This window comes from Lacerta agilis, chromosome 13 (genome assembly GCF_009819535.1).
Source record: "Lacerta agilis isolate rLacAgi1 chromosome 13, rLacAgi1.pri, whole genome shotgun sequence".
Classification (NCBI taxonomy): domain Eukaryota; kingdom Metazoa; phylum Chordata; class Lepidosauria; order Squamata; family Lacertidae; genus Lacerta; species Lacerta agilis.
This window is the reverse complement of record NC_046324.1, coordinates 10,083,837-10,205,489: the sequence shown is the minus strand read 5'-3', so window position 1 is coordinate 10,205,489 and position 121,653 is coordinate 10,083,837. Positions and strand designations below refer to the sequence as shown.

Genomic DNA, 121,653 nt, shown 5'->3' with positions numbered 1-121,653 from the left:
ATAAGCTAAATAAGCTTAGGGCCCCACTGTTGCCCCCCCAAAAAAATTAAAGGAAAAAAACAACTGGATGTACATTTCCAAATATAAGATAAAAAACTTAAATAAAATCTACATACAGCAAGTGTTTTGTGTTGTGTAGGCTCCTATGATGTAAGTAATGCGTAATAGCGCCTGCTAGCCTGCTCCCTAAAATATCACTGGTTTGCTCATTTCTATATCAATTACTTTGATAAAATACATATTTTGTTATGTGCAAATGGCTTTAGATATCTATTAGGTCCATAAAGTACCATGTAGCATATATTCAACACAAAAAACAGCGGCAATTTGTTGTTGACATAGGACAGCTGGACCATTACCTTCAGTAGTTTAGGGCCTCATCAAACTTAAATCCAGCCATTATTATTATTATTATTAAAGAGGGGAGCGACCAGGTTTCTAGGAAGGTTGCAGAGGTGGTGGCTGAAGGGGTTAAAGAGAGATGGACAAAAATAGCAGGTAGCAGTGATGGGTTGACACCTGTTAGCCACAATAAACACCCCCCTCCGACTCCTGTGTTGTTAATACTAATACTAATAATAATTTGTACCCCGCCCATCTGGCTGGGTTTCCCCACCTCTGCAAGACACTTGTTAGGAACAATGTGGTGTTTTTATGTTGTTGTTTTTGCTTGATGGCACAGGTCACTTTTAAGGCCATGCACATAGGAGCCAACTCCTAGGTGTGACACCTGTTAGCCACAATAAAGGCAGCCCTGTTTAGGGAAGCTTTTAATGTTTAACAGACTATTGTATTTTAATATTTAGTTGGAAGCCACCCAGAGTAGCTGGGGAAACCCAGCCAGATGGGCAGGGTAGAAATTAATAATAATAATAATAATAATAATAATAATAATAATAATTACTACTACTACTACTACTAGGGAAAGAGGTCTCTTTGGAGGCAGTTTGGCCCCAATAAAATCTTTGAGGGAGCTGCTGCCCCACCACCACCACCATGGCCCAAGTTGCTGGGCATTGCCATTCAAATGGTGTGCATGTCTTTGCGAGGGATTATGTGGAAGCAGGGCTTAACTGCCCTCCCCCAATATTTTGTTCAAGTTGGCAGCCCTGGCCTTGCATCAGATTCTGCACCTAGGCTGGAATAATCAGATGCACGATTTTAGGATGGGCCCCATCCAATGGGGGGGGGGGGACGCCTGGCTGGACAGCAGTACATGTAAAAAAAAAAAGGATCTAGGTGTCTTAGTTGACTACAAGCTTAACAAGTGTGAACAGTGTGACAAAAAGAGCTAATATTATATTTTTATATGTGCTGGCTGGGGCAACGCAGCCAGAAGGGTGGGGTATTATTATTATTATCAACAGAAGTATAGCATGCAGATCAAGGGAAGTACAGTGGACGCTCGGGTTGCGAACACGATCTGTGTGGGAGGCGCATTCGTAACCCGCAGCATCCGTAACCCGCAGTGCCGCATCTGCGCACGCATGGGTTGCGATTTGGTGTTTCTGCGCATGCGCAAAGCGCCGAACTCGGAAATAACCCGGTACTTCCGGGTTTGGCACGGTGCACAACCTGAAAACACACAACCTGAAGCGGCTGTAACCTGAGGTATGACTGTAAATAGTACCACTCTATTCTGCTGTGGTCAGACCCCACCCTCAAGAACTGTGTCCATTTCTGGGCACCACAGTTTAAGCAAGATATTGACAAGCAGAGGAGGTCCACCAAGATGATAAAAGGTCTGGAAGTATCTGAATGGTGATGGTACTTTACACCGGTTAAATTAGCGAAAATTTATAAGGTTGATAACAAATGTTGGAAATGTAAGGAAAAAGAAGGCACCTTTTATCATATGTGTTGGGAATGTAAGAAGGTGAAAGGATTCTGGGACATGATATACACTGAAATTAAGAAAATGTTAAAATACACATTTGCTTAAAAAAAAAACAGAATCTTTTCTATTGGGAATTATAGGTACTGACATTAAAAAACAAGATGTTAAACTTTTCCAATATGCAGTAACAGCAGTGAGAAATGGAAATGGAAACAAGAAGAAATACCAACAAAGAGTGGACAGTGAAACTAATGGAGTATGCGAAATTGGACAAAATGACGGGAAGAATCCGAGAACAGCGGGACCAGAAGTTCATCAAAGATTGGACTAAGTTTGCAGATCATTTGAAGGACAATTGCATTGAATTGAACACATTGGTAGGACTGCGAGAAGCTTTGTAGATTAAAGAAGGAAGGTCATTGTAATATGAAATTTTAGTGATAAATTTAAGTGTTATAATTTTAAGCAGTGGTTGATTTGTGAAGTATAGATATTAGTGATGAATGTTAGAATATCACAAGGAGGGTTTGATGGAAGTCATGGCCTTAAACCAAAAAGGTTAAGAATTGAAAAGATGTGATGGATTGTATTGTTTAAAAACCAATAAAAATGATATTGCTCTGTTTTTTTAAAAAAGGAAGTACCGGTATCTGAAGGGATGTCACATGGATGATGGAGCAAGGGTATTCCAACAAAGCATTAGGAAGAACTTTCTGATGGCGAGAACTGTTTGACAGTGGATTGGAATATACCTTGGAAGGTGGTGGATTCCTTCATTGGAGGTTTCTAAACAGAGGTTGGATGATCCATCTGCCAGGGATTATTTAAGTTGTGATTCTTGTATTGCAGCGGGTTCAACTAGATGAGCCTTGGGGTTCCCTACCAACTCTACAATTCTATGATTTAGTGAAGATTCAGGTTTTTTGGTTGCAGAAATTTAAGCAGTGTTTAAAGTTAACCTGCAGCCCTCCATTTGGGTCTTTGAAGTTTTGGAATGTGTACTTCTTGAAGCTGCTACCATGGTGCAGCAATAAATGTTGTAAGTCTCATAAGTTAATTGTTTGGGGAAGCTGTACTCATTCTTTGTTTCCCTGTTAGATTGCCTATAAAAAGAGCTGCAGTCCTCATGTTACTTGTAAGTCCCATTGAACTCATCGTGACTGACACCTGTAGGTTGAAAATTCAACTGCACTTGGTAACTCCAGGAATAATGCATTTACACGAGAGACACCAAAGAAGACTTAACAGTTGTATTTTTATTTGGACATTTCAGTGATAGCTAAGGTACAGCATTTATGAAGCATACGTTTACTAAATACATCAGACACTAAGACAGTTCAGAGCTTATTTCATTCTGATACCGTTTTGGTTTCCATCTAAGCACAGTAGCAATATCTAGTGAAAACCTATTGTCTGTCAAAACCTTTGTTTCAAAAAGAATTACAATTTTAAAAATAGTAATTTCCAAAGGATTTTTATGTGATATTTTGAAATGTGTCTGGTTTTGAAATCTCAAATGAAAAGAGACCTTCAGCTTCTAAATGCTGGTGGTTTTGAGATATGGAACCAAAAGGCAAAATGCCACTATCCCAAGTAAATTTGGATAAAAGCTTTACTGGAATCAAAGGGACTTATGTCCATGTACTGACCCGGAACCAGAGATGATCTGTTATTTAAAAAAAATCTGCTGTATGCAAAAGCAAAAAGCATCGCCAGAAACTGTCCCATAGATTCAGTGTGTCTTCTTTTTGGAGGACAAGCTGGGTATCCGCAGTCCACTGCTATTGTGACTGCTTCCATGTGCACATGAAAACAGATCCAATCCACCAATCATAAGATTCTTTATTTAATGAGCACATGGGATTCCATGGAAAAGGGGGAAAGCAGAAGCAGAACAGCTATCCCATGCATACAACAGGAGCAGGATCTCTAGACTGAGGCAAGTGTTTCTATAGCATATTATTCTTTATGAAGGTTAGGGGTGTGATTCTCTGCACACCACATGCAAATATGTTCCACTGAATTGGGGCTCTAAAATTACCCACAAGATTGCATACTTGATCAGTTAATATTTAACAAAACCGAATCTTTAAATATTTTTTAAGTTCATTCCTAATTGAAGCTTGCGAAGTGTTTTGCTAAAATCTGGATACAAGGTTATGTTACAGAATCAGTGGACTCATCACTGGAAGAAGAAAATATCTGAAACCTAATGAGGTAATATTTGTGCAATACTTCAGGTCTATACATTTCAAAAGGGTTCTCGTAAGTTGCCCCCCACCCAGCATTGGGGAGACTATTCCTTATCAAATTGACAAAATTAAAGGCATTTCCACATTAAAAAGCAATAACCATGCTATCAAGGGAAGGGAAATAAGCATAACCAGAATTGTGTTAGGCGTATGGACTCTAAAGCAGAAAAACTAAACTGAACATTTAATATTTGTTTATCAGTACTAAAAACGTTAACCTATGAAAAGTGCATGTAAAATACTGCTATGTAAAGTATTAGATGAATTAGAAAATACTAGTTAAACTTAGAAATATCTTCCTTTAAAACATGTGAAGCAGCATACTATTTTAATGCAACTGGAAGTAGTATTAGACTACTGAATATAAGGATAATGCCTATAAACATCTATCACTCTTGTAAATAAACAAGGTACAGTAAGGCCTTTTTTACAGGTAAACAAAAGGGAGGATTCATACATTTAAGCATAGTTTCTGAAGTAGTTAAGTTTCTTGAGATGATTTTATCTTACTAGAAGAATTTTAAAGGGCAGAATTTCAGTTAATTCACAGGAGGAAGATAGTGGAAATTCTGTTTTTGTTGAGGTTCTAATTTTTAAAAGTGCTGCTGTCACTTTAAATCAGTGTCATTACAATTATCACATGATATACTAGGAATCCAGTGAAAATGTGAGAAGATAGTGTACTCTATCATAACTATATAAAAAAACTGTGATCATCTCAGACTCTAGGGTACCCCTCTAGGGTAGCAAATTGTGTGTCTTCCCATTTTTGCTCAGGGCTCCTTGGTGATAAGGCACCCTTCCTGGCAGCAGACACAGAGGATATCTGTTTTTGACAGCATTTTAAAGTCGTTTTAGAAGAAGCACGCCTTGTTAGGAATCATTTTTGTAAACTTTATGCCAGATGTAAAGTAAACATATTCAAATAAATAACTGTTCGTTTACCATAAAGAAAATACATTAGACAATGCTTGATTTGAAGTAGCTGAATGTTTCTTAAAACAACCATCACACCAACAACAAAAATCCAAAAAGAGAGATAACCCAAATCAGTTTTTAAGAACAGTACTGAAGAATAAACAGCAGCTCACTTTATTTACTTTATCAGTGACTAGATGCCAGATGCACATCACTGGTCTTCTCAAGTGAGAGCAATGTCGCTCTAAGGATGTACAGAGAAATTTAAACCATATGCCTTTACAGCATAAAGATATGTTTTAAAATAAATATACATTACAATTGCTATAATACAATATTGCACATGGCAATCTCAAAATATGTCATTTCTTCCTATGTATATCTGATCAGCACTGACCATATTAAAAAAAAATCGACATCAGAAAACACTGAGCAAGAATAAACAGACATTTTGAACTGTCAGTTTCCACATTGAGGCAAGTGTTCAGAACGCGACAGATCCTAGCAAAAATGTTATCAAGCAGTATCCTTCTTAATGTGGCCAGTGAAATAATCCCATAGATATGGAAGCAGAGTATTACTGTTATTCATATTATTTTTCAAAGTGCACCCAAATCAGAGTTGGTTTTACATTTTGAAAAATGAATGTGAAGCAAGGACCTAAGGTATTCAGGAGATTTGGAGTAAAGTAATTCCTCTCTCACCTAAGCATTTGAAAGCATAGCTGTCAACTTTCCCCTTTTTTGCGGGAAATTCCCTTATTCCAGCGCCATTTCCCACTGCAAAAAAAGGGAAGGTTGACAGCTATGTTGAGAGTCATCTTAAATATCTTAAACAACAACTCCAAAACGGATAATATTAAAGCATACATACTGTCATTAAGCTGGCAACTAAAAAAAAACCAAGGTGTGAAGCTAACATACACCAGAATGATAAATAAATACTAAAAATATAATATGTTTGGGTTTTGTTCATTGAACTCAGGGTCTTCAATACTTTTAAGTAAACATTTGAAATACAATTACTATGCATCTTCCAGTTTGTTGTTTGTGCTTAGTTACCATTTCCTATTACCAGCGATATTCCTTACTTCTTACATAAATCTTGTTAAAAGACTGGACTATTAAAGTTGTTGTTGTTTTTTAATCCTTATTTCTCTTGCCTAAAGATTATTACTGTACATTTATAAGAACACAGCACACAGCAGCACTTGGATATGTTTTGAAACAGTACTAACTAATGAACAGCTATGTTGTACCATACGGTAAGCCAAAAGACTTTTTTGATACTTCGCATCATTTATGTCACACTGACATAAATAAGGAATAATTTTGATAGATTATCTTCTGGAGTGCAATCTACTACGAATGTCTACTGTGCATGCCCCATTGAAGAGACCGCAACTACTCTTCACGACAATGGGTTTGCACAGACCAAATGCCTGGTATATTCTGTTTTCTACTGCCCTTTTGCATTACACTTTCCAGTCTCTAACATGTTTTAAAAAGATAGCAGATATCCCTAAATGCTTATATACTTCACTAAAAATCACACCTTTAAAATGGACTCTTCTGTCCTCTCTGGTCCCTGTCTATGAGCAAATCTATGACTTAATTACAGTAAGTTATAAGGAGTTAAAATGGCCTCTCAGCTATATCTTCTTTATCAGCTTTCAAAGCTAGGGAGTGGACCAAGGAGAAGTTCTCCCTCAGGTCCACTCCCCAGCCACACACCCAGCTTGCTAAAAACTGAGCCCCTCTAGTGAGTGTCTGGCTGCTGGTACAGAGAGAGCAGCCTGGAGCGCCCCCTCCCACCACACCAAAGGCTGAGGAAGGGAGACCAACCCTGCCGTGGCTGCACCGGAGCCACAACCACCGCTCCCAGAGAGTCCTGGTGGGAAGGGACCTTCTCTAACTCAATGAGAATCAGAAAGAGACAGATTGAGGGTACTGACACTGACACCATCACATTATCACCTTATTACATCAGGTGTGTGTAGCAGGGAGCTGCAATTGGTGGCCGCTTCAAACTTAAGTGGTGCATATTCTGTTCCTCAGCCTTGCTAAATTGGGGAAAACTGCTCTTCAGGTGGTCCCAAGTACAATAGAAGTTTTGCCTTGCCCACCAGCAGCAGAACGGTAAGCTTTTGATCTCAGAGGAAAGGGAATAGAAAAGCTTTGTTCCTCAGAATGTCTCCAGCACCAAACTCAAATATAAAAGACAGCTTGTGACTAACGGGGTAGGGGTAGGGGAGTAGGGAATGATCCGTACTGAAAAATTTCTAATTCTGAAAACTTTTTATTGACCTCAGCATGAGAGTAGTGAATTTATACAAATGTTCATGTCTCCGTTAGCCTTCAGCTTGAGACAGTTACGCAGCATTCCAGCTTTCTGCAATGCTTTTCAGGGCATCTACAATATTTCCCCCAGCTTTCTTCCATTCCCCACCCCAGCCATGGCTTTTCAGTGTCTTCGCTGTTTTAAGATTACAGGTAAGCACACTCATGATCAAAAGCGAACTGTACACTTGCTTCAGACACGGCAGATGAATCCTAGGCCCAAACTTGCTGGGATCTGGATGGTTTCTAATGCAAGAGATGATGGGTTAAACGGGAAAGTAACAGGAAAAATATGCTTAGCATCCATTAGCAGTTGGGGAGAGTCTTTCTTGTCTCGCATACGGAGCTGCAAAAATAAGAATGCATTACGTTAGTATTTAAATTTATTTCCTGTATTATTATTGTTGTTGTTGTGATGATTTGATACCCCCCTTCACCCTAAAATCCCAGGATGGGACACAACAATTTAAAATTCAACATTACAAACAGGTTAAAGCAAAATGCAATCACCAGATTAGGGTGGGTTCTAAAAATATATAAGACGACTGGGCGTATAAGACGACCTCCAACTTTTCCAGTTAAAATATAGAGTTTGAGATATACTCGACCGCAGGTTCTCCACCCGGTGTATAAGACGACCCCCAACTTTTGAGAAGATTTTCCTGGATTAAAAAGTAGTCTTATATCTCGAATGTCAAAGGCCAAGGTAAAGACGTGTGTGCTCAGCATATCACAAAAAATGTATGGTGAAGGTACTTGACACAATTCTATGGGAAGTTCCAAAACCTGGGGGCTGCCATAGGAGCTTCTGAGGGTGGTGGGACCACCAAGAGGGACCCCTCCAATGATTTTAGCACCCAAGAAACAGTGTTTCAGATATTTTCAGAATTTCCCCCTATGAACCACTCTCCCCAAATTTCTATCAAATGAGGCATGCTCTTTTCACCACCTCATTGCCAGCTGGAAGCTGGAAGAAAGATGATCCCCTGCCTGGGATGCTTGCGCCTCACTGGCAGAAACTACCTGGGTGCTCCTTTTCCTCCTCTTTGGCCTGCTTTGCACCACCACTGCACTACCTGTGATATTTCCTTTTCTTTCATTAGCACAAGCAAAAAGGAGAAAAGTAAAAAAAAAAAAGTTTACCTGTATTGTCCGGATAAAGGACACAGACACTCTTTCTTCAAACTCATTAACTGGAGTATACAAGTTCAAAACTTTCACAATCTGTAAGAAAAACAGATTTGATAACTTACAGGCACTTGCTTTTCATTTAACCCTGTTGAATCAGTAATCTTCAACTTTTTCAGAAGCAGGGCCAGCTTTTAACTCAAACAGGCATTTGGACCCGTGTTTCTTAATTATTTAACCATATATTTGTATGGTGGGAGGGCTGGTGTTGCAGCCACCTCAAAGCAGTAGTGAGTCCTGGCTTATCAGCTGAAGACCAGCATTTTAAATCATACCTCTCAAAACCTCTCAGATACAGACCAATTAAATTACTTTGCTGGCTTAAGTCTTACACCTTTATAATTCTTCAAGAAAATCACCTTGTGCTGCAATAAGGAGCAATGTTGGAATGCATGTATTTGAGAATATATTAGAATACCACACCCAAGCACCATAACAAAATCAGAACCAAATTCTATACTTGAACTATAATAAAACCCTGGAACTTTGCTTCTAGCAAAATGCCTTATTCTCCTGTAAACAAAACCAAAATGCAAGGCGAAACTTATTTTATTTTTGTAATGGCTGCTCGTACAGAAATCTGCATTTGGCATGTAGGTTTTGCAGTGCTTGCTCCCTTTTCAGAGTTCCGTTTTCATATTTCACAACTTCTGAAGTTAGCATTTTATCAAAGACAGTATTTCAACAAAAATTGCCAATGTGGTGAATGGACACACAGTCCAAGCACCACGATGACGTAATTCAGGTTATAATGTAAGAAAGGCTGGCTTACCTGTGCAGTAGTTAAGGCATTACACATGGAACAAATGGCCTCGGCATCCTCATCCGTTTTCTTTTTCACCTGCAACAACTGCGCTGCTTGGATGAGAGGCTCCAGAGTTTCTTTAGCCCCACTATTCATCAGATTTTTGTCACGAAGCCATTCTTCAAGCTGACTTACATTGTACCTGTAAGTTTAACACATGCACACATTAAAAACCACAGTGTTTAAGGTTTTCAGTCAGCCTGAACAAATGGTGGGTGGAAACTTTTATAAATGCATTATTGCTTTATTATTTCCCTTCACACAATATTCTGTAAATTATTTAACAAACTTCTTTTCTGACTGCAGCTCCTGCTGCTCCTCCCTAACACAGTTCAAGAAATTATGCACCATGTTCAAGAAATTATGCACCTTTAGAAAGCAAAATTCTTACTAAGTAGGAATGTAAATCCAAAAGCTCCAGCACTTTACCTAGTTCTTTACTTGCTTTTTTAAAAAACAAAGCGCAGAATTTTGTTTTTACCATTCATCAATAAGAAATTCATCAATAAAAAATAACCCCCCCTTTAAGGAATCCCAATGCCCAAAGTTGGCAAATAAGTATCTGCCCTATGAAAATTAAATTTAGCAGCTGTGTCATACCAAACACGGGGCTGCACATCAAGCTCACAACAGAGTGATGCATATAGTTTCTTAACCCATAAAACACGACCGAGCTAGTCCCTGAATCCTTGCTTGCAGAAAAATAATTCCACCATTACGCCCACCAAGAATTCCATTTACTCAGGACAGAACATCACATTATAAGGTACTCCCCCTTTCCTTTGTAATGTGGGGTTCTCTTCGACATTCAGACTTAATCCTCCTTTTTTTTAAAAAAAAATTTTATTACAGACTTAATCCTCCCTTCATTGTGCACTGCAGCCCGCTCCACCACCACTCCTAAAAACTTTCCTGCTTATCATCCAGCCACTTTCAAAACCAAAAATAAGCCTAGTAGGGAAATGGTGAAGAAACCCTTTTTCTGCAATTGATTTGACCTACATTACCCCAATGTACGCATACGTTTAGAAAACATGCTCGCCGCTTGCCTCCTCCCAGTATGCCATCATTTGTGACCCAGACCATAAGGTCAGTTCTGGCAATCCTTAACCCTCAAGAAGATGGGGCTGGGAGGAAGATGGGGCTGGGAGGAAGGAGCACACGAAACAAGGGTATAACTCAAGTAATATGACACTGTGCACAGAGGGTGTACAAACCTGCTACCTCATTGCTTTTAGGAAAATCACCAGTTTGGCAAGTACGTGAACTTGTCAAGAATAATACTCTTTAATGTAGTGAATTTCCAAGTCTAAAAATAGCCTTAAAATCAACCAGCTGGTTCGGGAAGAATTCACTATTATGCCCAGCAAGTATAGCCAAAAGAGCTGAAAACATTTCAGAAGATATCCTCACCTTATCTGCATCCCTTTGCTCCAGGAGCACATATCTTTCCGCAGGAGGAGGTTATTGAGTGTCACTGCTCCAATGATGTAGAACATCTGCTTGACTACCTGTTTGATCAGCTCTGGATCCATTCCATGCTGACACATGATTGAGTGGAAGGTATTCAGCTGTCGGATGATAGAGTCCAGCGTGTACGTCCCTTCGTCAGCAATGCTGGAGGTTCTCTTTCGGAGACCAGTTGGTTTCACCCCCGACACCCCTTGGATAGTTTCATGCTCCAACATTCCTGAAACTGATTGACAAGAAGATGGTGATATTTATTTATATCCTTTCTCCCAGAATCAAGACTCAACATGGCTCACAACATTAAAACAAATACAAATAAAACACATATCGCTAAAAACATATAAAAGGAAAAGTTGCTGAATTGCAACTTATTACCAGACTTAAAACCATGGAGGGACCTGGTCTGAATAGAGACATTAGATTCTTATATCGTTATACATGATAAAGCTATTTTTAGCCATCTCACCCCTTGCTTTTTCCTGTAAGACCAATTGCAGCCATTAACAGTTGTCAATAGGTTTACCACACCTATCAGTCAATCACCCATTCCCACCACCCTTCTGAGTCATACCCCTCCCCACCCTCTCACTATATATAAGGGTCTGGTGACTTCTGTTTCAGTGTATCTGAAGAAGTGTGCATGCACACGAAAGCTCATACCAATAACAAACTTAGTTGGTCTCTAAGGTGCTACCGGAAGGATTTTTTTTAAAAAAATTGTTTCAACTACAGCAGACCAACACTGCTACCTACCTGTAACTAGAACATATAAAAGGTTATGGTTAAAAGTAATTGAACAATCTATAGAATTAAAACAATGTGGCCCATGAGGACACTTCCCCAAATCACGCCCACCCACCCATCAGTGATAGGTGGGAAGACAGGGTTAAAACACAAACAGGGAACAGTCTTGTGCAGCCAAGACACCAGGATTTAACTCCCAATCATCAGAGTGGTGATTAATTCCTGTTCAGTTCAAGCAGCCCAGCACTTCTGTCGAATCCCCCCCCCCCCATTTTTGGAGGCTCAAACAGGAGCAGGGTACAGTGGTACCTCAGGTTACAGACGCTTCAGGTTACAGACCCCGCTAACCCAGAAATAGTACCTTGGATTAAGAACTTTGCTTCAGGATGAGAACAGAAATCGTGCTCCAGCGGCGCAGCGGTAGTGGGAGGCCCCAGTAGCTAAAGTGGTACCTCAGGTTAAGAACAGTTTCAGGTTAAGAACGGACCTCCAGAATGAATTAAGTTCTTAACCAGAGGTACCACTGTAGTTTGGAGTAACTGTGTGAAAGCCTTTGCAACACATTTTAAAGTTCCCAACTTTGCTTTGCCACATTTTAAAGTTCCCAACAAGCAATACTTCAAAGGACAGTATCACCTGACACCATCGTGATGCCAGGTGATTGACAGGAAGTGGCGTGGACCATGACAATGGAGTGGTGTCCCAACCAGTCAGTTGAAAAGGCCATGTCATTGGTATGTCCTGCCATGTGTGTTGGGCCAATGATGTGCTCCAGCAGCTGTTATGAACTGTCATGGCAGCCATGAAATCCTTTGCTGGACCCATCAAGGCAACTTCAGCATGCATATTAAAATATCCCCGAACCAATGTCCAGGTTTCCCCCAACATCATCACCGAGATTGCCCTCAAGAAGCCCACAGGCAAGATTTGAGAGCAATAGTATTCTCTCACTGTTGTTCTCCAGCAACTGGTATTCAAAGGCATATGGCCTCTGATCCTGAGGTAGTATATAGCCGTTGGGATTCACAACCTTATCTTCTATAAATTTGTCTAATCCCCCAACTGTCTAATTCCCCATTCTGATCTTCACTTGTACAGGTAAATCAGACTTCTTTTAGTAAGCTTTGACTGCTGTTTATAATGAAAAAAGTATATATAATGTCATCTCTCTTAGAAATAAAAGCTCTTCTTTTAACAGTGGAAATCAGAGTCATAGGAGTAAATGGCAGAGATGTCTAGTTAATTAGAAAAGGAAACCACGGGTTTCTATTTTCCCCACTCTTCATTTTGCCTTACCAATCATTGGCTGCAGAATATTCTCCAACACTCTGACAAGCTGCTGGTAGATCTGAATGGCCAAGTCACTCAGCACTTGTCTGTATTCAGCAAGGTCAAAGTTAGTGAGGCAATGTTCATTCTGACGAGGTGTGTTGTGCTTCATAAAACCCTGGATTTGTAGAAGACAATGGTTTACATAGGTTGCAGTTTGTATTTATGTGTTTCCATTACGTTATCCAAAACACTCTGGATGGGCAGCATGTTTCAAAAACAGTCAACGAGTTCAGGTCCCTCTTGCCTACCAACCTTGCCATCAAATGTCTTCCAAAGGAGCAGAGGCTCAGTACTTTTTTCAGAGCAGGGGGCAATGATGTAATTTGCAGGAGTGCTATTTGCCAGTACTGTAAGCCTGGGGGTGTTGGGTGTGGGACATTGTTATGTAAGCTGGAATGAGACTGATCCAAGATGAACCTCATGGTGATCAAGGATGTGAACGCAAGTCTCCCCAGCCCAAGTCCAGCATGCTAACCCTTTACAAGTTCAGGCATTTTTTTAAAAAACTTTCCTTGGGGGTGTAGCTATGGAGTCTTTGGGGTGTGGCTCTGGGGACTGTCGTGATTAGCTTCTGCACATCAAAATTTTACCACTACACCACTGCCAAGAATAGATACAACTCTTGCTCTTGTCAATACTCTCTGGCTGTGGCTTACAAATAGAGGCCATGCTTTCACCTTGAACAGGCACATCTAATGCTTTCAACCCATTTTGTACATGCAAAGTCAAAAGTAAAAGTTAAAAACAAGACTTGCCTCTTCACCACTGTACTGCTTCAAGCAGTGCAAAAATCGGCATGTGTTAGACAGCCAGAAGGAAACTGTTTCAAAGTCATCACCTCTTTTCTGAAAACAAATGAAGAAATAAATACAGCGTGCGTGAAAAGACAATTAGAAGAAAACATGCTCACAGTTAACTCCTTTAATTGCTATGTTTATAAGGTATGGAAACAAAACTGCTATTTTTTTTTCTTGTCCCCATATCATTTGCTGTGCAACACTAAGTGTCAGCTCTCCACATTGACATTGTCATTAAATAACAAACATACCTTTAAGATTTTTTTGATGCCATTAATGGTCGAAGTCAGCAAGGACCTCACTTTTTGGTCATCATTAAGATAGTCAGCATGGCGGACACACATGAACAAAATGTATGCTGGCAATCCTGGAATGAGGTTGACTGCCACACCTCTTGGCTTCAGATCTGAATAAGAACACAAAAGTATGCACACGTAAATTCATAGACAGCTTCGCTGCGTTTTACATGGCCTGGTAAAACTGCAGCTCTCCAATTTACCAGAATTGTTCTGGGACCAGTTAATACTAATACTTTTTATTTGATTTCAAAGTTATGTTTCCTCTTCCAGTTTTCTGTTAAGAATTATCTGTGCCCGGAACAGAACAGAATAATGTGAAGTTACAAAAGGAAACAAGGGGATATGTAATGCAACTGATATGAAGAGCTGGACTTTCTTGGTGAATGGGGATTGTTTTCTTTTCTCCAACGTTAGATAAACTGGACCAGTTGCAAGAAACACTCCACATTCATAGGCAAAAAGACTGGTTCATTTCATAAACAGAAAGGATTCTTACCTAAAATCAGGTTCTTGACAAGCTTTGGCTCATCTTCCTTTTTATATTCTAACATCCCCTGGAAGTCCTTTTCTTTCCTTGGAATATTGACAGGATGGATTGGCTCATCAATTATTTGTCCAGGTGAAATGTTATCCATCTGGCCCACTACATCAAGAAATGGAGATTGATTGATTGATTGATTGATTGATTGCTATTTGTCACAGAACCTCTCAGTTTTAGACAATAGGATTGATACTGAATTCTGGAGTATTATCTGCCCATTCATTTCACAGTATGTTGGCTGTCTAGCTCATTTACAGGGTGTATTCTCAAAGGAGTAAGTGCATACTTTTCAAATTAAGTTATTAGACTTATGATTCTTTCTACAGTTATGGGACATTAGATGTTTCAGGCTGCATTGCACACCCAAAATGGCAGGATTCCCGGTTGTAGTCAAGCAAATAAATCCCCCTTCTAAGGGGTCCTTCACCATGAGAATAGAAGCTTTCTCACGATGTGTGAAGACATGCAACCCAGGATCAAAACATGTTTGTGCTGAAGATCTTTGGACTCCCTCTACTCTTCCAAAGCTCTATTTAGGCGCACTGCAACCAGTCTGGAAGGTATGTCTGTCTAAAATAAGAAGTGAACCATCTATTGTCATCAGTGAAAACTAGCAAAACATATACAAATTGCACATGACTTTGCTCTATGTTCAGGTGTTACTTTGGACATTCAGGTAAGTTCACCTACTGCTGGTATCACAACCTTCCTCCTCTCGGCAAAACTATTGTTGGTTGTCCTATAAGCACTTCCGTGTCTTCTTTCTCTTCCCTTTCTGGTCTCTGCTTCCATTAAAGCACATACCAGGTAAGGAGGCGCCACAGCTCACTTCTAACAAGCTACAGGTACCCCCACCCCTCACAAAAGCAAGATACTAAATACAGACTGAAAGCAACAACTCTTGGGCAATCTCCTCTCCTCGTGTCATGCGCATACAACCAGCGAGTGGACAACCAGAGTAAGTGTTTACATTCTACATGAAATGTGTGTTTATGCCTTAAAAGGTTGAAACAGTATAAAAGGGTGAGATCTCAACAGGGATAAAGGAGCAAAAGGGTTTTTTATCTATACTCTAAAGCTACAATACTATGCACACTTACTTGGGAGTAAACACCACTAAGATCAATGGGACACTTCTGAGTAAGCATGAATAGGATTGGGCTGTACATCTGTTAGACTCCGTTTAAGGAAATATTGGAAATCAGAAGTTTCTTTTTCAAAATGTATGCTAAAAGAACCCCCTCGACAAACTTTCCCCAAAGCAAATTCTGGCATGTTGAACAACTAGAAACTTTCCTCCATCTTTCATTCTTGTGTCAATTCACAGCATAATGACAAAGCCATTAGAAAACTGCCAAAGGCGGTCCACATGACACCAGTACATCACAGTGCTTTGCGTTTTAAAATTTTCTTCAACATCTTGCCTTCATACCTGGATCCAGTTCAACATTCAGTGCTAAGCCAACCATGGCTTAGCACTAAGAAGCAAACATGTGGGTTCAAAAACAAACCTTGGTTGGGAGTGAGACAAACTACAAGCCCAGGTTCAGGTACTAACACTTAAGCCAAACCATGGATTAGCCCTGGGTGGCACAGCACCAGCAGAACCACAGAAGGAGCACAGCAGCTGTGATCTTCACTCCAGGAAGCTGCACATTTCCTCGTTCACGCTAAGCCATGGCTTGGCTTAATTTTACACGAGAACGGGGCTGTACGCTGTGCAGTTCAGGAAGTGAACATCTAAAACACACTGATCAGTGCCTATTCCTCAGATAGATAATGGTCATAGACCAATACAAGTTTGTACACACAGGATAGTTAACACAGTAAGAACAAAATATAATAAGAAAACATAAGATTAAGAGAGGAGCCAACAGAAAATGTACTTTACCATCTGCTTCCGAATATGCATTGAGGTAGAAAAAGATTAGCTACCTTTTCAGTACCACAAGAAGTCATCACTTAAACAAGATATCAGAATCTGAGTGAGTCTCCCAGAGTTCTTAATAAATGGACTATGCTTCAAGACTATATTTAATATGGCAAAGAGAAGGCAACAATTAGAACTTAGCCACTCCCTACTAACGCTTAACCAAGTGAAAGGTCTCAATGTAATCTGTAGGCGAGCAGCTTTTTTTTCTTCTTAAGGTGTTCTTCCTGAAGACAATGCTTAGTAAACACAGAAGTCTGTGATTTCTCGATGTTACCTCCTTGAAAGGCAAAGTACAATCGAGGGAGGGCGGAGGGAAGGGCTATGAAGCAAGCAGGGAGCAGTTTTCACCATGGTAAAGAGCTATTTTACCTTGCACGGTAAATATTTTACCTGGCAGACAATGGCTTATTGGTCAAAGTCTTCCACCAAAATGACTAAGCTGGGAAGTCACTGTTTCCTCTTGCACAGGCATTTATAAGGCAATGATCACCAAGGCCAAAGGCACAGCCATGCCCATTAGCATTTTAATTCCATGATGCATTGAGAGCATTATTGATGCATTTATTTCATCTATAAAAGTGTATGAGTAAACTGAAAACTGCACACAAACCTACAAGGGAAAGTAGCAAATGAGCAAGAATTCAGTATGTTCCTTGAAGAGAAGGCCTTGTGCACTTGGAATCAGTTTGATATCAATCGACTGTACTGTGCTACTGTTTCAATGTACCCTCACTTCTAAATACAGTATGTTTCAGGGGGGGGGGGAGTCAACTTGACCTTGAATACTTGTGAATAAAAGATGCTTATCCCACAAGTTTTTGTTTTTGTTTTTCTCTCTCTCACTCACAGACGTGCATTTTCAAATTGCCTTCCAAATGACTCCTCCTGAGAATTGAGATATACTTTTACCTTCTGCTCGACATTGTCTTTTTTACCATTGTTGTTGATTATGTTCAAATGTGAAACTAATAACTGAACCATATATCCAAAGGTTTAGTTATTTTAAAATGGCATCCTGGGGAAGGCTTCTAACCATAGCTAATATTCCTTTGCTAGACCTCTGAGTTGGTGAACAGCTGTGATGGTGGAGGAACTTAGAGCTGCTGCAGTGAAGGTAGAAAGGGCCCCTTGGACAGATTGCTGTTCTACTAATTTCTGCATGAAAAAGCTTCCAAGGACAGTGTTCCCCTTCTACAGAAGGGCTTCTGTCAGTGCCAGTACCACAGGAGCAAGAGGCAAGAGCAGAGCAATACTAATTTCCAGTGAGGGAGCAGCAGAACAGAGCAGTGGGTCCACGGCCACATCTGAAAATGTTCCAGCTGGTATCAGCCAGGGCAGAAGGTGTTCCTCCCGACTTGTGGTGTCAACTCTAGGGCTAGCATGGCTGAGAGACCCAAGATCAAAGCAAATGGCGGATTCCCAGGATCTGGATTAAGTGGGTCCAAAGCCAATGGCACGAACAACTCCCTGTTTTGGCTCCTTCCACTTCCTAGCATCAGTGGGAGAACCACTGGAAGGTGGTGGGGAGCAGACCATGCACCAATTTGCACCATCCTAACAACCCTTCCTCACTATTAAGATCTGAGTGGTGCTAGGATTGTACTCTAACCTCCCAGTTCTCCTGGTGCAAGTGCTAGCTCTCCTGATTGCAGTTCTAAAAGTGAAATCCATGCATCAACTCAGGGATTCTAGCTCCAATGCCACTGTGGGCTCTTAATTTGCTACCCTTGGAAATTCCCTCCTGTTACATAGTAGGAAGGCGCCATCTCTGTTGCCTTTTTGGCACCTCCCTCTTTCAGCAAACCTTCTAAGTGGATATATTTATCCTGGTCTGCATCCATACCACAGCTGCTTTTAACTGTGGGGTTGTTTTTAAATGTTTCTATTATTTTCATATGTTTAATTGTTATCTCACTTGTTTTAAGGTTGTAGCTGTTTCATTTCTTATATAATTGTGTATTTTATTGCTGTAACCCACTCTGGGACTTTGTGCTAAAAGGTGGGTAAGAATCCAAACAAACAAACAAACAAACAAAGTCTTTTCTGAGATGGCCATCGTAGGGAGGGAGGGGGGTGGAATCAATAAGCAAAAAAAATTACTATAGATTCTGAGGCACCACATTCTCATATTTCAAAAGAAATGGGAGCCTTCTTATTAGCCAGCTGTTCTTGTTTGAAGTACTTGCTCTTGGCAAAAGTCAAACACTGCCCTTTAGTAAACAGAGAACGAAATGAATTTCAACTCACAACCCATTTGCACTCAGATCCCAAGATAATCCATACCCTTTCCTTAGCATATTCACATTAATTACTATTTTGGGATACTATCATGTGCATATACACACAAGTTCAACATTTTTCTAGTTATTGCATCTACTTGTCAACAGCTGAAGACTTATTGCCTCTTTCATATAGTAAAACAGGTCAACGTTTGCGCCGCCAGACAAGAGAGAAAAAACAGTTTGACAACATACAGATACCGTACCTTCAAGTTCATCAATCTTTTTTGCATAGACTTTAAGCTGCTTTTTCAGTTTGCGAACGGTCTTGTCCTGTTTTTCAAGCTGCTCCATTAAATCCTAAGCAATAAAAGTTGAGAGGGGAGGATTAGGTACTTAAAAGTGCCATCTATAACGACAGACAGAGCAGAACCAATACTGTTAGTGCTACAAGAGGAGCTGAGCACAGCTGAAAGGCAATGCTGCCATCTGGCTGAAGTTCGCAAGCCTGCACACTGCCTAGAACATAAGCAAGACAATTATATAAAGTATGTTGAAACATGTGCAGCATGACAGACACAGAATTCTTCCGCAGGCACATTTTATGGTTACCAACATACAGTGGTACCTCAGTTTAAGAACAGCCCTGTTTACGAACTATTCGGTATACGAACTCCGCAAAACCGGAATCAGTTAGTGAACTTTACCTCGGTTTACGAATGGAAGCCAAACGGTGGAAGGGCACTGGCAGCGGAAGGCCTCATTAGGGAAAGCGCACCTCGGTTTAAGAATGGCTTTAAGAATGGACTTCCGGAATGGATTAAGCTCGTAAACCAAGGTACCACTGTATCTACATCCCACTTTCTAGGTTCTTTCTGGGAAGCCACGACAAGTGGTATGAATGTGCTTTGAATGTATGCCATGCATGTGACCTGGGACTCCCATCTCCCAGCCAGCCACTATGGCCAATGGTCAGGGATGGTGTAAGTTAGCCTCCAAGGACATAGGTTTTCCAACTCTGTTCTATTGGCTTGCCTCTTTCAGGCTTATGGAGATTCCACAACCACTTATTACCGGTACTTTATAGACATGCAGAGGAGAGTTGAGGAAAGAGTGTGAAGTCTGAAGCCCCCTCCTACTCTGGGCAGAACCAAAGGAGCAAAAACAAACAAACCCCAACAACATTTGAACCAGTTTTTGCAAAGTTGGAAGACTGAAGTGTATCGTTCTTCAAATTACATTTTAACACCACCCTCTACTAATAATTCAGAATTATATTATTGCCTAGCCTCCCCCAACAATTCCCCCAATGTTTTTGGTACCACTAGATACCAGTTTTAATATTGAGGGATGCCATCTAAATCAGGCATAGGCAAACTCAGCCCTCCAGATGTTTTGAGACTACAGTTCCCATCATCTCTGACCACCGGTCCTGTTAGCTAGGGATGATGGTAGTTGTAGTCCCAAAACATCTGGAGGGCCGAGTTTGCCTATGCCTGATCTAAATGCTTATCTAAGAGCAAATCTGGAATCTCTTAATTCAGAAAGCAAAGTGTACAGCTAAGAGTCTGCTTCAGTCATGCTGCTGTGTTCATATTAGTAACAAAGATGCTGACACAAATGACACAACAGAAAGCTCTTGGGAGAGGAATGACATTGAGGAAGTTTTCTGAAAAGGATGTCCTTCAACAGTGGACAAGGCAGCCAGCTGATCTTCAGTTAGTGCTCCAGAGTAGCAAACAAAGAAAGAGAGTTGGCACAATGTACACAGTACATACAATCATCCGTTTGTAAAGTGAAATCCGGTACGACTGACACTTCGTGGGATCATCTGCATATAACTCCTCATAATACTGAAAAAACAGGTATAAAGTATAGGTTCTTCCAATTCTTTAAAGGCGCTAGCATGTCAACAAACTTCAGAAGAAAAGGCAAGCTCAGCTACATTGATTTTGAGACTAGGCTATTAAAACAGCGTCAATCTCCCTACAGACCAGGATGCAAAAGTCACAGCCTTTAAGATGCACACAACAGAGGGGAGGGAAGTTTTCTGGTCCATTTATTACTATAAGAACCCCTGAAAAATATGGATTTAAAATATATACCTCACAAGCAGGCGGAAAATAAAAATGCCTCAACAACATTCAGTGATTACTACCTTCAGAATGGGTGCTGCCAGGAATATTTTCGCCAGCTGGCTCATGGTGGTCGATTCTCATGTCATACCACAGAAAAAGATAAAAATGGATATGGAGGACTCTTCTGAAAAAAGTGAAGGCTGGAAGGACTAATCCCCCTTCTAAGTGGTTTACACATTTGGGGCAACATCAGAAACTGTGTGCTTCTGTTCAAATGCTGGAGCTACGAGCTGTTTAGTTTCCACTTTTCAACTATCTGATTGCCTTGGATTTTCCTCAGAAGGATGGACAGTTATATAAACTCTTAGTCATTCCTTTGAAAATCAATAAAAGTGTGGTTTTTTAAAAGTTTCTTTCAGCAGATACATCAAGGAATGTAGCCCTTGCAGCATGGCGTTGGCATGTACAACTGCAATTAAGCTGTCTAAGAACTTAGGCTATACGATAAACAATGCTACAGACAATGGCAAAGTTTGAAGAATGATAATGAATACTGGTTATTATGGGGTTAATCTTCATGAAGCACCAGCAGGAAAACTTGATGTTGTGGAAATGCAAGAATGCCAATACCTCAAAGCTAGATATGGGAAGCTTGCTGAGGAAGAGAATTGTCTCCAGAGGAGAATACAACACACCTACCATAGCTTGGCACTGGGTCTGTATGGAGGAGGGACAAGCACTGGGCCAGCCGGAGTTCTTGACTGGATATGCTAATCTCCTGCTAAAATACTGGCCAAAGTTTGGCTTTCCAATCCCTGAAAACACACCTCCTCCCCTAAAATAACTGAAGTAGCAGCAACGGAAGGTGCAAGCCTACAAGACGGGACTTGAAAAAGGCTTGATGTTTTTTGTGCAACTGGCTATTCTATTATTTGGCTATTCTGCAGGAGTACTGCAATAGCTTCAGGACTAACCAGTAGCATCTGGATGATAGGGAACCTATTCAGAGGTCATGAATACAGTGATCAAAGGGGCCTTCCTTTTATAACTTTGTAAGTATGAGTTGCACTCAGGAAAAATTGGGAAACTGGAATGCTGCCCCCCCCCCCCCCCCGCTCAATAGTCTAAAAATGCCACTAGGCAGGGCTGGGGAAACTGTGGTCCTCTATTAGACATCCTGTCTGAGACTGATGAGAACTGGAATCTCTCATCTTCTCCCTGCCTTAAGACTTCCAAAACCAGAGAGAATCTCATCAAGTTTTATTCACCATCCTTAGAAGAACATAAGTAAGTCGCCAAAGCAAGAAAAGCCACTTCCTCCCTCCTTCTGAAGACCTGAAGAATCAAGGCATTGAATCTTGCTTTGGAGGCAGTCGCTGTCTTCAAAACCTATCGCACACGTGCTTGCAATGACAGCACTTCTCAACACACACACACACACACACAGTTTATTAAGATTTGTCTTACTAGGTTTTCATTAGTCAAGCGGGTGATCTCATGTTGTAGGCTAGCTTCTATACGGGCTTCTGGGGGCAGCTGCAGGTTCTGCGCTAACAACTGCTGCTGGCGATTGTTCTCTTCCTTCAAACTCTGAATCTCTCCACGGAGGGCTTCCAGTTCATTGTCATGGCTCCTCTTCTGAGACTGCAGTTGAGATTCCAAAAGCCTACAAAGCCACAGAAAAAAGGGGGCATTTGGGGGAGGCGGAGAGAAAAGGGGGAGATGAGGAGAAAGAAGGAAAACACTTTTTTTAAGAATCTTGTGTTGAAGATGGTCACCAAAGGACTAAATACTGAAAGATTGATATCAAAGCTCAAGTGTACATATAGCTGCCCATTTATATGGACAAAGAAAGAAAACCAGAGAGTACTCTTTAAACCCATTTAAGTGATTTGGACCAAAATCCCATTTGCCTAACAATGAGATGTATAGCAAAATGAACATTGACTTGGGTTTATAATGTCTTGGCTTCATGTTTGTTTAAAGGATCTCTACTATACATAATTACAAAGCCTGTACCATTTCAGGCAAGAGGTTTTTGGGCACCATTTGCGAGGGTAATAATATTTACTTTAACATTATATTTTACCACTTCTGGGAGAGGGGTGGAGAGGCATTTGGATTTTCTGCCTCAGGCATGCAGCAGTATCTTGGGCTGTCTCTGGTTCTTCTGACTCAAGGCTTTGTTAATCAATCCATAAACACCCTTGCAACCTCAAAAAGACATGCCAATCATGGTTTATTTAAGTGAAGGCACATAACAAGCCCATAAAGGAGGAAGTCTTCTTTATGCTGCTCAGAGAGAAGCTGAAGTATCCCACCAAAAAAACTAAAAGAATGTAGTAAAGGTATTGCTAGGGGGATATGGATGGAAGCAATAAAGTATCATGCTGACTGTGCTGCTGATTCACTGTGTGGGCTTGGGCACGTGAACAAATAATTCATTTGCTGCTTGTGAATTATAGGAGGGAAGGAACAGAGGAAATGAATGGGGGACGCTGGAGTACTGAGATTAATGCTAAAATTGCATCTTCTACAAATGAGCACATACCTCAAGCTGAGCGGCTCCATCAGACACACTTTCAGGGTTTAAACAGACCTAAGCAGACCAGCTAACAGCTACATTGACCAAGCACTTAAAAGGTAAATATGAATAATTTACCTTTCATTTCTCTGGCCCTTGCTCTAGAACCTTTCGCTTCTAGAACATGGACAAAAGAAACAAGAGCTACGGAGCCACCTCTTCCCTCGCTTACTCTGCAGCATGGAAACTACTCGCAAGTTAGCGTCTAGCAGACTTACAAACACAGTAGTTAATGTTTAGTGTTTTGTTAGCACAAGAAAAGAAAAGACACTGGTTAAAATAGCATTTGTAAAAAAAACAAAAAAACCTATGTTGGTTAATTTGTTTGGTAAAAGTGTACAATGAACTACTCTAATCACTTGAATGCTAAAGTAACTAAATTCAGTGCAAACTGAGAAGTGGGGGCCAGCAGCAGAGGAAGCCACTTGAGCACTTGGGGTGGTGCACCCAGGGGCAGGGGCAAGCCGCCCATAGGGGCGTGGTGCACTGCGGGGTCTCTGGAGTCTGCCTGCTTCCTCCCACTCAACCGCCATACAGCTGGGGGGGGGGGAGACAGCGAGCAGACCGCCATTAGTCATTTGTTTGGGGGGGGGGGTTGACAGTGTATGTAATAATATGGCTTGTAGACATTTTTAACAGGCTCCAGGATTTGGGGGGCTCTCTGAGAGCTGGGTTCTTGCCCTTTAGCCACCAAGTTTTCACATAAGAAAACAAAAATCAACAGGAAGCAGGTGGATGGCCAACAGTGGCTTCTCCTCCTCCTCTTTTCCTTGCTGTCACAGGGAGAGGGTGGACAAGCTGAGCTGACTGGCTAAGAAGGAGAATCAGCTACCATCACTACAAGCCCTCTCCTGCTATAAGTCCTAAGTCTTATTATATGTAGGTGTAAGTCCTAAGTCTTATTATTTGTAGCTCAGACACATCTTCATCTTTATTTTTATGATTCAGAACTTCCACCGCAGCAAATCTGGGATGTAACAGGTCAATAGTGGACCTCTACCAGATTGTGGGGCCCAGCTAATGTCCCACCATGCCACTTGCCGATGCTGAGCCTGATTTGACGTGCCAGCCTTGGGGGGTTCCATTCTTCCCTTGTTTTAATAAATCCATTCAGTCTTGTTAAATGACTATAAGAAACAGCATTGCAAAAGCAGGTCCACAGCATGTTAGTAACACGAGAGAGAGAACGCAAGAAGATCCGCCCTGAGAAGTCTTGTAACCTGTTGGCTTGTTTTAGCCCTTCATATACCAGCCACAGCTCTCCGTCCTCATTCAGCATATGATAGTCCTGAAGAGATGATCTTCCAAGCAAATTGTTTTGTTTTGTTTTGTTTTTAAATGCAAAAACACAAAAAGGGATACATGATGGTGATGGTGTAGCATGCTAATTAAAAGGACAACGCAAGTTGAGTAAGTGTTATTAAAAAGGGGGAACCTTCGTCTCCACAACTGCAATTCTAAACTTTTCAGCAGTGCAACCCTATCCATGTTTGCTCAGAAGCAAGCCCCACTAAGTTCTGTGGGACTTATGGCTATATAAAATGTGCATAAGATCGTAGTCTAACAGTGCAATTCTATACATGTGTACACAGAAGTCAGTCCCAGTGGGTTCATTTTTTAAATGTTTTATTATTCTTTCTTTAATCATTTCATCTTCAAGCTCCTAATAAATTCCAAATACTGAAATCACATAAAAGTATATGTGTGACAAAAATATGCCTAAATATAAATACAGTGGTGCCCCGCTAGACGAAAATAATTCGTCCTGCGAAAATTTTCGTCTAGCGGGTTTTTCGTCTAGCAAAGTGGCAATGGAAGCCGCGCTTTCTCTAGACGAAAAAAAAAAGACGGAAAATTTTCGTCTTGCAAGGCAGCCCCATAGACTTTTTCGTCTTGCGGGGCTGCCTTCCGCTAGACGAATGCCTTTGTCTAGCGAGTTTTTCGTCTTGCGAGGCATTCGTCTAGTGGGGCACCACTGTATATAGATAACAAATATTTCATATTTTGCTATATTGCAGTCCTAGCTATTCCAAGCTCTTTTATTATATATTGCACAACTGGCCTGCAACTATTTAATATTTCTTTATACTCCCCATATGTTCATAACTTTATTGTCAGCTTCAAAGTCAACTGCTTCCATAGATTCCTAACTAAACTCTTTCTTGTTAGGCTTATTAGTAACCTTTTGAACTTTCACAATCATGATTCTGGCTAACATTAGTATATATGGCACTTGTGGTTGAATGCTTCTAGGTATCCTCTGATTATCCACATAATTCAAGAGGTGCACACGATAGCACCCCAGTGAGTTCTACAGAGATTGCACCCGTGTATAGAACTGCAGTCTAAGTTAATGGAAGTATATGTGATAACTTGCCTGAGAAAATTAAATTAGTAGGATATATTCAGATAAGACAGCATTGTTCCAAATTCCTTAAACCAGAAAAAAAACAACTTCTATTCTTCTAATGCAAATTAGAACCACTGCACAAGTAGCACCGAGCAGTTAATTATTATTATTACTGATATTCTGTTTTGTTTACAGCCAAGGGAAGAAGCAAACTGTACAAAATAGATACACAATGTAAATGCACACATACCTGTTTGTCTCCTTCAGACCAATATACGCCTGGGCTATCTCTCCTTTGTCCTTCATCTTCTGTACATCCTCTAAAAGGATTGTGGAGTCTGTCATGGTGTTCTGGAATGAATTAACAGAAAGCAGTTGCACAAAATAGATTACCTGAAGTCTTTTTTAAAAAATATATTTTTATTAAAGATTTTCTTGGTTTACAAAAGTACATGCCTTGTCTCTTTTTTCAGGTTGTACAGTCTTTCTTACAGATCAGCTACATTAGTTGTGAGACAGTATAAGTACAGTATAAGGTTGGGGAAGAAGGGGTTGTGTGGTGAGGCTTATATTCTTTTGTATAGTGTGGATGTGGGGTTTTGTGTCAGCATCAACTGAGTAGGTTCTCTTTCTATTCGTTAATTACATTTCCTCATTAGTCTTTTTTTTAAAAAAAGAGTTTTTTTGTGGGAAGGACGTGTGTGGCCTATACACATAGTGGTGTTCTTCATGCCGTACATAGTTAAAACTGGTGGAATTTGCTGCCACAGGATGTAGTGATGGCTGCCAACTTGGACATATTCAGAAAGCAATTAGGCAAGGTCACGAGGCTATCAATGGCTGCTAAATATGATAGCTGTATACCACTTCCAGTAATGGAGGTGTCATTCCTCTGAATCGCAGTTGCTGGGAAATGCAAGCAAAGAGAATGCCATTGGTGTTTCTGTCCTGCTTTTAGGCTTCCTATAGGTATCAGGTTGACCACTTGGAGAACAGAATGCTGAATAATATGGGCCTTTGGCCTGATCCAGCAATACTTTTCTTATGCTCTAACGGTTTAGTCATTATTATTTATTTTTCTCACACCATAGAAATTCCTTGGGCAGTTTATATAGTGTGTATTGGAGTAGCACTGGTGGGTGCCAACTTCAAATTCTCATGCAGTTATGAAGCTCACCAAATGATCCCGGGGACACTCATTCTCTCTCTCTCGGTCTAACATACTTCATAAGTTTGTTGCAAGGATAAAATGGGTATAGGGCAGACAGGCTGCCTTGAGTTCCTTGAAGGAGGTGTACAAATAAAAAATTTTAAGGAATGAATAAAAGCAGCACTGTTGTTGCCCAACCAAAATGCAAGAAACCAGGCTGATTGTGAGACCCATGAAGAAGCCTGCACCTTCTTATGGAGATCCATTTCTCAAAGATCCTTGGTCATATAAGAAGTCAAAAAATTCACTTTTATAATATGAAGAATGCACATTAAAACAGTATGTGTCATTTACACATATGTAAACTCTGCGATTGCTTAAGCACATCAACCAGTTACCAGTACATGCTGTGTTCAGTGAAAATTCTAGCAATTAAAATAAACTGACCATTTATTGGATGGTTGTTGCTTTTTTAATGTATTGTAATTTTGGATTTTAATGTATTTTTGTTCTGATATTTTCTGGTACCCTGCCCTGAATCATTATTTTTTAAATGAAGCATGGCACATAAATGTTTTTAACAAACAAACAAGAAGAAAATCAGCTTACCTTGTCATCCTGGTAAACCATTTGCAAGCAGGGAAAGGAACAAACAAACCTAGTTACTCATATTTGTTCTCATTAAAGATCACAAGTTTCCCTTTTTATTTGCAAGTCTCCTGTATGAACTCGTGCATGTACCACCAGAAGACTTGCAAGTCGGTTCCAATATCACTTTGAAACAGACTGCTCCGTTCATACCGAGTTCCATCTCTCTCTCTCTCTCTCTCTCTCTCTCTCTCTCTCTCTCTCTCTCTCTTTCACACACACACACACACACAGAGAGAGAGAGAGAGAGAGAGAGAGAGAGAGAGAGAGGAGGTAACTACGCATACATCCACACCTGCATGAACCTGATTTAAACAACTCTTCCTCCTCAAAAAAGAGATTATGCAAATCAAACCTACAGACATACAATCATTCATGCACAACACCATCACAACACATTACATCATACATGGGAGGTGCACATCTTTTCTTCAACTATGTGCTGTTTATCCAATTGCTGCTGTGAAAGTGATACCTGCTAGATGGTATTAACTGAGGCTCCCAGACACTTCTCTACCATATGTTCAACTTTCCAAACAAATCAAGCTTCTTGCCTATACTGCTGGCAAGTTCTGCTGCCATTACTGGTGACAATCATATTTTAACTGCATCTATCGTTACAAAATCAGGGAAAGGGAGCCGAGGCCTTCCATGTGTTATTGCAGTGCAGCCCACATAATCCCTGAACGTTGGTCAGGCTGGCTAAGTTGCAATAGGGGGCTGCAGTAGAACGACATCTGGCGGGCAATACAGGTTCCCCACCTCCATTATTTCATGTTATTTTACATCATGTTATTTCAACAGCACCGAGAGTATTCCAACAGTGCAGGAGACTATGGTGTGATTTCCTTTCAAAGCTGGTGCACCTCACATGCAGCCAGTGGTGTTGCAGGAGAGGGTGGAGTCAAATTTCCCCCTCTCCATGGCAGCATCCAGATGCACACTCAGGTCAACAATGGATTCTGCTGGGGAGAGAAAAAGCTACACTGCTTAAGCAAACTGCTCTCTCATCAAAATTCACGTTAAGTCCAATTTTTCTTTCTGCTACTTACCTTAGGCTGAATTGCCTCCTTCTGACTCATGAGTTGGGACCTTAGAATGAGGACTTCCTCCTTACGTACTTCCAGCTCCTCACTGACAGAGGTCATCTGATCCAAGAGGACCCTATACGCTGGGGCACCAGGGGCAGTGACGTTAGGAGCGCTCTTTTCCATCAGGGCCTTCCTCAACTCATTCAACTCATTCTTGAGTTTCTTATTCTCAGATTCAAGCTCTTGGCGCTGAAGCAAAGGGGGAGGAACACAAACACAGTTGCTCTCTCATTCACCAGCAACCTTAACGCAAATTAGAAAGGTTTGGAGTGGGGTTTGTGGGGAAAGTCTTCACCGATCGTTAGCTAGCCTCTCTTACGGTGTTCTGGTAATGATTACTGTATTACTGTATATGGTGTGTGTGAAACACTGTGAACACACAAAATCTTCTGTAAATACTATTGTAATATGCTTTTTTAATTTTAACATGGCTATTTTAGGGTAATGTATAGGATTGGGTCACTTTAAAAACTCAGAATTACCTTAAGTGATTCATACTCCAATTCTGCACCTCTCATCTGAGGCCTTTCTTCCTCCTGGGGAAACAAAAGACAGAGATAAACTTTTATCCTTTGGCCAGAACTATCTACATCTGCAAAACAGAAAATTAGCAGGAAGAACAGCATGATTAATTTTACAAACTTTTTGGGGAGTGTGTGTGATACAATGTTATTGGTGTATCTGGTACTAATATTGCTTTTATAGTTCATAAATATTCACAGCTGAGGCAATTAAAACCACACATAATAGGAATCAGGATCTAGTCTGTAGTGGAAGTCCTCCAACTTTGAAAAAACCTCTCTAACAGTGCAATCCTATGCATTATATGGTCAGAACCAAGTCTTGCTAAGTTCAATAGTGCTCTACAAAGGCACTGTAAAGACAAGCCACAGTCCAATTTGCATATTCCCAGACACTACACTGTGGCTGCCACTTCATGTAGTCAAGCAAGTCTAGACACCAACCTCAACCAGAAGACAGATGCCAAGAGTACGGGGAATGGCCTAGAGTAACCTCCCATGCTTAAAAATGCCCCCTCCCAAATGGACAGTTTAGCTGATTAACGTAATGTAAAATTAAAGTAAGAGGAAGGTTCAGGAACAAATCAATTTTTAAGGTTCACAGGAGTTACTCATGGAAGCAAAATGTCCTTAAAAATAAGGATACCCTCTGAGCCTCCAACACCAATTAATCAATCAACACAATGCAGAATTAAAGAGCACACAACTGCAGCCTTTTGACACAATAAAGACACCACATGGGAAAGCCAGAGAAGCACTCAGGCGTTACTGCCTGCATCTTGCCTTAGGTATGTCTCTCCTGTATTCTGACAAGCATAGATCTTCAGCCTTTTTACCAGGACACCATTGCTGGAATAAGACCCCAAATTTCACCAGTATTTAGGGATAGCTATATTATAAACAAAGCCAAACCATTTTGGTCTTTACCTTGACCTTGGTTCGGAGAGCTTGTTCCTCTTTCTTGTCCAGCTCATCCTGCAAGGACTGCTTTTCCTGCTCCAGCTCTGAAACCCGTTTTTGTAATTTGAGGAATAGAGACATGTCCAGAGGTGCTTTCTTCTCGCTTGGCTCCTGATTCAAGGGAAATCGTGGGCAAGTCAGAATGTTTCCAAGTTACAAAAAGGGAGGTTTTTGTGGGGAGGGGGACAGTCTGCATATTAGCTATCATCCTGAGGAGAAAGCTGGAAACAGACTCTGCATGATGGTTCCTTCATAACAAAAGCATAAAGTGTGGGGCATGGTTCTTTCACCTGGCATGAAGAGTATCTCCAACAGCATCAGCTGTTGCCATGGACAAGGGGATTGGTAGGGAAACGGTCCATGCAAAATGGAAGAACCACACCACATGAAGGCAACAGCATGGGGATGCTTTTCCAAGCTGGTTCCAACTGAGCATGTTAACATGCAGACTGTCCCTTAGAAGCAAGGGTGGGAGGGAAGGAATGACTAGAAGTATATAAATGTTACTTGATTAGGAGAGCTACTTACTGGCATCCAGAATTTTCCAGATGTTATTTTAGAAATCACAACTTTAAAAAGTCATTTTGATAAATAAATCTAATATAAAAAAGCATCTACCCTAAAGCCTTAAAGGCAGAAGACTAGTAACTAACTAGAAGGTTTAAGGTCTGTGACCAATCATACCTTTCCTTCTTATTTGTTTGAAAGGGGAGGGGAGGGAAAAAAAGAGTAGGTTTGCAGTTAGTTTCAAAGAAAATAATAAGCACAGTAAGTTTCTGTAACCAAAGAGCAGTGAGATAAACACCATTGCTTAAAAACTTGGATCTACTATTAGATGACTTAGCACGGTGAAATGTGAAAGCAATTGGAAGTATTTCCGTATACCCAGAAATGCATGACTTGGTTGGGTATTCAAAGACAGCATGTGCTCATCTTTGCATTTGTGTGTGGCCTATCGAAAACACAAAGGAGTGGTCATATAACCAACTGATTTCATACCCTAGTGATATCAGTTAATTAGGAAACACAACAGCCTATTGCATACTACTCAACACATGGCAGACCACCTAGGATATGAAATATACTTTATGTTAATGGGGAAACTATGGCACAGAGGACTGGTCTCCACACAAACTTAAACAGTCCTCAATGTATTTTTTTCAGTATGATACAGTATGTCTTGTCAAGTTTGAAGAAAATGGAGAAAAGCTTAAGGTTCACTTTCCCTACAGGAACTGTGCAACTCCTGCCTCTGGCCACCCCCATGCAAATTTAAAAAGTGGGGTATAAAAATGCCCTGTTCCTCCTCATAGCGCCCTGTTCCTCAGCTAGCCTTTTTCCAGCTAGCATCCAAAGAACAATGGTTGGGGAGCACAGAAGGTTTCACCCCTACTTTGGGAAGCTACAAAGTTCAGGGGAAAAGAAAATAAACAAGAAAAACAGAACAAATCAGCATCCCTCTTGGTCTGTAGGCATCAGCTATAGCTTATTATCTAGCAAAATGCTTCCACACGGCTGCCAATGGTAGAGCACATGCTGTGCACGGCAAAGGTGCAAGGTTCAATTCCTGACATTTTTGTGCAAAAAGATCAAGCAGCAGGTATTTGGAAAAGTTTGAGAGGCTAGAGAGTCACTGTCACTGTCACTTTTCCTCAGCCTGCAGTCCTCCAATTGCTTTGGACTACAACTCTCATCAGCCACAGTTTGCGTTGAGTTGTAGCCCCAAACATCAGGAGAGCACCAGGTTGAGGAAGTCAACAATACCAGGCATCTTTCTATGTACTGACTAGAGCCCTAGCTATACAGTTCAACAGGATGAGAAATGGGGATGGCTGAGAAGTTATTTGTTAAGAATAAAAAAAAAATCCTTCCAGTAGCACCTTAGAGACCAACTAAGTCTGTTCTTGGTATGAGCTTTTGTGTGCATCTGAAGAAGTGTGCATGCACATGAAAGCTCTTACCAAGAACAAACTTAGTTGGTCTCTAAGGTGCTACTGGAAGTTATTTGTTGTTACTCTGAAGCTGTGCACAAAGCACTCATAAGAGAGGAGTGAAAAACTCAGCTGCCCTCTTTCCTAGTGGGTGTTCTCAGAGTCACCACCACTGACCCAAACAGAAGAACAGCATGGAAGTAAGGAGGGCAGCTTGCATTTCAAAGACACAACAGGTTCTTCCCAGCGCCTTTGTATCAGTTTCCCCCAGGTGTATGAGAATAGGCTGAAACAATAACACCAATCACAAAGCTGCCTATTGGATGGAAGGGAGTTCTGCTGAGTTGTGAGAGTGCTTGTTGTCTGGGTCATACCTAGTACCTAAGCTGACAAAGTGGGCAAGACGCGTCCTGGACCAATTAATTGCCTTAAAAACTTTGCCCACTTTCAAGTGATTGTGTTCTTGAGTGCCATGATTACAGGGAAAGAATAGAAAATCTTCCTGTGTGTCTTGTCAGGTGGTTATCTGGCCAGGTAGTGCTTCTTTAGCAAGAGAGGGGACAACAGGGGCTTATGCCAAGCAGAAAGCGAAATCTTATCCCAAGAAATGGCTGGAGGAACATCTCCTTCAAGAACCAACGCAGCAAGTTTGTGCTTCTATGGAGCAAGTATTTGGTTCCTTTTCCTTGTTTTAAAACCCATATGCAGCAAATAATAAATAAGACAAAACAGCTTATGAATTCCACCACCATAAAAAATATAATGCATCCATAAGCATCCAATATTTTTCATTTAGTTCTGTATAACCATTATCAAGCAGCTGCAGCAACATTTGAATTATTCATAACTGATACTCATTTCCTAAGGCAGTAACATAGCTGAGTAATCATTCTGGAAATATCCCAAACCTTCTAGTACTTAAAATGCAGAGCAAGCCACCATTAAAAATGTACCCTTCAAAAATAGTTCTCTCTCTCTCCCTCCCTATCACCAAGATAACAATTCATCTAAATTGGAAAACTACCTTACAAGTTACAATATCTGATCCCAGTAAATTTCAAGGGCTCACCCATATTGTGATGCCAAGACACATATCTGAACATGTCAAGACACCTATCTGAACATAATGCCCAAACAACATGCTAGTTCAATGTTTTGCAAAATTTTAAACCACTAATTGGTTCAAGATGCAATGCTCTGTTGCCTGCTTTGTTGGCTTATTCATTTCTTGAATTCTCAGAGTGGTAAATTTTGGATAGCAGGAGGAGTTCAGACCCATCAGAATTTTCAGAAATCCCAAGTCCACAAAACACAAGTTTCCTGATACCAGTATAAAAGAATCCTGAAGTAGCAGTTCCTTACAGCAGTGTTTTTCAACCACTGTTCCGCGGCACACTAGTGTGCCGCGAGATGTTGCCTGGTGTGCCGTGGGAAAAATTGTGTTTATTTGATTCCTATTCAAGAGAATTACTTTATATATAGTCAATATAGGCACAGAGTTAAATTTTTTAACATTTTCTAATGGTGGTGTGCCTCGTGATTTTTTTCATAAAAAAAAGTGTGCCCTTGCCCAAAAAAGGTTGAAAAACACTGCCTTACAGAAGTAATTTTCATAAAATGTTCCTAGGAACCCTGGAGTTCCGCATGTTTGAAGTTATAAGTATGACATTGTTGGACTCACATGTGGTTGAAAGCTGCTGACTACCTGCAGCTGCAAGTTTTCCTTCCTACAGCATCTTCTAATTCTGACTAGCAAAAAGCTACTCATGACAAGCAGATATGGGTAACTGTATATTAGGGGTTGCCAATGTGGCATCCTTCAGGTGCTGTTGGACTACAACTTCCATCACCCCTGACTACTGGTCATGCTTGCTAGGGCTGATGGGAGTTGTAGTTCCACAGCATCTACAGAACTATCCCTGCTGTATATATGCATGCTATAATTAGACTGCAAGGATGTTATCATTAAACCCTGGCTATCAGTTATATGTCAAACATAGTACATGTGCATACAGTTTATCATGGAACAAGATACGCAATTTCAAAGAAATTCACTTGAGTCCACAGAAATAGCATACCTTTCCTATAAGAACAGCATAGTAAAAAACTGATATTGCAGTAGTGATTTACAATTTGAAGTGGGGGAAATCCATGGTGGTCTCAAAGCTATAAGTAGACTCTGATTCTTTTGTATTCTTTGATCTTACCTCTGTTCTCATTGGAAATTCTTCTGCCTCAGTGATCTCAGAGCTATAGGTGTATTCTGATTCATTGCTACTATGCGTGGAATCAGTTCTCTTGTGTCCAGGCTTGGAGATGCTCTGGGGAGAAAGAAAAGTGGGCAGAAAAATATGATAGCTCTAGAGTTTGTCTTTTGCACTTCCAAACCCCAGAGATCTCATGCATGAGTGCTTTGTAGAAGTCAGGTGACTGATTTGTCTCAGTCATGGGAAGACAAATGCAAGAGAGGGACTAGGAAAGTAGCAGGGTGGAATAATAATAATAATAATAGTAATAATAATAATAATAATTATTATTATTATTATTATTATTATTATTATTTATTTATTTATTTATTCCCCTATACATATATATAGTTTCCCCAGCCACTCTTGGCGGCTTCCAACAGAATATTAAAACCAATACAGCATCAAACATAAAAAACTTCCCTAAACAGGGCCACCTTCAGTTGTCTTTTAAAAGTAAAATAGTTGCTTATTGCCTTGACATCTGCTGGGAGGGTGTTCCACAGGGCGGGTGCCACTACCAAGAAGGCCCTCTGCCTGGTTCCCTGTAACCTCACTTCTCGCAGCGAGGGAACCGGCAAAAGGCCCTCAGCGCTGGACCTCAGTGTCCGGGCAGAACGATGGTAGTGGAGACGCTCCTTCAGGTATACAGTACCTGGGCCATTTAGGGCTTTAAAGGTTGTTTAGGGCTGGTAAAGGATTAAGCAATGCCTCTGCATCTCCTGCCTTTCTACTCCAAATTGCGCCCCCCCATACTACTTTTCAGCTGTGCAGATGCAATCTGTGTTTCCAGACCCATGTCTGCTAGAGAAGATCTTGTTCAGCGTAGAAACTTTTTCAAATGAAATCTTTTCCAGGTTCTTTAAGGCACTCACCACCATAACCTTCATCTCATCCTTGAGGTCATCATAGCGCTCCTCTAACCGGCTGAACTCCTGAAGCAGATTCTGATATCTCTGCCTTTCATTGTTCAAATCCAGGTCTAGCTGCTTTGTCTCCTCGGTGAACCTTTTCTCCATGACCTCTGTAAAACAAAGTATGAAATCCAAATTGACATATACAGTCGTACCTTGGACCTCAAACGCCTTGACTCCCGAACAAATCAGCTCCCAAACGATCAAAACCCGAAGTGAGAGCTCTGGTTTTCAAATGATTTTCGGAAGCCGAACATCCGCCGCAGCTTCCGATTGGCTGCAGGATGTTCCTGCAGCCAATCAGAAGCCATGCCTTGGTTTTCAAACGGTTCTGGGATTCGAACGGACTCCCGGAACGCATTCTGTTCAAGAACCAAGGTACGACTGTATTACATTTGTACAGCAAGAAACAATGCATTTTAGTATCTAGAGACTATGGTTGCTTCCAGAAGACCTGTGAGTGAGAATTCATCCTGATTTGTTTGCAGGGAAATTAGACAATGTTAGACATTTAAAGAGCATTCATTCCAATTTGTTTGCAAGAAGGTTACGTGATACTGGATCAAACCAGTATTCAGTATTCAGAAATCCTACTGAACACTGGGGTTTTCTCCCAGGTAAGTGGGTTTGTGTAGGATTGCAGCCTAAGTAAGGAACTGTGGCCAGCTACCAGATTTGAAACAGTACAGCTACAAAGCTCCTGTCCTTGAACCACATTAGCAGCTAGTGCATCCAGCTGTGGAATGGTCAATTCCTCAGAAAGATTTAAGCAACTTCTTTAGCGTCACTACAGTTCAATATCTGAGGCTCGGAGTCCATTTAACTGCTCTCTTAAAAAAAGAAATTCTAATCCCACAATTCAACTCCTCCAATGCTATGCAAATGAGGCAGTAAGGCTGGTTCAGGACTCACTTATGCAAATTTTATCCTCCATGCAATATTGCCTCTAGCCCTGAACCAGTGCAATATCCTACCCTCAAATAATGGATGGGGAAAAGAGAGAGACAGCCTTTCTGCACAGTGATAATTTGATGCTTGCACAATCCATTTCACTCTTTCTCCCGGGAGTGTTGATACTGAGTTCCTTGGGGTCAGTGATTAAAGGTGGAGGCCCATCATGTTACAGAGTTTTGCTTAATTGATAAAAAAAGCAGAGGAGAGAAAAGGGAGAGAAGAAGGGAGCGTGTGTGTATGTGTTTGTGCATGCAAAAACCATCAACAAAACCAAACTTCTGAACCAAGGTTACCTGTTATCTCTTTGGCCTGGTCCTGGATCCGACGGTTCAGCTCATCCTTTTCTGTTTTAAGCAGTGTGTTTTGCTCTTTTAATTCCAGTACCAACTAAAAAAGAAAAAAAAATAGTATTGGGAAAGGTTCACAGTTGAAACAGAAAAAAAATCCATCTTAACAAGTACACTGTTTGAGTAACAAATTCCAGGGGTCAGCAAACTTTTTCAGCAGGGGGCCGGTCCACTGTCCCTCAGACCTTGGGGGGGGGGCAGACAATATTTTGAAAAAAATAAAATGAACAAATTCCTATGCCCCACAAATAACCCAGAGATGCATTTTAAAAGGGCACATTCTACTAATGTAAAAACACGCTGATTCCCGAACCGTCCATGGGCCGGATTTAGAAGGCGATTGGGCCAGATCCGGCCCCCGGGCCTTAGTTGGCCTACCCATGAATTAAACGATTTTTCCTGGGCAATTCTAGACAAAGCTAACCAGTCAATCTGCATGAATGATACATCTACTGCTATCACAGCCTTGTCTATATGTAGCATTTTCATCGAATCTGATTGGAAATCATGCTCTGCATAACATAGAAACAGTGTTGGCTGTGCCCATTGGAACTGATGGGGTGGAAGGCCGAGAGGCCAAACATAGATGGAGCCTGAGCCAATGACAGGCAAAATCAAATAATTCCGAGTTTTGTTCCTATCCTCACTGAGTTCTACAAGGGCAACACTGAGACTAAGGAGGAAGCTGATAAGCAGTGGATTGGGAGTAAACAAGAAGGCTGGCAGGTGGGGCCTGACTGAAGGCAGACTGAAGTTGGTGGGGCAGGGTGCCATTCACCCTAATCAACCAACCTCCACTCCCGAGAAAATGCAATAATCATCCAAAACTGAACTGAGCATATTCTCTCTCTGCTTACCAGAGTCTCTACTTCCCTTGTCTTCCTAAGTATAGGCTGAAATGCTTTTTCAGCCTGGACCTCTCCTCGTGTGCTCTGTAAAGGAGCATTTACACTGAAAGGATAAATTAATATCTTATTTATAAGTGGGGGAAATGCTAGCCAGCTTTTTTATGCCTACATCTCAATTGAGGAGGCTTAAGTCAATTAAAATTACAATCTCACAATAAAGTTACAGCATCAGTTAAATTACAACAGGGTCAGGCGTAATACATTTATCTAGCGGGCAAGGGAAATGGAAAGGTCTAGTTGGTAGAAAACAGCCAAAGAGGAGACTACCTGAATCTTGGAAGAGGGGAGGGGGAATTCAACAACCTGGGCGTCACCACAGAGTAGGCCCTCTCACTAGCCTCTGCCAACCATGCTTCCAGCCGAAGTGAGACACAGAAAAGGGCCTCTCCATCAGATCTTAGGCAGCAGGGAGGCAGGCCAGTATAAGAGTTGTCAGTCCTTTAGGTATGCTGGACCTAAGCCATTCAAGTAATCACCAACCATTTGAATTGTGTCCAGAAACAAATTGACAACCAGCACAGGCAATGCAGAACATGTGCAAAACAGTCTCATGTCAAGTCAAGGGCCCATTAACATTCCATGCCAACTGAAGGTTCCACAGAAGCTTCCTCCATATTCCCAGCTACAGCATATTGCAATAATCCAATCTAGGTGTAACTAAGGTGATCTCCTCAGTAAAGGGCACACCTGGCCCACACAACACACATTTCTTACCTCTTCTAAGAGGGCATCTATCACCAATGATTTCTATAAGATGAATCTTAAAAGTAACTGGCAGTTATCTAAGCACTCAAAGCCCCCTACTTCTCTTGCAGCATAGAGATGGAGTTTGGTTCCATCTTGCTCTTTTTTCCAGAAACAAAATGCCCAGCTCATCACCACAGATTCAGAGTTCTGTTTCCCCTTTGGGGTTTTAGGCTGCGTTTCCCCTCACCTTCTCCAATGCAATAGAGCCACCCAGTCTCCAGCTTACATTGCAGCAGCTTTCTGATCCATCTCTGGCTCTCTACCTTGATGTGTCTTGTCCAGAAGGAGACTTCTCAGATCCTGTCTTCAGCTCCCATCCTGGGCTTTCATCTGATTCTGGCTCTGACTCTCCCTTCACTTCTGCTCTCTCTATGTCTGAGTCTCTGCTCCTGTCCTCTGTCCCTGACTTCCATGTCCTCTGCACTTCTTCTCTCTCTCTCTCTGGTTACTCCTACACCTTACGAGGCAATTAGGAGGACATGGGGACACCAGGCATCTAACCACTTCCAGTCTGACTCCATTTACATCCGGTTAGGGAGTCCAAGTCCAACTTATCATGCAACATCAATAAAGGATGCAGCCCTAGGTATCTTACATATGTTTGGATTTATGAATATGCACAAATGCGCCTTCAGGTTGTTCCTAAAGTTCTGTGCTGCAGAGCAAGACATACTCACCTGATCTGTTTCTTGTTTGTATATTTCTGCCTGTTCCTCAATTGTCTTCTTCTCAGTTTGTGTTTGGTGCAGTTCCTTTCTGAGCTTGCCAATCTCCTCTTGAAGGCTAATGACACGGTTGGTGGCATTCTTGGCCTCTTCTTCACTCATTTTAAGTCGTTCTACATCATTCTTTAGCTTCTCTGTCTCAGACGTGTATGCTGCTTCCAGAGTACTTAGTTTCTCAATTAGGGATTTGGAGTCTTTGGACTGTGTAAAGCAAAAAAATGATAGAGATCAATGTTTCCAATGCATTTCAGTTTAACATTAAGCTTTCATGCTAGGAAAAGATGTGTTATTTATCATCATTTCTCAGCTATCCACAGAATGTGCACAACATCACACAATGAAAAAGTCTGTTGTAAGTAGGGACGGGAAAATCAGTTATTGTCTGTTTCGCTTCAGTTTTTCATTTTTTAATCTTAAATTCTCATTTTCACATCAGTTTGCAATTATTATTTTTTCAAAAGCCCTTGTGCAATTGCATCAGCGTTTTACTGCAAGGTTCTAATGTACAAATTATTATATGCATTTTTGCCAAATATATTCATTTTTGCAAGCAATTTCCCTTAATATAATGCATTTTGGTGCACACTTTTCCTAGAATATGTTTTTTGTACATATTAACTGGTTGGATAACTGCATTGCAATATAATGAGAATTTTGAAGGATGACCACATTTCAATCTGCATGATGTTTCAGGTAGTGCAAATTTTATAGTGGATATGTTTTTGCACCTTACATGTTGTTTTTATGGCGTAAGCTAGTTAGATATCACTTGCGAAATCTGCATCTGATTGCACTCTTACTTGCTAAAGCTGGGATGCACGACCTATGGCCCTTCAGGTGATGTTGGACTACAACTCCCATCAGCCCCAGCATGGCCAATGGCCAATAATGATGGGAGGTGGAGTCCAACAACATCTGGAGGGCTCCAAGTTCCCCATTCTTCTGCTAGAATGAAGGAGTTCAATTGAGTTGTCAGTTTATGAGGATACTCTGCTTTCCTACAAGAGTATCCAAAGCAGCTTATATAGTACTCCAAATAGCCCTTATTTCAAAATGCAGATGACGTAAGCTTCTAGCCATCCAACCCACAGACATGTCACTATACCTGCTCATCAATTCTACGTTGCAGCTGCATGATCTTGTTCTCCATGCCAAAGTTGAGTTTCTTGTAGTGTTCCACAGAGCGTGCCTCTATCTTCAGCTTCTTCAGCTCTCTCTTAGCCATCATGCGCCGGAAGCAGCATTGGAGATAGACAATTGCCTCCAAAGATCTGTGGTACCGCACACGAGCCAGCCAACCACGCACATGTTTCTGTATAATGGTGGCCTTGTGCCCACGAAGCATCTGCATATTAAAAAAAACACGCACACAATGATGGGCCTTGTACTGTACTCCAGACACTGTCATCAGGGATAATTAACTGATACCATGAACTGTGGCTAGTAAACTTAAAAATAAAGATAATTAAAGCCAAGAAATAAAGTAAGTAATATACTACTGCCTGTTTGGTACATGGAAAGCTGACTATGTTCCAGCAGTCTACAGTGCAGATTCCTTATATAATGTTACAAATATGTGCATGTGCCCACCCCACACACACACAATGTATGCCACACTATGGGTCAACAAAAGGATCTGGGTTTTTCAAACTCTGGATAATATTAACTGCTCCATAGATTAGGGTTAAGCAAATCATGTGAAACTGTTCCACAATATTCCCTTCTCCCGGTGCACTCTCACACAAATTTCATTTGGAGGTGGAACATTTCAATACTCTACCTTTGGGCAATGCCAGGCACTTCCCACAGCAGAGCCCCAAAGCTTATAACCATCATAACACATTAAACGCTTATGGCAATTATTTCAGTTTGAGGGTTCTTGAACCGCAATCTAATGTTCTTTTGTTGGTGCATAATGAACAGATCGCAAATTCTTGATTAACTCCTTATGTTGTTTCTAACCACACTACTAAATTACATCATGTGTCATAGAGGGGAAAACCTATACATGTCATAAAGAACTCAAGACTAAACTGGTTTATACCAAAACATTGATAGGTTCAACTGGCAAATTTGTCAATTTGGATTTCTGTATTTCTTCCCATAAAAAAGTCTCCCCCAACTTGGAGCTCTCCAGATGTTTTGTACTACAATTCACACAGCAGAAGTTGTAATCCAAACATCTGGAGGGTATCAAGTTGAGGAAAGATGCAAAAAACAGTGAAATAATTACCCATAATGATATGAAACTTCCAAAGATGTAGAAAGACAGATGTTCTTAAAAACAGTATATTGATTAAAAATTCAGAAAATGGTTAAACTCTCTAGTCATTTTAATATCATTTCATGTAAGTAACCAATACTATGACACATGACACACTATCAGTGACATTTCAACTACATCCACTGCTTTTAAACTGTCCTAGAAATACCTTGATTCAGGAGATATAGCAGATCCACATCTGATAGTACAAGTGAACCAAGTACATCCAAAGATATTATAAATTTTACTAAGGACACCAGGTGGTTTACAATATAGTACATGCAAACCTGGAGCCAGTGGAGCTTCCTGTGAAATTCACAGACATCACAAAAGCATCTCTTCCAGGAACCTCCCAAAAATATGTGAAGCAGATGAATCATCTCAGACACCTTATTACAGTCATGTGACCACTAAACATACCAGTTTTATAATGGCTACTGACACCTGTTGCAATTGCTTCCCCAGACAAAGTACCGGTAGTTTTGTTAATGGAACTATCAAACTACAGGAACACAACTGATGTGTCACAGGACATCATTTGCCAACACATCTGGATCAGGTCTGATATATTCACAGAACCACATATATGAAGTTACAGTTACAGAGGACACTGTTCCAGAAGGCTGCAGCCAGTTGAAGTACAGAAAACAACTGAAATTGCTTCTCCATAACCATTCTCATACTTGGGGTGTCTTTGTAATCCTTATATGGTGCCCATTTCAAAAGATTAAGAAAAAAGAGGAAGGCTTTGGCTCAGAAATCAATCAATCCATCCATCCATCCATCCATCAATAAGGGTGTAACAGATTTTTTAAAATATGAATGAAGTGAAAATCAAACATAAATGAGGCATAGAGATCAGGATATTGGGCTCTGATTAGAGCAGGGGTGGGAAACCTATGGCCTATGTGCCAACCCTGGCCTGCCCAGTCTCCCATTGGCTTGCAATACTGCGTTCATGAAACCACACCCACCAGCCCCAAATGCAATGTCACATGTGGGATCCGGTGTGGGGCACGTAGAGTTGCAGCTAAAGCAGGAAGACTGCTTTGTGCAGTATCCCCACCCCTGCTGGCCAAGACTAATAGGTGGGTGGACAAAGAAGTCAAATGGTATCAAAAGCTGGCCCATCAAGGTGGAGGAGACAAAGGGCCGGATTCTGCTAACCCAGCGTGCTAGCAGAAGCCAGTGCAAGGGCTCCTGCAATGCAACAGGACTTTCTCCCCTCTCCTCCCTCAGAATTTAAAGACCTGCTCAGCCTAAAAGCTCACCAAATGCCCTTGGCCCAGACCTCTCAACTGATTATGAAAAAACCCCAATGGACCTTGCCTTGAACTCCTTAAAGGAAGAGGCAGATATAAACAATAAAACAACGGAAACCCACCACAACCATCAAGTTGGGACACCAAACACTCATTGCTTGCTTGGCTAGTATTTCTCAAAGGATGTTTTAAAGCATAATTTAGGATAATTAGGAATGTAATAGATTCTTCAGAGGATAAAGAAACAATAATTGCTACAAGGCTCATTCCAATTACAACACTCACTTGCTAACTGAAAATATTCTGTTAGTCACACAGCAGAATCAGGCCTTACAAAAGGCCCTTCTCTTCATCATCTGAAGACTGCCTCCCTGCCAGGCTTCAGCCACATTCTTAGAAAGTGTGCACTATTTTGCCCCGCTAGAAAATATCTCGTCACCTTTCATCGCCTTTAGTGCAGCTGATGAGGGATTTGCTTTATTTAGAACATTTGTACTCCACTCTTCAGCCAAAAAGGCTCCCAGTGTGGCTTACATACAACCAATGAAAACAACCTGCCCACAGGTTTACAAAATACGGTACAGTGGTGCCTCGCAAGACAAAATTAATTCGTTCTGCGAGTGCTGTCGTATAGCGAATTTTTTGTCTTGTGAAGCACCAATGGGGGAATAGCGGTTTGATGGGGGGGGGAGAATCGGAAATTTTTTCGTCTTGCGAGGCAAGCCCATTGAAAAATTCATCTTGCGAGACAGCCTTTCGCTAGCGAATGCCTTTCGTCTAGCGTGTTTTTTGTCTAGCGAGGTACCACTGTACATGACACAAATGGAAATGTGGACATGGAGGGAAAAGGAAAAAAAGCAACGTTAGGCACCAATTCTTGAAGTTTAAGGAGTAGTTCTTATAATGATCAGATGGAATTGACATCCCAGTTTTGTTGCTGGAAAGTAACCAGGTAAATAGCAACTAACGTCCCCGTAATAGACATTTACTCACAATAATTCCTATGCTGCTACTTGTGCGTTTGGAGAGTAAATGCAAAAACACCACAGATGAGAAATGTTACAAAGACCTTTGGTACAGGCAGAGCCTAAGACTCACCTCTTTCTTATCACTTTGATGACCCATTTGAAATCTGAACACTACTGATGTCTCTTGGGACTAACTGCAACTTCACATCATACCACAATGAACTGTAATAGTTACTGTCATGCACTGTGTTTCTGCTGCAGTACAATTACTGTGCAATTTACATTGATTACCCCCAACAGTTAGTTCTGACTAGCTCTGTGGTAACTACAATAACCACAAAGGAAATGCAACAGGCTAACAAAAACAGATGTTCCAAAACAAAATCAGCAATGAACCATTAAAACTGATAAATGACACATAATGGATGAATCATCCTTAATTCCATAGCCAGAAAGCAGCTAAGCTGGTGATGTGGTTTAATTTTTACGCTAGAAGGAATGTGTGATGGCCTGGGAGTCAGACTCTGATGCTGAACCTGAGGGATCCCAGCCTGCACAGGATTCCCCGCCTCCAGAACCAGCTGAGCCGGGGCCAGGGCTTGAGCCTGAAGGATCCCCACCTGTGCTGGATCCCCAGGTGCAGGCATCAGCAGAGTCTGCTCTGGCTCCTGATGGGAGGGAGGACCCATTGCCTGCAGGTGCTCCACTCCCAGCCTCTTCAGAGGAAGCTGAGGCATCCCCTGGGTCCAGTAACCCACCAGCCTCTCCTGAGCTACAGAGGCTCAGGGCAGAGAGGCGAAGGGAGTTAAGTGTCTGCAGGAGGAGTGCTCGCCTCCAGGCCCGGAGGAGAGGCGAGTCTCCAGAGGATCGGGGCGGCCCTAAGCATAGGGCCAGATAAAAGCCAGCCAGACCCAGCCCAAGTTGCGTGAGCAACATAGTTGCAAGCGTGTGCTCAACCTGCAACCTTGTGCCTGAACCTGCCTTGGACCTTGACCTGCTCCCTGCCTCGCTCCCCGCCGGACTGACCTCCTTTGGACCCCTAGACCCAGGACTGGACTTGGACCTCGCTTCATGGTCAAACCCTTGGGGCCAGCACAGTTTGCTCACGCCACACCCGCACTCCCCCTTCGCTGGGGTGCGTTCGGGAGGAACTAATAGCCATGGCTGACCAGGCGGCTGCGCTGGTGGCATTGGCCCAGGAGAACCAGGCCTTGACCCACACCGTGCAGCAGCTAAGCAATGTGGTTACGGCGCTTCAGCAGCGTTTGGATGCCTTACCGGCTCCTGGGGCCGCTGCCCCAGCTCCTGGCAAGTACCCCGTGGCCCTGCCAGAGAAATTTGATGGGTCCCCAGCCAGCTTTCCCATGTTTCTCGCCCAGGCCAAGCTGTATATTCAGGGGCGAGCTCGGGATTTCCCCGACGACCGCACCAAGGTGCACTTCCTGATCAGCTTGCTGAAGGACCAGGCGGCCAAGTGGGCGTTGCCGCTGCTCCGGCAAGACTCCCCCTTGCTGACAGACTATACGGGGTTTTGCAATCTTCTGGAAACCACGTTTGCCAACCCTCAGAAGGGGAGTCAAGCCAATCGGGCAATTCGGCGGTTGAAACAGGGCAAGTCCACAGTGGCCATCTACGCCACAGAATTTCGGCTGCTGGCGCAGGACTTGACCTGGAACGACTCTGCACTGCGGGACCAGTATCTCGAGGGACTTTCAGACGAGGTACTGGATCAGCTGGCCACGTTGGATCGCCCTGCCACACTGGATGCCCTCATCCAACGGAGTCTGCAGATAGATGATCGGTTGGAGGACCGTCGCCAGGCCCGGGGCCGCCGGCACTCCGGGCTCCCAGCGCCGGTGCTTCCCTGCAGTTCCGTGGCCAGAGCTGAGTCATTGGAGGAGCCGATGCAGCTCGGGGCAGCGCGGCCTCGCCTCTCCCCCTCGGAAAAGACTCGGCGTCGGGAGGGGAACCTGTGTCTCTACTGCGGTGGGAGTGGACACTACGCCCGAACCTGCCCTGAGAAACGCCAGCCGCAGGTGAAACGGCCAACCCCAGTAGCCGATGGCCCAGGCTACCTGGGGCCCCAAGCATCGCATGATGGGCCCTCACCAGTGGAATTGCAACACCTCATGATACCGGTGCGTCTATACCCCCCCGGTGGGCCCTGGATTCTCACCCACGCTCTGGTGGATTCGGGGGCAACCCGCTCCTATATGGACTCTGCCTTCGCCACTCAGCATCAGGTGCCGCTTCAGAACAAGCCGGAACCAGTACAGGTGGAGGCAATTGACGGACGGCTCCTACGCTCGGGCGCGGTTACTCGGGAGACCCAGCCCTTGGTCCTGTGCTACCAGCAGCACCGGGAGGTGCGAACCCTGGACATTGCCACCATGCCCCGGTTTCCCCTGGTGCTTGGGATGGACTGGCTGGAGTCGCACAATGTTCAGATCGACTGGGTCAATCGGACTGTACGCTTCCCAGACCCGGGTTCCCATGCTCAGTCCGAGTTAGTAGCAGCTGCCCCCATGGGGCAGGCTGTGTCAACGCTCCCTGCCGTGTACCAGGACTATTTAGACGTGTTCGAGGAACAGGGAGCAGACCAGCTGCCACCTCATCGGTCCTTCGACTGCGGCATAGACCTCCAGCCTGGGGCGCCCCTGCCTGTAAGCCGCCTATATTCTCTTTCGGAGCCAGAGCGTGAAGCCTTGCAGGACTTCCTTCGCAAGAACCTGGAACGCGGGTTCATTAGGCCCTCTACCTCACCCACTGCCGCTCCTGTACTCTTCGTTAAGAAGAAGTGTGGGGAGCTTCGCCTCTGCCATGACTACCGGGCCCTGAACAAGATCACCATCCCAGACCGGTACCCCTTGCCCCTTATTGCAGAATTGCTGGAGCGGGTGCAGGGGGCGCAGATGTTCACCAAACTGGACCTCCGAGGGGCCTACAACTTGATTCGGATCCGTGCCGGGGACGAGTGGAAGACGGCATTCGGGACCCGGTATGGGCAGTTTGAATACCTGGTTATGCCGTTCGGATTATGCAACGCACCCGCCGTGTTTCAACGGTACATCAACCACGTGTTCCAGGACTTGCTAGACAAATACGTGGTGGTGTACCTAGATGATATTCTGATTTATTCCCGTGACCCAGCCCGTCACGAGAGTCATGTTCGGTCCGTGTTGCAGCGCTTGCGGGAGCACCGCCTGTATGCCAAGCTCAGCAAGTGCGAGTTCCACCAGCGGTCAGTGGACTTCCTTGGACACCGACTCTCCCCTGACGGGGTGCAGATGGACCCTGGGAAGGTGGCTGCGGTTCGAGAGTGGGCAGCGCCCCGGAACCGCAAGGACTTACAGCGGTTCCTAGGGTTCGCCAACTATTACCGGACCTTCATTGCAGATTATGCTCATCGCACCACCCCATTAACCCGACTGCTGCGCCCCAAGACACCCTTCTCCTGGGATGAGGAGGCTGAAGTGGCATTTCAGGGGTTGAAAGCCTGTTTCCAGAGGGCGCCGATTTTACAGCATCCTGATCCCTCTCGTCCCTTCGTGGTGGAGACTGATGCCTCCAGTACGGCTCTCGGTGCCATCCTGTCTCAGCAACACGGACCCGATGCGCCGCTGTTACCCTGCGCCTACTACTCCCGGCAGCTCCTTCCGGCGGAGCGTAACTATACCGTGTGGGAGCGGGAACTACTGGCCATCAAGGTGGCCTTTGAGGTCTGGCGCCATCATCTTGAGGGGGCACGACACCCGGTGGAAGTGAGAACGGACCACCGGAATCTGGAGTACCTCCAGACCACCCACAAGTTGAACCAAAGGCAGATCCGGTGGGCGCTGTTTTTCTCCCGGTTCCAGTTCCGGATCCGCTACATCCCTAGCTCCCAAAACCGGAAAGCGGATGCCCTGTCCCGGAAACCCGAGGACGTCGCAGACACTGTACAGCAGGCAGTACCGACGACTATCTTACCACCAGCCACATTCCTGGCCACTCAGGAGGCCAAGCCACTGCAGGCTCGGGTGCGAGAACAGCAACGGGTCGACGCTTGGGCTCAGGAACGGCTCCGGGAACTGTCTGACGGGTCATGCCCTCGATATCCAGGGCTGGCCCTGCACCAGGGCCTACTGCTGCACCAGGGTCGTCTATACATCCCACCAGGACCATTGCGGGCTGAGGTTCTCCAGATGTCCCACGATGCCCCAGCAGCAGGGCACTTTGGGCGGTACCGGACCACTCATCTGGTAAGCCGGGAGTTCTGGTGGCCCCGCCTGAAGGCTGATGTGGCACGCTATGTTGCTGGTTGCGATGTCTGCCGGCGGGCCAAGGGTCCTACTGGGCGACCCCCCGGTCTGCTCCAGCCATTACCAGTCCCACCACGTCCCTGGCACACGGTCTCACTGGACTTTGTGGTAGACTTGCCCCCATCTCGTCACTGTACCTGCCTCCTGGTTTTCACGGACCATTTCACTAAGATGGTGCACTGTGCCCCCTGCCCGTCCATACCCACAGCTAAGGAGACGGCTCAACTGTACATGCAGCACATCTTCCGCCTGCATGGCCTTCCCGAGCGTGTGGTTTCTGACCGCGGCGTCCAGTTCACATCCCACTTCTGGCGAGCCCTGCACCAGACCCTTGGGACGGAGGTCTGTCTATCTTCGGCCCACCACCCGCAGACCGATGGCCAGACGGAACGGGCAAATGCGGTGCTGGAGCAGTACCTCCGGTGTTACTGCAGCTTCCAGCAGGATGACTGGGTCGATCACTTGCCATTGGCGGAGTTCGCCTACAACAATGCAGTGAACGCCTCCACCCAGCAGACCCCGTTCCAGGCCTCCTACGGCTACCATCCACGTTTGTTCCCGGACGTGCTGCCAGCTTCCGCGGTCCCCGCAGTGACAGACTGGCTTCAGGAGCTTCAGTCCCAGCAACAATTATTGATGGAGCAACTGCGCCAGGCCAAGGACGCATACAAGGCCCAAGCTGACCGACATCGTCAGGAGGGGCCAGAACTCCATGTTGGCGATCGGGTGTGGCTCTCTACCCGTCACCTGCATCCTTCTCGGCCCTCACGAAAGCTGGATGCACGGTTTGCCGGCCCATTCACCATCACTGCGCAGGTGTCACCGGTGGCGTTTCGCCTCCAGTTACCTCCATCACTCAAGGTTCACCCAGTATTCCACCGGTCCCTACTTAGTCCAGTCGCCCCGCCCGACGAGTTCCACCCAGACAATCCACGACCGCAGCCAGTTTTGGTTGAGGGGGAGCCTGAGTACGAGGTGGAGCGCATTCTCGACTCACGATACCGCAGGGGGAAGCTCCAATACCTCATCGACTGGAAGGGGTATGGGCCTGAGGATCGTTCATGGGAACCAGTGGAAAACGTCCACGCACCTGCCTGCCTCCGTGATTTCCATGCAGCTTACCCCAGCAAGCCTGGTCCAGCCCCTCAGTTGAGGGGGAGGCCTGGGAGGGGGGATGGTGTGATGGCCTGGGAGTCAGACTCTGATGCTGAACCTGAGGGATCCCAGCCTGCACAGGATTCCCCGCCTCCAGAACCAGCTGAGCCGGGGCCAGGGCTTGAGCCTGAAGGATCCCCACCTGTGCTGGATCCCCAGGTGCAGGCATCAGCAGAGTCTGCTCTGGCTCCTGATGGGAGGGAGGACCCATTGCCTGCAGGTGCTCCACTCCCAGCCTCTTCAGAGGAAGCTGAGGCATCCCCTGGGTCCAGTAACCCACCAGCCTCTCCTGAGCTACAGAGGCTCAGGGCAGAGAGGCGAAGGGAGTTAAGTGTCTGCAGGAGGAGTGCTCGCCTCCAGGCCCGGAGGAGAGGCGAGTCTCCAGAGGATCGGGGCGGCCCTAAGCATAGGGCCAGATAAAAGCCAGCCAGACCCAGCCCAAGTTGCGTGAGCAACATAGTTGCAAGCGTGTGCTCAACCTGCAACCTTGTGCCTGAACCTGCCTTGGACCTTGACCTGCTCCCTGCCTCGCTCCCCGCCGGACTGACCTCCTTTGGACCCCTAGACCCAGGACTGGACTTGGACCTCGCTTCATGGTCAAACCCTTGGGGCCAGCACAGAATGTATTTTTTAAACTTATTTTATTAAAATACAATTGCTTCTCAAAATAATTACTACTGTTTTGAAAAGTAGCAAAAGATCCCTTTAGTGTGTTATTAGCTTCTATGTTTTTAATTTTCTTACATAATTTTTCTATATGAATTGCAATTCTTTTACTTTTATATAAAGGGATGAACAAAACAAATAAACAATAATATAAAGAAAGCATGTTCAAGGAAGTTTTGAAAAGTGTCCAGTTATTGAAATCAAGATCCCATATTTAATGACAGCTAAAGTATGAAGAACCAGCATATTGTAAATCATGGGTGTCCAACCAGTAGATCATGATCTACCGGTAGATCCCCGGCTGATCCTGCTAGATTGTGGGATCCTTATTGTGTACAAAAAGTTATGGGAGAGAAGCTAAAAAACTCTGTGCAATCCACCCACCCCATGTACGTTCCTTCTACCTCCGATGACAATGAGTAGATCACTGCCAGTTTTTGTTTTTTGTTTTATACTAGGAGTAGATCACAGTCTCTTGGGAGTTGGACATGCCTGCTGTAAATCAAAACTTTAACTTAAAGCAAATTACTTTACATTTGACAAGTTTAAAGGTATGACTACAGTTACTGGTATATAATATAAGAGCTGACAGGGTTATCCTGAGAAGTGAGCAGGACTTTTCTGTTCTTCTGGACATGTATGAGCTGTTGATTAAGTACTTCTAGTCTATCAATTATTTCTTGTTGTTCCCTCGGTGGGAGGTCGCCAAAGGCGGCTAAAAGCTCTCTTTCCTCCGGCGGAGTCAGAAGATTACTTGCGCCGGTGGGTTTCTTTAGAGCTCGTGAGGGCGTAGAGTAAGTCCAGTTTCGGTGCGGATGGATATCCTCCGGCTGAGGAGGCTCGATGTCCCGAGGTGTTCCCGACCTCTCCGACAGAGTCTGCTCCTTGCCGTGACCGGCGAGTAGAAGGGGGTGGATCTTACTGTCCATAAAAACTCTCGTTGGGGTAATATCATACCTAGCCAAGAGTGATTTCTGCCTGATGATAACTGAAGGGATCCTTGGAGAGTAAAACGCAAGCATCACTTTCTGAGGCCTGAAGTGCTGGTTCAAAGGTAATACTGCAATAAGATCGCATTGTGTGGTCTCTATGTTTAGGAGATTGCTTAGATGCTTTTTGACCCCACCCAGAGTGAGCCACCTTGCTGACCCTGCCCAGATGGTTAGGCAGATTTTCTTGGGTTGCAGGGACAGTGCTTGATGTTTCAGTGCAGGATTTGGTCTATATTTAGGAATCACACTTCCTTTTTTGGTTGAGGGTAAGGTTCTCTGGAACTTCAATTCCCCCGTATCTACAGTTGGCTTAGACTTTAGCCAGAAGTTATCAATTTTCTGCCCGAGGTTACATAGCTGGGAGGATAGCACATCAATCTTCCTGAATATACAGTTAAGGGTTCTGACCACAAGATGGAGATGTTCATGTTGTTCTTGTCTTGCGCAGTCCTCAGTTCCGGTGTCTTGTACCACCTTCAGTGGGACACTCTCTCCTCCAGGCTTGCCATTTGCAGTTTTAATCTGAGGTGAAAACAATTCCTCTGGTGTTGACGTTGTTTCTGAGGACATTAGTGGGTAGAAACGGTTCTGAGTTTCCACCATATAGCAGTGTTCAGTGGGGCCACTCCATTTGCCAGACACAGGGGGGGGGGGTCGGTTTTTGGTTGTTTGGCTCTTGGGGAGGGCAAAGCCTCATCACAGTCCCTTAGGCGTTTGCCTTGACCCATCGTTATGAGTCGTTTAAAATAGCAGTGATTAAAAGGTAATAAAAGGTAATAAAAATAATAAAAGAAAAAAAACTCTCGGCAACTGGGCGTGAGCTGGTGGAAAACCAGTGAGTCGAAAGTTGCTTCCAAGGCTGCCGGAGAATACAACTATCTGCTCATTAAAACTGATTTACGATGCTGGCTTCACAATTATCGGCAATGTGAACTCCTAGCATGAACTCCAACACCCTGGTACAATCTTCAAAGCAAAAACTTGAAAGGCTGGGAGCCACAACACAAATTTAGGGAGGATTCAAAAGGAGCTCCGGCAAGTGCGTCTTACCTCGGCGCCATCTTGAGTTGTTCGTCTCCTACTTTCAAGTGTCATGTGAGAGCAGAGCTACAAATGGAATGATTGTATGCTTTGGTTTTTCCAATCATTTCAAGGGTCCAGCTTGTGCATCAAGAATAGGTATTTCCATGCCAATGAATCAAGAAGTTCTAGCAAATAAGGGAGCTCCAGCCATTTATCACAACTACCTGTAAGCAATCACACAAGCAGGTATCTTTGCCCCAAACCCTTCCCATAATTTTAGCATGTGGATACAGATATACAGGGTTGATATGCAGGCAAAAATGTTAGTGGAACGCACATAAGCCCACTCTGTCCCTGCTCCCTTTTCTGGCCACTTCTAGGTTGCGACGATGCATACACGCACAGTCACACACATATTGAACACATGCAAAACAGTCGTTGCCTGTACAATACCAAAGCCACAGTTTTCTACATAAGTATTTCACAGCAGGAGCACATGATCAGGACTAGTGGCTTCCTGTTTTTAAAAATTACACCTTGGCAGTGAAATTGGTGCGTGTCTTGAGAAATGAACCTCTAAAAATAACATTGTCCAATTTCATGTTCTATAGCATCCTAGAAGAAACACGGTCACACACTGTATTCCAGGAAGAAGAAGAAGAAGAAGAAGAAGAAGAAGAAGAAGAAGAAGACGACGAAGAAGAAGAACCAAGAGTCAAGTAGCAAACTCTCTTACCTGCTGATACTTCTTCCTAGCAATATAACCTCGCAAATATGACTGGAGAACCAGAGTGGCGGCTAGTGTGTGATGGTATCGCTTGCGGGCAACATACATGCGCTGGAACTTCTGAATAATGGTGGCAGCTTTGGTTCTTCTAAGGAAAGTGGCAAGGCTGACCAAGAAAAAATGAGGGGGTAGAATACAGTATTTACAAACTCCAAAGTAGTCTCTTAACATTAACACTTTATTACAAAGGTCCCAATGATGGTAAAATTTTGGATAACTTGATAGCATCAGACACTTCTCCCCAGGCTTACATTACGGTGCTAAACCACCAAATTCAAGGAACCTTATTCACTAATTACTGAGTTTAGGACTGGAGCAATGCACCAAATTATTGTCATTGGCACATCTAACCTGTAAAAGTAAGGCCTACCAGTCACATATTAACTGCTGGCCTATCTCCTTTTTGAAAATTTGCAGTGATATACATTTCCCATGTTACATTAGCCCAACACTCGTATGCCCAAACTTGCAAAAACAATAGTGTGTTTAAAAGATTTAAGATGAGCATACATTTTCCTTAGTAAAAGGTTTAAATAATTTTTCTTTAAATAACTGGATTGTTTGCATCGCATTCACATCAGGCATCCAGTCACTCTGAATTACTAGGAATAACTTTGCAGGGAAAAGCCAACATCGGCATAATTTTACATATTTCTAACCTGCCTTCAGTTCAACTACTCTACAAAGGCAGATGCTGTTGACCAACAAAAGCAGTTGTGGAATCTTAGGAACTTCAGCACCAACATTTACTAAAGCTACAGCAGGAGCTATGTTCCAATAACAGGATCCTTGCTGGATCAGACCAATAGTCTTATTTAGTCTAGCCAAACAAATGCCTTTGGGAAACCCAAAAGCAGAGCTTCAAGGCAGCAGCCCCTCCCATTGATGCTCCCCAGCAACTGGTATTCAGTGGCATACTGCCTCTACCCTGGAGGTTGCACATAGGCAAGTGAGACTGCATAACGCATATACCGTATTTTTCGCTCCATAAGACGCACTTTTTTCCTCCTAAAAAGTAAGGGGAAATACCTGTGCGTCTTATGGAGCGAATGGCGGTCCCTGGAGCTGAATTGCCCAGGGGCCAAAAGCAGATTGTGCTATTTAATTTACAAAGAGAAAAGGGAGTGTTGAAAGGACCCGCTCAGCAGCTGATCAGCAAGAGATCGGGAGAGAGATAAGAGTCCCGGCTCCCTTTCAGCCCCGCCCTCCTTTGTTGAATGTGCTGCAGAGGGAGGTTGTTTGTTTCCCCAGGACATGTGACTGGCTGATTAGATTATCTGTCTGTCAACAGTAGAAAGGCTCCCTTTCCTTAAGATTTTTCAGAAATGTGAGTTAAACCCCATAAAAATGGGGCTTTTCCTCTTTGCTTTTCCCCCTATGCAAAAGGAGCTTTGCTTTTCCCCCTTTGCCAAAAAAGCTGCAAAACCTTTAGCTGATCCTCAACCCCCCCCAAACCCCCCCCCAGGGCTTTTCCCTTTGCAAAAAAAGCTGCAAAACTTTTAGCTGATCCTAAAAAAAGGGCTTTTGCCTTTGCAAAAAAGCTGCAAAACTTTTAGCTGATCCTCAAAAAAGCCAGGGCTTTTCCCTTTGCAAAAAAGCTGCAAAACTTTTAGCTGATCCTCAAAAAAAAGCAAAACAAAACAAAACAGGGCTTTTAGAGGAGGAAAACCAGAAAAATATTTTTTTTCTTGTTTCCTCCTCTAAAAATGAGGTGCGCCCTATGGTCCAGTGCGTCCTATGGAGCGAAAAATACGGTAGCTATCATCATACACGAGCTTGGTTCTTCAAGTGTAGCCAAACAGCACCATCAGAAGGCTTGAGGGAACCTCAAGACTTGTAATCTGTTGAGAGCAGGATCCAGAGCAAGCCCAGTAAAGACTGAGCATACTCAGAGAGCATGAAATGTTGACTGACAAAGGAGGGAAATGGAATAACTGGAATCCTGAACAGTAGCACTTCACATTTTCTTGCAGGCCCCACTTGACATGCTGGTGGTCATGGATACACATCCTCCATGATCTGTTCTTTACAATCTACATCACCATGCTCAGTTAACTTGTGACCCACCAAGCCAAATGCAGCTCGCCAGACACTATTATAGTACAGTGGCTACATGATATACACCCCTTGCAATCACAGGCAGAAAGCAAAAACAGGAAGTTTATCAAGTTGGGTCTTATAACATAATGATCAGTGCAGGAAAAACAGAAGATTCAGTTGAGTTTTCTGTTTAAAGCAACCCAGGCTTTTCTCAGGGGTCAGCTTACCATCTTGCCTGGTACCCTCGGACATATCTCTGAATGGTGATGGCTGCCTTCCTCATGCGCAGGTACTTCTTTCGCAACAACCATCCCCTGATGGTCTTTTGGATGCGGATGCATGCAACTCTCAGTTTATCGGCCCTTATTTTTTCCAAGTAGGCTACCTGACCAGCCCGGAAAAATATTTTTGTCTTCCCAAACTGGTACTTATCCTTATCCTGTTTTCAGAAGAAAAGTACAATCAGTGCCAGACCAAAAGTGACAAAGGATTAATAATAATAACAAGACTCAATGACAGCAGAATTGGTAAAGAAGCAACAGGCATCCTCTAAATCAGGGGTGGCTAATTTTTTGAGACAAAGGGACACGTTGACCCATGGGAGTCAAGGGAGCGGGTGGCGCTGTGGTCTAAACCACTGAGCCTCTTGGGCTTGCCAATCAGGTCAGCGGTTCAAATCTACACTATGGGGTGAGCTCCCGTTGCTCTGTCCCAGCTCCTGCCAACCGAGCAGATCAAATGCACACCAATGCAAGTAGATAAACAGGCACCGCTGCGGTGGGCAGTGGCGAAGGAAGCCGCTTGGCCACCCGGAGCGGCAAACCCGGGGGCACCTGGGGGCGGGGTGTCACTCCATAGCGCACTTGCGCAGCGTCGCTCTGTACGGCGCATGCGTCGCTACATAGCGACGCTGCACATGCGCGGTATGGAGCGGCGGCTGCAAACCGTGAGCAAACCACAGAGCGAGGCTTTCCAGTAAAAAGCCTCGCTCCGCAGCTTGCTCACAAACCTGCTTGCCGTGCGCTTTGATTCTTCCCGCTAGGGTGGAGGTGAGAGGCGGGCCAGGGAGGGGCATCAGCCGCTGGCGCCCCTCCCTGGTCCGCCCCTCGCCTCTGCCCCAGCCGGAAAAAGTGAAGCGCACGCCGAGCAGGTTTGCGAGGAAGTCATCAATGTGCGCTTTTTACCGGGCGGTGGGGCTCAGCTTGGGCATCGTGGGGGGGGGGGGGGCGCCAAGTGTCACCACCCTCCAGTGTGGCACCCAGGGTGGACTGCCCCCAATGCACCCCCCTTGCTCCGCCCCTGGTGGCGGGAAGGTAAACGGCATTTCTGTGCGCTCTGGTTTCCATCACGGTGTCCCGTTGCACCAGAAGCAATTTAGTCATGCTGGCCACATGACCTGGAAAGCTGTCTGTGGACAAACGCCAGCTCCCTCAGCCTGAAAGCAAGATGAGCACCACAACCCCATAGGCGCCTTTGGCTGGACTTAACTGTCTAGGGGTCTTTTACCTTTTAAAAAGAAAATTTCTGAAATAGTAAGTGTACTGGTACCATTAAGCCTGAAAAGTAGACTATTAGAATCTTAAAAGAAAGAAAGCTGCCATGAGTGTTGATTTAAATGGAAAGCCAATATGGATACTATGTAGGCAGGGGAAAGCTAAAACAAGGGGTGGAAGCCATCTTTGCTCAACCAAAGGGAATAGTCATCTTTGCAAAGCCATATGGGACTTATTTTGTTGCCCTACACACTCAGCCACTAGCATGATTATTATATTAAATTAAACGGATCCAACCAACACGCTAATAATTTTGCGAGCTCAGCAAGCTTTACAGCATAGCTGTCAAGTTTCGGATTTGAAAATAAGGGATCAGCAGTCTCACCTATCCCGGGGACTATCACATGTTAGTGGTGGGCGGAGCCAGAAGCAAAAGTGGGCGGGGCAGCAATGTAAACTCCAAGCGGGCTCGGAGCGGAGCAAAGAGGAGGGCAGCCATGTGCTCCACTCAATGGAGCCCCATCGTCTTCTTGTCTGATCCCATCAAAACAGGACAGGAAGCAGCAGCTGCTCAAAGGCAGCCAGGCTCCGCCCGCCAGCTAACCCTATTGGCCGGCTGAGGGGCTCGGCGGCAACGGATAGGGGCTGATGCAGGGGGAGAAATACACCCCCCTGTAAGCACGGGAAACAGCTCCCACTTGCTTTGAGGGCTGAGGCTTTTCTCTCCAAGTAGGCGAGGTCTTCCCACCCAGTCCCTGGCCAGCAGGGGAGGAGCTGCTTCCATTAAAAACGAGAAATTTAAGGGAAATAAAAAATAAGGGAGAGCAGAGGGAAACTGCTTAAAATAAGGGAGAATCCCGGGGGAAACGGGATACTTGACAGCACTGCTTTACAGACAATAAGCACCATAAAGTCTACTACCAGAATAAGTTTCTCCAGGACATTTTTACATGTCTGCTTCCTATCACTGAGGACATCTTTCTGCTTCATCAGCACACGATAGCGACTGAAAAATTCTTGATAGGTCCACCTGGTTTCAAGAAAGTAGAGTTAGACAAACGACGTTATCTGTATATATATTGTATTCAAGCAAAATATCACAACACCAGCAGGCTTACCTGGAAGGGAAGCCAGCAGCACTGATTCTAATTGTTTCCAGCACACCACAAGCTCTGAGCTGCTGCACGGTCCGCTTTTCATCAAACCTAGAGATTAAAACATTGCTAATTTGAGGCAGAAACTTCGATAAGGTTCTACAGGTGTTTCCTACAGCTGTACGGTTGCCTTACTGCTTGTGTGTTCTCTTTAATGTTCTGTAATGTTTACTTGCCAAAAAGTACTCCCACAAGTCATGGGATATGAAAAATCAAAATACAAAAGAGGATTCCTAGTTATATCTTGGCCAATTTGCAAGTACCTTCCAGATTTTCTTCTTCAATGTGTCCAAAAAGTACTCATGGAATGAATATATACCCTTCCCATGTTTCATCATAACATGGGAAACAGCTTTAATGTTTAAGAAGATAACATTTAGCTGAATCTAATGAAATGAGCAAGCCACATGAAGCCTTCCTATTTCATCCAAAACAAGTAGCAGAGAAAATATATAGGTTTTCTCTCTGTAATTTTGAGCAGCAAGTACTACATTTTAGATGCTATGTGCAAAACAACTTACATAAATGGGAACTTGAAATCATTTGGCTTAATACACCGCACGTAGTGAGGAGTTGTGGCATTAAGGGTCTCCATCAGAAGATGCAGAGAATTTCTGAACTATAGGAAAGAAATCAAAAGGGAGAAATTGCCAAAAAAAAAGACAGAGAAGCATTCTGATTTTTGAGCAAATTCTGCAAGGTGAAACTTCTCACCCCAACAATATCTAAGAATATCAGGCAAAGACAAGTTATGCCACTAATTTTTTTGTATTTATTGTTTAAAGAAGTTTATAAACTTTACAAGGAGTAATACAATTATTGATACAAACAGAAAAGTAGTAATTAAAAACAATTAAAATAAGCAGTAAACTAAAACGAGATTTTAAAATATCATTATTTACTATTTTATTTAACACAATGTATGTGTCAGGGAACTGTCGCCGGCTCAGCACAGGGTGGTGGAAGGGCTCTCAGGATGCTACAGAGAGCCCCAGCCCCACCTGACTAGCAGCACCTCCTCTTCCAGCGGAGGAAGCAGCGATGTCTCCAGCGGGGAGGGGCAGGCAGCTCCAGGTCTTGAGAGCAGAGGCTCTGGGGATGTGGGAGAGACCCTGCACTCCCCTTGGCTCAGCGGGTGAGGAGGGAGACAAGCCATTTCCGGCGCCCCAAGTGCGCAGAGGGGTGAAATGCAAAGAGGGGAGGGGAAAATTTCGGATACCGAAACTCTCATGTTGGGGTCACAGCCCAAAGGGGCCACTCCCAGATTCTGCGAGTGACTGATACAGACATGAACTTGTAGCTCTGCACTGTAAATATTATGCACAATAAACCTGCTAAAAGACAGGTCGGAGTCTTGCCTGGTTACTTGTGAGCAACTACCCCAGGGACCTTACAATATGAATAATGTAATACTATCCATCCCCCCCCCCAAAAAAAGATGATCTGCATCTTTCATATTGATTGGATGGATTTGCTCAGCGTTTACTTCAATATTCCAGGAAGTCATACACCCTGGTTCTTAATGTTTTTGGTTTTTTTATGAGAATGTAGTGTGTGCTCATACTGGCTAATAACCCACAAAGCTCTCTCTTTTATTTTTAGAAGGTCAATAGCATTTCTCCACAAATGCGTACAGTGACTCTTCCCTCTTCCTGCCCTGTTATTTGATGGGATATCCCTGAATGAATAGCATAATAACAAAATTCACCCACCTGATGGCCCACTGTTTTCTTATGTTCCTTGCTTGGGTGGGCCGTTTTAGACTTTGATGGTTTTACAGCCGCACGAGACAATGGTGTACGGCCTGAAGGTGTTGCTGTTGTGGGGCTGATGGGCTTCTCATCCCGAAAGAGCTCAGGCAGCATCTTAAACTGGTTCAGAAACAGGGGATAAAAAGCGCACCTCTATATTAGAAAGAGAAGGACTTTCCCAAGGGAAATGCAGTAAAAAGGGAGAACCAAAAGCAAATAGGAAGAGGTAGGTTATCACGGCACTTCCGAAGCGTTACTACTTTCCAGCTGCTAATTTGAAAACGTATGTAAGGAATGAAAAGTTTAACGGAACATGCTAATGGAAACAGTTTATTTATTTGATTCCATTTGTTAATTGCTTCCTCTAAAGCTTCTCAAATCTCAAAATAAACGCTTCTGATTTATTGCTATCCAGTTGCATTTACTTGATTTCAAGTGCCTGGTAATGATGCAACATATCAAACTTCTCAACTATGATTTAGAGGTCAAGAACATTATGTTTGCACCAGGCTACAGAGTCACCGGGAGGGCATAAAATAGCAAGTGAGGCATCACACAGCCCATAGGAATAAAGAGGATGGCACCCAGCCTGTATCACCTTGCTTAAAATAAATAAATGCAGAACTACATATATACTGCTAGTCTGGACACACCTTAGGTGTTCAATTTTTTTAGCAATGCATTAGGTTTTAGGATTACCTTGTGGGGAAGATGTATGGTGAAAAACAAGGCATAGAGATTATAAATAAAAAAAGAATGCATACAGCCAAACATGAATAATCGCCTACTCATTGTGACATTTCTGTAAACACAATCCTTAAAAAGGTTTAAATATTAGGGAGCAACTTAAATGGTTGCTCCCTAATATGTGTGCATAGGATTCCAGCCTGCATTACCAAAGTCAAATCGCTTTTGTACACATATTTTAAAATGCAAATGTTAAACACACTTGGTACAACTAACTTTAGAAACAGCATACCATCATCAATTATCACCATCATCAATCATCTATGAAGTGCCTAACATTTTCTAAGTGTCATACACAGATTGAAAAATAAGACAGTCCCTGTCCACATGCTTACAATTTAAAAGCTATGACACAAACGGAAAAAGGAAAGGGAAGAGAAGCAGAAAACAAGCAAATGCAGCAGTTCTTAAAGTTACATTGTTTTAACAACTAGAAGGTATGTTGTTCAATCCGGAGGGCAATTAGACTTGATTACACAAAGTTCATGTAATAAATTTAAAAACAGGCTTTTGGGTTGAAGATATAAAGTACAGTACAAATGGCAAGTCACGAGGCACAAATCAGCAGACAAACTCTAGTTTCAAGGGAGAGGGGATTCAATGTTACTCTGAGTCAAATCAGTGGATAAAATTAATATCTAATTTAAGTGGGCTAAAATCATCTGGAACTCAACCTTTAGTACTGGGGAGGGGGGAATCTCAATACTAACCTTACTTGATTTTAGAACTTTGATCTGCTCTTCATAGACAGTGTCTTTGTTTTTTTCCAAAAACCCTTCACACTGGTACTCCACCTGAAAGTACAAAATATCAAATTTTACAAGACAAAAAAAAATCCAGAAGGATTAATATATCTAAGCAAAAATACATCCTGCAACCTCTGAATCTAGAAAAAAATATGTATTAAAAATCACTGTTCTTGCTACTGTTATATTTTACACCTTTAATGCATTCAAAGGCACATAATGGTGATTCTGAGACTTGACAAACTTCACCGATATATTTCCAATGCACTTTATGAGTAGACCATGCTATGTGAAAACAGGCTGCAGCTGAATACATCTATCCAGAAACAAATTTGCATGTAATTAACCTGGCAGCCACACTGTGAACAAATTAAAGATCACCATCTGAAGTGTCTTAATTTGTTACTCAGTCACTAAAAGACTGGCTGGCTCAATCTCAAATTTAAAATCCTTCAATGAACTGCTACTAAAAAAAGCCCACAGGACATTTTTAAATACAGCTAGAAAGAGTTCACAGGCAGCATCCTGTTAAGCCCATGTAAGGACCACAGTTTTTTTTAGTTATCTCAGTGTCAGGGGCTGTGGATCATACGCAATTTTTTCCAGATTACTCCAGAATGGATAAATGCAAGAACATCACAGGCAAATAGGTTTACCAAATCAGGCAGAACACAGAAACCCTTACCTTATCTGCAAAGTGTTGGATGATAAATGCTTTGTTTGACATGCGGGGCTTTTCAAAGAGAACAGACTTGTTCAAGTGAGTATTGTATAATTTCTGGGCCCAACTATTATCTGAACCTTTAGGCATCTAGCAAACGGAGAGATAAAATGAACAGATAGATTTTAAACATCCTGATTTATTATGAAAAAGTGAAACAAGGAGAGCTCATCTACAACTGAAATGAAAAATGTTGTTTTGGCATTTAAAATTCACCACAAATGTATGGGCCATCAGTTTCTAAGAATACTCCTTTAAATACCTCATTTGTATACCACTTTACATATTCGTAGGAGTTACCCACTGGTAGTCTTGTTTTGGGGATAGGCTCCAATAAAAATAACAAAATAGAAAATGAAGCCCCTCAAGAAGTGGTTGAGGCTGGACTGATTCACACACTACATTTCTTATCCATATGAGCAAGGGGACAAATAAATAATAATAATAATAATAATAATAATAATAATAATAATAATAATAAATTATTTGTACCCCGCCCATCTGGCTGGGAAGCTACTAACATGAGTTTGGCCAAACTGCAGGAGGCAGTGAAGGATAGGCGTGCCTGGCGTGCTCTGGTCCATGGGGTCATGAAGAGTCGGACACGACTGAACGACTGAACAACAACATCTGGCTGGGTCTCCCCAGCCACTCTGGGCGGCTTCCATCAAATATTAAAATACATTTAAAATATCACAGATTAAAAACTTCCCTAAACAGGTATTTTCTGAATGTCAGGTAGTTGTTTATTCCCTTGACCTCTGATGGGAGGGCGTTCCACAGGATGGGCGCCACTACCGAGAAGGCCCTCTGCTTGGTTCCCTGTAGCATTGCTTCTCGCAGTGAGGGTGGGGACTATAATTCGGGGGAGGGGGGCTAATAAAATTTAGATGCTAAACATGATGTGAAAACAGGACACTGTCCCTCCTGCCCCACAGGAGCTATGCTTGTGCGCCTGAAAGAGCTTTCATCCAATCTTCAACATTTACTCACAAATAAGCCCCACTGAGCTGCATGGGGCTTCCTCCTAAAAGACAGCGTTTATAGTCTTGTAATCTAAGACACATTGGCATGCTTTGAGTCTAGATTAAAATAATAGTTTCAAACAAATAATGGCTTAACAGGAACACATAGGAACATTGACATGGCAGAGATCCTCTCTATTCCTCCACCTCAAAACAGCATTCCCTGTGGTTTGGAGAGAAACAAAGCAGAAGTGCTGTTTCTGGCATCATGCTAAACCAAGATGTATGGTTTGTTGCTCCCAGTCGAAGGAAAGGAAGAGCGAAACAGGAGTACTCAAACTGCATGAATGTTTTGTTTAACGTCTATCACACGTTTTGGCAGAACGTTATGCACTAACACAGTCAACAGTGGAAGCTGGAAACCAACAGAACTTGATGCAACATAAAGGTGAGATCTGTTGCACTCCTACCTTACACTCTTCATCTAGCAAATCCAAAATACCCAGTTTGGCCTCTATGAGGTTAATGCAGGGCTGATTGTCATAGAAATCAATCAAGGTCCATGGAATTTGTTCCCTCATATATTCTTCTTGCTCCAGTTTAAAGACATGCTATAAGAGGAAGGGGAAGCAGTAAATAGAGAAAGTTCATTGTTTTCTTCCCAATACATTTAACTAAATTGCACACAAATTAAAATTGAACCCACCATTTACTAAGTACATAAGTGGACAAATTAATCTGTATAACATGTTCAAAATTAATATGTATTTTAGTATGGGGAAAGCAGCAAGAAAATTATAAAATAAGGTAGACACAATAAGAAGCTTAGAAACAGACCATGCCCCAAGATTTTATCCTTCTCATCAATATCATAATCATCAACGTCCCCTCACCACATAATTTGTAAAGCACCTAAAGTTTCCCAAGTACTAAGCATAAAATCTATACAAAACTAAATAACAAACGATAGCGAGGGAACTGTCCTGGCTCTCACTGGATGACGGGATCGGATCATGTTTTCTGCCAAAAACGTTAATGCTAAAATCAGTACATGACACAAGCAAGGCAAGGGTTGAAGGCACAGCAGCTGCCAGACATGGCTCTGCAAGGTAAGATGTTGATCCAGCAAATGATGTTCTCCCCACCCGGATTCCTGTTATAAAGGCGTGGTGTGGGCATGACTTCAGCATAGCAAGTTGGATATTGTTCAACTTGGTTGTGTATTCTCTGGGTGTTTTATTGTTTATGACTACTTTTGTTACATTGCAATTATTATTATTTTCCATCTTGAAAGTTGCTTTGAGCATGGTTTGAACTATGGAAAGGCGGCATAAAATAAAATGATAGATGGATGTATAAGCAATGGGCAGTTACAGTTTGCTGTCTTACAGATTGGAGCCCTTCTTCACCAGTGTATTTGATGAAGGGCAAGGACTGCAGTCTGCCTCCTTCTCACTCTGACCCATTGGTGGGGGAAATGCTGTATTACCCACCAGTGAACCTACTAATCAGGAGACTCCTGTCTACTGCTTAACATGCTACTGACATCCAACTTGCAAGTAATCTGGTTAACCTTATTGGTATGTCTGTCCAGTTATCCCAAGGAATATTTTGATTAAAATTACTATCTCGCTCAAGAAGGACCAAGGTAGGAGAAACAAAACAAAAAGAATAAGTAGAACTCTAATTAGGGAAAGATAAAATGCAGACTCCACCAGCTGGCACTAGGACCTATCCCAGGAAACTGATGAGTACATGCTCTTAAGAGAAGTTCAGTGCCACACAGAGGATCTAGCTATCAAAATGGTTCGAAGTACAGGAAAACCTGCTTCTCACTTACCATATTGAACTGTTGCTGCAGTTTCTCATTGGCATAGTTTATACAGAACTGTTCAAAGCTGTTTATCTCAAAGGTTTCAAACCTGGAAAAACCCCAAAGACAACCACCAGCATAAATTAAAGGAGTAAATGTTTGCAAGATAAAAAATCATGTCAACATAGTACAAGAGTGGGTTGACGTACACAAACTGCCATACTTCTAAAATACTGGTGTTCTTCTTAGCAGCTTGGGCAATAATACCCATGCCCAAGTTATATTGTTATATTTTGTATTTTACTTTGGGTTGTTGTTATTTTACTTTTCATTTTGTTACATTTTGTTACATCAAGCTATTCAGAGGAAACTCACCCATAGATGTCCAATACGCCAATAAAAGAATGTTGTTTCATGGTGGAATGAAGAGCTTGGTTCACATGATCGACAATCCAGTTAAACAGACTAGCATATACATGTTTTGCAAGAGCATCCCTGGCATTTATGGCCTGCAGTTTGGAAATTGGTTTGATGTAGGTCTCTGTGGCAGTAGAAAGCTTCCTGTGGCAGAGCCAGTGAGCCATCTGTTCATATTCTACTCCCATGAGATCACAGAAGATGGTGAGGGGTTCGTGTTTGGCCTACAAGGACAATAATCTCCTTAGATTTGAAAGTATTATTGACCACTGACCATGCATTAATGCTCCCCATGCAAGCAGAAACGCTTCTACCATTTTCTAGATTCGTGGTGAGAAGGCGTTAAGAAATATCTCATATTAATTTCAATCCCTACTTTTAAAGAATGCATAGAAAGGTCGGCTTAATGCATAGAAAGATCAGCTTCAGTTTTTGGCGGGCCCTTGGACAAGACATCCTCCCTGGGTCCCCCCTCCCTCATAGGGTGTGTCGTTTTAGGTAGTGAAACTTATTTTTTGCACATTGCTTCACTGAGGGGTCTTAAAATATGTTTCTGGGTGTGAGGAATTCAAATCTGCAATTATTTTTATACTTGGACAACATTTAGCTTGGTCTACGTCTACGTCTGATGAAGAAGCACACAAACTGCTTTCAGAAAACCAAATAATTTTAATTTTACCTTCTGAAAAATGTCAGGGAATGTTAAATAAACAAACAATAGTAATAATAATAATAATACAGTTGTACCTTGGATCCCGAACGCCTTGGTACTCAGACATTTTGGCTCTCGAATGCTGCAAACCCGGAAGTGAGTGTTCCGGTTTGCGAACGTTCTTTGGAACCCGAATGTCCGATGGGGCTTCCGCGGCTTCCGATTGGCTGCAGGAGCTTCCTGCAGCCAATCAGAAGCCGTGCTTTGGTTTCTGAATGTTTCGGAAGTCGAACATACTTCCGGACGGATTCCATTCAAATTCCAAGGTACGATTGTATATAATATAAATACAAATACTTGGCAATCATATTTAATGATCTCTATGCAATTTTGCACACATTTTACCTACCAAGCAAGTCTAAATTACATTAATATTTTGAATTCCCAAGTCATGTTACAACTTTTGAGCACCCCTCATTTTTTTGAATCTGGAAGTTGAAAAATTCAACGCACCCTACTTCTTCAGCAAGATGACCTTCTCACAGCATGAAGTCCAGGGGGCTCATGCCAGGTGCCCAATTATGTGATGCACTTGAATCCAGCCCTACAAGTTGATATCATTACAAATGTCCTGGGACCTGCCCACCCTCCTTAACCCTAATCCCACATGTCTATGGACTACTAGAGAGCAAAATAATGTTACTTTTGTACTTGGCTGAGGCCAGCCTGGCACAAAGAAAAGTACATTTCTGCACAACTTCCTAATGTATGGCAAAATGTATTCCTTCACAGGCTCTGCGGGTAGACAGAGAACGATTTCATGCAATGTTCTTGCAGACAAGACATATTGACATACCGGTAGCTCCTTAAAAGATGTGAACTGTGACATTTTATCATGAGCCAGTGTGAAGGAAGATGTAGAATAAGATAAAGGCAGTGGGGAAATAGGAACTGGTTGTATTTTTCCAAGTTCAGCACACTGACCCAAAAACAGGCCAAGATTAGAAATGTTACAGTGTTTACTGCTTTGAACTTATTTGGAACTTACTGGTATTGTACAGCTGTCAGCATCTCGAGATGTGAATGCCACATTGCCCAGGTGAAGAATAGCAGCAAGGATCTGAAATATTCCCATCTGACAGGAATCAACAATACCTATCATATTGTGGGGGAGAGAAAAGAAATCAGTATTCCTTTTGCTGAGATTAAAATACAAATGTCCAATTAAGCCATGTCCAATTAAGCATCCGAACAAGGATAACAAGGACAACAAAAAAGTAGTAGCCATTGTGTGTAGAAAATGTCGTTCAAACTCACGTCCTCAGTGAATATCTGCCGGCATCTCATCAGTAAAAAAGCCTCCCTAAGGAGATTTGTATAGTGAGGTATTATCTCCTTTTGCATCAGCTACTATCTTGAAATGCACATTTAGTGCCAAGATGGGAAACCTGTGGTCCTTCAGATCTCACTGGACCACAGCTCCCATCTGCCTGGGCCAATGACCATGCCATCTGGGCTTGTGGGGTCCAACAACAGATGCTGGGCCACAGGTGACCCAACACTGTTGCAAGCTGTCGTGCAAACTGAAGGCAATAACATCTCAGTTGCTAATTACTCAGAGAATTGCCTTAATTTCTTGCTACACCCATATTATATATCAGAACACCCAGACAAGGTTCAATATATATGAGAATATTACTTTTCTATGTTTACCTTACATTTTTAAAGGGAATTTTACCACATAAAAAACCAGCTGCATAAATCTACTGCAGTGGAACCTAGGTTTTCGAACACCTCAGAAGTCGAATGTTTTGGTTTTCGAACGATTTTTGGAAGTCGAATGTGCCACGTGGCTTCCGTATTGAGTTTTCCGTAAGTAAATGCTTCCGGAAATGCATACTTTGGTTTTCAAACATTTTGGAAGTCAAACCGTCTTCTGGAACAGATTATGTTTCAAAACTGAGGTTCCACTGTACATGTGTATTCCCCAGTTAACATATAGAACCCAGAACACTGTCTTACATTTATTAAATGCCTAAATTAAAGACCAGGCGCTGTATGATAAAAAAACGATAACTTTTTAAAAAGAAAATGCAACTAAAAGAAGGGTCTCATGAAGATCTTAAGAGCAAGCCAGCATGACAACAGAGAGAAGAGACATCAAAATTCAACACAAAAAGTACAAAACTTTTTTACTCATAACCAGAAATACAACAAGTCTGAATGCTAATTAAAATACGAGAGGTTTGGAAAGGAAGATATGACTATCAAGTACTAAATTACATACATAAAATTGGCCAAATTGTTCACAACACTGTGTCTGTCACCTGTCTCTCATTGGCCAGCTTGCTGTGATGTCATTTATGTCACAAATATTTTCACTGTTCGTGGTAAACCTGTCAGGAATGTGGACACACAGAATGAAAGAATAGGAAGGGCTGTATGCGCTTCTTAGGAAGGAAGCGGACGAGGTTGCTTTTGGAAATATGGGATTACAGCCCAAGAAACAGAGGACACGTAGGCCAAGAAATAGGGAGAGGCTGAATTTTACAAATGGAATTGAACTAACTAAATCATTGGCTACAGGTCTCTAGTCTAAACACACATACTAGAATGAATTCAAGAAAGGATCATTAGAACAAGGATGGGGAACCTGTTGCTCAACTCCCATCATCCTTGACCATTGTCCATGCTGGATGGGGTTTATTGGAGTTGGAGTCCAACAACTTCTGTAGGGCCCAAGGTTCTCCATCCCTGGGTTAGCCCAATGCCTGAAAAATATTTGTCTCCATTTCTTCTGTTTATTATTAAATATTATTTTGCACTCAAATTCTATACCCACTTATCTGAGAGAAAGCCCCAGTGAATTCTGTGGTGCAAAAACATACAGGATTGTGCTGGTTATGCTGGAAGCTGCCCTGAACCTTTGTATGAAGAGCTGGGATAATAAGCTTTCCAATAAATATGTTGCGTGGCTATATCCCTCCCTCCCAGGTGAATAAAGACACAAGACACATTGAATCGAATTAAATGGGCGTAAAGGCCACAACTTTATTGGTTACAGATGTTGAGCGGTATTGGCTTAGGCATTGGATCCTAACCACTATATCTGACCCCCAACCCAGGTGTTGGGGGTCCATGAAGGGTTAACCACCAAGGGCAGAACCCCTGAAGCGTATCAAGGGGAGCTGCCCCCGTGATCACCGTTGGGGCGTGGTTTAGGCCCTAACCTCCCTAGGCTTCGGACGGGACCACGCCCCCGGAAACCTTTTACAGGAATACCCTTCCCATGAGGGGCAGGTGATGGCGCTACCTCCCCTTTGAACCTCCATTGATGTTATCCAATGCCTAACCGCCAAAACCGAAGTTGTGACGAATTGCTACGAGGTAGGTGAAAAAACCCTCAATGGGAAAAAGTCCTACCAGGCCCCCCAGCCAAGTGAGGCGACCAACCGGAGTCCATAGCAAGGTCAAAACCTAACCTAAAGGGTGGGTGGGCGGGAGAACCGATGCAGCTGGGAGCAGGAAGAAGAGAGGGGGAAGTATTCCCGCCACCTCTGTTTAAAGGGACTGTTGGCCCCTCCCCTTAGCCGACCGGATTGGTCAGCCATCGGGGAAGGGCATGGGGAATCTACCAACCGCACAGGGGCTGAACCTCAGCCCCTGTACGCATGCTCGGGTCGTGATGCCCGCAACGCCACCTCCTGCCGATAGGCGGAAGTGGCTTTGTAAACCACTCTGTGGTCTTTGGATGAAGGGTGGTGTACAAATTTGATAGATAGATAGATAGATAGATAGATAGATAGATAGATAGAGATAGAGCCTGCCACAAGCTGGTTCAGAAATTCACACTTCATAAAGAGGTATTTTAATTATCCAAAAAAAGGCAGAAATGCTTAAACTTACTTAAAATACATCCCCTGTGGCTTCTCATGCACATCCACTGAAACATCCAACAGCTTGTATGCCACTGGCATGGTGAAGCACAGCAGTTTGTAAGTGTTCACCTTTTAAAAATTAATGCTGTGGGTAATAATGTACTACTAGGCACAGTAGCCACTGTTTCAAAGTCCTGAAGAAATTCATGTGCTTCCAGGACTTACCCAACAAAGTGCAAGCCCGCCTGGTGTTCATCATCTCCTTAGCATCATCAATTCCATCAATGACTGGACTGCCTCCTTGCTTGGTATAGTGAAAATAGCTTGCATTCCCTAATATAAACAAACAAGCAAAAGTTTCTCTACATACAAAGAAGAAATGCATTCCACAAAGATGTTTTAACTCTTAAAAGACTAAAAAAAAACCCAGCAAGATGAATAATGCTGTGTTCAAGTAAAACTGATAAGCCAAACTTTTGTTTACCTATTACAGAGATTTGTACCCCACTTTTGTAGGCTGAAGGCAAGATACAAGAGGTGCCTGCTATTGAAGACATCTTTGTTCCAACAAGAATTTCCAGCTGGATAAATAGGTATTTACCAATAATGTCCATTTGCTAGGGTTTTGGTCTTATTTTAAATGTGCTTGTTGTTTTGTGCTTTTAACTGCTTTTAATTATTTTATATGTAAATCACCTTGAGATTTACCTTAAGATGGTTTAGAAGGCAATTAATAAATCAATGGTAATAACAATGGTAGCAACAACAGCAACAACAAAAATTTTAAAAGGAAATTTAAAGCAAGGACTCCCATGTTTCAAATGAAGATTTTCTGTTACAGAATGGGGGTTTATTTGTTTTTACCTCACTGTGTTTTAATTTAGCCATAATAAGCAATATAATACTAACTACAGCACTATGTAGGACCCTCGTACCTACGGGACCGCCTCTCCTGGTATGCCCCACGGGGGACCTTATGGTCCGCAAATAATAACATCTTGGAGGTCCTGAGCCGCAAGGACGGCTGTGGCCCCGGCCTGGTATAACACTCTGTCACGAGACCAGGGCCCTGTGGGATTTGACATCTTTCCGCAGGGCCTGCAAGATGGAGCTGTTCCGCCAGGCCTTTGGTCGGGGTTCAGTCTGACTCCCACTCCCCTTTCCTAAGAACTTGCATGAAAGTGGCCTCCTAATTTTTCTCACAGGCTCATATAATTTCAGCACAAACAGTTGGGCCTGGTGAGCATTTAAGGACCCTAACCCTAATCTGCAGGTTGCCATTTGATTGGATTTTATTCTGATCCTGATCTGATTTTAGGATGTATTTTAACTGATTGCCTGACTTTATGTTAATGTGTTATACATTTGATGTTATCCGCTCTGAGCCTGGTTTTGGCAGGGGAGGGCAGGGTATAAATAAACATTATTATTATTATTATTATTATTATTATTATTATTATTATTATTAGCTCAAATATATCAGCAGCATGTAACACACCCAGAAGGAAATTTTATTCACCTTTATAGATTTGCAATGTAATGAGCTCTATTTTCAAAAAGCATATTTATAGAAACTTAAGCAATTATTTAAATCCCATTCATCAAAACATAGTAATGCTACTTTGGAACGTGTCATGTGAATGATAAAATGGAGCAGATGTGCATTCATACCTAACCGCAAAGTTTTAAATTCAGGCAACATTGCAGAAGCACAGAGCTGGTAGAAGATATGATAATTTCTCTCTTCTTCTGCCTTTAATAAAACAAAATAAAAGATATCTATAAAGAGATATAATACACACACACATATGGATATTTCCATTTTGTATTTTAATGAAGAAATGAATGGACACTGGAGTAACAGGGATTATGTTAACATATATTAATTCAGCAAAATACTTCCCTTATTTCATTTGCTCTGCAAGTTTTTTAAAGGAAAAAGGTCACCAGCTGTCAATTAATGTAATGAAGGGAAACTTAGAGCCCTCCAGATGTTGTTGGACTACAACTCCCATCATCCCTGATTACTGGCAATGGTGGCTGGGGCTGATGGGATCTGGAATCCAACAATGTCTGGAGGGTCACAGGTTCCTTTTCCCTGGATTAACAGGTGCAAACTGCAGGATTTATCAGCCTACCATTGTATCCCATATGGAGGAACTGGAGATGATGGGGAAGGGGAAGGAGGGGATGTCACCCTCAGTATTTCTGTACAGAACCCTCCTCCCCCTAGACAAAGGATGGAGGACCTGCGGCCCTCCATATTTTGTTGCACTTCAACTTTCATCAGCCCCAGCAAGATGGGAATTGGGAGTCCACCAACATCTAGCATCACAACCTTAGTCTTTCAGGTTGTACACACTGCCTGAACACTCCCTCTACCCCTTGTAGTATAGCTGAAGTGGGGGGGGGGGGGGAATGTTCTTCTTTCTGCTCATTTCCCCTGGCTGCATGAACTGAAGCACAGTTCCTGGTTTGGCAAAAAAAGTTCAGCTTTCAAGGAGTAAAGTCCTTGTTATCTCTCTCTCTTTCTCAATAACATCACATTTCTAAGGAACTCGTTGTTTCTCCTAAATATGCTAGATGGATGTGCAGCGACTCTGCATTAAGTAGTTGGACGTGACACATTATTGTTCAGTATTTCCAAAGCAACCATTCCTTGCTCTCCATGGATGCTAGGTTATGTAAGCATGCCATCATGTCTCGACTCACAATGGAATTCCTACATGGACAAGCAAAAACAAGTTTGCATTCATTTTACCTGAAATACCACTCGTGATTTTTCTAAGAGGTACGTTCTCATGTTGGCACCAAGGATTCGAAACCTTTTATCGAAACCTATTTCGATGTACTTCCCGAAGCGGCTACTGTTGTCATTCCGTGTGGTTTTGGCATTCCCAATAGACTGTGAGAGGGAAAACAGAAAGGGATTAACAATTTGAGCCTGCAACCTTACACACACTTACCTGGGGGTAAGTCCCACTGAACTCAATGAGGCTTACTTTTGAGTAGACATGCAAAGGATTGCACAGAGTTTTCCTTATTTTGCACAGGGTTTTTTAATTTAAGATTTTGTAGAATATTGGCGGCGGGGGTTGTTTATTTATATCAATACAACAAACACAGCAATAACAACAAAAAACCAAACAATAATAAAACCAGAATGAAGTGGAAAAGGGGGTGAGGAAGCAGTCAATATTTAGCTTTCCCAGGTAAGAACCTACCTGCAGCATTAGAGGAGGTGGCTGAATTGCATTACAAAAAATTACCTGAACCACAAATGATGCCTATAGAATATTAAATATGGATTTTCACTCTGGTTGTGATGTTTAATATATTCATTGGTTACATGACTTAATTAGCTAAAACTTATTTTAATTTAATGGACTAAAAATGTGTGCGGGATTCATCAAGCAGTTAAAAAAAATACAAGTATTTATGAAAACGGTAGGTTCCATCCTTTTTTCTCAGAAACATACTTCTAAGATAAGTCTGCTTTGACACATGCATGCATTATTTAAAAAGAAATGTTTAGAACTATTGTTTTTACCAATATATACATTTAATCAGAACATCATTCCATCAACTGACTAAGAAAATTTAATCTAATTATTCCACCCCGTGGACACCCTTCCATCAGATGTCAAGGAGATGAGTAACTATATAACCTTTAGAAGACATCTGAAGGCAGCCCTGTAAAGGAAAGCCTTTTAATGTGTAATGTTTTAATATATGTTAGAAGCCGTCCAGAGTGGCTGGGGCAGCCTAGTTGGATAGGCAGGATATAATTAATAATAATAATTAATAATAGTAATATTAATAGTTATTCAGTTTGCAGCCCTAATTTTTTGAATAATGTCTCCTCTCCTCAAAAATACATTAATAAATGCACACATGTCAATAACAGACACAAGCAGACCTCTTTATGTGGGAAGATAAAGTAGCAGTAAATATCAAAGCAATTAATTAAAAAACATATAGACAGCAGTACGCAAGAAGTCCCTTTTCTTAAGATGAGTTTCCTACATGTATTTCTGTTGCAACTACCTGCATGTTAGTGGCCCTCTATGGCACAAAATCCACAAACTAATACTACTTTCTAAGCCACTTGCCTTATTCCTGCACCTGTCACATCGGAGTTGCAGGGGGCAGCATATCACAAGAAGCATAATATGACACAAATTGGTTAAATACAAGACTTTCGAAGTATGTGGTGGGGACATCTTTGTAAGGACCATAGCTTAGTGGAAATGCATTTTCTTTGCACACAGACGCTCCTAAGTTCAGCCTTCTGCCTCCTATCTCTGGATAGGACTGGGAGAGACCTATGTCTGAAATCCTGGAGAGCTTCTGCGAATCAGTCTAGACCAGAGCATTCCAAACACTTCATGTTGGTGACACACCTTTTAGACATGCATCATTTCGCGACACAGCAAGTCAGTTTACTAGCAAACCGGAGGTTAAACTAACCCCTTTCCAACCCCCGGAGGAGTGCGGGGAGCATTCACGCGACACCTACATGTTGCAGCCAACACAATAACAGGTCGTGACACACAGTTTGGAAAGCTCTGGTCTAGACAGTACTGAGACGAATAAACCAGTGATCTGATGCAGTATACGTTTCCTATGTTCCTAATGCACTGGATTACTCATTCCGTGGCTTGGTACCTCTAGCCCTCCAGATGTTGTAGTGCAGGCTTCCTCAACCTTGGCCCACCAGATGTTTTGAGACTACAATCCCCATCATCCCTGACCACTGGTCCTGCTAGCTAGGGATCATGGGGGTTGTAGGCCAAAAACATCTGGAGGGCCGAGGTTGAGGAAGCCTGTTGTAGTATAACAAGTCCCATCAGCCCCATCAATGGCCAGAGATGGTGAGAGTTGAAGGCCAACAACAACAGGAGGGCCACAAGTTCCCCAATCTCTGGCCTAGTAAAAGCGGTTGGGATTCTCAGGCTCAAAGCTCTGGGTGTGCCTCTTGCAACATAATCAACATTTCACAGAGTTGAAGTGAGAGTAAAGGGGATGAGAATTGGAATTGTACACTGCAAATCCTACAGAAATTACCTTCAAAATAGTTCTCAGTGGTTTCTTGCACGTTGGAGATAAAATTTAGCAAAAGCTCTACAGGTCTGCAAACAGTATTTTGCTAGTTTCCTAGAACTATCCCCATAAAAATGCTGTATCACACTACATTAATGAAAATATATGCCCATTTGTTAGTGTATTTGGTACTGATAAGTGTTCAGTAATATTGTTTGGAAATGTCACACAACACAGCAAACCAGGCAAAATTACCTTATCTCTGAATACTTAAAAAAAATGTGCCAAAGTTGCATTAGGGTGGACAGTGTCATCTCCGCTTTTGTTTGTTTCAAGAAATGCTTAAAACAAGAAAAATGTATATTTTAAAAAATTACCAGTGGAGAAAGGGAGCTTCATTCAACGTCAACAATTCCTATGAAATTTGTTTATAATTATGACATTCCTCTAAATTTAATTCCATACCAGACCATATGGAATGAATTCCAGCTTAACTAGCATAATCACAATACTTGTTGTCAATTACTTAATGCTTTTATTATTTATTGTTTTTCTATACCATCTTTCTGCCAAGACATCTATAACATGCTTTAAGACATGATTTTAATGTTATACAATATGTCACTTTTGGTATTTTTAAAATAGAAAAGCAATTAAGAACTACAAATAAAAGTTTAATACAGTACAGTGGAACATTCTATTAAATAGGGTTCTTTTTCAGAGGCTTCTGTAACTCTAAAATATTATTATATTTATTATATTGCTGAAAGGCGTTGTTTAGGTACCTCCCTAAAATGTCTTTGTCCAGCTCCAGGGCTATTCAGAGGACATTCACGCTGCAAGATTTGTATGTATTATGAGATTAGGACAAAGGGTCATACCAGGGGTGCCCAAACTAGGGCCCAGGGGCCGGATGCGGCCCAATCGCCTTCTAAATGTGGCCCATGGACAGTCGGGTTATCAGCATGTTTTTACATGAGTAGAATGTGTGCTTTTATTTAAAATGCATCTCTGGGTTATTTGTAGGGCATAGGAATTCGTTCATATATTTTTTTCAAAATATAGTCCGGCCCCCCACAAGGTCTGAGGGACAGTGGACCGGCCCCCTGCTGAAAAAGTTTGCTAACCCCTGAGTCATACACTAAGAAGTAAAGTTTGAGTGCCAGGGACAGGGAGATCCCATCTTAAAATAAAACAAATAAAATATGGAGTGGGAGTTGGGGAGATGCGTAAGCTTCAAACCCACTCCGTATTTCACAGCACATGCAAATTCTGGTAAATGATAACTATATGAGCAGACATTCATTCTCTGAAGTTCAGATTAGAAAGAATTAGTCACTCACTGTGTTACCTGCTCCTCTCCACTTTTTAGAAGGATGTAAATGAACAAGAAAAAGGGGAGCACCCAAAGGTGATGTTCAGCTTTTAAGAAATACTATTTGGTGAAGCAAAGCACTCTAGAATTTGGGACCATATTGTCTGAAATATTTTTATCATTTCCTTTTCTTCCAGCTGGCCAACAGTTTGACCAGCCATATTTCAGGGCTAGGGTGGGGTTATTAACTTCCATTTGTAATAAAACTACCTTGACAACTAACATTTCCTGCAAACCCCTGGTTTCACTTTAGCAAAGGCAAATCAACTAGCAAAACAACCCTCCATTAGACTTAAAATAACCATGTTCCTGGGTCTTACCTCCATTATAGGATTGGAAGCCAATACTCTCTCTTCGACATTAGCTTCACTTGCAGACCCACTTACAGTGGCAAAATATCTCATAGCATATTTAGCAGAGACTGTTTTTCCAGCTCCAGATTCTCCACTTACAATAATTGACTGGTTCCGTTCATCTCTGAAATGGAAACATCAGTTTCAGTTGTATTAATGTTCATCCATCTTGACTTGGACATGCATATTGTGTTTGGGACAACGCGCAAAGAAGACACAATCTAAGAAAGTAGAAGCCTAAAAATCGTATAAATGTTACTTCAAAGGAGAAGAGCTTGTTTACATACATACACACATACATACACAAACAAACAAACAAACAAACAAACGTATGTACAGGTGTGTTTCATATGGAACTTAGAATATTTTGCATCAAAAGTTCCTTATACAAAGCATCAAAACATTTCACCAAAGATAGCACCAAACATTTCGCCAAAGATAGCACATCAGTAACTCAGTTGTATGAATCTACAAGAAATGCAAGGGTAGAGCTGTTTTCCTATTCAAGACATGAGACTATGCAAGAAATAATACTTCTGTATTCTAATCTTTGAACAAAATATGTATTTCAACATTAAAACAAAAAGCTGCATTCCAACTGCCCTCAATATCCTAGATATCAGGGGTTCTCAAACTGCCCAGGGTCCACTTGAAGAGGGCTGAAAATTACTGAGGACCACTGGTCCTAAAATGACTGTGCAAGGACAGAGCTAGTCAAAGAATGGCAGCAGATGGAGGCAGAGTTTGGCATAATCAGTTGGCAAACACAGACATCCCCCTTTGGAAATTGCTTCTTTATCCTCTCCCTCAGCTCACCATGCCCCTTTTGACTCCATCTTTCTCTTTCTCTCTCTTTTCATTCCCTCACACTTGGCTGCACACTCTGACCATTTCCTTTCTTTTCTTCTCCCTTTTCCCTCTCCTCCTCTTCAACTTAGCATGCAACATCCTTGCTTCCACTTCCATGTAGACAGAAGACTCCATGGCATTTGAGGCTGGCATAGCCCAGTCAGTAGATCATGAGATTCTTGATCTCAGGGTTCTGGGTTTGAACCCCACACTGGGCAAAAAAAAATCCTGCATTGCAAGGGGTTGGAGTAGATAACCTTGGTGCAGTGTTCAAAACTCCCACTCTTCTCGGCGCATTTTGCGACCGGAAATTTCATTAATGCGAGCAGTTCTGAGCTCTGGGCGCAGTACTGCACCTAAGTTTTCAGATTAAAACTGCAGAGTGGAAGGAAAGAAGGACCTTTTTCTGCCTCCCCACTTCTAGCTACTCTCCGAAGACTGGAAAATAGACCCTCTTAAGAATATTAAGGGAGTGGGCAGGTGAAGGACTAGACCATGTGAAAAATAAAAATATTTTAGCTGCAGTTCATTCATTTTCAGCTCTGTATACTTGTTATAAAAGTGTGCCTCGACATTCCGTTGTTGCACCCATAACCTAGGTTTAAGGTGCCATTTAGCTCCTAGCTTTCATATCTCAGTTTTTAACACTGCCCTTGTGGTCCCTTTCAACTCAATTCTATGATTCTATGGGTGAGGGATGGATTGCAGTGCTGAAGCTCATTTGAAAGGGAACCAGGGGCTATTAATCCACAGTCTGAGAAACGCTACACCAGATGGGTTTTTTCCTTCTCACTCTGATTACTATTAAGCAACTAAGATCATAGAACTGGAAGGAACCCCAAGGGTCATCTAGTTCAACCCCCTACCAAAACAGGAATCTCAATGGGGGGGCTGCGTGTCGTGTCAGTCCCCCATCCAATTTGAAACCAAACCAGATGTAAAACTGTGCTAGCAGTTTAACTGCTGCACCACTAGGAGGGGCTAATGGGAGATTCTCCCACATGTAGAAATAATCCACACAACTGTTATTTCCAGTGTGACAATTAGAAATATGCACTAGCAGGCCAGGATGAATGGGGGGAAGCAAACAGCACCTTGACCTGATGACACCTGTTCCCCGCTGCAAAGACTGCCACCACAAAAAAATCTTTCTTCCCTCCACCATGGAGAGAAAGAAGTGAAGGGATGAGCTGTAGGAAGTCCCTGGTCTGACTCAAGAAACTTTAGTTTAAGTTGAAACAGGCATGTGAAAACATCACAAAAATCACCTCCATTCACCTTGAATTAGAGCTGCACGCAGGACCAATGTTCAACTCTAGTGACAATGAGGTGGGCAACAACATGTATTCTTTTGTCATATTTCAGAAGATACATGAGGCTATGGTGAAGCAATGTGATGGAGCACAGGGAGCAGAAGTACAGCTAGCTATTTTCTTGCTAGTCCATTCACTGCAGGAGGAGGGGTGCAATCCAGCAGAAGTCAGTGGTGCCCAGTGAAATAAGTCTGAGTGAAAGACAGTTGTGTGTTTATGCTCCACTGACTTCCTCGGGAACTGGAGCAATTTTAAATGTAAGAAGTAGCTAAAAGAGGAAACGCCAATCAGCAATAAACAGAGTACAGTGGACGCTCGGGTTGCGCATGCGATCTGTGCGGGAGGCACGTTTGCAACCCGCAGCGTTCGCAACCACACCGCTGTGTCTGCACACACACGTGACACAATTCGGTGCTTCTGCACATGCGCGAAGCATGATTTAGTGCTTCTGCGCATGCGCTGAAACCCAGAAGTAACCTGTTCCATTCCATCCGGGTTTGGCACAGTGCGCAACCCGAAATCACGCAACCTGAAGTGGCCGTAACCCGAGGTATGACTGAATCAGCTCAACCTTCCACATCCACTTTGATATCCCCCTTGAACACAGAGACATCAGAATTAAAACTGGCATGCATATTTAAGGCAGATTGGTGTGCAATTGAAGGACAAACCTTGACCCTAAGCTTGACCCTATGCCTGTTTTCAAGGGGGCCAGAAAAGCTGCCACACACCATGCTGCAACATGTCTGGTCCCACTTTTACTGTATGCGGATGATGCGGCCTTATTATCTCTGACGAGGATAGGTCTGCAACATCTTTTACTCTCCCTGGTTTCCTATTGTGACGCTAACAAACCTTCAAATAAATTATGAGAAGACAAAAATTCTGGTCTTTTCTAATTCCCAGGAATTAGAGAAATGGAAAACAAGAGGACAAGAAATCCAGCAAATAACGATGCACAGATATCTCATAATTTTATTCCAGAGCAACTCAGGTTGGTCAAACCATTGCACATGTGCTACAACACAGGCAAAGTGTAGCTCCTCAGCAGTAACTCGCTTTTATTTTCAGAAGGGTAACTAATTTATACCAGCTGCTATTCAGATTTTTCAAGCTACAATATGGATGCAAGCATATAATAGTGATTTAGATAAGATACACACAAGTTTCTTGAGACGTATCCTGGGGCTCCCAATTTCAGTCATGTATGAGATGATGTGTACAAAACTAGCCATACACAGGATGGAATATTGGGTGTGGGCTAGCACTATAAAATACTGGTTGTGTTGCCATTATTGTTGCCAACCTTCGAGTCTGCTCTCTGACTTACTTAAGGACTCTTATAAATCCAGATGGTTCCAACTCTTACATAGCAAAATCAGATCTATTGGTATTGACTTGGAACCCTTGTATAATTCAAGTGAGCAATATATTTATTGCAATATTCAAAGCAGATTAAGGGACATTGAAAAACAAAACATCAAGTCAGCTGTAAATAAATTTTGCTCCCCCCAAGTTCTATGGTTTAAATACAACAGATAACAGGGTCACTTATATCTCAAAATTAATAATTCCAGTCCAACGCAGGACCTTTATGTTAGCCCGACTGAACATTTTCCCCTCAGCTTTTGTCAAGGGCAGATATTTAAACATCCCCAGAAATGATACGACATTGTGAATGTTCTTTGAATGTGCTGGACACTGTAGAACGTATCATTTTCTACTGTCCATTGCACAACCAGCTACACAGACACATGCTATCCCATTTTTTTTGGGTCGTCTAACATCATGGCACAATGAAAATATCAGATTTTATCTGTCTGACATTAACCCCGAAGTAACTGTAAGGGTGGCTGAGTTTTTGTCAATAGTATCTCTTAAAGTGATGAATGGCACTATTGAGTGGGAAGAAATCCCAATGAAAATCCTCATCATTACTGTATATTCTGGCGTATAAGACTACTTTTTAATCCAGGAAAATCTTCTCAAAAGTTGGGGGTCGTCTTATACGCCCGCCGGGTTGAGAATCTGCGCTCAAGTATATCTCAAACTCTATATTTTAACTTGAAAAGTTGAGGGTCGTCTTATACACCCAGTTGTCTTATACGCCAGAAAATACGGTACATATTTTACATGGCTGTTTATATATTTCAAATTTTTATATATGGATGTTTTATGATGGCCTATACTTGCAATGCCTAATAAAGGTTTGGCAATGTAAGATGCAACATGTCCCTTGAAGAGCAAGACATCAGAAAGTTGGCATGCCCAATCAGGACTTCCTGCATGCCAAAGACAAATGTAGCTTGACCCCAGTACCTGTTTCTATGGAGCCCGGGAAAGCTGAATGACACAACAATGTGATGTTGACTTGGTGACGGAGAGATCTCAGTGAAATATGGCACGTATTTTTACAAGCTAGTTTTCCATGAGGTGTGAACAGCTCCTTCTCTCCTGCAAGTCTTCAACAAGCAGGGGAAAGAGGAAATGCACAATATATGTTGAAATGCAGGCTTAAGAGATTGGGGTTTCAGAATGAAGGTTTGTAAAGACATCCACTTCATGTTCAAGCCCGAGATCAGCTCTTGCAGAAGGTCTGAAACTTTTCCCATATTAATACACTGCATGCAGTCTGAAGTTAAACATGCCAGGGCAGATTTGTTGAAAATAATAATAATGCAGAAGTAGGGGCAACTAGTTATAATAGCCTCTGGGGAAACACACAATTGCTCCATGTTTAAAAAGGGAAGAGCGAAAAGGGAAGGAGAACATACACAAGACAAGGATTATACTCAATACAAAACCTTATTAGAATACACAATGCTTACAATCAGTACATAGTTTTTAACAGGCTGGGGCACAGAGAAGTCTAGTGTACCAAGATGGCTCTTCCTCTAGGTTAAATGCAATACAACTTTCCTAAAATGCCATTTTGATAAGGATTTATATATTACTAATGGAAACATTTGATAGGCACTCTGTTGTCCCTTCAAAGCACATTAACACTCTTTACTAACCTCAGTATAGGCCCCCCACCCCACCGCCACACACACACACACACACACTTTCTCTCACTAGGGCTATGCAGAATACGCTATTAAATTCCCTGTATGCAGCCTATTATAACACCCTCTGGCAAGTTCTTGGCACAGACAGCCTCTATATAAGCAGAATCAGCTGGTGCTGTCTATTCTGCAGTGAATCTCTATGCTAGACAGGAGTTCATTGTGCATTTTCGTAGCTTGAACTTGAACTTGCCCCCCAGTCCAGGCTTAGAAGGCTTCATGCCACCAGTCTCAGTGTCATTTTTATTCAGAAAGCTAGTTTTCGTGATATGAAACACAATTCTACAATCTAGGGCAATTTAATTATATTTATATTTAGGATATAATGCCACACAGATTCTAATAATCACTTATCAGGGCAAAGACTATACAGTGGTACCTTGGTTTACGAACTTTATCCGTTCCAGAAGTCCGTTCTTAAACCAAAGCATTCTTGAACTAAGGTGTGCTTTCCCATAGCAGTGGGGGACTCAATTTACAAATGGAACACACTCAACAGGAAGCGAAACATGTTCTTATTCCAAGGCAAAGTTCACAAACCAAAACACCTACTTCCGGGTTTGCAGCATTCTTAATCCAAGTTGGTCATAAACTAAGCTGTCCTTAAACCAAGGTACCACTGTAATTGTAAGTGATTATTTTTGGAATTTTATTCACGAGTAAAAACTGCACAGAAGTCACCTCTCAGGTTATAGAATACCTGTAGTCTTAGGCATAGATAGTTTGCCAAGCTTGGTGGCATGAATCCTGAGCCCAGCAGCAATCTAGACACAGAGTCAAAGGCTGCATAGACAGCAGATAAGCTGGACCAGTTGCTGCTGGAGATCAGGAGACTTCACCGGTGTTTTTTCCTGAGCTTGGCGGACCCAATGGCTTTCACAGTACCTCCCCTTAGGTACAGCAGCACAGGAGTGAGCCTATGGTGCAGAGGAGGAGAGCCTTCAGATCAGAGGGCTGCCCTTTTAAGAAGCTAAGTTCTCCAAAAGGGGGTGGAGCCTGTGAGAGATAGCCTTGGTGGGCAGAGATCCAGTTTGCTTTCAACCTCTGTCCAGCAAAGGTAGGTCACGAGTTACAGAACCATGGATAGCTACAAATGAGCTCCTCATAGAAGGGGTGTTCGGCACAATGGGAAGCATGCAGGGATAGTCCAGCTTCAAAACCTATGGGAACTGGAGGCCAGACTAGACTAGACAACAATCGTGCAACTAGCAACAGGATGGACAGCAATCTTACTTTATTGCAGGCAAGGAAATGGATACATGTTAAAAGCATACATAAACCAGTAGATATGCAAAATCTAGTGACAGGTTTTTACAAAGGCAACTGCACTGCTCTTTAAAGAAGTCTGCACTGCTGTTCAAGCAATATCAAGTAACAATTGTCTTGAGACATCCAGCATTTCCAAATCCTTCCTGTCGCTTTTAAAATTAGGAAGAAGAGAAAGGCTATGAACTGAAGACAAATGATGTGGCAACACTGCTGAAACCAAGCAGTTTGGAGGCTGGTCAGTGCCTGAGTGTGAAACCCTAGTGTGGTGCAATGGTGATAGTGTCAGACTAGGCTCAGGGAGACCTAGGTTCAAATCTCCACTCAATTACAAAGCTCAGGAGAGCCTACTGGATCACACCAATGGCCCACCTAGTTCAGCATCCTGTTCTCACAGTGGTCAACCAGATGCCTGTGGGGAAACCCACAAGGAATCAAGCACAAGAGTGCTATCCCCCTTTGCCATTTCCAGCAACGGATAATTCAGAAGCATTACTGCCTTTGACCATGGAGGCAGAGCATAAGTATGCCTAGGACCCATTGATAGCCTTATCCTCCATGAAATGTCTAATCCTCTTTTAAATATTAATATTAATCTGTAACACACCCTAGGACCTTTGGGTGAAAGGCAGGTAATAAATTGCAATAGTAGTAGCAGTAGTAATACAGAGGAAGAGGAAGAGGAGGAGGATGTGGAAGTCATCACTGCCTTGTTGGTGGCCATCACTGTCTCCTGTGGGAGCGAGTTCCATAGTTTATGCTTTGTTCAACTATGATGACCCTTGTGCCAGTCACCATCTCTTAGCCTAAGCTACCTCAGGAGGTTACTGCAAGAATGAAACAGGGGAGAGTTTAAGCGTGTGTTCATTTTTAGCTCCTTGGAAAGAAGTGGGTTAAAAAACATAATGAACAAGCAAATTATATGCCTACTATCTTGAAGGAAGACAGGATGTACTATTTTCTAATCTGTTATTTGCACTTATCATTCCACTCCTGTCATCTTGCTTTTCTTCTGGTGCTTTTAATGAACATTCTGCAAACAAAAAGTCTGAACTTGCAATTTATTATCTTGCTTTGTCTTCCAGTCCACTGCCCCTAGAACATAATTCTTATAAAGTACTTTCGGGATCTTGTCAATTACTTTCTTCATAAAATTGACCATTAAGATCCTTAATTGTTCCTAAGCCACATCTTTGCACATGGTTATACAGCAAGAAGAAAGCTTTGCCTTTTGCACTGGCCTGTGCAATAAATTGTGGTCCAAATAGGATAATTAAGTTGTACTCTTCCTTTCAGAGATGTGGGGAGAATGCATTAGCTGCCAGGTGTCATAAGATTGATAGTTGCAAAAGCCCTCAGTAAGCATTATGATTAGCCAGGTTAATTTTGAGATATTGGGTTATCTGGTATTGAGAAGCATTACTGCTTCTAACCATGGAGGCAGGGCACTGCCATCACGGCTAGGAACCATTGATAGACATGTCTTCAGTGAATTTGTCTAATCCTCTTTTAAATATTAATATTAATATTGTGTTTTAAAGGTTACACCACCATTTCAATTAATTCAAAAAGTATTTGCAAGGCAAACTGGCCAGAGCTGATCAGCAGTTTCCTAGAACACACACTACCAATAAAGTTCACTTACACAAAACTGCCATGTACAGCTTGTCTAGGAAAGGAGATGCGAAATTGATTTCTCTACAGAACAATGAATTATGCATGTCACCTATGCTCCACATCATTGGTAGCAATAAAGAAAGTATTTTGTAGGATCTTACGCTAATGGTGTTATATGTGAGCTTGAATTAAGTATGTCCATAGTAGAACTCCTAGAAGCAGCTATGAATAAGATTCTGAATTTCCATAATTTGGTATAATGTGTTATTGTTGTTTTTAATGGCCAGAAGCAGTATGAATGAGAGTCTTGCACCACAAGTAATACTGTATTTTAAATAGCACAAAAAGTAATTTGGTTAATCTTTTTAGAAAGTGCTTAATAGTATTAGCAAAAAAATAAATTTAAAGAACCCTAAAGCACCTCCAATCTAGAAGTGATGTATAAAAATGAATGCCCTCACTAAGGTACGATCTGGTACTTGCATGTATTTTTTTTTTGTTATCTATTGGATGGTGTGTATAAAAGAATTTTAAAAGTAATTTCTGTGCAGTTTTTGTAAAGGCCGTTGATATTTATTTTGTAATATTAAGCTAAAAAGACATTAAAGCTCACAGTTAAACACCACTGATTAAGACATGACTGCTCACACAACTCACAGTAGAGAAAGCATGGAAATCTACAAACTTGGGACTAATTTGCCTCTGCGTATTTTAACATTGCCTAGTGGGAACCAGAAAACCTGGCTCTGATCAGGCTGATCAGAGTGCCTTGTTACAGTACAGTTTTAATCACAGAATTTGAAGACATCTAGTCTCTTCTCCTGTCAATACCATTAGGAAATTTATCCTGGCATTTATCCAACATCTGCTTCCCTTAAAGTCTGCTCCATCTTCTGTGTGACTGCTGTTCAGTTATTCAAAGTGAACTATCATGCCTGCCCTTAATCTTATCTTCTGTACAACTGAGCAATACTTTATAGTGGAGAATGCAAAAAATATTGCTGAGCAATAGCTGGGCTGGTGCTGGTGATATACGGCCTCAAATAGAGGACTTATTCACCCAGTCTAAGTTTTTTGTTTTTTTAAGCCTTTCCATTTGTGACATTTCCATTTAAAGAACGAATGATGTTAAAGCACGAAAAAATTCTGAACCCCCCCCCCAAAAAAAAAACACCCAGCAGCAGCTGGCACCCCTCATCCAAAAGGGATGGTTCACCCATTTGACATACCTCCAGCTTCATCCACTCAACATTTCCCCGGGTGATTTTTTCTTCAAGGTGCAACAATTTAGAGAGCAGTTCTCTTATACAACCCACTGAAACGAAGGGGAGCCATGCAAGACCACATTGGTCCCCAGCGTTTCAATGGAGACTGCACAGAAGAAATTCCCACTGGACTGTGGCTTTAGAATAATATAAGGGTGCATCAGACTTGGACCACTAACCCTAAACACAGCACATGCTACTTAGCATAAGTGGGATTTACTTTATTAGTAACAGGTTTATAAAAACATGTCCTAATTTTAAGCCCACTCCTCCTGAAAAACTGCTGACCGCAGGACTGATAACATCTGGAGCAACGAGCCAGAGCTGTTTCTGAATCAAACCTATCAAGGATTTAGTGGCGCCCCTTCCAACATGGCAGTGTATCACTTCTCCCTGTCCCACATTCTACTCACAGACACAGCTGAAATGTGCAGAATGAACAACTGATAATGTACAAACACTTTATACAAAGCTAAGCACACATGCAAATGGAAATAATCAGTAGCTGCAAAATCATGACAGATTGCATTCCGGACCAAAAAAAAAAAAAATGAGCCAGCAAGATGAAAGTTACTCCCTGAGGATTATTTCGTTGAGGTCACTGTTGCAACAGTCTGCTAATGCTCAGTGAACAGCTTCCAGCAGGGCACCTCATATGAACTTCAGGATCCAATGCTAACCACATTTGACCTCAGTCTGTGTGGAAAGCAACTCGCTATGAAGGGTCTGCATAGCGTCTCTGCTACAAAGTCAGACAGAAAGAAAACTAGGAAGCCCTAGCCCAGTGCAAATTGTATAGAAGGTTGTGAAATCATTTAATTTTCTCTTCATTCTGAAGCTTAGGCACAATTCCCAGCTATAAGTGGCTTTCCATGCCCAGCTGCTATAACTTTTTGCCCTCGGTAGGAGGAATGTGTGAAAACTGTCAAATTCAACAATAGTTATCAAATTCCAGGATATCTACTGAAAAATAACAGATGACAAAGATTGCACATTACAGGATAGGCCTTTGGAATGGTGGGGTTAATTGCAAACCCTATTTCATATTTTCCTTCCAAAAGCTCAGGGGAGGACACACTGTTGTCTCTGCTCCCCATCTCCTGCGTTGTATTCTCACAACAACTCTGGTCATCTGGTGTGCCTCATGGCAGAGTAGATATTTGAACCTAAGCCTCCCTGCTCCTACTCCAACACTCAACCACTCAGCCACACTGGCTCCTGGTGTTACACCATAAAAAGGTCAAAGGTAAAGGTAAAGGACCCCTGGATGGTGCCTGTAAGATAACTTTTCAGATCAGTCCTACTTCTCAGTGTGGATTTCCTACCCTTCCGCAAGCCAAACCATGACATGAACAGGTGAATGTAAAGGTACTCAAAGGGAAAATCTTGACTTCTCCCCTGGTCTTGGCTGCACTCCCCAAGGCTGAACCATGGTATGGCTCAACAATACATTCAATCCCATGGTTATGGTTTGTCTCCACCAGACAAACGATTAGCGATAAGTCAAGAACAAGCCTTGGTTATAATTTGTGGTTTGTCTAGAGTGAGACAAGCCATGAGCCTCAGTTTGGATGTAACACTAAGCCAAATTATGGTTTAGCTTTGAATAGCAGGATCAGGGGAGGAGAAAAGCAGCCATGATTTTTCCTCAGAGAACCTGCATGGTCTCGCGCTCATGCTTAGCCATGGTTTGGCTATGTGAGATCTGGACCTTTGATTCTTGACATTGTCTCCAATAGCAACATGCCAGGTGTTCTGTAAAGCACATAAAATTGACCTTCCTCTGATGTCCTGCTCATTCAATGATCAAGATAGGCTGGAGTTTCTACTCAACTCCCAAGGCTAATATCCAGTCAGCCCTGCCTTTTTATTATGACCCTGGTGATCTACCTAAAATTTAAATATGCATTATGTGAAACAGCAATTGCTTTTGTTAGTCCCGAGCCCATCAATAACATTGAATGATCCAAAGTTCTAGTGCTTCAAGAGTAAATGAGCTTCTCTCTATTAATTCTCTGTACACTGTTCAACTACTGCATATTTTTGAAAGTTGTTTATTTGCTATACATTTATTAAGGTATCTAACCAAATTTTGGGCAACCTGTCAGACATTTCAACTGGGATTATTAAGAGTTAACCTGTGATATTTATTACAACATCCAGATAAGGAAAATCCTTTCAGAACCTTTCTGCACAAAAAACACATATCACAGATGGTTAAAACTATGCTCTAGTGACAATAACAAAGAAGACCTCTTTCACACAAACCTGGCCATTTGTTTATATGCTTCCTCAGCCACAGCAAAGATGTGGGGATCCATATCCCCCATGTTCTGGCCACTGTACGCATTGATGATATCTTCGCCATAGATAGGCAGTTGTTCATAAGGATTTATGGCTACTAAAACTATACCTGCAAAATAAAATTGGGGGGGGGGGATATGAGATATGTTGTTGGAAAATATTAAATAGAAAACAAAGTGGGGTTTCTGTTTTAGAGAAAGATTTGTTCTGTGTGAAATTGTCCAAAACTTGTGTCTCCCCCTTTTGTTTTCTAATGTACTTGTTTCATGAAAACAGAGGTCATAAGGAATATCAAGCTAAACAGGTATATAGGTGACCATTTATCACTCTGAAAACCATACAAAAGGTGACTAATTTCCATGCAGAGTGTCAGCTGAAAGCATTTTCCTGGCTTCTGAGTCTTCATGACTTAAGTCACAGCCCAGTTAAAAAAGATTTCAAGTAGGTGACTGGCAGGGAAAGAGCTGTATTACCTCCTTCTGTTTCCTGCCTACTCAAGCACCTTTGACCTATCCACAGACTGGGAGAGATGAAGGTTCTCAGCATGCAGGGAATCCGATTTCCAGTTCAACAGTATCTCAAGCAGCAGGGCTGGGAAAGGCGTCTGTCTGAGACCTTGGCAAGCCAGGGCCAATCACTACAGTAGGCAATAGTGGAGTAGATGGGCCAACAGTATTAACAGGGTAAGACAAGCTCATGTAATTATAGTTCAAATGAAGAATAGATACCACGATCTGTGCTAGAGGTGCTGTCAGACATTTTGGACATCAGAGTGTTTATCTCAGATAGATTATTATCTATCCTGTTTGTCAGCCTTCAAAAGGGCTATCGGAACTACATGCAGGCAGCCTTTCCAAGAGCCCTAGGCGCATTCTACTCTCGTAGGTCAAAAGTAGCCATGTTTAGCCAAGCTCTGCCTGTCTGATTCTAAGAGCTCTCCTACAGACAGGAACACAAGGCAGCAGACTACCTTACTTCCGCAGCTGTTTCTCTCTCCACTTACCAGCTAATTTCCCCTGGGAGTTGGAAGGCTACGCAGAGAGAAACAGAGACAGAAACAAAGAGGGAGAAAAGTGGCGGGTGACGCCTGCTTCCCCCTATGCTTACAATCCCCATTAACTTTCCTCTGCCTGCCTCCCTTCAAAACTCTCACCAGCCAGAGTTTGGCTACATGTGGCTAAATGTAGTGTGTGTAGCAAACCACAGGCTCTAAGCTTTAGAGATCCAGCTACCCTTTTCAAATGCTGTTTATTCACTTGACTGACTGCAATGCCTTATAACCTTTCCGCTGTTTTCTTTCTTCCTACATGGTTTCCTCAAATAGCTGCCTCCTCATGATCTTTCATGTGGTCCAAGGAACAACTTGAGAATGAGGTGGGTCTATTGTACCCTTTCAGACACCAAAATTAGGTGGGGGGGGGGGAGAAGCTCTCCAACAGCAGATAGTTAGTAGAGAGACCAACTGAGGCTCTTCCCTATACCCAGCCCCATAACCCACTTTGCAGAAGCGACTTACAGTCACCCATGGTTGGAAACTCTTTGTATGCAGTTATTACCAGAAAACTGGCAAATTTATTTTGGCATCATTTTCTACAGGAGTAAATATGAACACCACCTACAGATAATTGGTTCTCTGCCATTACGTTCACACAGTGTCTAGATGAGCATTTCAAGACATATTGTCCTTCCAGGCTTGTGAGGCCTGCCATTTGCTCATCATTGCATCTGCAGGGAAACAGTGCAGTGGGTACAAGCAAATTTTTATATATACTTATATGCCACTTATATACCATTAAATGCTAAATTATATATAATTCATTATATATAATACTAAATTATATATAATAAAATTTAGTGTTTAATGGCAGTTAGTTATATTCGTTTCTAAAGCAGGGGTCGCCAAACTTACCTGGCCTTGGGCCAGTTCCTCCGGCACCGATTGCGCAGCGGGCCGGAGGGAGAGGGAGTGCACGCCCATATGGGTGCACACTCACTTTTTCCGGTGCAGTGCAGGACCGAAAATAGCTTGTACGCATGTGCAAGAGTCATTTTCGGTGCACTTCTGGCACGGCGCGGCACCAGAAATAGCTTGTGCGTGTGCACACGGGCCTCTGCAGCCCCGGAAGTGCGCCGGAAATGACGCTTGTGCATGTGCAAAAGCTACTTCTGGCGCCGCGCCAGAAGTGCGCCAGAAATTACGCTTGCACATGCGCACAAGCTGTTTCTGGTGCCGCCCCGCCCTGGAGATGGGTAGCCGCGCTGCACCGGTAAGAGCGGACGGCGGCCAGATAATCAGCCCGCGGGCCTTAGTTTGGGGACCCCTGTTCTAAAGTAACAAATGCTCTGTGCCATGCATTTATAGACCTTTGCAGAGTTTCACAGGATATGCCTCGTTATAGACTGCAATTACATACCATTCAACAGTCCTGATTCTGCCAGGACAGCCACAGAATAATCATCAATCATAATAATTTTATTATTTATACCCTGCCCATCTGGCTGGGTTTCCCCAGCCACTCTGGGCAGCTTACAGCATATATTATATATAATTGATTATAAGCACAAAATAAAAACATCAAGCATTAAAAACCTGCCGATACAGGGCTGCCTTCAGATTAGTAAAGCTGTCATGGTTTCAGACCTAATCCCAGGGTACCCCAATTTCTCCCTGCCAGCCAACAGGGGCTGCAGAAGTAGCTGCTGGGGTGGCGGCAGCATTGGAAAGGAGGCATGCTGTTTGTTTTCATGTGTTCAGGGTGAGCAGGGTGAACTGACTCCGCGGTGGCACATTTGACAGAGATGAGGAACTGCCTCCTGCCCTGCCGGTTTCCCAGTCACCCCAGCCCCAGTGGGCTAGGCCACAATGGTTAGCACTGGCATAAAGGTGCTTCTGAAGGGGGGAACAGTCTCATGAGGAATCTGCACTTGGGAATGAACAGCTCAGGCGTTGTAAGAGGGACTTAGAGCTCTGCCTCATCCGGGTGCTGGGAAGGGATTTGAGATAGGTTCCCCTTGAAATCGAGGGCCTGGAGAGAAAGGAGTGGACACACATCTGTGCCCCAAAATATGTTTATTGTGTTCCCTCTTTCCAACGTCTTTCTCCAACCTTGGTAGGCAGTGGCTCCCACTCAAGCCACCTGACTCATGTAGCAATGCAGTACCAAGAGACAGCATCCTGATTTTTTTTTCTTCAGGAATGTTGGAGGGTATGCAATCATCTATAAATAAATGTTTGATTTGAAAGAAGAATGCCAGGAGCCAATTCAAATGTGCTAATATGCAAGCAGTGGCACAGTTCACCTAGGAATAAAATAGAGTTTGTTTTTCCGCTCCATGTGAAGCATCCCCAGTGAACAGGTGCCTTCCACCTTTCTCAAATAACAACATCATTAGGATTGCAACTCTGAGGCAGAGATGCAAAAGGTGAGAGGGAATAAGTATCTCCAGGGCCTCTTGAAATGCTCTAGTGAAAATGAACACATATACTGAAGTAGCTTTATGTACAACTCCATAAACAGTTTTCAATTCTATCAGTTGTTAGAATGTTCTTGCTAACTAATTGTAAATATAGTGGGCTAGGTAAAGGTAAAGGGACCCCTGACCATTAGGTCCAGTTGCAGACGACTCTGGGGTTGCGGCGCTCATCTCGCTTTATTGGCCGAGGGAGCCGGCGTACAGCTTCCGGTCACGTGGCCAGCATGACAAAGCCACTTCTGGTGAACCAGAGCAGCACACGGAAACGCCGTTTACCTTCCATCCGGAGCAGTACCTATTTATCTACTTGCACTTTGACGTGCTTTTGAACTGCTAGGTTGGCAGGAGCAGGGACCAAGCAACGGGAGCTCACCCTGTCACGGGGATTCGAACCGCCAACCTTCTGATCGGCAAGCCCTAGGCTCAGTGGTTTAATCCACAGCGCCACCTGTGGCCCTTAATTAATGGGCTAGATTCACTTAAAACTGAAAACCCATTTTAAAAACTTTCTCTTTTTAATTTCAGAAGGTAGAGAGCTAAAACATTCTCACTGCAAAGGATAGCTTAAAGAATAGAAGGGTAAATTTATTTCAGGACTTAAAGAAAAATGAACTGTTTTACTAAACTCTTGGTTTTTCCAATAATCCCCAGGGATGGAGAGTCTGTGGCCCTGAGATGCTGTACTCCAATCCGCATCAGCCCCAACCAGCATGCCCAATCCCATCAAGGATGAGTAGAGCTATAGTCCAACAACATATGAGGAACCAAAGGTTCCCATTCTTTCAGGTTACCCCTTCAGAGTGTGATATCCTGATACTCTGCATTGCTCTATTACTTGGTAGTAAGCCACATTCAACTCAATGGGACTAACTTCCAAGTATGCACACATGTAACTGTACTATTAATATTTTTGCCTAATGAAATATCTCTGGAATAAAATCCCTAAGAACACATAAAAGTTTATTTTGTTATGTTTATTTTGTCTTCTATGGCAGATCAGGATTTTGCCCTGCTAGTCAAAATCTGGCAGATCAGATTTTGCCCTGCTAGTCAAGACATGCTCAGTGCTGTGTCAACATAGATAAGATCATGTCTTCTCTACCAGTATCTAGGTCAGAAATGGAAAAACCAACTGGTCACTGCAGTTTTATATGACCAACTAGGATATGCACCTGAATTCCAAATATGAGAGCTTTCAGTGGTTTAAAAACATTCTAATTCTACTGATTGCAAAATAAATACTCCAAGCATTTTAAAAAAACTGATGCCAAAAATATATTTTTGTAATCTGGAGTGTGTCACTTGTGACAGTTTTTACAGAACAACATGAAATAGATTTCAAATCAAAACAAAAATACCATTATTGTATTATAAAAGTTGATGCCAAAGTATGATAGCATAACATTTGTTTAAATTAAGTATTTGAATGCAATAGCCCGTGCTACATTTGGCTTTATGGAGGGACTTCTAGCCAAGATATATCATTTGCTACATTGATTTGTAAAGCCAAAAAATACAGGTGCTACTACGGTCAAAGGCAGAACACAGAAAAGTCAGGTTATGTGGAGCAAAACCAACACAACTATGTGCTAATCATCACCAAGGAAGAATTGCATCCTACACTTATAGAATGCAAATAAAATAGATTTCAAGAGAATTTAGTTCCAAGTATGGCCACTTCAAGCATTATTTACACAGCTTGACTGCTGCTCAAAATCCACATGGTTCTGGTGAAATGTTTCCCATGTAAATTGGCTAGACTGTACTAAGAATCTGCATCAGTGTCATAGCTTTGTAAGCTGCTGTGCAGCCAAACATTTGCACAGCCACATTAAATCATGAGCATGCAGAGATGATGTTTTCCCATTACCATGTTCTGTCAACATTGGAATCAGCCCTAAGTTTACATACCACAGTGGTTTTCAAAATTAAATACAATACTTTTTAAAAACAGAATCTTCTATGTGATCCCCAAACACCTTATTTTTGTTGTTTTGCAATTGACACATAATCTGATTCCACATATTTATATTTAAATAGCAGTCTCTTCTGCAAAAAAAAAAAAAAGAATCATTACCTATCGCCAATGGAAACAAACATTTGTTAAGGTTTTTTAGCCTATATTTCAGAAGGGCAGTTTCCAGTTAAGGAACCCATACAAGGATTACTGCATATATGATTAACATTTTCAGTGACAAATTGGTAATAATTTCTGAAGTTTGACTTATTATTTATTCTATATCTGTTTTTAAACAGTTCTGCTTGTTTTTACTTTGTGCTGCTGTTTTAGTCTTGTACTGTTATAGTATTGTACTATTTTATGAGTTTCAGGATGTTATGGTTTAATTTTATTACATATGATTTTATTTATAAATAGAAAGGATTTACCGGTATACAAATTTCTGAAAAACAAACCAAAAACAAACCAACAGGACCTAAATGCTACATATAACTGAATATATCCATAGGTATCTGGCATGCCCAGCAACATAAGAAAGTCTGGTTTTGTGCTTACCACAATATGTATATATGAGCTTGGAGTCTATAAACCGAACTTTCAGGTTATGAAGAACAGCAGGTTCATGGAGATAGCTGAGGGCTGTCAGATCATTTTCACCCACAAGTATGTCAGGGTTTCGCAGGGGTGGTAGCTCCTTGGACTTAGCATCAAGGCTATATTGAAGCTCCTGGAAATTAAATAAGAGCATATATGACATGCATCCAAAATGATCAAACACATCACTATACATTTTTTAAAAGAAACGTATATGGATATAGTTGAGTACACATACATAATTGCCAATTTTATTTACAATATACTGTAAGCCACCTTGAGCAGTTGGGTTAATAGGCAAAATATAAATACAGGCGGCAACAATTTCAGGCATGTCTAATTGACGTGTGATCACTGCCATGCAGGTCCTTTTGAATCCAGAAGAGGGCAGAGCAGAGGCAGAATGGAGGTGGGGCAGAGCTTATGGGGTAGTGTGCTCTGCCGGGAATGGAACCCCCGCACAAAATGGTTGCCACCTGTATTACAAATAAACAAGACCATGAACATGTAACCTTTTGCAGCAAGTGATAGCAATTTCAAAAATGATTTAAAAACAAAACAAAACAAAGAGTTAACATTACCTTGCCATCCTCAACACGAAGGTGAAGGACTTTGTCTCCTGATTTATAATCTTTTACAAGTTCTGCTGATTTCCAGACTACTTCTGGATCAGGTATCCAAATCCTTGCATACTGCAAAACAAAATTAAGAAAGGATCAGCTGTATTTTCTCAGCAATTTGTACTAAAATAATAATAATCACACACACTAACATTACCTTTTAAAAATTATCAGCCATGTTATGGGGGGAAATATTTATAGCAAACATGATTGTCTTCGGCTGAATTCAATAAGAACACTATATTGCAATAAGCCAATGAACTGAATTTTTATCCCCAGTTAATCCTATGGACTTATTTGAAATCAGGGATGCAAATCCTAAACATGGTATCTAGGAAGTGTCTCACCAAACTCAAGGAAAATTATGCAATGCCCACAGGTATGTATTGAATGCTTCAAGGTCAAGACAGGCAGGAATTATTACCACCACCACTTGAGAAGAATTTCTGAAATTGTTTATTAATGCTAACATAATAACTACTACTTCCGTGCACTGACTTAAGTTTATTACAGGTGTAGCCTATACAAATTGTTAGGAAATTAACAGGTGCTTGGGAATTTTTGTTATAATTTCACTCCAATGACTCTTAGGTTTTACTGCAGTGGAATATGCCTCCAAGTATTGACACTATGACCTCCACCAAAAGGACTTCAAGGCAAGGACTGAAGATCATCCATCGTGTTTTTTATTTGAAGATTCTAATCTAGAAGTGCAACAGCCACTTTCTTTTGAAGAGAGATGATGTAGTGGTCTAACTGGAAATTCCTTGTGGAAAGAGCAGACATGCTCCTAAAGATTTATTTTCCCCGCCCACATATATAAGTTTTCTCACACAACACATTCAGTTCAAGACATTCTGGTCTTGAAATCAGAATCCAAACTGTGCCCATCCCTCCACAAAATGCACCATTGTTGTCATATGCATCCACACAAACAACAGTTATACGTAAATTCACACATTGCCATTACTGATGCAAAGTGCACTAAAGTCACTCATTTAAAAGTTGCACCCTCTCTTCCTAACCTCAAACGTCACCAAAAATCATTACAAACTGTGCTCAGAGGTCCTGGTTACAGACAAGCTCTGCTTTGCACTAAATGATTTGGCTGTAACAACCAGTTGTGCCACTAAATCAGGAGGGGATGTGAGCATGTGAAGCAGGAGGGGAGGACTAAGCATATGAGTACAGGGCTCAGTTGTAAGAGGGTTTAGTGGTTGCTCATGAGTAACCAGGCTGACGCAAACTTCTGGAACTAAGTTCCTTTATTGTGCAGATATATACAGTGCAGCTAAAGAAAGAACGTCCAGCTCATCCTTCTGCAGAGTCCGGGAATGACCCCTTCCGGTTCTTAGCCCAGCATAAAAGGTGCGGGATGCGGAACCCCCGCCTCCCCCCTCTACGTCTTTCCCCCTTGTGCAAAAGGGGAGACGGAAGGGGTGCTTCACCTCCCGTTTCTGCTCGGTGCGAAGGCTCTCCTCCCCTGTCACAGCCCCGGCTCCCACTTCCTGTCTCCATCTCGCCCTCCCCATTGGAGGAACTGCTGCTCCTCCCACTGGACAAAGATGAAGAGCTCAGCACCGGAGACGGGGGCTCGCGATACTGACGAAGCCCTGGCACCTTCCTGGCTTCCGGCGAGGGCAGTCTCCTGACATCAGTCATGTAGCAGCAAACCATAGCTTGCCACTGCATCAGAATGAGTCCAACATTTCATTAAAAACTTGTGGAAAATATAGATGGCAGACTAGAGGACTAATTTGACTGTTCAGATATTTTGATAACACTCGTATTTCACAAACTCTCAAGTGGCAAGGCTGCCTTTCCATATACTCCATCTGTCCCCGTCTACCAGGGACAGTACCTATTTTTTGTTACCTGTCTCTGGAGAAATGATGGCCCCTATTTTTGCCTTGCTAAAATCATTTTAATGTGAATTGCTAGAATTGCCATTCTTTAGGAATCAGCTCACTCTATCACCACGAGGGAATCTAGAGCTTACATTACTGAGTGGGGATAGAGCATAGTTTGTAGTTAACACGCACATACAAATCCATGCACTGTGACATCAGTGCAGTATGCAGAACAGTTTTTCATTTCACTTACTGCAAATATTTTGACCTGCAGTAGCGTACTGTCAGACAGTTAGGATTTTCCAATATATCTTTAACCAAAAGAAACAAATGACATCTTGGCTTTAAAATCAGTGGATGACAGGCTATTGAGGACTAAATGCAATGCTGTATAGGAGTTGATGTGGGTTCAGGAATGTACCTTTCACGCATGTATCTCTTATTTTCTTCTGTGAAATATTGGAGGTTCTGCCTTTCTAATGTATTCTACTTTCTGGGACCTCCAGTCACTTTTTTACAGATTCAACTAGTAAAAAAGCAGCAAAAGCAATAGGATATAAACCCACTCCTGTAGGGCAACCGCCTCAGGCAACAGGATCCACCAGGGCAGCAGATCCCAATGTTGATCTTCTTCCCCTTTCCCTTGCTCCTGATGTAGATCTTCCCTCACCCCTTCTTCCCTGGTGGGGAGGGGGGGCACCAAAATGTCTTGAGCCAGCCCTGCACTCCTGACAAAGTATACTTGGTTGTGCAGTGGCCAGGTTCCTGAAGTAACGTGGCAGCTCCTGCTACACCCCTAGGGTGATCTGCCAAGCAGGCTGGTCTTGCCCATGAATGGACCTGCACTGAGCTACCACTGTGTGCCCTTGCACTTGAGTCTGGAAGTAGAGGAGAGGCTGGCACAATCACATACCTGGGTGTGGGGGGGGGGAAGGAACCCCTCAGTTTAAGAAACATGTGATTGGACAATACAGAAATGCAGCAGGCAATTCAGTTGGAAGAGCTCTTGCGAAACTACACTAAAGGAGAAGTGGCATTGTGTGCCTTTATGCAGGCAGCTGTGCCTGAAACTATGCAGTCAACACTTTATGAATCTTAGAAGCCACCTGGAAGTACCCATTTCATCAGGCTGCAGCACTCCATTGGCTCTACCAAGACACAAGCAACTTTTGGCTTCCCCTCATCTTTAACTTTTCCCATCCCAGCTGGTTGTTATAAGAACTTTGCAACTAAGAACGAGTGTCTGAGTTTTCCTTCTTCCTCCTCCTTCCAAATCCCTTTTCCTTTTTTTACTGTGTCTTTCCTTTCAGCACTGATCTTTGAAAGCCACTGTGGGAGCCTTTTCTGGCTGAAAACAGAGTTATTGAAAATCATTGGCAAAAGGGTGGTTTCAGTTCCCTAACAGTGGAGGATAAGTGACCCTTGGTGTGAATGAGAGTATTGCAAAAGGGTTCTGTTATATCTATGAAGCACTGGGAGGGAAAGTTTCTGTTCTTCAAACATAGCACAGCAGATGTTGAAGTCTTATGAAATGCTTGTAGATGCACTGGGTAATCCTGGAAGGGGGTCAAATAAATGAACAATAAAAAGAACAACTGGACCTAGAATCTGGAGACAGTTCCTCCACAATTATGAAGCTTTATGACTCTTGGAACCACTTCTAAAGTGGGTGCACATGATTTAATGGACAAGCTTATGGCAGACAAAACCAGGAACTACTTGTCATAGAATACAGAGCAACCATTTGTTTTCTTTTTCTGTATTCATAAAAAACCCATTGTGTTCCATAGCAGAACTTAAAGCATCTAACTTAAAGCCATGCACCGCACCGCAGCAATACAACAGAATATGAGCCTTTAAATGTGTTTGTGGGAGGGGGGGTTAATGGTTTGTTTTGTATGCATTCTGTGTTCTCATTTTGTATTATTTGTGGCAAACTATCCTGTGATGGGTGAAGCTGAATGTGCACAAGTTAAACGTACATAAGTTGAGGGTCTACTGTATTCTCATGCAAGTACAATAGGGAGCTTCGGGGAACTCCAGATTCATTGTTTCACAGCCTGCCAAGCCTGCCAAGCACAAGACTCTGTAGCTGCCCTCCACAATGGAGACAGCTGGAGACAAGAAGAAAAATGAAGTGGAAAAAGAAAAATGACCCTCAGAAGCACCAATAGCTGTGAAGTTTATTCTCAAACCACAGCTCCCCCATCCCAATCTTAAACCCAAATATAGACTTAGGTCACCATGCCTACCAGCACCTGCTAATCCAGAGATTGGGAATTTGTGACTCTCCAGATGTTAGATTCCAACTCCCATTAGCCCCAGCTAGTCAGCGATGGTGGGAGGTTTGGTTGAACTACATATGGAGAGCCGCAAGTTCCACATTTCTGTGCAAAAGAAACTAATATTGATGCCTTTCCTGTGGAAGCTGCTTGAAGCTGAGCGCACATTTTTGCTGCTTGGGCATTCTGATTAATGGACCTACATTGGGAACTGCTGCCCCTGTGGATCCTGCTGCCTGAGGTGGCCAACTCAGCTGGCTCATGGATGGGCTGGCCCTGGGGAAACTGGGGAAAGGGCACCACTGCAGTACACACTCCACAGAAATGCTTGTTTAATACTCTCTCTACTCAGATGTCAAGCAGATAAAGAACTACACAACTTTTAGAAGACATTTGAAGGCAGCCCTGTACCAGGAAGATTTAAATGTTTGACTTTCTACTGTGTCTTTATATGTACAGTACTGTAAGCCACCCAGTCTGATATTTTCAGACCCGTGAAATCAGCAAGGGGCTGTTCATTTAGACAGCCAGAATCTGCACCGACTGAACTGTGTAACTGCAGTATAACAACTGTAACTTTAAGAACTTCCTTTCCCAATCCTTTTTTCCTTATGTGTCATGTATTTTTAAGAATGTAAGCCTGAGATCACAGACTGTCTTTGTACTGATTTTTGTAACCTGTTTTAAAAGCCTTTTCTGCTGAAGGGCAGGGTATGAATGCTTTTTTAAAAATAAAAAGCAGGTGCTGGGTATCATTTCTCATTCATATATAAGGCAGTGCCATAGTATCATAAGGAGCACCTTTTGAATATCTGCTTGGGAAACCAAAACACTATCTCTTTGCAACAACAGAGAGAAGGGGAAACCAGATTGCAGATCACCATAGAAACCAGACTGCCAGAGCCAGCTGAGCCTTCCACGTGAGATAGTTAAAAGGATATTAAGATCCTGCTACCACAACCAGAAATGGTAGTTTTAAACATGCATGCTTGATCATCTGTAGTTTTACCAACAGTACAGATAACACTTCAATCCTTAAGAAAGCAGAAAAGAGAATTGTTTTAATAATAAAGCTGCATGAGGTGGCCAAGCTGTACATTATGTTGCTCTCATTTATTCTGAATTACAGCCAGCTCTATCCTAAAGCATCAGAACACCGACTCATATCAAACATGCAATCTGTAGTATTTATTATATAAGCTTAGCTGGGTAGAAATGCCCTGCTACAGATTTGTGGCACTGTCATAGCAGTTCCACATCAGGGTATCTGCTATTGAAACCCAGAACTAAGAGAGAACTCTTGGAAACATTCTATGGCAGCTGGAAGGTAGCACAGATGTTCTGCACGGCTTAAAGCTGGTCTAGAATAGAGAAGAAAGCAGCAGCTGCTACTAAAAAAAACACCAACCCTACCATCCATGAAAATATAATACACTGGTCTCAGATCGAGGGTGATGGATTGTTGGGGTTCTTTTTAGCAAAGGATAAATAACACACAGTGTTATTCACTTGAGACTGCTTCAGTGGCTGAATACTGGGCAGGCGTGAGATATCTTTGCAAAGAAATCCCAAAACCGGAACGTTTTCCACAAATTAAACACAAATGAATTGATTTTTTCCAAGATACTGCTAAATAGCATCCATTATATTATTGCAACACCTCAAGGACTGCCTCTCCCTATATTAACCAACCTGTACCCTGCAATCATCATTTGAGGCCCTTCTTCATGTGCCCACTCAACAGGAGGTCCAGAGGTTGGCAACACGAGAATGGCATTTTCAGTGGTGGTGCCTTGCTTGTAGAATGTTCTCCCCAGGGAGGCTTGCCTGGCACCATCATTACCTATTTCTAGACACCAGACAACAACATTCATTTTTCACCATGCCTTTGACTTCTAATTATCTATGCCCTTTTGTATGTTTGTGCTTATTTAATGTTTGTTTAAGTCACTTTGACTTGAAGTGGCTAATAATAATAATAATAATAATAATAATAATAATTTTATTATAATAATAATTTTATAATAATTCTACTGCTTCTCCTTGCAACATATGACAAGATTTATGCAGAACGATTAATAGGTACATTTTTCCAACTCTTTCTTTTGCACGCAACATAATAAAAATAATAGTGGAGAGGCAGAATGAGGCATAGATGGAATTCTATCTCACAGAAAGAGCAGACACCATGAACTAGGGCAAGATTCCTCTTGTACTTTATGATACCATCTGAGATCACATGAACAAATCATCAGACCATATTAACCACCAAAACATTCACATCACAAGATGTACTTGAGGCATTCACCTCTTGACAACATTAGTGATGACTAGAAATAAGCTGGCTTTTCATCAGGAATTCTCAAAACGAACACCTAGGATGCGTATTTCTTTATTTTCTATTTGTTGGGTGTTTTATTTAAATTGGATGTACAGATATGGAAACTACTGTTAAATTGTTAATAAGTTCATTCCTCTTGTTACTTGTGATTGTGAATGCTTGGAACCAAGTTTCAATTTTTAAAGAAGTTCTGAAAACCAACAAAAGGAAAACAAAAAAATGTACACCTAGGAAACAATGGCCTGGGAACGTCTCAGCTCCAATCAATATGCACAGGAATTATACAAGTACCCTTCACAGTAGCATTTTGTCATTTTAAACTCAAGCAAGGAGTAACAGAAGAACAGACTCCTCAATAATGCTTACTCAAGTTTTTTTCAGTGATGTAGGAATATTTGAGCATATGAAATGAAGACAGCAGCATACATAAGAGTATAGATATCCAAATAACACAGGAAAATCTATTCTTCGGAAAGTAACTGAACCTCAGCTACAAAACACAGATCTAGAATACCACACACACACACACACACACACGAAGTGACAGTGCCAGATTATACACTAATATTTTTACCAAGGAAGTAATGGCAGAATGGATTATTGTTCTCAATGCATGGAATCTAAAAAGATGCCCTTTCTCCAATGTCTTCCTCAGGGTTGGACCTACTGTTAGGTAGTAGAGTGAGCAATTGCTGGAGTGTAGCAGTGACAGTTCTCTCTCTCACACACACACACACCAGATACTATCCCATCAGCAGCACTGAAGTAAGACTCAGCTGCCAATATAGTAGGCTTCTGTATATTAGGTCCAAGGATCACACACACATGGAGGTGATGGATGGATGGATGGATACTGAGAAGACCTCCCAGGGTGAGAGACTGGGAAAAGAAAGGAAATCTCCCAGGTGAGAGATGGGAGGGTGCACCACTTTCTGAGACAAATGTTAAGAGCTTTCTCTGATTTTGTTTTTATTTAGTTTTTTTAATCTTATTGTATTATGAAAAAGCTTTAGTAAAATCTTATGGGGACAATGAGGAATGAAGAGGGGACTGTCTTGTCCTTTGCCTCAGTTGGCAATACATCATGACATGACCCTGGTCTTCCTCCATCAAAGGAAGACCCTTTCCATCAATGAAGAAAAAGCCACAGCTTGTTTCTCCAAAGCTTAGTTTGTTTTCCAGGTATTTTGCCTCATGCTTTTGAAGCTTGGCAAGAGTCTGAGGTGGAGTAGTCAAAGAAACCATGGTTAAGCACGGCTGTTGAGCTTGGACATTAACACCTAACTGTAGTTAAAATAAGGGATGATTATTTGGCGGTGACACCAAATCCTACATATATTAATGAAAATAAAAGCATCATCTTCCCACCCCACCCTCCCCCATCCCACCCACCTCCTTCGCCCTTCTCTCCCTAATGTCTCAACAACCAAAACTGATCTGTAAAAATGTTATATGGGGGAGGAAAAAAAACGAGAGACATTACACACACTTCTGTAAACCAAGAAAATCTTTAATTAAAAAAGGGATGATTCTTAAGCCAACAGCAAACCATTGTTTGTTGCCAGAAAGCAAGCAATGATTGGTCTGCAAGGTTGAGTTTAGACATTTAAACAAGCCATGGTTTAGCACAGGGCACAAACTAGGCCAAATATGTACACACTCTTTAAGGAAGGTGATTTTAGAGTCAGTGTATAAGTCCTGAAATAGCATATGGTGCAATCTTCCTCTGCAAGTATCATTTCGGAGCACAGGTGAGTGCATGCTCGAATATAATCACAAGACATGAATTCCCTGCATTTTACTCAAGTTTTCCTGATTCGGTGGTGGTTGCTACATTCATATGTGCAGGAAGTTGGGGCTCTAAAAAGCAATGGTGAAATTCAAACACTGAGCTGCCAAAATTTACCACATGCTTTTCAATTCCTCTCACAGGTCACAGTCCTGAGGAACTTTCCATAATATGTAAAATATTTCAGCTATTTAGCATGATTAGCACATCCCTTTTCTTAGCAGCTGGCTTGTTTTTTATTTTTGGCTTTTTTAAATTCTCTGGGGGAGGAAGTGAAACTGTTATATGCTCCAAGACTTAGCAGTGCAGCATGTCAAAGTACTATTTGTAAGACTGAAATAAAACTCACACATCTCTACCACTCTCAGAAGCTACAGTGCTCTTTCCAGAACTAAAATAAAGGGGGGGGGAAATGGAAATGGTATTAACTAAGGCAGAGGTTTTTAAACTGTGGTTACCAATCTGGCACCCAGAAATCTCCATACAGTTGCAATTGGACCCATGCCAGTAGCACCTGGGGAACTTCGAACACTGCCACAGAATGCATTACATTAGTTCAATTGGGAGTTCAGGAAAGCATGGACAACTGTAGCCAAGAAGAGCCATGATTGGTGAACCAGGGGAGCAGAGGCACTCCTAGCCACAGCGGCCATGTGAGCCTCCATTGAGCACTCCCAGAACTATTCTTTTATGGAAAGTGCCACCCCATCACAACGGGCTGGTTGCCTAATTTGCAAGCCCAAGATAGAACAAGTCTCAGACTTATAAAGATTCACCTTTAGTTTATTGTCCCTCATCCAGCTCATCACTGCCTCCAGGCACTGTTTCAGCACTTGCACTCTCCTGATTCAGATGGTATGAAGAAATAGAGCTGGGTGTGTCCACATACTGGTGGCATTGTGCTCCAATTCTCTGGCTGACACCTCCCATTGGTTTTGTGTAAGGTTAAAAATATTAAGAAGTTTCACAGTGCGGGGAGACATTTTCCCTCCCTTTCATATTAGACAAGAATATGGAATCGTACAGTGAAGCTGATGGGTAGCAAATTCAGAAAAAAACAAATAAAAGGAATTTCTCATACTGTACTATATATAACAACTGACTTACAGAATTTGACAGCCACAAATTTGTGATGGTGCCACAGATGACTTTAAATGGAGATTATATCCATGAATTATAACTCCATCAACTGCTATTCATTATGACTGCAACATGGAAATGCCATACTCAGAGAAAGTCTACTTTTGAATTCCAGGAGTTGGGGAAGAAACAACAGAAAAGGGCTATTGCCTTCATCCCTGCTGGTGAGGTTCCCAGAAGCATTGGCAAGATGGACATTTGGTCTGATTCTGTAGGGCTTTTCTTATGCTTAAAAGTCTTCAAGTTAACCAAACCAACCAAGTTTAGTTACTCACATTTACTACTGATTTTTAAAGTACCAAATAGTTTAAAAATTCCAGGAATCCCCATATAAATAGGCTTATGAAGATCACACTCCACTTGTGCAGGTCCCATTGAAATTCAACTGACCTATGCTGAAAAAAGCAGTGTCCCAATAAGATGTTTAAGAGACTAAGGGGGGGGGGAGTGAACCACACCTCTAGTTAAGAACAATCCAGCAATATCATTTCATAATATCTAATTCTTTGGGAATGCAAGTCTCCAGAAGCAAAGTCTTTGATACGTGGGACAAAATGCAAATACAGTACTTGAATCTCATGATGCATTAACTGTTCCGGTCTCTGGTACTCCAAAGAGATCAAAGCTGAATACACTGCACATCTCTCTTCCTGACCAGATGTTTAATTAGTCTTCCCTATACAACTGCTAGATAAACAGTTTCTCTGTTCCGTTCAATTCTTAAGATCTCTCCTCTTTTCCTGACAACTTCCTATATAAACCACATACACCCTTGAGGTGCCTGGATATAGAAGATTTGACTATACACAATTTAGCTCTCAATCTCAAGAATTGCAATACATCATATAATGCAATTCTGAAAATATACCAGTATTTGTAGCATTTATTTATATTATATGCTTAGGTTATTTGTGCCTTCTCAAAAATAACAGAGCCCATCAAAGCATCTGGAAACACAGGAGTTCCCGGCGTGCACAGCGGGAGGATGGCGGACTTTAACATCTTTGCTATCTATCACGAGTTAATTTGGCGGCTGCGATGGGAGTAAGCAGCCTCCCACCTCCCCGGGACGACGGGGAGGGCTGCCTTTGCCCGCGGTACTCCTTAACCCGCTTTGGGTCCTTCGGGACCGGTGGGGGAGTCTGGGCACATAGGGCTCGTTTTCAGATGCAGCTCCTGGAGCCGGCCCCGTTCGTGCACGCTCCCTTTAATTGGATATATAAATTTGTTTAAAGATTTTGGGCATGTCTCGGACAAAGGAGTGGGAAGAATGTTGCTAACTGCAGCCCTGAGTGATTAAGAATGAAGATTGGAAGAAGACGCGGACTTTACATTGGTATGTGAAGGAGGGAAAAGAAGGGGGGGTAAGCTCTGGAATCTCCGTTTGTTTTGCCTCAATATCTACTTAACACGGGCGAAACCTCCCCCTAGAAAATCCACTTTCACAGGCAAATGGCAAGTGGACTTTAAAGACAGAATGGAAATTAGAATGGAAATTACAAAAATAAACTGTGTGGAGGTGAAACTTGATCTGGACTTGACTCAACAGAAATGGAGGATCCTCGGCTGGCTGTGACGCAGCTAGAATTAACTGCCGAGTGCTGATGATAGCCTGTGGAGCTGTACACCACTTCAAAGGGAGAAGCCGGATTTGATGGACGATTGATAGTGGAATTTACGAGGGTCTGGCCCTCCCGGAAAGGAGTGGGGACGGCTCACAGGGGAAGAAATTGGTGTGTCGCAGTTTGATTTACAAGTTTGATTTATGAGAGACTTTCAAGATGGCGTCAGCCGAAATGCGATATTGGGAGAGGATGGCTTTTTCCACACAGAGACATTATTTACTATAAGAGTGTCTGCTTGCTGGCATTTATCAGAGGCTGTGAAAATATTGACTTTATGAAGCAACTGGAAAAGATCATAAGAAAGCGCTCCGGAGTCCGAGACATGGGGAATTCACAAGTTAAAAATTTGGCATAATTGGAATTGTTATAATTGGAATTGTATAATTAATTTGGCATTGTAATTTGTTTGGTAATTGGAAATATATGTTGGAAAATCAATAAATATGTTTAAAAAAAAAAAAAAAACAAAGCATCTGGAAACAGAGCTAACGGTAAAATTAATTATCACAGATATAAAGGTCAAAAGACATTAAACAGAACTGAAATCACTCATTTTAGCCTATCTCTCATATTGCTTTTCCCAACATGGGAAATAAGATATAAATCAGAAAAACCACAGATTGATCATAACCTGGAAATGGACAAGTATTACACTTCTGATTCTTATATCTGGCATCTACCAGAAAGTTTGACCTGTTATACGCCAATGGTTGAAGTGTGTCCAGCCATACTCAAATTATGGAATAAATCCTTATCCAATGCTTTTCCTGATCTAGACAGCTCTTGGAGCAATCCCATTAGGGCTACTTTAAAGGTAGATGCCATTAATCCTGCTTTAGAATATAATCTACATAATCTCACAGATCAACTATGGCATATTACATTTAAGAATGTACCACTGGACAAGTTACTGTCGTTATATGTTGTTCTTGTATTTAAATGAAAAACTATGAGAAATTATTTGGGGGGGGGAGTTTTTTGGAGGCCTAAAAGCAGAGCAAAATGTTTAAATAAACTAAATCAAATAGATGTATCACGTTTCAAAATGTCCAGTGGTATCAAGCAGATAGAAGATAGTCGTTTTTGTTTTTGAAACATTCATTTTTCTGCTTTAAGTACCAGAGAACCTCTCTTTTAAAAAGCTCATTAGCAGACTTGGGAAAAACTCTTAAGGAAACAGGAGTCCTTGCCCAGAAGCTACAAGCGTATTTTCTGTTAGAACACCTTCGTTTTAAAACCATTACTTTCTCTCCGTGTTCTTAGTCAGGCACACCCTGAGAAGAAACCCCTGAGGAATATAACTTGTTTGCTTTGTTGTCTAACCAGGAAGTTCTGCCTGATACCACATTCTGGAGAACCTTCTTTTTCAGTTCAATTCAGCTGTTAGTAAGCAGATTCACTGGAGATTCAATAACCCAGGGGTCTGCAACCTTTAAGACCAAAAGAGCCACTTGGACCCGTTTCCGAAGGGGAAAAAAAATCTGGGAGCCGCAAAACCATTGCGACATTTAAAACAAATATAACACTGCATTTTATTTTTAAAAATCCGATTTAAATTTTAAAAAATCCGATTTAAATTAAAAAAATCCGATTTAAATTTAAAAAATCCATTTTTTTTTATTTAAAAAAATCATTCATTTTTATCCACCCTGGGGACCACTACCAGGTCACAGCCTGATCCAAGGTGGGTTGCAACAGCATACAAATATTTGATTTGTTGTTGTTTTTTAAAAAATGAGTCCTCAACTGCACACTTGTGTTAAATGTTTGTCCCATGTCTTATTGAAGACTGCTGGCTTTTACAATAATCTTAGTGTCTTTTACCCTTAATATTCCAGACCAGAGGCTATGTTCACCTCTTCCAACCTCCTCTCTTGCTAAATAAAGCACAGAATTGCACCAGAGAAGCCTGTGATGTTTGTGCTGACTTGCATACAGGTGGCTGTAGTAGTTCGTGGTGTTCAAACCTTTTTAGGGGAGTTCCCTGCCCCCTTAATGACAATGGCGATAGATTTTGCACATGAACACAGATCCAAGTTAGGACTCCTCTCTTCCATGCCAACAGGTGCTTTGTCAAGGCTCCTCTAATACACACTCAGGACAGAGGAAAAACTGCAAAACGTCCCGGCCTTGCTCCGGGGCGGAGAGAGACGTGCACCCGCAAGAGCGCGGTCTGAGGCTGCGAGCGGAACCAGGAGCGAAGGAGGCAGCGGCAGGGAAACAGGCGCCGCTTCCTCGACCATTTTTAAAAAGAGGGCTTCCCCCCTCGCCCTCGCCCGCCACCCTCCGCCCCTGGCCCAGCCCGCAGCTGCCTACCTCGTCGTCGCCTCGATGCAGCAGCCAGCAGCCTTCCGAGAGGAACCGCGGCCAGCCCTCCCCCGCGGTCCCACGACCCAGCCGAGGAGTCCTGGCCTCCAGTGCCCGTGCGGGGACGCGTCTGAAGGCCCCCTTCCTGCCCCCATCCCGCCTCCCAGCTGCCTCTGGATGCCGCGGGGTCCCACATACCCGCCGACCTCGGAGCTCCCCTGTCCCACGCTAGGAAGACTCCCGGAGCTGGGCAGGGTTGGTCCCGCCAGGCAGGCTCGGGGGGCGGCCTCTCCCATGGGCGCCTGCTTCGGAGGCGGAGGCGGCGTCTTCAAAGTCCCCCCTCCCGCTCACCCAGCTCCATCTCTTCCCGAAGGAGCATGCGCGCCTCAGGCGCGCTCCCCGCCAGAGCCCTCGGCTGAACTGCGCCACCTCTACTGCGTCCCCACCGCCTCCAAGCCCCGCTGCCCCGCTGTTCAAGGCCAGGTGATCCTGGGTACGCCCCTGAGCAGCGCCCTCAGCCTCCGGAGGGCGGGCCGCCGGCCAGCTGGAGGGCGGTTGCTGCCAGCTGGAGAAGTGGGCGGGCGTATCCGCCCCAGAGCCGCGGCAGCCGTGTAAAAGAGCCGCATGCGGCTCCGGAGCCGCAGGTTGCTGACCCCCGCAATAACCTAATCAGATTGTAGCCTCCAAAATATTGCAAGGCTGAAAGGGAAGATATATCAGGTAATGGGGATGAGTGAGAAACACGAACTCAAAAGCCAGAGAGACTTATACTGTAGTCCAATCCTACAAATACCAGTACTTACCTATATACTTGAGTATAAGCCTAGTTTTTCAGCACACTTTTTGTGCTTTAAAAGCTGCCCTCGGCTTATACTCAAGTCAACCATTCCTTAAGAAGTGTACAAGAACGGTGGTTCTTTACTCTCCCCAGGCAGCTTGTTCCATTCCTGAACTGCTCACATAAATGCTAACTTTAGACCCCAGAAGGCAGAAAGCCTATCAGTTAAGGAAGTATTAAAACCCCACAGGTGCTCACTTTCCCTGGCTCCTGCTTAAACAGGACAGGATCCCAGCCTGCTCTGTATAACACAAGGGAACATTGCGCTGTAAGTTAAACCACAGAGCCCTAGGGCTTGCTGATCAGAAGAATGGCGGTTCGAAACCCTGCGACGGGGTGAGCTCCACAGCAGCAAAGGAGGAAGAGGAAGGAGCAGCCCAAATGGCTGCTTTGGGCTGCTCGTTCCTCCTCTACCACAGTGGCAAAGGTGAACCGGCTTATACTTGAGTCAATAAGCTTTCCCACATTTTTGTAGGGAAATTAGGTGCCTCGGCTTATATTTGGGTCGGCTTATACTCGAGTATATACGGTACTCAGAAGAAAGGCTTAGGTCATGGGTAGGCAAACTAAGGACTGGGGGCTGGATCCAACCCAATCGCCTTCTAAATCCGGCCCGCGGACAGTCCGGGAATCAGTGTGTTTTTACATGAGTAGAATGTGTCCTTTTATTTAAAATGCATCTCTGGGTTATTTGTGGAGCATAGGAATTTGGTCTTTTTTTTTTCTTCAAAATATAGCCCACCCCCCCCCCAAGGTCTGTGGGACAGTGGACCAGCCCCCTGCTGAAAAAGTTTGCTGACCCCTGGCTTAGGTGTTCTATCGGGCTTTCACCCAAGTACAGTGCTTCTCAAACTTTTTTCTCTGGACCACACTTTCAGAATAACAACTTTCTTGTGCCACACCAAAAATTTTATTGCTAAGAAATACATGGGAAAACGAAAAGAAACAACTCCTAGCAGTGCTCGAATTACAACATAGAACACAACTATAATATGATCATGAGACATGCAGATAGTATAAAACAACGTAGCCGCATGAATCATTCCCAAAATATAATGTTGTTCTTGAATCTTCCCACACACTTTCCATCCTCTCCTGCCCCACCCTTTGAGAACCACTGCCTAAGTATATGTGGACAGGACAGCAGCTTAAATCTCTCTTCAGGTATGCTTAAATAGAAAAATACCTAACGAATTGTTTTTACTTGCTCTTCAGTTTTCTCAAAGCTTAGCTGATCAACATATACTTAGATAAGTTTCCCTTCCTCCAAAGTATTATGTTACAGAACTATCCAAAAGCAAATAATTAGAAAGCAAATCAGCATTCCAAAGCTGAAAAGCTTATTTTATCATTTGTTTTAGTATTAGTACACTGACAACAGTATGGGAGGGAAAACTCCCTCAAAAGCCATTACAATTCCCAAACATAGCATAGCGACAAGAAGAAAGTACACATACCAAAGACAGTTTCACTCTATAAAAGTTATCTTAACATAGTCTGATTAACCTTATTTATACAACTAAACCATACGCCTTATGGCTTGCCCACAATATGTGTAAAATGTATATTTATATGCAATCTTGCATCCAATTACAATTGAAGCCAGTAAGTTTCTTGTGTAACTGGACATAGGACTGCGGCCATGTTTAGATAAAGTAGCAAGAAGTTAGCTAGCATAGATAATGGTGCTAGATTCACAGTTGAGGTATGTGTGAGGAGAGAAGATAAACTTACTTTAACATACATATAGTCCAAATCAACACTTTTCCAGTATCTCTGGTGGTGCAAACTCCTGGTAATCTGAGCAGCAAGCATTTTCGCCTTCACAAGCAATATGTCCTTCACGCAGTAAGACGTATTTCTGAGAGTGGGCAAACTGATCAGCCACACAGTTCAGACTGACTCTAGCAGGCGTCACCCAGCTCATCTGCAGGACTGATATTACCCACTTTCAAAGCAACAGAAAAACCAACCATAACGCCCCTGTAAAGGCCAATGTTTGACAGCCATGTCAGATCACTGAATTCCTCCATTGTCAGGGCAATTTGACTTCCTTTGCAGCACAAAGAGCGAGAGTGTTTTCTTTCCATGCCACTTGAAAGAATGATAAAACCCAACTGTCTTGTGATAGTCATCAAATGGTGATATTCAAAAACATTCCTCCAAACATTACTTTTACAACAATAATAAAAAAGTTCCTCTATCCATTTACATTAAGCAGAGAGCTTTAAGTGCTCTTACATCTTATCAAATGATGCGCTCCCAATTACTTCCTCCATTAAAATGATAATTTAACAGACAGGGAAGTTCACAGGGATGTTCATATTCCATATTCTGCACCATGAAGTAAAATCTGATGGTTAAAAAAAAGTTAAGGCTTCATGATTGCCCTCCCCCCATGTTTCTCTTACTTTATTTCCAGCCCCTGTCAACCTCTCACACATTCAGGCCTGCCTCTCTAACCTCCTGCTTGCATCCATTATATGCAAAAAAAAAAACACAACAACAACTCCCACTTCTGCAAAAGAACTACTAAGTCACTATTGCCATCAACAACTACACACAATGGCTATAGCAGCACTGCTACAAAGACTATTATTCCTGAAATCTATACTCAGTCCCATAAAATGGTCACACAGTTAAAAGATTACTAGCTGTGCCAGGGCATAGATGAGGATGCTTCACAGAATGCACATCCCATAGAATGCACATCCCACTGTAAAATAACATTGCGCAAAAGGGCAGCAACGAAACTGCAATGTGCATTCCGATGCACATTTGCACATCAGATTCGTGTCCAAAATTGTTGATACGGTAAACGATACACATGTATCCTCAGGTAGACAGGGGCATTAGTGTGGAACAGCTCCCACACCCTGACAAAACCAGCTTACGCATAGTAGCAAAGGTGAATATAGCAGCACTCCCAAGCTACATACCTGTTCCTCATCCAGAACTTCCCAAATTTCCAAACCTCATACGTGCTTGCCCAGAGTTTCCATCTTGCCAGGATTCAGGATTGGGGAGGGGGGTTGGCTCTCACCCAGCCCACCACTGCATCCAGACACCAGTTCAAATAACCACAGCTTCTCCGGATTCAGATTTAACAGAAAAGCAGATCTGGGTGATATCTGCATACTGATAGCGCAGTGCCCTCAATCTCCTCATAGGAGCTCCCAGTTGCTTCAGCTAGATATCAAACAATATTGGGGTCAAAATAGTACCCTACGAAACCCCACAGCCAAACTGCCGGGGCAGACACATAATTCCACAAAGCTATTATCTGAACACAGCACCGTAAATAGGGAGTGGAAGTGCAATAAATATAGTGCTACCAATTCCCAATTCTTGGAGGTTTCTCAGAAGGAAGCCATGGTCCATGGTATTGAAAACCACCGAAAGATCAAACAAGAGCAACAAGGTGATACTCCACCCATCCCTCTCCTGAAGCAAAGCATCTATCAGGGCGATCAAGGTTGATTCTGTCCCCAAACCAGGTCTGAACCCAGACTAAAAAGAGCTTCCTCCAACATCATCAAATATTAAAAAACTTCCCTATAAAGACGTACTTTGGAAGTCGAACGGAATCTGTTCTGGAAGTCCATTTGACTTCCAAAACGTTTGACTTCCAAGGCGTGGCTTCCAATTGGCTGCAGGAGCGTCCTGCAGCCAATCGGAAGCTGCGCCAGATGTTCGACTTTCTAAAATCATTCGAAAACCGGAACAATCACTTCCTGTTTTTGATCGTTCAGGAGCTGAAACATTTCAGTTCATAGGCTTCTGAGGTTCCACTGTACAGGGCTGCCTTCAAATGTCTTCTAAATATTGTATACTTTTACTGACTGTTACTGATCTCCTTGACATCTGATGGAGTCATGGTTTAGCATTACAAAGATGAACCACAGTGAACCTTGGGCTCACCTCCTCCTCCTTGCAGTACAGCTGTGAGAAGATAAGGAAAGTTCACTTCTCCTTTAGATTAACCTCACTTTAGCATGCTGTCTTGTGGTTAGTCTTAACTTTGGTTAGTGAAAACAAGCCAGCTTCGTGAACTATTGTTTGAAGTTGGCTTCTTTCCACTATCCATGGAGAAGACTATGCCCAGGTTAGGACAATAAGTTGAAAGTGGAAGCAAAAGATTCTGAACAACTCGCAGCTGCACTGGAAGAGTGGGAGAAGTGTGCAAGCTCTACCTAGTAATACAAAATCATGCTTTAGCATTGAATACTAATGAAATAATTCCCTCTTACATGGGAGGGAAGGAGGTAACCTTGTTTAAGATGATGCCTGCTCACAAACACTTGCATCCATCATCTAAAAACAAAAGTACCATGCTTTTTCTTTAGAACTAACAGTTTTTCTCATATGTCAAATTACTAAAATCCACATGTATACTGAACAAAGATTTCTTTAGTCATGTGACAGCTCCAGAGTTACATATTCATTTAATGGCAATACAGTGGTACCTCGGGTTATGAACTTAATTCGTTCTGGAATTCCGTTCTTAACCCAAAACTGTTCTTAACCTGAGGCACGCTTTCACTAATGGGGCCTCCCGCTGCTGCCATGCCGCCGGCATGCAATTTCCATTCTCATCCTGGGGTAAAGTTCTCAACCCGAGATACTACTTCCGGGTTAGCGGAGTTTGTAACCCGAAGCATTTGTAACCCGAAGTACCACTGTACTGTTCCCCTGCTTAAAGCAAGACCTTTAGATAATACGGTATTTCCCAGACACCTGCCTTTCGTGGATCTTGTTTCTCCAGTTCTAACATACCTAGAGAAACACAGGCAAGACTACACAATACTTACAAAAGGAGCTAAGAAAAGCCACACCAAGATACAGAAACAAGATTGATCTGTTTTAAGTGCTTATATTCTATAACCTACCTAAATTAGGGGGTTGTATTAGATTGACTGCTTGATTCTATGCTATAATATTCCCACTTCCTTCACATTTATAGCACACTCTTTACCATTTTAATAAACAGTCCCATGATAAATGATTCAGGAGAATACAGGTAGCAAAGGGTGTACCTGGCTTGTGCCTGCTTTTTATCATATAGCAGCTAAGCACATGTTACTGCTACTGACCCTTTTAGATGTGCATCACACATGGTGGAGGGAATGCTGCATATGAAAGAAACTCAAAAATCTGCATAGTAAAGGTATGTGCAAATCCATTCTTACTTAGCATCACAGCAGTAGAACTCTGGAATTTTCCATTTCCAATCCTCTTTAAGCTATTCTGCTGAACCATCTCACAAAGTGCTGATTCATGTACTGTGTCACATCACAAAGGAGCAGAATCCAGGGAGTGGTTGGTGGTTCTCAGATTTGAGCCTATTCAGCATTTATCTACTAACAATCTGCCACACCCCAGAGTAAATTGGCTTTGCTTTAAGTGGCAAAGGAATTTAAGAGCAAAGCACAAGTGCCACTGTTAGGAAATTGTTAAGGAAGCCTTTCAAGATGAAGCCAGACACATGCTATAAGACTTAACATGATTTTCTAATATGGGTACTGAAGTCCAAAAGCATGTCACATATGAACACCCACATGCTTTCCATCCCAAATTGTGGATAGAAGTGGCCAAAAATTGCCTGACTGATAACTGTGTCAAGGGTAAGGAACACACAGGCTCAATTGGTTAGAGCATGGTGCTGATAATGCCAAGGTTGCAAGTTTGATCCCCATATGGGACAGCTGTGTATTCCTGCATTGCAGGGGGTTGGACTAGATGATCCTCAGAGTCCCTTCCAACTCTACAATTATATGATTCTATACTGTATTTCATGGTACACCTAACCATACTGGATAGAGCCATGATTGACTTTACACCTTTACTCATTGTCACTTTGCTTGCATTTGAAAAACCACAACCCCCAAGATGTACACAGGAAATAACTGCTGTCACTCTGCCGTATTTAAATTGGCTCTGCTGGATGTCTGCTCTTATTAGTGTCGTTTAAGCAAGCCGCTTTAAATATCCATGTGCCAATACAAAAGTGAGGATGTTTGTTCTGAAGGGTGTTTGGGAGGTTTCGTTGCATTTTTCTTGCTCTGTGAAAAACAGCTCAACTAATTAACTCCGGCTGAATAAATCATTGTTCATGGAGCAAAAATTACAAGTTTAATTTTTAACTGTACAAGTCTATGTGCATTTCAAAATACATCCCCTATGACTGATTTGTGGGGCAAGAACTCACTTCCACGAACAGAACTCCATTAGGCAGCCCTGCCCAGGGTGATTTCATTTCCTCCGAATAAACTCAGTGTTCAGATGAAGCACTCTAAACCAATACAGTATTTAGCAGTTGATCTGCTCAATTTTTTCACAGCTTCAGACCTGTCAGTCTACAAAGCTGATTGGAAACTCTTTCACTTAGTTCACATTTTCCGTTAGCTGGGTACTGTTTACACAGTGTCTGGGTTTAATTGGGAAGAATCAAACCTGTTTCTGTCTTGCTGTGCTGTTGCAATTTTATGGCAAGTTTTTCCAAGAAAGCTGTTTCTCTAGGCTACCAGTTCCTGCTGTCATATAACTGAGCTTGAAAACTGTGATGATGAAGTATTTCTAGCCACCAGAAAGGGAAAGATAGAAGAATTGGGTAGCAGTGACTAGATCTTTTTGCGGGGGGCTGGGAATCAAATTTCCAAAAAGCAATATGCATAGAAATTTTGAATAATTGTTTCATTTTTCAGTAACTGAATTAACAGAGATGGTAGACTAGTGTTACTTTACTTCAGTAAATTGGAAGTAGCCTTATTTATTTCCAATGCTAGCATAACATAGATTTCTATAACACCCTTTATTGAAAATTATCAGTGTGGTTACACACATGTTGTTGTTGTTGTTGTTGTTGTTGTTGTTGTTATATCCATAAAATATTAAATTATATAAAAAGCAAAATTAAATATATCATTAGAGGACTGAACTCATCAGCCACTAAAAGCCTGCTTTAAAAAGTGTTGTTTATTACCTGGTGTCTGAAAAAAATACTACCGGTAAGTTGGTATGAGATGCAACTCAGTGGGGAGGTAACTCCACTATTTTGCAATTATATATTTGTAGGAATTGCTAGACAGCTCAACACATAAAATCCTAGAACTGAATACATTTTAAGATTTGAAAGCATATATAAAAGAAAATGCAGAAACACAGTAAAGCACCTTCCTTTTATTACTATTATTTTATTTAATGATATTTTATTTATTACAGTATTTAATATTATTGGAAGGACAATACAGCACAGAAGTAGGCAGCAGTTTCTTGCTTCAGCATCTTATTAAAAGAAAAGCAGAAATCATCTTTTAAAAGTAGGGAGAAGTTAGAAAAGCACAACTTGAGATGTGCTTACCCGAGAAAAGGTAAGCAAAGGTTCCTGCCACTTGTTTTAGAAAATGATGAGTTTGAAACAGCTTGCTCCTGGCTGTACTTGCATCTATCACCACTGAAGTCAACGCATGATGTCATTAATGTGAACACTTATCTCAGTGAGAGGCCCATTATATTTATTTGGTGTTTTAACTAAGTCTCCTGCTGGCAACAAATAAGGCCTAGGCACTTTTCTACAGAAAAAACACAAATGTTACTTGTAGACACATTCAGATATTGATTCATTGCTTTTTCTTCTGGGTAATTCCTAGGAAATAAGATATAGTCTAAGAGTGGAGGAACTTATTTGACATGTGAATATTTTACTATACACCATAATCACTTCACACAAACATTAGTTTGCTTGGTCTGTAGAAAGTGCCAACTCCAGCTAGTGCATAGATCCTGGCGTGATTCATGTCTGACAACACTTTACACATAAATGCCCACTATAGAAAAAAATGATCCAGATGCTGTACCGCCTTGTTTTCTTTTGTACCAATTACCAATTTGTGTAAATTACTATCTCCACATTAGCATTTCTATTATGATTTAAACACGAATGAAGCCTTACATGCCTTTCATAGTATAAAAAAAGAAAACACCAGTGGGAAGTTTGTATTTTTTATGACATCTTCAATCCAGGAAAATCAGGTGCTCAGACAAATCCAACACACAAAGTCCTTTAATGTTGCTTTTAACTACAAAAAGCCCTTACATGAAAGTAACCCCACTGAACTCAATTGGACTTACTTCTGAATAGACATGTATAGTTAGTCTCTTCTCCACTCCCCCAAAAAGCATGGGCTTCATGGAATCGCTATAGAGCAGGGGCCACCAATCTAAGGTCTATGGGCCAGAAGTGGCCCGCGGAGGTCTTCGACCAGCCCACGAGCCGCCCCTGAACTGAGTCGCCCACTCGCATGCTGTGCTAAACTGGCACAGCGCGGCACCAGAAATCATGTCTGCACAGACGCTGAAAATCGCAGCTGCGCATGCACAGGCACCAAACAAGCACGTGCGCTCACACACACGCATGATCTGGCCCACGGAGGGATCTCTGCGGAACCAATCCGGCTCAGGCAAGATAAACCTTGCCGACCCCTGCTACAGAGCTTCAGCATGAGGTTTACCTCCCAGTCCCTACTTACATTGGACAATTATTCTTCTACTTCAAACAATTCCACATGCACCAGAGATAAGCTTATTCCTAGAAGCCAAGCACTAATTAAAAACTTGTGTCCAAAATGAGTTATAAAATAATTGGTAGTTCAATAACACACACAGTTAAAAGTACTTGTACAGGCTCTACCCCAAGGCTAAAAAGTAAAACAATATTAATATATACAGTTACAAAAAGTTCGTGTTTTTGTACTGCAAGCTTTATGAGCCCAAACCGAATTCCACCAAGCAGAGTTTAAAAAAGAACAACAACCTAGACTGAAAAACGTTCAGATGATGTTCCATAAATTGAATAGATAAGAGGTTTGTTTTGAATGGCAAGACCCAAATTCTATACTACCTACCATATATTGTTCACAGAAAAATGGAAATGGATTGCATTGTATGGCTGGCCTGATGACTACCTACCGGTAGCTAGCTAGGTTGTCTTTGTTATTAGAGCAGAAGATGAAGTTGACTATACAAAGAGAATCAGTGAAGTTTTGCCAGGAGACACAGCTTAGAATTCAAGATTATAAATGCAATAAATGAGATGAAGATAGATATTAATTTAAATGCATTAGCAATGATAATTTGACATTCTCAATCTCTGGGCTTCACAGAACCCCATCAGGCCTAGAAACAAAAAATATTAGTAGCAAAGCTAGGAATTAATTTGAGAAGCATATTCAAGAAGCATGGCCACAACGCCCTGAGCTGGAGAACTCTGTGACAATACCACATCTATACATACTGAAAAGCTGATATTTCACATATCATGATATCTAATGTGACCACCAGGGACATATGATGCATCTACTACCAAGCCCCTTTTCTCTTATTCTGTATAGCATATTTTCCCCATCAATTTGTATGGAACAAGAGAAATAGCTGGGGAACTGTTATCTCCCTCCTTACAGGCATTTTTAAATAAATAAAAAGAACTTCCAAACTACAGCAGGAGGCACATGACTGAGGTTTGGCTACACATATAGCCAATGTGTGTGTTCCATGTCTATAGCTATGGTCATAATTAAAGTTTAGCTTGGGAACCAACCATGATGCTGCATGCTGCAATTAGAGTGTTCTTTGTATTAGTTATCCCAAAACATCACACAGCCCAATTCATTAGCACTGAAGCTTCCCCAAGGGAGCTGCCGAGTCAGGCTGCTAAGAGACAAGGAGCTTGCATCCCTTCCCTCCCTTGACATAACCTAGCTTTCATCCACCACCAGCTGCGCATCCCTGGAAAACAAGGAAACCTAAAAACCACCACTGCCGAGGACTGCACTCTGCACTATTTCCTTCCAAACTGCGAGTGTTTTCATTACTGTGCAAAAACAAACACCAGCTGATTATAAGGAAATCAAGCATGACTCATGCTTATCTAACAGAAGATGTAAAAATGCAATGGTTCGAGCGGGCACGTAGTTGGGATTATTATGAGCAGAATTCCTCATCAGGCAAGCAATAATACAGCCGACAAAGCAAACTCTCCTTCACCACCACCCAAAGCTCCAGCCGCAATAAATGATGCTAGGCTTTCAGGTGCCACAAGATGACAGCATGTGGTGAAAATGTTACAAGAGGCGGGTGGAGAGAAACAGCTGAGGAACAGGACATAAAACAAGGTAACATGTGAGTGAGCTGCTCCAAATGAGGAGCAGTCCCTTTGTTTTCTTCACTTTCAGGTCACCAGGAAGGAGAGAGGAAGGAGACGTAGGCAAGGAAGATGCTCCTTAGCCAAAGAGGCCCTGACAGGAAGGTGACAACCTGCCCATCCCAGCCCCGCCATCCCCTGAATGCTACAGGAAGGTATAAAAGCATCGTAGAATCACAGAGTTGGAAGGGGTCCCAAGGGTCATCTAGTCCAACCCCCTGCAATGCAGGAATCTCAACTAGTTCGCCCATGACAGGTGGAACACCCAACCTCTCTGCTTGTGGGAGAAGGGCTTCCACAAAGGCCGGCTCCTCGTTCCCTAACCCAACCCAAACCACCCCTTGAAAATAAAATAAAAAAGGTGGGGACGGCAGAAAGAGAGGTGAGGGAGAGATGAGAGAGAAATGGCTCATAGGGACCATCTCCCGTCTCCTCCATCACTGCTGTGTGTGACTCATAGACACCACCATCGCTGGTCGAGGGCCTGGCCCCATTCTCTTCCCCACCCAACACACACACACACACCCGTCCCCTTGGCAACGAGGCCCACACCCCTCCCGCGGCGTTGCCAAGCACCCTGCAACGGCCTCGGCCTCTCCTCGCCATTCATTCCCGCCTTTGCAGGCTGAGCTGAGGGGGAAGCGTAGGCCTCGTTGGCGCCCGTCCCGCCCGCCCGCCCCCCCCCCCACTCCACTCCCCGCCGCTCACCTTTGTGTACAGCTCGGACGCTGCCATGGCTGCAGCAGCGCTGCAGGGGCTCCAGGCGGCCGGCCGCGATGGCAGCGGCTCTTCGCCTCTGGGCTGGAGCGAGAGAAGCAGCGAGGGAGGGGAGGCCGGTCAGGCAGCCAGGCAGCCAGCCCGGGGCGGGGCGCAAGGCGGCGCGCGCCGAGAGAGGCGAGGCGTCTTGCCGCGGCGCCCCGCTACGGCTGCTGCCGTTTCTCCTCAGGAGGCGGCTGGGCTGGCCTCGCCATGTTGCTACCTGGGAAGGGCAAGGAGGATGGGGGTGATGCAGGCGCGCAGCCGGCTCCCTCCTCCTCCTCCTCCTCCCGCTCCGGCTGCAGGGGCTCTTCGTGCATTGTGGGTACCAGCCGGCGCCGGGGAAAGGGAATGAGTCCGCCGGGCGGCTCTCGTGGGCGCGCGCTGCCTCCCACCGGCCGCGCGTGCGAAGTGTCGGCGGAGACGATGAAGGAGCAACCTCAGACCGGGCAGCTCCCTGGCCACGTCCGGCCTCCCGCAGAAACCTAGAAGAAGCTGCGGTTGGGGTGTGTGTTTTTTTGTGTTGCTGTTTTTGTATTTATTTAGAAAAGGCTTCGCAGATTTGCATTGCGAGTCTTGGTTTGCAACCTTTCTCGGGTGCATCCTTTCCATGAGCAGGGCCGGATTTAGGATTCATGAGGCCCTAAGCTACTGAAGGTAATGGGGCCCTTTATATGTCCAGCTGTCCTTTGTCAACAACAAATTGTCGCTGTTTTTTTGTGTTGAATATATGCTATATGGTAATTTATGCAACCAGTCCATGCATAATGTAGGCACCCTATATATAGAAATGAGCAAACCAGTGATATTTTAGGGAGCAGGCTAGCAGGCGGGGCCCATTACTTACACCATAGGAGCATACACAACACAAAACACTGCTGTTGCATGTAGGTTTTATTTGATATGTTTTTTATCTTATATTTTGGAAATGTACATCCAGGTTTTTTTCCAGGCCCTAAGCTATAGCTTGTTTAGCTTATATATAAATCCGGCACTGTCCATGAGGCTCAGCTGGACCTTACTGCGCCCAGATAAGTTCAGCAAGCAATGGATGGGGCCATGCGGTGTCCTTGAACAGACCAAAAAATACAGTCATTGACTGCGCTGTTTGCATTCTGTTGCCATTTGATCCCATGGATGCTGGGAGCCGGCCAGAGTGGCTAGGAGGGCAACCCAGTCAGATGAGGGGGGTTCAGATTTATTATTAATTTTTATAGATACCTTTCTTCTGTACACTCATGCCTGTGTGTGCTTGATGGATATATTTGTGTTTTTATCTTGTATTTTTATGCTGTGAACCGCCTTGAGATCTACGGTTGAAGGGCATAATAAAGATTTAATAAATAAATATGCATGTGCACATACACCTGCCAAGTGAAGGTAATGCTTCATGCAACTGATGAAGGGAACTCCAGGAAAAAGGTGGGCTACAATAAATTTGTTAGGCCTCAAGGTGTCACAAGACTCCTTGCTTATCTTTCTGCAACAGAAACCCAGCTAGTCTTTTGAAAGTTGTCCCCAGGTCTGTGTGCATAGAGCTATAGATGCACAATTATCTGGGAGTAAGCTTTACTGAAGACTGGCATTTACAAGTAAACATGGTTACATGGTATTACTCTGTTACAGTGGAATCCTAAGGATATTTACTCAGGAATAAGTTCCAATAAAATTCATTTCCCAAGTACATTTAGGATTGCAGTCTTTAAACATGTTAGAGCAGGGGTCAGCAAACTTTTTCAGCAGGGGGCTGGTCCACTGTCCCTCAGACCTTGTGGGGGGCCGGACTATATTTTCGGGGGGGGGGGAATGAACGAATTCCTATGCCCCACAAATAACCCAGAGATGCATTTTAAATAAAAGCACACATTCTACTCATGTAAAAACACGCTGATTCCCGGATCCAGGCCCCGGGCCTTAGTTTGCCTACCCATGTGTTAGAGTCAGCTTTAAGCAGTTACATGAAATGTTAACTTCAACTGGATCTGGGCAAGTTTCTGCAAGATTTCAATATCATGGAGATAATATTTCATACATCTCAGCAAGTTGGCTCTAGTCCAGTAAAGTGTATGCCATACTTAGTAGATTTGTTACAGGACATACTTAAGCATTTTACTCAAAAGTAAGTCCCATTGAGTATATAGAGATTTACTCCATACTAATAAGCTAACAGGGACACGGGTGGCACTGTGGGTTAAACCACTGAGCCTAGGGCTTGCCGATCAGAAGGTCGGCGGTTCGAATCCCGTGACTGGGTGAGCTCCCGTTGCTCGGTCCCAGCTCCTGCCAACCTAGCAGTTCGAAAGCACGTCAAAGTGCAAGTAAATAGGTACCGCTCCGGCGGGAAGGTAAATGGCATTTCCGTGCACTGCTCTGGTTCACCAGAAGCGGCTTAGTCATGCTGGCCACATGATCTGAAAGCTGTATGCCGGCTCCCTCGGCCAGTAAAGCAAGATGAGTGCCGCAACCCCAGAGTCGTCCGCGACTGGACCTAATGGTCAGGTGTCCCTTTACCCTTTACCTAATAAGCTAACACTTGCCTTCTAATAACTATGCAGTCCAAATCCCAAATCCACCAGGTTGGAGAGGATTAGGCTCCACCAGGTTGGAGAGGATTAGGCTATGGAGCAACCACCCCTTCCCTTGGCAATGGAGAGCCCCCACTGGCAGAAATACCCTCACCCAAGCAGTGGAAAACATGCACAGTGCAGAAATCCATTCACTTACTGGCAGACAGAAGTCTTGCCTGCTATTGATCTGCTTGGAGTAATGTCCAAAACAAGGAGACATGACGGGGATGCAGCATGCAT

General features: G+C 42.6%; 1 protein-coding gene across 5 annotated transcripts; it reads right to left on the bottom strand.

Moving 5' to 3' along the window:
* Positions 1-6,060: 6,060 nt before the first annotated feature.
* On the bottom strand, positions 6,061-118,913 carry MYO5A (myosin VA). 5 transcript variants are annotated; one of them, XM_033167222.1, is made up of 41 exons: positions 109,627-109,722; positions 93,682-93,792; positions 93,062-93,233; positions 87,037-87,181; positions 75,361-75,517; positions 71,384-71,527; positions 70,294-70,375; positions 68,848-68,955; positions 65,793-65,899; positions 64,051-64,316; positions 63,703-63,784; positions 62,333-62,473; positions 60,862-60,987; positions 60,141-60,224; positions 58,645-58,803; positions 57,454-57,551; positions 56,897-56,983; positions 56,700-56,808; positions 54,513-54,724; positions 52,195-52,351; positions 39,934-40,173; positions 38,781-39,029; positions 36,395-36,488; positions 35,109-35,257; positions 34,195-34,308; positions 30,024-30,167; positions 29,058-29,111; positions 28,537-28,764; positions 27,446-27,454; positions 25,937-26,037; positions 24,557-24,637; positions 22,220-22,418; positions 18,941-19,034; positions 14,478-14,624; positions 13,934-14,088; positions 13,641-13,730; positions 12,850-13,000; positions 10,753-11,035; positions 9,307-9,481; positions 8,490-8,570; positions 6,061-7,692 (listed from the first exon to the last, which is right to left on the bottom strand). In XM_033167222.1, exons 1-41 carry the CDS (start codon positions 109,705-109,707, stop codon positions 7,540-7,542), a joined length of 5,619 nt encoding a protein of 1,872 aa, XP_033023113.1. In that variant the 5' UTR covers positions 109,708-109,722; the 3' UTR covers positions 6,061-7,539. The 5 variants fall into 5 exon arrangements, with proteins under 5 accessions (XP_033023113.1, XP_033023117.1, XP_033023115.1 ...); XM_033167224.1 differs by lacking the exon at positions 109,627-109,722 and adding an exon at positions 118,799-118,913 and having other exon boundaries at positions 7,540-7,692; XM_033167225.1 differs by lacking the exon at positions 24,557-24,637 and having other exon boundaries at positions 7,540-7,692.
* Between the last annotated feature and the right edge of the window lie 2,740 nt (positions 118,914-121,653).

Coding starts and splice junctions, on each gene's coding strand:
- MYO5A (XM_033167222.1), bottom strand. CDS start 109,707: ATGCTTGCTGCTCAGATTACCAGGAGTTTGCACCACCAGAGATACTGG. Junction 58,804..60,140: donor AAGTTCTAAAATCAAGTAAG/GTTAGTATTGAG, acceptor TTTCTGAACCAG/TTTAAGATGCTGCCTGAGCT. Junction 36,489..38,780: donor ACAAACAAGAAACAGATCAG/GTGAGTATGTCT, acceptor TTTCTTTTTTAG/TTGGTACTGGAATTAAAAGA.